Source organism: Crinia signifera, chromosome 2 (assembly GCF_055691185.1).
Source record: "Crinia signifera chromosome 2, ASM5569118v1, whole genome shotgun sequence".
Classification (NCBI taxonomy): domain Eukaryota; kingdom Metazoa; phylum Chordata; class Amphibia; order Anura; family Myobatrachidae; genus Crinia; species Crinia signifera.
The window spans coordinates 376,831,976-376,976,154 of record NC_139218.1 but is presented as its reverse complement, the minus strand read 5'-3'; the positions used below and the strand labels follow the sequence as shown (position 1 = coordinate 376,976,154).

At 46.0% G+C, this 144,179-nt stretch overlaps 2 protein-coding genes and 2 long non-coding RNA genes across 4 annotated transcripts; 2 read left to right on the top strand and 2 right to left on the bottom strand.

The window, feature by feature from the left end:
- Positions 1-6,383: 6,383 nt before the first annotated feature.
- On the bottom strand, positions 6,384-14,459 carry LOC146059231 (uncharacterized). Its single transcript, XR_014470194.1, has 3 exons — positions 14,296-14,459; positions 7,218-7,672; positions 6,384-6,467 (listed from the first exon to the last, which is right to left on the bottom strand). It is a non-coding gene; the product is annotated as an uncharacterized LOC146059231 (long non-coding RNA).
- Positions 14,460-36,832: 22,373 nt separating this feature from the next.
- Positions 36,833-74,794, top strand: GPR83 (G protein-coupled receptor 83). Its single transcript, XM_083170096.1, has 4 exons — positions 36,833-37,673; positions 61,190-61,315; positions 63,183-63,316; positions 73,667-74,794. Exons 1-4 carry the CDS (start codon positions 37,287-37,289, stop codon positions 74,289-74,291), a joined length of 1,272 nt encoding a protein of 423 aa, XP_083026222.1. The 5' UTR covers positions 36,833-37,286; the 3' UTR covers positions 74,292-74,794.
- Positions 74,795-86,908: 12,114 nt separating this feature from the next.
- Positions 86,909-104,361, bottom strand: LOC146059230 (uncharacterized). Its single transcript, XR_014470193.1, has 3 exons — positions 104,267-104,361; positions 88,423-88,479; positions 86,909-87,117 (listed from the first exon to the last, which is right to left on the bottom strand). It is a non-coding gene; the product is annotated as an uncharacterized LOC146059230 (long non-coding RNA).
- A 26,244-nt stretch (positions 104,362-130,605) lies between these two features.
- Positions 130,606-134,913, top strand: LOC146058102 (uncharacterized). Its single transcript, XM_083170095.1, has 2 exons — positions 130,606-131,696; positions 134,712-134,913. Exons 1-2 carry the CDS (start codon positions 130,694-130,696, stop codon positions 134,765-134,767), a joined length of 1,059 nt encoding a protein of 352 aa, XP_083026221.1. The 5' UTR covers positions 130,606-130,693; the 3' UTR covers positions 134,768-134,913.
- Positions 134,914-144,179: the final 9,266 nt, after the last annotated feature.

The following is a 144,179-nucleotide window of genomic DNA, read 5'->3' as shown; positions in this document are numbered from 1 at the left end:
TTATTGGCAATACACAGGTCACAAAAAAAGCCAATAACAGGCAATACACAAGTCACACACTGGACATATCCAATACTGTGTATATTTAGGTGATATAAATCCCTAGCTCATAACAGGCACCATACCCTGCAGCCCGGTCTACCTATATTTTAATAACCTATTGGGCACTTATTTTTTATCTTTCTGTCACTACATGTGTGTATATGTTGTACGTCAATTTTAACCTCTTGTATTTCGCCAACCACAGTGGGTGTATCCTGAATCCCAACAACAATAAAGATTAAAAGGATTCCCCACTTAAGATAGAAAATCACATTAATAATCCATCAAGACAATAAAATACTCCATATGAATGTGGTGTGCATCCGCCACGACTACTTTTCTTTCTCTCCTTTTATCGTAACGGCAAACAGAAAGGACAAGAAACATGACAATCTTGTTTTCTTGCTGCTACTAGGACCCTTTGCTGTGACCATACATGTATATATGGTCATAGGGGTGTCTAGGGTAGCAGAATGCTGCTAAAGGCGGAGAAACGCGTTTTGGAGTGAGCCCCATTGTGCCTGGTCCTGCAACTCTGCAATTGTATGCTGCATAGCGCTTCATGTGGATTACAAATACCCAATTGGGTGCTGTTAACAGGAGCAAGCTTTCCTTACACAAGAACCTCCGGATTAAAGATCTGGTAATTGGAGAGATTTATCTTTGTTCCATTTATCCCACGAGCGCAATACCCATGATAGGGTTGAAAATCCAAGTGCAGGACTGGATATATATATCCATAGCCTCGAATAGAACTTCAAATATAGCCTCTAATGACTGCAATCTTTTACACTTTATACATGTTATGTGATGTGTGTCCTGTCTGTTTGTTAAATCATTGTGCACAATTGTTATACTTGTATGAAATACTGTATGTATATTTTTTAATAAATATTTCCATTTTGCCAAATCCATTGGTCAGGATATTCAATTTACTGAGCAGGACTGCGCTTCTTAAAGTGACAGATACCTGTTGGTGTCTATCACAAATTTCCAGATATTAAATGAACCTAGCAAAGGTAGCGTATATGTGTTCTTGGCCTATTCCCAACTGCACACTGGCTATACTCTGCAACATAGACCAAACAAACCCTTTCTGCTCCGCACAGGATTGAATCACCCCAAACTATCTGTGTATTGTGGTATTGGCTGTGCTCTGTATATAGTGACTGTGTATATAGGGGCACGCTGCTGTGTGATGTACTGTGTGGTATTGGCTGTGCTCTGTATATAGTGACTGTGTATATAGGGGCATGCTGCTGTGTGCTGTACTGTGGTATTGGCTGTGCTCTGTATATAGCGGCACGCTGTTGTGTACTGTACTGTGGTATTGGCTGTGCTTTGTATATATTGACTTTGTATATAGGGGCACGCTGCTGTGTGCTGTGCTGTACTGTGGTATTGACTGTGCTCTGTATATAGTGACTGTGTATATAGGGGCACGCTGCTGTGTGCTGTACTGTGGTATTGGCTGTGCTCTGTATATAGCGGCACGCTGTTGTGTACTGTACTGTGGTATTGGCTGTGCTTTGTATATATTGACTTTGTATATAGGGGCATGCTGCTGTGTGCTGTGCTGTACTGTGGTATTGGCTGTGCTCTGTATATAGTGACTGTGTATATAGGGGCACGCTGTTGTGTACTGTACTGTGGTATTGGCTGTGCTTTGTATATATTGACTTTGTATATAGGGGCATGCTGCTGTGTGCTGTGCTGTACTGTGGTATTGGCTGTGCTCTGTATATAGTGACTGTGTATATAGGGGCACACTGCTATATTCTATGTGCTGTGCGCTGTGCTGTGGTATTGGCTGTGTTCTGTATATAGTGACTGTGTATATAGGGGTACGCTGCTGTGCGCTATGCTGTGGTATTAGCTGTGCTCTGTATACAGTGACTGTGTATATAGGGGCACACTGCTGTTTGCTGTGCTGTACTGTGGTATTGGCTGTGCTCTGTATATAGTGACTGTGTATATAGGGGCACACTGCTATATTCTATGTGCTGTGTGCTGTGCTGTGGTATTGGCTGTGCTCTGTATATAGTGACTGTGTATATAGGGGCACACTGCTGTGTGCTGCGCTGTGCTGTGGTATTGGCTGTGCTCTGTATATAGTGACTGTGTATATAGGGGCACGCTGCTGTGTGCTGTGTACTGAACTGTGGTATTGGCTGTGCTCTGTATATAGCGACTGTGTATATAGGGGCACTGTGTGCTGTGCTGTACTGTGGTATGGCTGTGCTCTGTATATAGTGATTGTATATATAGTAGGGTTACCACCCGTTCGGGATTACTCCGGACAGTCCGTTAATTGAGACCGGAGTCCGGACCGGTGGCTGACCCGGACTATACAATGTCCGGGAATTGCTTGCTTCCCTGCCCGGCGCCGCCTGACATGAGGACGCTGCATCTCCCTCTCTTCACTTTTACACTCGGCACGGAGGAGGGAGAGACTGTATGTCACTCATATCTTCACCCATCAGGCTTTCTGATTCCCTTACCTCCTTCAAGCGCTCCCTCAAAACCCACTTTTTTCGACTAGCCTATCCCTCCTCCTAACCTCTTTTGATCCTCCTATCCTGCCTCCGTTCCCCTCCGTTCCCACTTATCCTGTTGTTTTTCGTTCGTCCACCCACCTATTTTTAGTATGTTAACTCTTATGAGTAGGGTCCTCCTGCCTCACGTACTCACCCTACCTCTTTACCTCACCTGTCCCCCTGTCCTGTTCTTCCCTTCCTCTACTTCATCTTCAGTCTCCTCGACAATTTTGACACCTACTTCTGAACTGATGCTGATCTTATTTTTACCAGCTATACCCCTATTTATACTGTATTTTTCAACACACCCTGTACGTTACCTTGTCATTTGTTTTTTGTTTGCTATGTACGGCGCTGCGGACACTTTGCGGCGCCTTATAAATAAACGTACTACTACTACTACTATGTGCTTTCCGGCTCCTCCTCTTGCGCTATCAGTGCTGCGTGACGGCGGGCGTGCCCCAGCGTGAGCAGGTTCGGATCAAAGTTGTGCAGTAAGTTATCTTTCCGGCGGGCAGTCAGCAGTCCACCTGCCACAGTTTTATATACACTTAGAAGGGGTGTTCCTCGAGTGTGTGTGGTCCACTGGTGGGTTGCTTCTGGCAGTCGGTGCATTGCTGCGGTGTCAGCATGGAAATCTGTATACAGTAGCTCCAGAGAACGCTTACTGCCAGCCACCGCACCCCAGACTAAGGAGGGTACAGTATTCATCATCTGCGAGGGACTGACAAACCTATATATACATATAGGGGGAGCACAGCATGCATATAATTGAGATAGTGGCAGCGCCAACCTTCTAAGCATATATAAGTTATCCACAGAGGATTGGGGACATCCTTTTGGTTGAGCAGCGCCGGCTTAAATATACATGTAAGGTGAGCGCAGTACAGTCCCTTTTCTGTCAAAACACCTGCCGCAGTCATTCTGCAGTCAGTGACAGTCCCCTTCCGCGCCGCAGGCCACAGTCAGAAGATTTATTTTGCTTGCAAGTAAATAAATTATTAATGCCTGGCCTTACTGCTCCCAATGCCTGGCCTTACCGCTCCCCCTGCCTGGCCTTACCACTCACCCTGCCAGTACATGGCCTCACCTCTCACTTCCCCCATGGCAATGAGCATGTAACCCTTGGCAGAGCATATAACCCCTGGCATAGTGTATGTATCCCCTGGCACAGAGCATGCAATCCCTGACATTGAGCATGAACTATGAAATCCATAGCAATGAGCATGTAAGTAAGCATTACAGTGTGTGACATAATGTATAATGAGCATTACGGTGTTTACTATAACGTGTAATGGGTATTATGGTGTTTGCCATAATGCGTAATGGGCATTATGGTGTTTGGTATAATGTGTAATGGGCATTACGGCGTGTGGCATAACGTAATGGGCATTATGGAATGTGGTATGTAATGGGTGTGTGACATTTAATCTGCATTACAGTGAATTTTTTTGACGCGCGCCTTCAGTGTACACTGTCCATGTTGTCACTACTTTACAAAATATTTGAGTCCTGGCATAACGAGTAATGGGCATAATGTATAATGGGCATCATGGTGTGTGACATAACATGTAATGGCCATTATGGCATGTGGTATACTATGTAATGGGTGTGTGGTGTGTCGGCCTTAGGCGCGCACTGTCCATATTGTCCCTCGTTTGCAAAACATTTGTTGAGTCCTGGCATCATGGTGTAATGGACATTGCGGTATATGGTGTAACATGTAATGGGCATCACAATGTGTGGCATAACTTGTAATGTGTGTGTAATATTGTAATGTGTGTGATGTAACATGTAACTGGCGTTATGGTATGCAAAATCAAGAATCTGGTCTATAGCATGATGGTCGACACCATAAGGTCAACAAGGGAAAAAGTCAACATGGGTCTAGGTCGACATGGTTCTTCGTCGAAAAGTCAGTAGTTCGACAGTGTTTAGGTCTATAGTCAAAAGGTCGACATGGGGTTTTTTACGATGTTTTGAGCCGACATGTGCCGACAGGCGGTATTTCATGCCCTACCATCCACTAGGGCATGGTGGGAGAATAAAATAGTGTGCCGAGCGCAGCCAGACACCGTGCCTAAAGCATTGCGAGCACAGCAAGCCATGCAAGGGGATGCAGTGCACTTTAAACTGTGTCCGTTGACATTCGGATAAAAAAACAGTGAAAAACCCCATATCGACCTTTTGACTGTCGACCTAGACACTGTCGAACTAATGACCTGTCGAACTAATGACCTTTTGACCTAGACCCATGTCAACCTTTTCCCATGTCGACCTAATGGTGTTGACCTAATGACTGTCGACCATCATGCTGTAGACCCAATGATCCCAAACCATATGAGAACTAAATCTATTGCACAGGATTACAGAAGTGGTACTGTGCAATTGTCAGCGACATATACTGAGAATTACACCCATTTCACATGAATACAGAAAGGGTACTGTGCGATTGTCAGTGACAGATACTAAGGGCAGGAACTTTATTACAAATGTACGTAACCTACTCCCAGTTGTATAATTAGAGTAAGAGAGCAATATTATTTATTAAGAAATGATTAAGGGACAATGGGTCTTATTCTGGTTCGGGCGGCCAAACTTACGTACGTTCCGCATCACCATACGTTTCCCGTACGCGGACGGTGAGCGAAAGTCCACCCACAAAACAACCGCCTACGTACGGTCACAAAGACCGACAAAGGGGAGTGGGGTAAAATTGAGCGTACACCACCGTACACGAACGGATCACCTCTTAGACACCGATAGCTGGCGTACAACAGAGCGTACGCCAACCAGCAGCGTAACTATAGCACCGCAAAATTGCCGCCCCCATATAGTTCTCTGAAACTGTCTGCTGTATGGGAGCGGCCATTTTCTGGTGGTCCTCAGCAGAAGAACGGAGCCGCCGGGACCAGCGAGATAGGTAAGGCTGTGGGGGATTGAGGGGGGGTTTGCATGGGCGGCGGGGTAGGGGTGCTTGGCGGGGCGGCGACGGGGGGGGGCGCCCCCCCTAACGGCGGGGGGGGCGCCCAAAACATAGCTACGCCACTGACGCCAACGTATACGGACGGGTCTACTCCGCTGTCACACCGACATCTTACGGCTATCTGAGCGTAAAGCCACCATGCACGGACGGGTCTTGCCTGTTTTCAATGGAAAACTCAGCGTTTGTCACCGATCGTGAGCGTAGGTCCGTGCACGCTGCCATACCCTTCATATATATGGCCCTGCTAATCTAGCCTTTCAACTATGATTAAGACAATTAAATGAATTATTCTAATTGTTATTCAATTATTGTTTTATATTACCTCAATTATCTACCTTAATGAACACCCTAATAAAAATACATTTTAACCCTCCTTACATGTATATTTATTATGTTCTAATGTTGCATTTTAATCACTATCTATGTGTCCCCACATTGCTGTTAGTTTTAAATAAAGTCATGGTGTTGTTTGTGTGTATGTACTAAATTATGTCCATAATTAGTTTGATCCGATTTTTTTATATGTATACCTACCCTGATGGTATGTGTGATGTTTTAATCTAACAACATTAAACATTCATGCTTTTTCACTATGTGTTATTTAACTCAAAAACACACACATTCACACATCAATTGTTACCCCTCACCTCAAATTACAAATATAAGTTACCTTACACATCTGTATGTACCTGCCCTTACAAACCCTCTCACATATTTATGATTAAAAACACAGGCAACTTCTAACTGAATATAACCTTTTATTTTTTTTAAACATTAGAATTAGAATTAAACAAAAATTTAAAGGAGGGCCTCCAGTCGGCCAAACAGGATATTCAAATTCAAAAGGGTTAGGAAAATCTCCCGCAGTATCTGGGCCACATCTTCCTGGTGCTGTTCAGTGTCTGTAGTGAAGGGAAAAAAAACATTAGATTTAATATATAATATACACAAATGTTTGTTGTATTTTAACATAATAAGAAGTTGTGAGTGAAGTGTGAAGGTCACATACATTTTTTAACTACATTGAAGAAGGGTATGCTGTAAACACGGTACTAAATACTATTCTGTTGACACACACATATTGTACATATTACATAACATTAAATAATTTCCCCCTTCTTGGATGAATGTATGCTGCATCACAATTGGGAGGTTTGTGCTGGTGGAATCACCTCAAACCTCACAATTAACCTGTGCTATTTAAGGGTAATGACATTGTTGCGGGTTAAGCAGTCCTTACTATGTAAAAATTTCGACATTGCTGTACAAATTATAGGCCTACAGCTTTTTGTGAAAAGCATGCATCCGCATGGCCTCACACACTATTAACAAACCAATCTATAAATTAATGTTGCACATCATGCTGGGAAGTGTAGTTACACAACACCTGGTCCCACATAACTTCAACAACACTACTGTATGATATGTCATTGGATGTACTGTTATGTCAATTACTCAAGGGGTGAGGCGTGGGCATACTCTGAAAATACACCAAGGGGACCTTTGTTCCTGGAGGAGGACACGCCACAGCTATGGCTCTCACTGCATTGATATGTAGCAACTAATGATGATGTTGGATACACATATGTGGGTGTTGTGATTGTTTATGTGTAGAAATGTGTATGTAAACATTTGGCACATTGTTTACTTACGGCTACTTCTGCCATCCTGTTCTCCACTGGATGGGTGTCGAGTAGCAGAAGCCTGGCTGGGGCTGGATGGGTGTCGAGTAGCAGAAGCCTGGCTGGGGGTGAGTGGATGGGGGTGGTTGAGTGGATGGTGGTGGGAGAGTGGATGGGGATGGGAGACTGGCTGGGGGTGGGTGAGTGGCTGGGGGTGGGTGAGTGGCTGGGGGTGGGAGAGTGGCTGGGGGTGGGAGAGTGGCTGGGGGTGGGAGAGTGGCTGGGGGTGGGTGTCTGGCTGGGGGTGGAAGAGTGGCTGGGGGTGGGAGAGTGGCTGGGGGTGGGTCAGTTGCTGCTGGAAGTGGAGGGGGAGATGGTGTGGGTACCAGCAGGCCCCAAGGTGGTCTCCTCCAAATCCTCCTCCTGCAGCTGGGTCTCCTGCAGCTGGGCCTCCACTCTGGCCATCATGCCTGCCCTTGCGCGTGCTGAAATGTTCATGTTGATGGTATAGAAATTGAAGGTTGCGTTTCATGAAAAGGAGTGAAAGAAAAAATTACAATAGTCATGGTCATATAAATATAAATGATACATTTACATTTTGTTAAAAAAAAATTCATGATAATTATTAGATCTGCTACACCCCTATACACCCACATACACCCCTATTCACCCACATACACCCCTATACACCCACATTTTAAAAGTAATTCCTGAAACCATTGCAAAAAAACGCATACATATTTGTGAATAAATATATACTTACATCGGCTTATATGCCGCCGAAGTGTGCATAGAAGCACTGGCTGCCGGCGGCGCAGGTCCGACCAGCGCCGCTCCACCTGCCCCAGGCTTCTCTGAACGTGGGTCCTGGCGTAAATTAAGCGCCGGGCAGCGTTATACACCCGTCGCTTCAACCATATTGGAGACATAAGGGCCTCTGGCCCCCAGACATGTGCACACATTTAACCATGTAGCACACAATGGTCAACAACCTGTGTATGTTCATGTACAGGTGAATGCTCAGGTGCATTGAGACCTGAGCAATTTACGCGGTAATTATCGGCGGGAATTATCGGCGGGAATTATCGGCGGGAATTAGCTACTACATTGCGGTGAAAAATATACGCCCCTTGTTCAAGGCAGGAGTTTAGCATATAAATATCCAGTCAGATGCAACCCATATTTGCTGCAAATATGTCAAGCTCAGATGATTCCGCAGCTGAGGACGCCCTACAGAGAGCAAGAGCTGAATCCCTGCTTGAAAGGAGCGGAGAAGGAGGGCCCAAGAGCAAGGGGGCCCCTCACTAACAGGCACTGTTACAACTGCACCACCTCAACAAGGGCCAATCAGCCAGCCAGAACAAGAGGTTGCATCTCTGCAAACATGTGTGACCCAGCAGCTGCATGGTGAGAGAACTGGGGCCACCAGAAAACTACCTGCAACATCTAGGCCGAGTACTGCGCAGGATACCACCACCAAAAAGAGAAACCCTGCATTTCAAGAGGCAGAATTGAGAGTTTTAGTGCCCCGAGCACGAGAATGAATATAATTTGCTCCCAGGGGGCCGGTTCCCAGTGCAAGGCTAAAGATTTGGGAGAAGATCACAGAGGAAGTGAACCAGGTGTCAACAGTGGAAAGAGATGTGGTGTCAGTGAAGAAAAAGGCAAGTGTGTTTCTCCCCCTGATAATGAAATGTGTGTACATATGTTACATGTATGTTTTGTGAATAATAGAAAGGTGTGTTTGTAGATAGTGCTACACTTCAATGACACATGTGAACACAACCATGTCTAATAACCAACATTTATATATGAAGCATGTACCATTGGTCTGATTGTGAGGTTATGGGCACAGTTCTGCTCATGTGAAGTATGTGATGGGACAACAGCAAGTGTGTTTTAGAAAAAGAGTTGTAGTAACATGTTCCATATGATGCTAATGAAACAAGGATGTCCAAACTATGCACATGTAGCTGTTGAGAAACTACACATCCCAGCATGCCTTCCCATAGTTAAATTACTCCCTAATAGCAACACTGGCAAGCTATGGTGGGATGTGTAGTTTCACAACAGCTGGAGGATCACACTTTGGCCATGGCTGCTGTCATTTCAGCATAGTGAGATATGTATGTGCATTTAGCGGCCTAATGAGTGATATGAGATACTGTAATGCTTTATAATGGTTACATAAATGTGTGTGTGGCAAACGTAGGCAGAAAAGAAAACATATCACCCACAGTAGGAAATGTAACGTAGTAATGATGTTCATTAGCACAGTGGTGCACATATCTCATGATGTTTTTTTTTTTTTGTAGGTGGACAGACTTCAAAACTGGACTGAAGAGGAAGATGACTGACCGGTACAAACACAGCATGTCCACCGGGAGGGGGCCTATGCCAACCGGTTTGGAATATACCCCCCTGGAGCTGGAGACGTTGGATGTGGTTGATGTGGCCGAGGTCAGGGGGGGTATCCAATATGGATAGTGAGCTCCCGATGGAGGTCTTTGCTGCTGCTTTTGACGGTAATTTACAGTAATGCATTGTTTGTGGTAAGAGATATTGTTTGTGTATGTGATGGTGACATTGTTTTAAATTTTACTCCTAGACCCAGCAGATACTCCTGAGGAACCGGCAGCATCTTCCCCTTCAAAGCCACAAGTGGAGCAAGTGGACCAGCCTCCACCAACACGAGCCCCCCAGCCACAGGCCACATGGGATGCCAGGTGGGTCGAGATGCTGAATAGGATCGAGCAGCAAGGGGTGGAGGCTGTGGCCCATCAGCAGCAGTTTGGGGAGTTCCTGGCGGATTGGAAGGAGACAAACAGGCAGCAGTTTGAGGCCTTCAACCGCCAGAATGACATTCTGGTGGCTGGCATGCAAAGCATTGAACAACAACTCAGCCGCCACAATGACATTCTGGCGGAGCTGCTCACCACCGCCAGGTCCCAAAGGGACGACACCCCATCTGCTGCCCCACCCCAAGCTGCTCCACAACCTTCCACATCTGCTGACCCTCCTGTGTCCACTGGCCAAAGACGGCGCAAGGCTTCTGTCCCCAAGGCCCTATGCAAGAAGGGGAAAAAAGGGCCAAAATAATGACACCTGAGTCACTTCCTCTGTGTTTGGACCCCAAATGTTTTCATTTGCACTGGGGATCCACTTCCTGAGTTCTAAATCTATCCATTCTCGTACCAAGGGCGGTAATCTGTTTAATTTGACCTCTTGAAATGCAGGGTTTATTTTTGCTGGTGTGTATCGTGCTTAGTATTCTCCCTGGGTGTTGCAGGTCGTATTCTGATGACCACATTTATTTCACCATTGCAGTTGCTGGGTAACACATGTTTGTAGATATGCAACTTCTTGTTCTGTCAGATTGTTATTTTTGTAATTATATTATTTATGTTAATATTTATATCATTAAATTTAAAAAAAAGCTGTGATGCTTAACAGCAAATAAATTCTTTTTCACAATTAAAAACCACGTGTTGTATGTGTAATTTCTTGTGTCAACCAAATAATACATTTATGTGTACTTACTGATAGGTGAGAAAGCAGTTTCTGTGCAGGTGAGTTAATTCCTACATTAGTATTTAAAAGCAGGGTCAGAACAATGATTTCGTCATGGAGTGGGTGAGGTAGGCAAACAAGGGGCCAAAGTGACATTTGTGTAGGAATGCATATGTGTCCTACACAAAAAAACAGTCAGGTCTTGGTACAGGTATGTTAAAGATGTGAGTCGACCAAGCATGATAACATTTTTTGTGTGCAAACATGATAAAATATTTGTTAAAATATGAGTTATCTGTGTCATAAGCAGATGTTAGGATCCTTTGTTAGAGAGATGTGATTGCAATAATGTGATTGGTGGCATCTTACATCCAGAGTGTGCTATATCCAATTCGGGATGCAGTTAAAATCCCGGCGGTCGGGATCCCGGCGTTCAGAATCCCGACGCCGGAATCCCGACCGCCGAAATGCCGACACATTCTCCCTCCTGGGGTGTCCACGACACCCCTGGAGGGAGAATAAATTAGTGTGCCGAGCGTAGCGAGGCACCGGGCCCGCTGCGTGGCGAGCGCAGCGAGCCCGCAAGGGGGGGCGATCCACGTCCCCCCCTTGTCGGCATTTCGGCTGTCGGGATTCCGGCGTCGGGATTCTGAACGCCGGGATCCCGACCGCTGGGATTCAATACTGAATCCTCCAATTCATAGCAGATATGAAAGTGGTTAAGTTATGTATTTTGGCTACAATACAAAGATTGTGTGCAAACTAGTGGCCATGGCCTTAGGACATTGCTGAAAAATCCTTGTAGTTTTTAGATGTGGTTAATGTATTTTTAGCATAACCCAAAAACTATGTTTGTATAATACCCCTTTCACATCGCACTTTTAAAACGGTAAATTGCCGTTTTTTTCCCTTTTTAAAACGTTTATGAATGTGTACAATGCTATGCATTCACAGTGCAGGCTTAAACGTTTTAAAAAAGGGAAAAAAAAACGGCAATTTACCGTTTTAAAAGTGCGATGTGAAAGGGGTATAAACCGGTATTTAAAACGGTAATCTGCGGCAATGTTAAGGCTCTGACCCGTTTTAATTACCGTTTTAAATACCGGTTTTTAAAACGTGTCGGCGATGTGAAAGTGGTATAAGAGTGAAAAGGTTGACACATGTTGACTTGTGTAAATTGAGTGTCCTGCTGTTTAAAGTATATGAAAACACTTACTGAATGTGTGTAAATGGTTATAAACTAACTACCTTGACATATGTAAACAGGTCTTAAAATTAATCTTAGCTAAAATGAAACCAACCTTTACATGTAGAGAAGTGTAGAAAGATAAGCTTCCAATGTGTTTAAGGGCTGTCTGTGGCTTGCAGGTAGTGAAATCATGGTTTGGATTTAATAGACTGCAGCATTGTTTATTACATTCAGGTGTCTGAGTTTGAGTAGTAATCAGCGTAAATTAGCAGACCCAGGCGTCCGCTCTCATACGGTATCTTTAGGGGTGGTCTGGAGCAATCGTTGGTGTCCGCCTGTTTTCTGTCCGAAATGCACGGTGCTTTCGCCGATTGAGCGGTTGTAGCACCGTACATTTTTTGTGCACACCCCCGTGTAAGCCCATGTTTACGCCCAGTTTCCCTCATTATTTCGGCCGCTCCCCTCAACACGTCCCTATGCCGCCCACAATGACCGTACTCTTGCGGACAGGTTTTTTCGCACGGAAAGACCCGTCCGTGAGCGTTGTGCAGTCGCTGTCTCTGCGCATTGCGGAAGGTACGCATGCGCAGAACAAAAAAAAAAACAGATCCGCCGGCGTACGTTCATAACGTACAAACCAGACTAACCCCCTATGTTATCTGTTTGCTATCATGGGCAATAAAAGTCTGTACGATGGGAGCAACAATTATTTTTGTATAATGTGACCACCATTTATATTTCTGTAATAATGATTATTGGCATATCATAAAAAAATATTTGTTTGACCCACATTAGTGATCAATTAATATTGCCCCATTAATCTCTAATACTCTAATAAAGTACCGTTATCTCTGATTATACATTTACTTCCCCCCCCTCAATATATTCATTAAATAACATTGCCCCCATGGTAAAACTAATTACCATGGGGGCAATATTAATTACTAAATAGTAAAAACGAATAATTTTTGTTACCTCCTTAATCAACAGCATATAAATGTGCCAAAAAGGGGGTGGGGTCACTGCTCATGGGAGGAGTCGCAGAGTCTAATGGTGGCCATACACATGCAGATTTATCTGGCTGGTTGGAACAAAAACATGGTTATGGATGAGAGCACATGACAATTGACCATTTGCTTGGAAATGCTGGAAACTGACCAACTGTCACTCATCCATAACCATGTTTTTGTTCCAACCAGCCAGATCTGAAGATAAATCTTACTAGTGTATGGGCACCTTAAGTCTCGGGCTACGCCCCCATTTCTCTGTTGCCCTTTTAGAAACTGTATTATCCCTACTTTTTGCTGCTTTTGCCAACTGTAAAACTGCTGCACATATCCCAATGGTTTTTTCAGTATATACAGTAGAGGTGAGTGTATGATGGTGTTATGTTATGGTTAGAAGACACTGAGATATATACAGTAATACCCACTAGCACAGAAGTAAGAATTGGACATAGCCTTTTATAAACAAAATATATCAGTCAATTACCAACATGTACAATAACATTGTTATTTTGTCAATAGGACATAAAACTTTCCTCCATTATAAAAACAAATTTTTATTAATATGGTCACATATCGCTTTCATCCACCTGCCAATTACTCTCCAAACCGCTGAATTGTAAATCCATAGGTTTGCTCCACTTATCCATAAACACAATATGAGACTCTTAAATTTTATCTGCATAGCGGCCATCTTGTTCTATGACATCATTATGACATCACAAGGGCCCTGTGGCAGAAGACTTTCTGGCAGCATCAGGAAAAGAAGCTGTTTTATTCCTGTGTGCTTTATCTCCACATTTTTGTGATTATTTGCCTAATATAGTGACATAATGGGCTGTCTGTGCAGTAAAATGTGCATCCCTGCACCCAGCAGGAAGGTAAGTGCCTGGTTATACAGTATTTATGGGTTGTACATTGCACATACAGAGGATTATCACAGGCCGCAATAGGGGGAGCTCACCTGATATTGGGTGTTTCTGGGCAAGATATGGTGGTGATTTGTCCAGTTCTGTAGCCTAAATATGGGGGGATAGGTAAATTGTATTGTTATTCTCAATGTGTATAAATTTCTTTAACTTAAGTTTTTTTTTACTTGTATTGAACATCCACGTAACAAAAGGGGGATTCAATTGTTTTGCATGCTGGCGACCACCAGATGGCACATTATTTTTATGTAGCATTAGAGGTACATGGGTGGGTGACTCTCCCTGTATGTAGCATGAGGGGAACATGGGTGGTTGACACTCCCTGGATGTAGCATTAGGGGTACATGGGTGGGTGACGCTCCCTGGATGTAGTATTAGAGGTATATAATGTGGGCATGTTGTATAGTGACACTCACGTTTCACCATAAGCCTCACAGGCTCTCACATTATCAGCACTGAACCGTCTATCACCCCACCTTGCTGGGCTTTGTAGTTCGGCAGCACTTCTGCTGCTGTCGCACGGTCCTACCTGGAGACCCCTCTCCCATTTTTGGCTGTGTGCCGTGTGCTCCTTCTCCTGCCAGTAGCTGCCTCCTGCCTGACTCTAACTGCCACTAACTGCCCATGCGCCCTGGTGACCAGGGTTGTCAGATCATCCCTGTAATAAGCGCACATATAAAATACACAGGTCCCAGGAGTCAGAGTTAATACCAACTTTTATTATGTCCAATGAGCAGTCAAGTTTAGCCCCAGAAACTGTGTGAAAAAATCTTGACTGCTCATCGGATGTAATGACAGTTGGTATGACCTCTGACCCCTGGGACCTGTGTAATTCATATGTGCGCTTATTAAAGTGATGATCTGGCACCCCTGCTGGTGACCCTCATGCCAGGATGTAAGAGGGGGGTTCTCCCAACATGACCCATTCCAGGAGGGACACAATGCCCTGTTCCTGGGCTTCCCTCTGATATTATGATTGCTGTCACCTGGTTTATACTAGTTACTTGTTAAGAAAGGTGATAATAATCCTAAAATAAGAGTAGGATGGCCAACAACCATCGATGATTCATTGTGATTGATGGTTTATGGCTGATGTAGAATAACACATTTTTGCCATCGATGGGGGAGAATCAGATGGTTTGCCTTCATCGATGGTGCAACATAACACCTGTGATGCCCTGCCCCTGGAACTGATTGGTCCATGAGCCAGTCTCTCACATAAAAGGGATGACCATTGGCTGGTGAAACCACAGTTACATACTGTAGATGGCTACCATCGATGACTACATGCAATATCACCATCGATACCGCAACCACACCGATGGTCATCCAAGAATAGAGCATTTGTTTGTTTGGGTCAAGTTGAAGGTATGTATCACGTCATTGCCCCACCCACTTTGCATGGGTAAGGGGGCTCAGCAGACTAAGTGGGGAAGTGCTGTCAGGAGGGGCAAGGCATTGCGGGAGACTTACCTGCTGTCCTGGGGGCTATAAGGGATTTATGGGAGCCTCCTGGCCTATCTGGAAGAGTAGACAAGTAGGATTATTGCCTCTTTGCCTTATTATCTCATGTCTATCCCATGTGTTCTGTGAGCTCAGATATGTCAGCATTGCATGTAATGTGGATTCCCCCTATACAGGAGTTACTGCTCCCTCCCTGCAGTTCTGCAAATGTAACTATCCTTTTGGCGTGCTGCCAATTATCTGCCAATCACCTGAGAGCTCAGATTGCAGCAGCTGCTGTGACTGCAGCCCGGTCTGTGCTCTGTATACAATATGTGTACAACAGTATAGGGATGGCCATCGACCATCGATGATTCCAAATCATCCATGGTTTATGGCCGATATTGAATACTTTTGCCATCGATGGGGGGCAACCAGATGGTTTCCCTCCATCGATGGCACAGCAAAACTGATGTTTTGCTTTTGTTTTGTTATTTTGAAAGTGCCTAGCATAGCTCCACCCCTAACAGCTGCAAAGCCACACCCCCGTGTTCAAACACAATGAATGACCATCAATAGGTAAAAGTATCGATGGACATCCATTGCATAGTTTAACACTATCGATGGCCAATTGCATGATTGCCAGGCAACCTCATTTTTGCAATATATATAATGGAGAAAGTGATGTGCTGGCTCCTGTGCCTCCTTGGGTGAGGACGGTGTCCTCCCTAATGTATACCATATATATATATATATATATATATATATATATATATATATATTCACAATGTTGACGTTACAGCTGGTTACACTGCCCTGATCCGTTCTATTGCTTCCATGGTAGAAAATGTTTGCACTGCGGAGTTCTGTAGTCACAGCTCATGATGTCTCTTCCTCTGCTCCTTACAGCCAAGCAAGTCTGCGAGGCTTAATGGAGAGGCCAAGCACTGCACCAGCGTGCAGCCTCCAACCTGCGTGCACACCCTCACCAGTGTGCAGCCCCCCGTACCCAATGTGTCTGGGGAACATCCCACTGAGCCGGATACTACTCTGGTCACAGAGGACGCGGCGGCAGTCGTGGCAGAGCTTCTGGAGTACCTGATCAGTGAAGGTAAGCTTCCCCCAGGTGCAGAGGCGTAAGTTCATTACAACAACGTTAGAGATAATGCCGCCCTCCTCCTTAAAAAAAAAAGAAAACAAATATTGTGTGTGTGTGTGTGTGTGTGCGTGCTGGAGCCCACAGTGGATTGGCAGGGCTCCAGCTCCGCTATGAGAGAGTGGCTGGTGGGTCAGACTCATGCATATTCAGGTGCACCGTCACTTGCTGCAGCACAGGCTGTGTGGTACCTGGAAGGAGCCGTCCTGTCCTGTATTACAGGTGTTAGCAGGGCTCCTGGGATACAGCCAGATAACTATGCAGGAGCACCGTCACTTGTTGCAGTACAGGCTGAGTGGTACCTGGAAGGAGCCGTCCTGTCCTGTATTACAGGTGTTAGCAGGGCTCCTGGGATACAGCCAGATAACTTTGAAGGTGCACCGTCACTTGCTGCAGCACAGGCTGAGTGGTACCTGGAAGGAGCCGTCCTGTATTACAGGTGTTAGCAGGGCTCCTGGGATACAGCCAGATAACTATGCAGGTGCACCACAGAGCTCCATGAGAAGAGCAGAGGTCCCATTTGGATCTGTGAACCACACAGGTGCTTCTGTACATGCAGGGGCCCCTTCAGGGCTTGTAGCCCAGAGGCTGGTGCCTCCATAGCCCAGCGGTGTGCGGTAAGGTTAATGGCTGGTGAGGCACCCGCAACCACCCCTGTCCCCGCAACAGGCTTTTGGAGCCAGCCTGGTTCCCAAAATACTGGGGACAAGTTGCGGTGCCCCGTATTTGAAGAACCAGCACCAGGCTCCACTAGCAGGAGGTGTAATGCCATAGCCAGGAGACATGCTTGGCGGGGTCCCATGGGCCCTAACTAGTCATTCCAGGCCAGGAGTTTTTGAGGAGGTCCCTCCCCCCCAAAATTTAAATTCATACCCCCTCTCCAGGCCACCTTAATCTTGGGCTGAAGCCTGGTGCTATCCCCCCGCACCCCTGTGTGGTGGGTGTGGGGTTGATAACTGGTTTAAAAAAAGATATATTATCCTTAACAGTGGGACTACAAGTCCCAGCATGCCTGCCCCACATGCTGGTACTTGGGAGAACCACAGTTACCAACATGCGGAGCATTAAACGCCCGCTGGTATCTATAGACCCCCTGTCAAGGAAATAAAAACACAAACTGTTTTTTTTTTTAAATATATTTTATTAAACTGCATCTTCTTTCCTTTTAAGCTCTTTTGCATGGCCGCCGCCACCTGTGACTCTGGCGTCTTCAGGAGCTCTCTGCTCCTCCTCTGCCGTCGGACTGCCTGCCCCCTGTCTCCTGCTGGCAATAACAGCCAGCTCCAGGGGGAGGGGCTATGATGTGGCAAGCTATGATTGGCTGGCCGCAGCCATTTTAAAATTGGCCCAAAAAAATTGCCGATGCCCGCTACCCCCACCGCCTGCTACCCCCCGTGCTGCTGCCGCACATCTGCCTGCTCATCAAACTTGCAGTCAGACTGACACTGAGCAGCAGGACAGCGGATCAGTCTGTCAGTGTGTGTCTTAATGAAGTCTTAAATGTCAACGTACCACCACTTTTTCAAGACATATATAAATATACACACACACATATATATGTATGTATATTGTGTGTGTGTATGTATATCCGATGTACACTGGCTGTCAGGATGCAGGCAATCAGAATATCGATGCCAGCATCCAGAAGGATGCATCCCCCAACTCTGCCTTATTTGCAGCCTAACTGTCCCCATCAATGCGCCAACGCCTAAAGCTGGCCCCACATTCTAAATCTAAACTGCCCTTCTAAGTGCTTAAACCTACCCCCAGCCTAAGCCTAACCCATCCCCCTCGACAGTGCCCCCTTGTTTTCAGTACCCCACCCAGAGCCTTATTCCAGCAGCAGTTATGAGGTATAATATGTAATGGGCATTACGGTGTAGGGCACAATGTGTAATGGGCATTATGGTGTGTGGCACAATGTGTAATGGGCATTACTGTGTAGGGCACCATGTATAATGGGCATTATGGTGTGTGGCACAATGTGTAATGGGCATTACGGTGTAGGGCACAATGTGTAATAGGCATTATGGTGTGTGCCACAATGTGTAATGGGCATTACGGTGTATGGCACAATGTGTAATGGGCATTATTAACGGTGCATGGCACACTGTATAATGGGCATTATGGTGTGTGGCACAATGTGTAATGGGCATTACGGTGTATGGCACAATGTGTAATGGGCATTATGGTGTATAGCAGAATGTGTCTAAGGGGTTCTAGCTGGCTCGATGTCTCCAAGGGGCAGCCAAAAATGTTGTGCCTAGGGGCAGCCTGACCCATAAATTTACCACTGAAGAGGTGATGTGTCCCATAACAATCTACCAGATTGTTTCTATCATTTTCTAGCCTGCAAGAGTGAGGTGCAGAGGCGTGAGGAGTCCCCGGTGTCCTCCATTATTACGGATGACACAATATCGTCTGATGACATCACAGATACCACCACCAGTGGCTCCTATTACCTGACAGACCAGTCAGATTCCTCATCTGATAGCAGTAGCATCAGCTCTGAATCCTCCGATACCAGCAGTAACTCCTCCCCCAGGTGAGTTGCCGGCACAATACGTGCGTCCTCCCTGCTCTGGTCGCTGGGGTAGATTTCAGGTCTCTTGTCTTACACATATGCTGTGATGTAGAAACGGTATCTCCATATCTGCTGCAGCTGGGGCCACTACACATGTCTACCACACGGAGCGCTGATGGGCTGGTATCCTACTAGTATTACATACATGTATATACAGATGGGGCTTGGCGCTAGAAACGCCAGCCCCACAATCGCACCATTCCCGCCAGGGGTCCCGAGCGCACGAGACGCCGCTTTCCCCGGCGACGCCGCCCATCGCCGCAGGTACCCCTCGCCGCCTGAGCGCCCCCCTAACCCTGCCCGTCTCCCTGAAGCGGAGACGGGCAGGGACACGCAGCGTCCTCGCCGAGAGACTGGGACACGCGTGCGTGTGAGACGCACGCGTATCCCAGTTCAGTGTAGCCCCTGTCTACCGGCGCTCGCCAGCGGGGAGGGGCTGGTGAGCCCCGGCCAAGGATGGAAGGGTCTACATCTGTATCATTATACTAATGAGTATCAATATATGAAGAGAAATGCTACATCACGCAGCGTTTTTGTCAGCGATCTGAATGATTCTAGATCACTCAGATCGCTCAGCACACAGCGCAGCACAGCAGGGTGCTGAGCGATCTGTCACTGCCCACGTTCTCAATAGAGAGAACATACGCGATAAACAGGTATACATGCAATGTATGTTGACCTTAGGTCAACACATGAAAAAGGTTGACATGCCTAAAGATGACAGGGTCAAAAGATCGACACAATCATTAGGTTGGCATTGTGAAGGTCGACCGGCAAAAATAAGGTTTTCACAACTTTTTGTCCCGAGTGTCGACACAGTCAACATGGACGCAAAAAAAAAAAAAGAGCACCGCGTCTTCTCTCGTGCATCGGGCAGTATTCATTTCTCCCTCCAACCCTAGTGGATGGTAGGGAATGAACTACCAACCGCCTGTCGGCACATGTCGCCTCAAATATTACATGTTGAACTTTGATGGTTGACCTTCCCAATTGACCTAGAGCTTGTGTCTCCCTTTTGATCTTGTCGACCTTAGGCATGTCGACCTTTTTCATGTGTCTTCAGTGGTCGACCCAATGTATGGAAACCTTAATAGTGTCGACCTAATGACCATATACCCATACCTCCCAACTGTCCCGCTTACCGCGGGAATGTCCCGATATTCGGGGACGTTCCCGCGTCCCGCCCGGGGCCGCCATTGTCCCGCGGTGGGGGGGGACAGTTGGGAGCCCCCCAGTCTGCGAAAAATAGACGCTGTGAGCATGCGCACAGCGTCTATTCAGCGAAAATGGGGCGAAAATGGGGGCGTGGTCGGAGTTCGCGTCATCCCACGAGGCCGCGCCCCCTTTTCTCGAGGCCACGCCCCCAAAAGTTGGGAGGTATGATAGACCGGTGATGACTAGATTTATACTGCATGCAATATCTACATCTCCCCGCGATAGCAATACACGGGGCCACACATCACTATCGCTATGGGCCCTACACATATGGGCCCTACTTCATTTCTAGGCAATCTAGTCAGATCACTTAGAAAACAGGACACAATCGCTCGGTGTGTGGCCCCATTAGAGGGATCTCACATCACTGTACACTGGGCTTCCTGTATGGGGCCGTCCTTGTCAGGTCACACCCACCGTATCAGCGCTCTTGTTGGTCCAAAGAGGAATCACACGGATAAATGTAGTCAGTAAGGGCCAGTAACATGGTGCAGGCGCCAGATAGCAGCAGGCCAGGGAATAATGAGATGACTTGTACATGGCAAACGTTTGTGTCTCTACAATAACAGTCACTGATCAACGCTTGTTTTTATAGGACGGTCATCTACATCAGGCCTGTCTCTGTTGGCTTCCTCTGCCAGTACGAGGAGGACGGGATGCCCAGGGTGGACATTTAATGAAGATCCTGGTCATCGGACTCACTGAGTCCTTAATATAACATCTCTCATCCCATAACCTGGGAAATTGTTTATTGTTAATGTTTGACTTGTGTCACTGTTATTATATTGCAGCAAACTAAATCATTACAGTTTGTGCAAGATTGTTAAAGCCTGTCCCGTTGACGGCTCATCCCCCTAAGCCTGTCCCGTTGACGGCTCATCCCCCTAAGCCTGTCCTGTTGACGGTGCATCCCCCTACCCAACCTGTCCCGTTGACGGGTAATCCCCCTACCCCCAATCTCTGTCTTCACAACTCCCTCTCTCCATATCCAGCAAGTCTGAAGCATCATTTTGCTGTCACTGTCTATGGAGTCATTTGGTCGCTGAGCGGCCTCTATATGAATCTGTTGTTGTCAACAATAAAAAGCCTGACAAGCCATCAGTGTCTGGTGTGTTATTTCCCACTAATGTGAATGTTCCCGTTGTACTACTGTACTGGTCTGACCCATAGTCACGTGTTAACCCTTTGAGTGCCAAGTGAATTTGTCAAAATAGGTTTAAAAATTACCAAGCAAACATTTCTATCCATCATAATGACCGGTCATTTTTGCCTTATATAGGAAACATATTTTTTTTTACGCAACCTTTTTTATTTGAATCTATATAACAAATGTGAGCGACGCTGGTATTTTTAAAGGATATTTTGCACACCTCTCACAGAGATGTTGGCACCCAAATGGTTAAACAGCTGTGATAATGTAATGTGTAATAACAAGTATATGGTAGGTCGGTGCAGTACTGTGGGCTATAAGGATCTGTGCAGCTATACCATATTTGTCTATTTTCCAGAAAACAGGCGGTGTGGCACCATTGGGACGTAAAAGGGGCGTGATGGGGGTGGGGCTTATTGTAATGTCCTGTACCGGAGGTGTGACCTCTGCAAACACGTCATCTTAGCCACGCCCCCTGCTGTCAGTATAATATGCATTACAGTTTTGCTACAAGGACACTGTCTATTTAAGGGCAGGAGAAAAAAAATATATATATATTTTATTTTAAAAAAAGGTCACTTCAGCAGTCAAGGATTTTCAGCAACCGTGCGTATACTGATATGAATAATGTATGTATTTATAGGTATATGTCACAGGGACGCTGCACAGATGCCCCTGCAGATGGCTGGTAATAACCGGCATAATGATTTCTGGGATTGAGATTCTAGTTTATTAAATATACATGAAACATGTGAGTCTTTGGACACCTTATCAAGCCAAGAACGGATCAATTATTGTCTAAGATGAGACACAGAACATTATAATACAGTTTATATCTACATTCATGGCCCCCATCAGGGGGAGCGCTGACAGGTTAGCCCGGTCATGGTAAAATTAGGGGGCGTGGACAATTTCAGGAGGTGTGGCCAGGCCACCCACACACAGGGAGAAAGAGGGGACAGGCTGCTGCTTCCTCCCCCCCGCCAAGCACACAGCACTGACCTGCTGGGGTAGAGAGAGGCTTCCCTGTTACTTCTCTCACTCTCTGCAATGGGGGAGTGGAACCCGGCCCCCTCTTGGCGCCAATGTCAGTGTGTGTGTGTGTGTGGGGGGGGGGGGTTTGCCAGGACTGTAGTCCCTGTCCCTGACAGAAAGGGGGCCCTGGACTGGAATCTAGGCCTTGCCTATTATGTCGATCTTGGACCCCACCATTTTTCTTGATGCAGAAGTAAGGCTTTTACAGTTCCAGCATGTTAGTAGGCACAAGCTAATTACCCAAATAAGTGTGACAGAGTCAGAATGTTCCTTTTTTATGGAAGCACCTTTACCATCAAGTATACAGTATCTAATGAATATTGGGTCTAATTCAAGATGGATCGCTAATTAGAGAATTGGCAATCCGGTCAATTGTCGAAGGACTGCGCATGCATTGTGCATGCGTGGCCGCAATTTGTGAATAAATATCTGTGTGCATTGATGTCAGAGTAGCCGCAGTCTGATTGACAGGAAGCCGGCGCCTAGTAGATGAAACATGGTGGTTTCTGGGTGTCTTTGGGCCCAGGCATATTTTGGCTTACTTAGATGGAAAAAACTGTTCAATAGCGTAGTATATGCGAACAGATCTTGGGAAATTTCGATATTTGTGATGCGTTCGGGCAACTGCTTTTTCTCTCATTAGCATTCCATGCTGAATTAGGCCCATTATACGTTGTTTTGTATCATAGTTATAATAACAAACAATTATAATGGATAATTGTACAGGGCAAGTTGTAGGTATGCAGTATCATAAAGGAATAAAGATAAATAGATAAAAAGAATAGTTACAATCTCCAAATATACTGCCAATACTAGTGACTACAATACAAAGAGCGTCCTAGTGACTGCCATACAATACAAAGAGTATCCCATTAGTCAACATACAATACAGATGGCTTCCCAGTGACTGCCATACAATCCAATGACAATCTTATGTCCATAGGACAAAACTGAGAGTATCCCAGTAATCAACCCATAATACCATCGTCTCTCCATTAATCAACTGCTCCTCAATCAAAAATAATCACAACAGCAGCAGTTTGAGCTACATTACAAGCTGTAAGACACCTGGAATCTGCATGTTAATTGTTAGCTATTTGAATTAATTTAGCACCTACTGTATTTCTTATCTTCTCTGTCTGGTAACCAGCAGCAGCCCCTAATTACATTTGGCAGGGGGGCTGCCACTACCCCTTGCCTCGAGAGGAGACAGCGCAATAAACCCTTCGCAAACCCCTGAACTTTATGGACTGCATCGGCTGCAGCCCATAGAAGCCAGATTGGGCTGTGCATTAAGGCAGGGAGTGGCTTCATACAAGTACTCAGCGCTCTACTTATCACAGCGAGTGACTGGCAGGCAGGATTAGCAATTGCAAGCCACCACCAGTCACAGTCTGGCTCATAAACACAGAGCTGGGTGGCGGCTTTTACCATCGGTGTTGTATTATTAATATTAAATTAATTGGAGCTGAAAAATTATTATTTTTCCCTGGGTTAAATTGGAATGGTTAATTAACGTTAATAGTTCTAGTTATAAAATTGCCTTTTGACACTTATACACACAACACTTTCAGCACAGTTAACAGTACATCATTTACAGCCAGTGCGAACAGTTAAAAATGCCCCTCCCCCATAGACATTTTAAACATAAAGAATTTGTGTGGCCTTGTTGCAAGAGTTGTGGCCTTGCAGAAAAAGCCTACCTGATACCCCAGTTTTTCCTTCTTATAGTAATGCCCCTTACACTTTATGCCACACATGATAATGCCTCTTACACTTTATGCTACACATCGTAATGCCTGTCACACTTTATGCCACACATGATAATGCTCCCTACACTTTATGCCACACATCGTAATGCCCCTTACACATTATGCCACACACTGTAATGCCCCTTAGACAATATGCCACACACTCTAATGCCCCTTACACAATATGCTACACACCGTAATGCTTAGAACATATTATGCCACACAGAGTTATGCCGCTGACACCATTTTATGCCAGGGCTTTCATAGCAGAAGGTGCATATTTCTTAATCTTCTCAGCATTCTGGACAAATCTGAGGCACCCTACACACACAGTGGCGTAATTATAACATTTGCGCCCCCCCCCCCCCTCATGGCATTTTAGTATCGCTTACACATTATGGCCCCTGTAGTGCTGCTTTCACACATAATGCCCTTACTAGTTCGGCTTACACACATAATGGGCCAGATGTACAGTATCAAGTTTCAAAAAGTGATAAAATGGAGAGTGATAAACAGCCAGCCAATCAGCTCCTAACTGCCATGTTACAAGCTGAGTTAGAAAAATAACAGGTATGAGCTGATTGGCTGGTTGTTGATCACTCTCCACTTTATCACTTTTTGAAGCTTGCACACATGATGCCACTTAAACATAATGCCGCCACTAGTGCAGCTTCCACATAATGCCCCCAGTAGAACTAAATGCCCTGAGGTGACCGCCACTGCCAATGGCCATCACTGAGGGAAGGCGAGTGTAGAACACTTTTCTCTCACCCCTTGCTAAGTCTGGTGACTACTTCAAATATAATACCAACACGTGAGCCAATCAGAGCTTGCGGCCTGGCAGCCAATCACTAACTGTGGCTGCTGGTACACAAGTTCTGATTGGCTGGAACTCAGTGCCATATTGGAAATTGAAATATGCCAGGCCTGCATAGAAGCACCCCCAGCGACCCAAGCCACCGCGGGCTGATCTGCATGTCAGGGGGTGGGGCGGATGCTGATGTCATTAAGCCCCACCCTCATTACAGCCAAATGCCATGATTCTTTGCTTTACAGAGAGACACTCCACCGACTCCGCAAACTGCCACGAACGCTGTCTTTACATTGTGTGGAGAAGAGCAATGCAGGGCTGCCTTCAGGAGGTCTGGGGGCAGGGGCCTGAGGAATATGCAACTGTGGCACCCCACAAGCTGGGGCACTACTGGAGTTGCACAGAACTGAGCTTATATAGCTTGCAGCACAATAAGGGTTAACAGCCCAGCTCACAGCAAGGGAGATCAGTTTGCAAAAAAGAAACATTGTACAGAACTGACAAGTTTGCAGAAAAAGGTGGGAAATCCTGATGGAATCTCTCCCTGGGAGTCTGAGACAGCAGAGTGAGAAGTGTGGTGTTGACTGGTGAATGCTGAAGCTTGCAGAGCCCTGAAGGCTGGAGAAAGCAGCCTGACTTGGGTGAATATGAAGCAGTGTGCCCTGAAGTGTATGGGAGGCACAGACTGGCAGCATGCAGAGAGCGCTGATCAGTGAGGACAGCCTGTCAGCCCCATCAGCAAGTTTGCAGCTGCAAGGGTCAGAGAGAGAGAGAGTGGGCCTTCGTCCCTGGAGCTGAGGCATCGGGAGTGGCCCTGTGCAGAGAGAGAGAACCCAGTGGGAATACCGGCAGCAGCAGAAGGCCAACAGAGGTCCTGGCAAGTATCCTGCATCTGAACTATTCTGCATATGCAACGTCAGCACCTGACTCTACCACTATTCTGCATTATTAGTGACACAGGGTGCATAAGCCTTCCATATTCTAAACCAGTGGTGTCAAACTCATGGTCCTCCAGCTGTTGTACAACTACATGTCCCAGCATGCCATGCCACAGTTTTAGCAATCCATTATATAAAATCTGTGGCAGTGCATGCTGGGATGTGTAGTTCCACAACAGCTGGAGGGCCATGAGTTTGACACCACTGTTCTAAACATTGCTACAACAAGCAACCATGTGTTTCATCAGTGTATATCCAGCATAAAGTCAAGTTTCCCAATAAAGTATTTACAGTCACTGGGGGGAGATTCTCTAAGAATCTCTGCCGCCCATCGCATACTTAATTATCGCATATGCTGTAACACAGGACAGGCCAACCTGTGGCTCTCCAGATGATGTGAAACTACAAATCCCAGCATGCCTTGCCACAGTTTTAACACTCCCTTATAGCAAAACTGTGGCAAGGCATGATGGGATTTGTAGTTTGACAACATCTGGAGAGCCACAGGTTGGCCAGGCCTGCTGTAACATATGCAATAATTAAGGCAAAGGACAGCTCTTGCGTTAAGAGCTGTCCTTTGCGGTGAGAGTCGCCGGGTCCCAGCAGGTCCCGGCGGCTCTCCCCTCCCTCCCACACCCGGCGCTGCTGCGCCGGGCTCTCCTCCTCCCTGCACCTGGAAGAGGATCAGTGCAGGGAGGAGGTCACAGGTCCGGGCAGCACTGCGCTGTGCTGCCCGAACACAGGTGAGGTGGGAGGGGGCGATGCAGGGCGGCGGGGGGTCGGCGCGGGGCAGCGGAGGGATGCGGTAGAAGCCCATTGGCTTCTATGGGGCATCGCCAGATTTTTCTGGCGATGCCCCCCGCCGCGGTAACCCGGCGGGGGATGCTTACAGCATCCCAAAATGCGGTAAAAACCCTGATAACGGGGTTTTTACCGCATTTTTAGTTTAGAGAATCCCGCCCACTGTCAGCCTAGCAGTGACAGGATCCAGTGGCAGTGAGAGGACCCAGTGGCAGTGGTGAGCTCTTGCCATATCCTACTTGTGACAGGATCCAGTGGCAGTGGTGAGCTCTTGCCATATCATACTTGTGAACATTCTGGACACTCATGAGTCACCTATATAACAAGTGTGCTGCATATTAATGACATTACTGCACTACGCCCAAAGTCATTACTCTACACTTTCCCCTCCTTCATTACACAAAGAGTTTTATATACATGCATGTATATCCCAAACGTCAGGACCACGTGACTATTCAACTGGGATTTGAGCATTTAAGTTACACTAAACTGTACAGTTATAAAGGAGACTGTTGATATTTACCTACAATACGTTGCACTGCGAATTGTGGTTATGTGCATGTGATGTATGTTCTGAATTATGCTACGTTGAAACAGTTAAGCCTCAGATATATATGTCTGCTGAGGTAGATATTGAACCGTTGAAGTGAATATAGAAATGTATTGCATTTATTGTGATAACCCATTGCAATTATAGGAGACTACCCACGGGCAGTGTCCCTCTGGGTTTATTCCTTTTCACCCGAACTCTTACGCAAAATAAATGACCTCAAAGCGAGGCCTTAAATGGACAACACCCATGTGAGCCTGTATTCCTTCTACTAACTCTCCAAGGAAAAAGAAGAACTTGTGCGGTGGGGCAATTAACACCAGCGACCCCGGTGAGTGCATTACATCTCACCCACTGAGCAGGGTCTTACACGACCTTTCTGTGGGGCCGGGAGGCAGACCCAACTTTCATGAGGCTCGCGGCCATTCCGGGAGGGTAAGCAAGTATGGGGAGGGCGTGACGTTATCATGCTTGGCTTCTGCCCACACTCCGCTCCCAACGATGATGGCATGCTACGGCTGAAAGGGAGCTGCGTGCGATATAACAAGACCTGTTCTGCGCAAATCTGAATTAGGCCCTCCGTTGGGATACATGTATTACGGAACCAACCAACTAAAAGCCTCATTTAAAGAGAGAACCCAGCCGTAGGTGAAGAACTTTTTTTTTGCATGTGATGAAATTACTAACTGCGCGCACACACACACACGCACACACGCACACGCACAACAGCTTTGTTTTATCACTGCAATTTAGTTTTGAGCCAGAACTCACCCCCCCCCCCCCCTCTACACCAAATCTGTCTGCACAAATCCAATCTAACACCGCGCAATGCTGTTCCGCCAAGCTGTAATATTACATCTCAGCCTGGATGTACTGCTACAGTATCTCTGCATAATCCATCTCCCATCTTATGTTAGAGACTTCCTGCAGTTCTACACAAGGGGCCGGATTCTGGTGGACTCGGTAAGCTGCCACCCCGCCAAAAAATGCCCCATGCGCACAGCGTCTATTCAGGGTGACAGCGGGGGACTCCCAATGCCAGCCGCAGGAGGGACGCGGGAACGTCCCAAGAAACCGGGACGATCCCGCGATAAGCGGGACAGTTGGGAGGTGGGCATCTATGCTATAAACTTGCCATCGGCAATCCTTATGCCCCAACACTTTTATAACTTATCTAAACTTATCTAACTTAACACTAAATAAAGAGACAGACACAATTGCTGGCGTTTCAATATGAATGTCAAATTTATTTATTGACAATTATTTATATTGATCTTATAAAAGAGGGTGGCGGCCCTAAAGAACGGTCATAGAGAAAAGAAGGGTAAGATGACATGACACCATTCACACATCGTTGGTGTTCAACTCTCCCACGAAACCCACCCGTGCGGATGGTGTAGCCCATCCCCTGTCCAAGGGGCATGGGCTAGTAGCGTATCATTGACGGGAGAGTGCACCCCACTATCCTCATATCACTTCCATTTGAACAAGGACCGTTCTTTACCGCTGCCAAGAAAAGATAGAAAATAGGGAGGGAGGGCGGGGAAATTCGGGCCAGAGAGGCAGATCACCTGACTCTCTGGCTATTCCTAACTACAAGAACTCCTCCCCTGCTCCCTAATTGGCTACTGCTACAGCATCATAGCCCCTTACCAAAAACACAACTTAAAGTGCAGGCATCTCAGATTCCTTTGGCAGTTTAGGACACCTCTAGCTTAGTCAGCCCTCGGTTTTCTTAAACTTGCCATCGGCAATCCTTATGCCCCAACACTTTAATAACTTATCTAAACTTATCTAACTTAACACTAAATAAAGAGACAGACACAAGTGCTGACGTTTCAAGATGAATGTCAAATTAATTTATTGACAACTATTTATATTGATCTTATAAAAGAGGGTGGCGGCCCTAAAGAACGGTCATAGAGAAAAGAAGGGTAAGATGACATCACACCATTCACACATCGTTGGTGTTCAACTCTCCCACGCAACCCACCCGTGCGGATGGTGTAGCCCATCCCCTGTCCAAGGGGCATGGGCTAGTAGCGTATCATTGACGGGAGAGCACACCCCACTATCCTCATATCACTTCCATTTGAACAAGGACCGTTCTTTACCGCCACAAGCCAAGCCTTAGGCTGCAGCACCACCACCCTACAACGCTCACCACTACTCACTAACCACAACAGAACTACAACTAAAAACGGTACTCTTTACTTAGAAGGGCGCCCACGATTTTGATCGTGGGCATCGTTAGTAAAAAATCTCGGGCATCTCGGGCATTGAATGCACTAAAAAATCGGGTGCGATCAACCGACGAGATGCCCGAGATTTCCCATAGGGAACAATGTTAAATGTCTCAATTGACCCAATTTTCCTGTTCAATGCCTCAATTGACCCGATTTTTCCATAGGAAACAATGTTAAATGGGCCACAGAGGCCAAATAGGCACCCTGAAGTGTATAATGGCCACCCGAATTGTTAACGCCACCCCACGATCAACGTCAACCCGATGCGTGGCGAGCGCAGCGAGCCCGCGAGGGGCGGCGGTACGCGTCTTACGACCTTTTCATACCCCCACTATCCACGTCGGCGTGGAGTTAAGAATAGAAAGTGTGGCGAGCGCAGCGAGCCACCGAGCCCGAAGCGTGGCGAGCGCAGCGCGCCCCGCGAGGGTACGCGGACAGCTGTGAAGCCCGCGAGGGGACGCGAATACCTGTGAAGGTATCCGCGTCCCCTCGCGGGGCTCGCTGCGCTCGCCACGCTTCGGGCTCGGTGGCTCGCTGCGCTCGCCACACTTTCTGTTCTCAACTCCACGCCGACGTGGATAGTGGGGGTATGAAAAGGTCGTAGGACGCGTACCGCCGCCCCTCGCGGGCTCGCTGCGCTCGCCACACTTCGGGTTGACGTTGATCGTGGGGTGGCGTTAACAATTTGGGTGGCCATTATTCACTTCAGGGTGCCTATTTGGCCTCTGTGGCCCATTTAACATTGTTTCCTATGGAAAAATTGGGTCAATTGAGGCATTGAACAGGAAAATCGGGTCAATTGAGACATTTAACATTGTTCCCTATGGGAAATCTCGGGCATCTCGTCTGTCGCATCGCACCTGATTTTTTAGTGCATTCAATGCCCGAGATGGCCGAGATGGGCGCCCTTCTAAGTAAAGAGTACCCTAAAAACCTCTAAACAGATCGTCCAGGAATATGGCCATTCCTTCAGGACTAAGATGGACACCGTCCGGCCTATACAGGGAACCCCGCTTATAGACGATGGAGTCATGCCTGATGACACCACCGCTATTCGCCAACAGGTACCGCTGCACCGCAGCATTAACCTTTCTCCGTGCGCCAACCAAGCGGGCCCTGACCTAGCATTCCTCCAGACCTGCCTGGGAATCATTGAGGACCAGACCAGTCGGCAGCAAGGGAGCGTCTGGGCCACAATATGCAGGTCTCTGATGATAATCGACCTCAGCTCCAAGGCAGTGCATCGGCCTAGATCGTTGCCGCCCAGGTGCAAAATTAGCACCTCAGGGACTCCAAAGTCCCGCACTGACCTTAGCAATAGGCCCTGCAACGCTCCCCAAAGCATGCCTCATACTCCCAACCATCTAACCATTCGAGCTTTCGCACGCATACTCCCATTCAAACTTTCACACGCTTTTGACGCCCAGTGGACAAACGAGTGTCCCATCACCCACACCGTCTTGGCGTCTCTGCGACCTGCAAGATGTAAACAGGTTAGGACGCATGCCATCTACATCTCACCGCTCTCAACAATTCAAACACACTGGAGAGGGAGAGAAGAGAAAAAGGAAACCGTAGCCGACCAGACCTTGAGGCACACTGCACAGAAAACCCCCGGCGTAAACTATCCAGGACGCCATGTCAAATTGGAATTAGCCGAATTGTGCCCCCGGGGGAAAGTGGACCACCTCAAGACTCCCGCTAAAGTGAGACGAGTACTTATGCGTCCAGTCGGCTACAGTCAGGCAGATGGACAGATAGACCAGGCCGAATGTATCTGCGGAACGCTGCCGAACGCCATCGACCCAGAGACTGTATCTCTGCGTCGGATTGACCCCCAGCAGCGGCAGATGTGGCTGCCCCGATCCGAAAGGAGTGTGTTCCAAACTCCCTCGGATCTAGGCCAAGTGAGACCAGGGCACGTCCCAAAACGTGGCAGAACTGGTATTTTGTCAATGAAGAACCGTCCAAGTGCATTAACCATGCCCCAGGGCAGTTGGGCCGCAACAGAGCGTAGGCACTTGCCATCGTCACTGGGCAGATCCCCTCCACCAGGCATGGCTGCAATGACAGCCATTGACCTCTCCCAGCCTGATCCGTCTTAGAACGCCGAACCCGGCACCAAACCAAGTCGACCTGAATTAACACATCCTCCAACAACAGAGGTGAAGGTCGATGCCTCGACGGAGCTACCAGGTCGCCGACCCTGAAAGCTCCGTGGAAAGCCATAGCGTATGCCAGGCGAAACAGTTGGACCTCATAATCAGAATCACATATATCCTGCACTGCCCCCAATAAAGGAGGCAGCAGGGACACGTCATTGGGCCTTCTGCTATCCGGAGCTACAGGGGAAGCGCGGCGCCAGCCCCTCAAGGCCCGAGACACAAGAAAAGACCGACCGGGGTCCGATCTCCCATACAGTGATGAGAAGAACGACACACCAGCCAACAGCCGTCTCACAGCCGACACCGACTGCGCTCCGGAGTACAAACTCCACACAAAAGCCATCATGGCCTCACTCGGGTCCTTACCTACTTGGGATGCGGACAGTCTGAATTGTTCCCATTCCAGCCAGCCAGCTTGGTAACAACGCAGTGTCCTAGGAGCAATAGCCCGCATGGCTAGTTCCTCCATGCCGGCCTGATGACCTGCCAAACATAAGGAGGACAGAGCTCACCAATCAAGTCGGCCCCTGGAGCCAGGGACCGAAACCTAGCCCAGTCACATCTGGACAGAGCATCGGCAATCGAGTTATCCACTCCGGGCACATGCCTGGCAACAAAATGCAAGTTAATCTTCAGACATTTTAACACAAGGCGAGCCAGCAAACGCACTACCGGCAGTGAAGACAAGCTCTGCTTATTGATGGCCTGCACCACTCCCAGGTTAACACACCAGAAGGTGATACAGGCATCGCGCAGGCGGTCGCCCCAAAGTTCTAAGGACACCACAATTGGGAACAGTTCAAGCAGTAGCATGTTCCTGGTGAGCCCCTCCCCTGCCCATTCATCCGGCCAGGTCGCTGCGCACCAAGATCCATGCAGGAACGCGCCGAAGCCAATTCCCCTGGCAGCATCGGTGTAAAGTTGCAAGTCCCCACTGTTACTTGAAGGGCTAGGCCACAACAACACCCCATTGAAATCGCGGAGGAAAGCCTCCCATACTCTAAGATCCCTTTTGAGTTCCGCGTTCAGATAATGGCGTTCAGGCGTCCAGATAATGGGCGACCCCTGACTCGCCCGAACTCTCCATGACACACCAATGCAGGAAGCTGCTAAAGCACTCGAAATAGGCGCAGGACACAGAACAGCCCATGGGCAAGCAACGGTCTACATAAAACCCCGAAGGCAGCTTAAACCCCATGAACCTGAAGGATTCAGGGTGCAGGGGCAGCAATCTAAATGCAGACTCTACGTCCACCTTACCTAGCAGTGCCCGCTTCCCGAAGCCGCGCACTATCGCTAATGCCTCTTCGAAGGATTGGTACCGTACATGACACAACTCCGCTGGAATTGCGTCATTCACGGACAACCCCGGGGGGTTGGATAGGTGCTGGATCAGACGGAACTTGCCCAGTTCTTTCTTGGGCACCACCCCCACCGGGGACAGGACCAAATCCTGCACCGGGGGTTCAGGAAATGGGCCCACCATCCTGCCCAGGCTCACCTCCTTCGATACTTTTTCAAGTACTATCTGAAGCATGTCGATAGCGGATTTTAGGTTTCTCGGGTACCCGGACGCCACCTCCCCATAAATGGGGAGGCGGAATCCTTGCGAGAAACCTGCGGCCAAAAATTTTGCCTCCTCCCTGAGGGGATAACGCCCCAGCCAAACGGCTAAGCGGTCGCCCTTCACCGGAGAAGGAGCCTTACTGAGGAGGGGCAGGAGCCAGAGCGGCTCCGGCATTATTCCTAGCAGCCCCGCCCGCTTGCTTGCTGCGCGGACAGTCCTTAACAGAGTGCCCTCCCCAGCATTTTGAGCATTGATGGCGAAATCTGCAGCGTGCGCCTGCTGCGCATCCCGCCCCATTAAAGGCAAAACATCTACCAGCCGACTGCCCCCCTCCTGAGCCCCCGCAAAAGGACGATGGGCCCTTGCGTGGGGCTGCCGGCGCTGCCAGAGCCGCAGATGCAGAGGTGGTGGCGGTCGAAGCCGACGGCTTCTTACCCATCCACACCTCGACATCCTTGGCCCTGAGGGCCATGATCTCGCAACCCGACTGCTTTCGTCGGAATTGCTCATCGTAGGCCCGCCAGACGCTCTCGCCGTCATCCATGTACATGGCGTGCATCATATGGATGTACCTTATCACATTCATATGCTCCTGGGGGCTGGTTTCCAAATAAAATGCGGCAAACATGAACAGCCCCACCTGCCACCTCTGGTACGTGCAGTATGCAGCTTCGCCTATGCCCCCTTTGCGCTTCGCTGCGCGATAATCTTTCTCATCTTGAGCAGTCATGGTAAAAAAGCTAACGTATCTGCCATCTCTTATCCGGGCCCTGACGCTACGCCGCAGGCCTCTCAGTACTGCAGTGTTCTTGCAATGGACCACTTGTCCACTAGGAAACAGCGGGGAGCCCGAGTCGCCACTAGAGGACTGGGATCGCCTGCGGTGTCTCCCAGAGCGGCGGCGCCTGTGTCTGGACCTATGTCCCCCCTCCTCCCCGGAGGTCACCGATTCAGACCCCGAGGAAGAGGAGGTACGGGAATGTCTACGCCTGCGCTTCTTGTGTGTACTGGAGGACCCACCTGGAACAGCTCCTGCTGTGGACGCTCCTGCGGACCCGGAAGAACCGGCCACCTCCACTGGCCCTGCTGCAGCGACACCCGACAGCTGTTGCGGCGGCACCGCTAGACCGTGTCCGCGGAAGGAGTGGAACCCGACGCCGTGGGTGGAAGGCCAATGGCAGCCAGCACATGAGAAGCAGGCCCCCCGATAGCAAGAGCCCCAGAAGAAAGGACAGCGGGGGACTGGGACCCAGGCCCTGTCCCGGTGCTCTGTGGCGACGGCTGACCCGCCAGCGGTGTCAGCATCGCCACCAGCTGCCAGACCACTGACATGTCGACGCCCGGGGAAGCCGTCTGCGCAGGGGGCAGGACCGGACTCGCAACGTGAGACGCCTCATCCTGGGAGGGCCTAATGCGCTGTGGCAGCAGGCGGGCTCTGCTCAGCCACCTTCTCCTAGCTCTCTGTAGGGGAGTTATGGGGGGCCCTGCGGGGAGGTGTCTTGGGGTTGAGGGTGAAGGAGCCGTAACCCCTCTTTGCACTTGCCCTGTAGGCGCAGTGACCACCTGCACCCCACTCCCAGCCAATCTCCTGGCTAAAATAGGGATGGAGGATGGGGAGTTGCGGGTGCTCTGGACCGCTGGGGGTATAGGCTGTGGGTTAAGACCTGCTGCCTGCGCCCGGCGGCCATCTTGTATTAATGCGCCCACGCCTAGCGTGTCCCCCCTCCGTGTGGTGGTCCCTCTTGTCCTGGTACCCCTCCGGGGACCTACACCGCAGCTGGGGGTGCCTCCGCTACCCCCCGCGGGAGCACTATCTGCTCTGTGCGGTCGCGGCCTAGTGCCGCGGATGACCGCGTCATCAGCCGATGACGCGGTCCCCCTCGCGCCCCGCCGTGTACCCGGTCTCGCCGCCGCTCTGCCTCCCCGCCCGTCCGGCACGCCGCCAGCCGGGGCAGGATCAGAGGGGGAGCCCGGCTGTAAGAAACGGGCGGGTGGGTTGCGCGATCTACATGGGTGCGGCATGGTTAGGCCGTCCTGCAAAAGGGGTATTTGCTGGGCAAAAGAAAAGGATGTCAGAACCCGCAGAAAAGAGATAGGAGAGAGATAGACAAAGGTAAAGAAATATATGAGAAATATATAAGGAATAAGTGGAATTGAGCAGAAATAATGGGGGTTGTACAGGAGGGGATTCTGAACACACCTTTCTTGTCAGGAAATTCGGGCCAGAGAGGCAGATCACCTGACTCTCTGGCTATTCCTAACTACAGGAACTCCTCCCCTGCTCCCTAATTGGCTACTGCTACAGCATCATAGCCCCTTACCAAAAACACAACTTAAAGTGCAGGCATCTCTCAGATTCCTTCGGCAGTTTATGACACCTCTAGCTTAGTCAGCCCTCGGTTTTCTTTCTAATGGGACTCTAGCTGTTCTACTAATTAATGAAGTAACCTCCCCAGGGACTCTGTTCCTGCTGAACAAATGATCTGTTCTGGACTAATTACCTACTAGTTCATGCTGTAATATCTTGCTTTTGATTATGTTATTTTTTTATTGTTATATTTTATGTATGTTTTCGTTTCTGCTTAATGAGTCTGGATTGAATATTAAAACCGTTTTCTATTTTAGCGCAGTGCTTGTTATTTTTTGTATGACCTTTTGTATGCATCGACATTTGGGGGGAAACTTACTAAAGGAAATGTGTAAAAAATAGGTGTAAAAATAGGTGTATTTGTATCCAGAAATACACTTATTTTTGACATTTTCTATCCCGAAAATATGCCAATTCGTATTGATAGCACATCAATACGAATTGCTGTATTTTCGGGATAGAAAATGTCAAAAATAAGTGTATTTCTGGATACAAATACACCTATTTTTACACCTATTTTTTACACATTTCCTTTAGTAAGTTTCCCCCCAAGGGGGAAACTTACTAAAGGAAATGTGTAAAAAATAGGTGTAAAAATAGGTGTATTTGTATCCAGAAATACACTTATTTTTGACATTTTCTATCCCGAAAATATGCCAATTCGTATTGATAGCACATCAATACGAATTGCTGTATTTTCGGGATAGAAAATGTCAAAAATAAGTGTATTTCTGGGTACAAATACACCTATTTTTACACCTATTTTTTACACATTTCCTTTAGTAAATTTCCCCCTTACTATCCTGAAAATACAGCAATTCGTAGTCGTATTGATGTGCTATCAATACGAATACGAATTGCCGTACTTTGTCAAATGTCAAAAATAAGTGTATTTCTGGATACAAATACATTTTTTTTTACAAATTTCCTTTAGTAAATTTCCCCCTTTGTCTGTGTTGACCTACCGATATTTTATCTTTTGCATGTCGACTTTGCAAGTCAACTTTTTGTTGTCGACCTAGATACTGAAGACCTGTCATACACTACAGGATATAGAGGATAGAAAGGGTTTTCTGGGCTATATCCTCTAGTGTGTACACGTAATATTGTTAATGATGCGCGTTCCCCCCACATCGTTACACCCCCCCCCCCATCCTGTCAGCTAAACATGCCACGGGTCCTGGGGACGTCACTGAATGATATGGTTTATCAGCCAGTGTGTCCTGTTCTCTAGCAGCAGCCAGCAGAACAGCACAGACAGTGAGGAAATGTGCTGGCTCCAGCAGGTGCAGGGCGGCTCATTCATTTTCTTAAGCGCTTCTTGCATTTGATACTACAAACTAGCAGAGGAAAGGTCTCTACCAAGATAAAGGGGGTGTAATCTGGCACGTCGTCATCTTTGTCTATGGACTGTCGCCCAATGGGCTGAGAGCTTCTCTTCAGCTGCTGGGGAGTTGTGTGTGGCTGTGATATAAACGTGCTGTTAGGGAGGACTGGCAGGAGCACAGGAGCTGGATGTCAGGGGTTTGGTGAGCTCTGGAGCATCTGTTGCTGATGTGCGGTACATGACAATGCCGTAGCAACTTCCCCGTGCAGCCATGAAGATCAGTTCTGGAGCAAACAGCCACCGCACTACTTTATCTGGAATGCAGACCTAACATTCACCAATGGACAGAGCCGCTCCGAGATGGTCTCTTATCTCAGGTGGCTTTTCCTGCTGGGATTTTCCAGCATGTTGAAGAGATCGGAAAGTTTGCATTTCAACAGCAGCCTGAAGGAATCGTTTCAGCTCCACAACATCAGCGGCTTGTTCTCCTGGAATAACTACAGCCTGGCGGACTGGCAGAGCTTTGTGGGGAAGAAGCGGTATGGAGCGGAATCGCAGAACCCCATGGTGAAAGCCCTTCTGATCGTGGCTTATTCCATCATTATGTTCTTCTCGCTGTTTGGGAATGTCCTGGTGTGTCACGTCGTCATAAAGAGCAAACGCATGCACTCGGCCACCAGCCTGTTTATAGTCAACCTGGCTGTGGCCGATATTCTCATCACGCTGCTCAACACGCCCTTCACGCTGGTAAGGAGACGCCGCACACGTGCGCTTCGGCCAGGCGGGATACTTAGGGCCAGACGTATCAAGCTTCAAAAAGTGATAAAGTGGAGAGTGATAAACAGCCAGCCAATCAGCTCCTAACTGCCATGTTACAGAATGGGTTTGAAAAATGACAGGTAGGAGCTGATTGGCTGGTTGTTTATCACTCTCCACTTTATCACTTTTGAAGCTTGATACATCTGGCCCTCAGCAGGAAACCACCGGGCTCAATGCAATAATCTCACTTGGTGCCGGATGCTCCAAGCTTCAAAAAGCGATAAAGTGGAGAGTGATAAACCACCAGCCAATCGATCCTTGCTGTCATATTTCAAACCCAACATGACAGTTAGCAGCTGATTTACTAGTAATTTATCACTCTCCACTGTATCACTTTTTGAAGCTTGGTGTATCTGTCCCATTGTGCGGTGCTATATGCATTGTAGGTAGACAATGTGTTACACTCCAGCTGCTGTGGAACTACATGTACCAGCATGCGCCCCCTCAAATGGGATGTGTCAATGCTGTTGCATGCAAAAATTGAGACATGACAAGCTGGGATCTGTAGTTCCACAGCAGCTAGAGTGCAATGCGTTGCCTACCCCTAGTGTAGAATTTCCAAACTCTGGATAATAGTCGTTTTATAGTGTATAGGATGTAAGTTATGGGGTTTGGGTAAAAACCGGACCAGACAGAACCCCTGAACGCCGGACCGAACAGGCTCCAATCATCAATAGCTGTCATTCTGGAGCTTGTAGTGTCTGTTCTGGGGGTGTCCTGTCCGGTGGGGCTACACCTGTCACCAGGGAGAGGTCCACACGGGGAGGCTGTAATCTCCCCTTCCCCATGTCCCCGGAGAAAGCTATCACATGCATCTCCCTGGACAAGACACCCCCGCCCCCCGGACTGGACACTACAAGCTGCGGAATGCAGAGTGTGATGTATGGTTCGGTGTTCCGGGGTCTGGTCCAGTTTTTATTTAGTCCTTAAGTTACGTCTTGTAACTTGCCAGTGACTTTCGGTGAGAACCGGAACCTTTCCTCACAGAACATTTATTTCTTTATAGAGAAAAAAAGCGCTGACATAAAGACTCGCAGCTTTTCTATCCTCTTCCCAGGAGAGCGAGAGGGAGAGAGCACAGAGCCAGTGTGCCGATGTACAGTAGCTGCTTTGATTGTTTGTAAATGTAGTTGCATGCGCCGCACTCTCCCTGTGGTTGCTGACAGGAGGCAGATGTTGCTACTAGCCTGCAGCTTACAGTACTAGTGGGAGGCAGGTGTTGCTACCAGCTTGCAGCCTACAGTACTAGTGGCAGGCAGGTGTTGCTACCAGCCTGCAGCTTACAGTACTGGCGGGAGGCAGATGTTGCTACTAGCCTGCAGCTTACAGTACTGGTGGGAGGCAGATGTTGCTACTAGCCTGCAGCTTACAGTACTGGATGGGAGGCAGATATTGCTACTAGCCCGCAGCTTACAGTACTGGCTGGAGGCAGATGTTGCTACTAGCCTGCAGCTTACAGTACTGGCAGGAGGCAGATGTTGCTACTAGCCTGCAGCTTACAGTCCTGGCGGGAGGCAGATGTTGCTACTAGCCTGCAGCTTACAGTACTGGCGGGAGGCAGATATTGCTACTAGCCCGCAGCTTACAGTACTGGCTGGAGGCAGATGTTGCTACTAGCCTGCAGCTTTCAGTACAGGTGGGAGGCAGATGTTGCTACTAGCCCGCAGCTTACAGTACTGGCTGGAGGCAGATGTTGCTACTAGCCTGCAGCTTTCAGTACAGGTGGGAGGCAGGTGTTGCTACTAGCCTGCAGCTTACAGTACTGGTGGGAGGCAGATGTTGCTACTAGCCTGCAGCTTTCAGTACAGGTGGGAGGCAGATGTTGCTACTAGCCTGTAGCTTACAGTACTGGCAGGAGGCAGATGTTGCTACATTACAGTACCTATCACCTTTAGGGGGTTATTCTAGTTCACTTGCAAAGGCACAATCACTCTCTAATGGACAAAACCATATGCACTGCAGGTGGGGCTGATGCAACATGTGCAGAGAGAGTTAGATTTGGGTGGGGTTTGTACTTCAAACTGATATCTATTTTGCAGTGTAAAAATAAAAACAGCCAGTATTTACCCTGCACAGAAACAATGAAACACCCAAATGTAACTCTCTGCACATGTTACATCAGCCCCACCTGCAGTGCACATGGTTTTGTCCATAAGAGAGTGATTGTGCCTTTGCAAGTGAACTAGAATAACCCCCTTAGTACGTACTGTTCCAGGAGGGAGTGTAGTGTACAAGAAGGGGTGTCATTATTGTTCCAAGTTCTCTCCCGAATGAAATGTGACTGGTTCCTCCTCAAGCTCCATAACCATAATATGTATAGCAATTTTCTGAGATAACTACCTGTAATATTATGATCACTCAGCGCTGTTAGATTGTGTATCATTTTTTTGTATTTGTAGGGCTGGTTAAAAATTACTGGCTTACAGCACAGTAGCGTGTGGAGTTTTTATATTCTCCCCATCCCTCTGAGGGTTAACCAATGTAGTTTGCTTTGCTCTCACAATTCAAAAATATACTGGTAAGTTATTTGGTTCCCAATACAATAGAAATGAATGTGTGTGTGTGTGTGTGTGTGTACAAGTGGTAGTGAACATAGCTTTGTAAATTCACCGGGGCAGTGCCCGTTCTCTGCAATGTGCTGTGGAATATGTATTCCCTTATGCAAATAAATACTAATACATCTCTGTGATGCAGCACATCTCCATAAGGAATGACTGGTGTACTATAGTGTGACAGAATACATCATGTTGTTATTACAATATATTATGGAGTACACATATACAACTAGACATACCCCTATTTGATTAGAAGATGTTCCCACCATTGCTATATTACACACAATGCTGGCAGCGCTGGCTTACTGAGTACCGGGCGATTGCCTCTGACAATTACACTGTCCTCGTGTTCCAGACTATCTGCTTTGTGTATCTCATTGCATCCTGTCTGTCCTATCATTTCAGGCTTCAGTTCCCATCTAGCTTGATGTCTGTGGAAGACAAGTGTTCTCCTTGCTTTCTGAGATCACAGATGGTTGTACACTATACTTTACATTTATAGACATCAGCAGGACACTGCCATGGATATAAGTTACAGTATATGGCTAATATATCAGCAGAAAACAATCTGCTCTGGCCAGACAGTATCCCAAATAGTCATTTTATATATATCCCCAGCATGGAACAAGTAGGTGCGGCTGTGTGTGGGAGGGATAGCCCAAGGTTCGGGGTTCCCCTCTCAGTCCTGATGTACAATAGGAGGGAGTGTACATTCAAAATCTCTCTTCTAATCTTGGTTTCGCCACAGTCTGAATGGAGAGAGAGTAAATGTTTCAGGATCAAGACTTGGCAGATTGGAGATTGGCAGATTGGCGCACGGCAAATAAACAAATCAGTTTAATAAAATATCCTGACCAGTATGTATATTTTTGTGTGACCAATTAGGATGATCTATTGATGAGATTAATTTGCCAGCAGCAGTTTGGATGATAATTTGGGGATTGTACAGAACAATATAACTCCGCCCATACACATAGACTAAGCAGAACTGTACATCTATTTAACATTCTCAAATCGCAAAATGTCATTTCTACTCTATAGCCCAGAGCTCACGATAGAATCTGTCCTTGCTGTATGATGACAAGCTTAACACGTTCCTTGCCATCCTTCACATGTTCACACAGCAAGGCTCAAACGATGCACTGGCACTTGTCAGTGCCCAGGATTGATGTGAATCACAGGGAAAAACTGAATAGGATCATAAAAAAGACTGATGTAAAGCCCGGGGAAGGACAGATGTAAAGCGAGGGGAATGACTGATGTGAAGCGCTGGGAGAGACTGATGTAAGGTGCAGGGAGAGACTGATGTAAGGTGCAGGGAGAGACTGATGTAAAGTGTGGGGAGAGACTGATGTAAAGAGTGGGGAGAAGACTGATGTAAAGCACTGGGAGAGACTGATGTAAGGTGCAGGGAGAGACTGATGTAAGGTGCAGGGAGAGACTGATGTAAGGTGCAGGGAGAGACTGATGTAAAGTGTGGGGAGAGACTGATGTAAAGCATGGGGAATGACTGATGTGAAGCACTGGGAGAGACTGATGTAAGGTGCAGGGAGAGACTGATGTAAGGTGCAGGGAGAGACTGATGTAAATTGTGGGGAGAGACTGATGTAAAGCGTGGGGAGAAGACTGATGTAAAGCATGGGGAATGACTGATGTGAAGCACTGGGAGAGGCTGATGTAAAGCTAGGGAGAGACTGATGTAAGGTGCAGGGAGAGACTGATGTAAGGTGCAGGGAGAGACAGATGTAAAGCGAGGGGAGAGACTGATGTAAACATGGGGAAAGAATGATGAAAAGTATGGGAGAAGACTGATGTAAAGCATGGGGAAGGACTGATGTGAAGCACTGGGAGAGGCTGATGTAAAGCTAGGGAGAGACTGATGTAAAGTGTGGGGAGAGACTGATGTAAGGTGCAGGGAGAGACTGATGTAAAGTGTGGGGAAGAGACTGATGTAAAGGAATGGGAAAAGACTTGCATTAAACGAGGAGAGAGACTGATGTAAAGTGCAGGGAAAGACTGATGTAAAGTGTGGGGAGAGACTGATGTAAAGCTTGGGGAGAAGACTGATGTAAAGTGTGGGGAGAGACTGATGTAAAGCTTGGGGAGAAGACTGATGTAAAGTGTGGGGAAGAGACTGATGTAAAGGAATGGGAAAAGACTTGCATTAAACGAGGAGAGAGATTGATGTAAAGTGCAGGAAAAGACTGATGTAAAGTGTGGGGAGAGACTGATGTAAAGCTCGGGGAATGACTGATGTAAAGGAATGGGAAAAGACTTGCATTAAACAAGGAGAGAGATTGATGTAAAGTGCAGGGAGAGACTGATGTAAAGTGTGGGGAGAGACTGATGTAAAGTGTGGGGAGAGACTGATGTAAAGAGCAGGGAGAGACTGATGTAAAGCACGGGACGAGACTAATGTAAATAGCATGGAGAGACTGACGTAAAACATGGGGAAAGACTGATGTAAAGCGAGTGGGGAGACTGATGTAAATTACAGGAAATGACTGATGTAAAGTGAGAGGGAACTGATGTAAATTGCGGCAAATGACTTATGTAAAGCGCTGGGAGAGACTGTTGAATAGTATGAGGAAACTGATTTAATGCATGGGGGAACTGATGTAAAGCCCTGGGAATGACTAATGTAAATGGTAGGAAATGACTGATGTAAAGCACAAAGAGAGACTGATGTAAAATGTGGGTAGAGACTGATGTATAGCACAGGTTGGGACTGATGTAAAGTGCAGGGGTACTGATATAAAGTGCAGGAAATGAGTGATGTAAAGTGCGGGTAATGACTGATAAAGTGAGTGGAAGAGACTAATGTAAAGCGCAGGGAGAGGCTGATGTAAGCACGGGGAGAGGCTGATGTAAATCGCAGGGAGAGGCTGATGTAAGCACGGGGAGAGGATGATGTAAATCGCAGGGAGAGGCTGATGTAAGCACGGGGAGAGGATGATTTAAATCGCAGGGAGAGGCTGATGTAAGCACGGGGAGGGACTAATTAAGCACGGGGAGAGGATGATGTAAATCGCAGGGAGAGGCTGATGTAAAAGTGCAGGGAATGACTGGTGCATACCTCCCAACAGTCCCGATTTTATCGGGACAGTCCCGATTGTCAGGGCCTGCCCCGCTGTCCCACCCGCGGGCGGCAGTGTCCCGCGGTGTGGGGGGGCTGTTGGGAGTCCCCCTTGTCAGCTGCTAAGCAGCGGGGAATAAACGCTGTGCGCATGCGCACAGCGTCTATTCCCGCAGCCAGGGGACTGGGGGCATGGCTAGAGGCTCACAGAGCCTCTGGGTCATGCCCCCATAGCGGCAAAATGGGGGCGTGGCCTCGCGGGGGAGCCGCGAGTATAGGCCACGCCCCCAAATTAGGTCACGCCCCCGAAAATTTCAACACGCCTCCGGCGCGCAGCAGCAGCTTCCCGACTGCTGGACTACAGAAGTTGGGAGGTATGCTGATGTAAGCACTGGGAAGGACTGATATAAAGTGGGAGGGACTGATGTTAATTGCGGGGAATGGCTGATGTTCTGTAAAGGACAGGGAGACACTGATGAAGGGAGACACTGATGAAAACGCAGGGGAAGACTGATGTAAAGCATATTAGAAGACTGATGGAAAGTGCGGGGAGAGACACTGATGGAAATTGCAGGTGCAATATTTAACTGAACTTCAATGAATTGACCCGGCTGTATTTCTATTCATTTATACTAACAGAACAGTCGCTGTGAGCAACGCTATCATTTTTAACGGATATTTTGAGGATCTTTCTAGCAATGTTGGCACTCAAAAGGGTAACCCCAATATTTGATGTGACCATGTGATAATGGAAGAAACTGTGTATAATACCTATGTATAATGAGGTAGTCATTGTAAATGTAGTCAGAATATTTATATATTATTTTATTTTTATATATGCCGATATTTGTTTAAAGTGAGAATCTTATTGAGATTATAGTAGGAAAAAAGTTATAATTAAAGTCAACATATAAAGCACATAAACCAAGTAAGTACTGTATATGTGTGTTACAATATTTGATCTGAAATGCAATAGAAGAGAGGTGGACCTGACCAGTGAGGGGATCACAGCTGCTGCTGCTGCTGCTGCTTAAATAAGAACTTATCCAATTGCAGCCAATGTGGGAGAATAATAAGGGTCCATTCGGAGACAACATCACTCTTTCATAAAGCTCGGACCGCAAGCAAAACCCATCAGAGGAACTACTGTGGACTCTGCAGTTTGATATACCCCCTTTTGGACGTTAAAGTACGGACACAACTGGACACAACACAGCGATCTACCAGTATCCAAAAGGCACACTCTTCATCAGCAGCTTAACGAGAAGTGATCCTCGGGGCTGTACATTGCCTGACAGCTTCCTTCTTCAATTGGGAGAGGTAACATTCCAGAGTTGGCCTGAGCACTACATATTGTCCACGGATGTAACTTCCAGAGGCAATGGAGGCTCCAAGCCCTGAAGGGGCACCTGCATGTTACAGCAGCACCTGTGTGGTTCACAGCAGGATCCAAGTGGGACCACTGCTCTTGCAATGGAGCTCTGCGGTGCACCTGTAGTTAATTGACTCTATACCAGGAGCCCTGACCTAATTAAACTGGAAAGGTGGAAAATGCCGTTTAAAGTTGATGAATGTAAAGCAATTCATTATGGGAACAAAAATGAACAAGCTACTTATATGCTAAATGGAGTTATTATAGGGAATTCTACTGTAGAGAAGGACTTTGGGGTCATCATACTGTAGATGTAAAATTGGGTAATAGTGCACACTGCTCAGGTGCAGCAGCAAAAGCAAACCGGACACTGGCATGCATTAAAAAGGGTATGGATTCAAGGGATGCCAATGTGATGGTGCCTCTTTACAAGGCCTTGGTGAGACCACACTTGGAATACTGTGTTCAGTTCTGGGCACCGCACCTTAGGAAGGACATAAATGAATTGGAACGGGTACAGAGAAGAGCGACTAAGCTAGTAAAAGGTCTCAAATCACTAGAATACAAAGATAGGTTAACCAGGCTGAATATGTTATCACTGGAGAAACGGAGGATGAGAGGGGATATGATTAGTATGTTCAAATACAGGATTGGGAATCATATGGAACTGGGAGATGATTGGTCACTTACAGGCCTATACTTAGGACACGCGGGCATGTACCGAGGCTCGAGGAAAATATATTCCGTACTGAATTAAGAAGAGGATTCTTCACCAATAGAGCAGTAACATGGAACTCATTGCCGGTGGGGGTGATTACAGCAACTACTGTTAATGAATTTAAATCAAAACTGTAGATATTTTTGTTCACTAAGGGAATCCTATAGATATGACTTACTCAAGTCAGTAGTTACAAGTTAGATAGGTTGAACGCGATGGACTAAGGTATTTTTTTTGTCATTGATGGGGTCCCCCTGTATTTCTATATGACCATTTGTAGCCATTCGATCTTAGTAAATGTCCCCCCAATGCTTATAAATCCTCCCTGCATCCGCTGCTGCTACCCAACGCTGCACGTGGGCAGTGCGACTGTGACGCATGCCCAATGGCAACCTACAGTATGTTCCCTTGTTCTGTAAATCATCCGATTTCTATAAATGCTTCTCTCCCGTGCGCTAGAGCTCCTGGGTAGCTGGAGAAAAGCTCTCTGTTCATTGGTTCATAGCTCACTGGAAAAATATGAGGCGCTCGATTGCCCCCACTTTATCTTGCTAATGACTTTCCCTCTGCCACTATGCGATATTAAATGCAAGAAGCTTCTAAGAAAATGAATGAGAATCTGCACATTTCCTTAGTGTCTGTTTTTGCTGATAGAGGACAAGACTGGCTTATTGCACATTATACCAATACAGAACATTCATCCTGCTCTTATCCAAACACAGCCAGAGAACATGCGCCTGTTCCCCTGCATTTTTAAGCCCTTCATATTTCTTGCGTTCAGAATTAAGGGGGTTATTCTGATTCACTCGGAAAGGCACAATCACTCTCTAATGGACAAAACCATATGTACTGCAGGTGGGGCTGATGTAACATGTGCAGAGAGTACAGATGGAGCCCTCCCCAGCCAGCCTTCTCTGGATAGCCATGGTGAACCAAGGCCTATTGTTATCATCTGCAATAAAATACATAGAACAATACAGTAGGGGAGGGTTGGGATCATTTGGTCTACAGCATGATGGTAGACAGTCATTAGGTCAACACCATTAAGTCAACATGGAAAAAGGTCGACATGGGTCTAGGTCGACATGGGAAAAGGTCGGCAGGTCGTTAGTTCGACAGGTCATTAGATCCGACAATGTTTAAGTCGACAGTCAAAATGTCGACATGGGATTTTTCACAGGTTTTTTTACCTGAATGTCAACACAGTCAACATGGACACAGTTTAAAGTGCACCGCATCCCCTCGCATTGCTCGCGACACTATTTTATTCTCCCACCACGCCCTAGTGGATGGTAGGGCATGAAATACCGCCTGTCGGCACATGTCAGCTCAAAAAAACTGTGAAAAACCCCATGTCGACCTTTTGACCTGTCGAACTAACGACCTGTAGAACTAATGACCTTTCGACCTAGACCCATGTCGACCTTTTCCCATGTTGACCTAATGACTGTCGACCATCATGCTGTAGACCAAATGACCGCATCCCCTAGGGGATTAACAGAGTAATCCTATTACTCACTTAATCCTATTAAAGGGCTAGATGAGGATGGCTCTCTCTGTATCTGAGTTTCTCGGTTGCACCATCGCACATTAGCAAGCATATGGAACACCAATAAAACATAATACATGAACAACCCCTGACGCATATCAGTGATTCTTCTTCATCCAGTACAGTTGATTTTAGTAATGGTTCCCATACACATATGCGATCGGGTGCTGGTAGAGGACTGGCGGCAAGTGGCGGTGTAGTGGAGCGGTCAGCAGAAGGCCTGGCGTTCAGCGGTAGTCAGTGGCAAGCAGCAGAATTTGAAAAAACATTTCAAAAGACTAGCTCTCTCAGCCAATCAGCAGCCGCCTGAATGTGAGGGCCAACCAGTGTTTTGACTATTTTTTCAAACTCTGCCTTCCTCTGTTGACTATCGCCGCACACCAGCCCTCCTGCCGCCCGCTCCTGTACATCGACGCCCTCCTGCCACCCGCCGATCGCATAAGGAGTGATTGCATGTGGTTAAAAACTACATGCGATCGCTCATGCAATTCAATAAATATTAACTGTAGCACATAATATCTATCGAAGCGACATTCCACCAGTGCGCCAGCACGTCTCGTCAGGTGACACAATCGACGTGCATGCAATCATGCAATTTATCGCACCGATGCAGTCAAAATCGAATGATTGTATGCAATATCACCCTAGTGTATGGGCACTATAACTACTTTTGGGGCTCATCTACATTTGGATGTAAATCTTTTTATGGCATGCCTCTCAGATGTAGCGGTGCACGTCCGCACCTGTAGGTGCCACCTTCACAGTCTCCCTGACATGCTTATTCAAAAGTAGGCAAGTACGGTTTAGGAGGGGAGCATGTTTAGACCTGCTAAAAAATTGTGAAGCCTAATGTCCTTGTCCCCTAGAAGTAAGAACACACTGTGCTTTGGATGGTCATCGGTGTACTCACAATCCATAGTTGCCATTGATGGGGGAACTGTGAATGGCCATTGATGGTCACCAAAAATGTTATGGGAGACAATCAATGGTTCACCCACCGATGGTTATTCCTGTTTTTTCAATGAATGGACAGTGGGCCAATCACAGCCTGGGGGTGAGGCGTCATGGGTGTCAGAGGCAGAGCTATGCTCCATATCCCGGCACCTTACAAAAAAAAAAAGGTACTTGCTTCGGGCTCGTTTTCCGCATCCGCTCGCCATGCTTCGGGCTCGGTGGCTCACTGCACTCGCCACACTTTAAAAAATCAACTCCACACCGACGTGGATAGTGGGGGTATGAACAGGTCGGGAGGACACGTGCCACGTCCACTCGCCACGCTTCCGGCTGACTTGGATAATGGGGGTGGGTACTTGTTTCCTAGCACAGAGCCCCCGATTTCCATCGTAGTGCGATGCATGCGTGATGCGATTCGATTTTTAATTGTACAAGCACCCTGATGGGTGCTTACAATGTTAAATGCACCCCCATTGTCAACGCCACCCCCACTATCAACGCCAACCCAAAGCGCGGCGAGCACAGCGAGCCCGCGAGGGGCAGAGGTACGTGTCCTCCGACCTTTTCATACCCCCACTATCCACGTCGACGTGGAGTTGATTTTAGACAGTGTGGCGAGCGCACGCGAAATACATGTAAAGTAATCCGCGTCCCCTCGCGGGGCTCGCTACGCTTCGGGCTCGGTGGCTCGCTGCGCTCTCCTCACTATATATAATCAACTCCACGCCGACGTGGATAGGGGGGGTATGAAAAGGTCAGAGGACGCGTACCGCCGCCTCTCGCAGGCTCGCTGCGCTCACCACGCTTCGGGTTGGCGTTGATTGTGGGGGTGGCATTGACATTTGCGATATTTAATTGTACAATCAGGGGCATTTTCCCAAAAATCGAATCGCATCGCATATGTTATGCCATGGTATGCGATGGGCGCAGTGCTAGGAAACAAGTAATGTGCAAGGATGGAACAGCATGCAAATCGGCAGCAAATAGCAGAAAATCTGCAAAAAATCAGCCGCAAATCGGCCACTAAATGGTATGCGATATCATATGCGATTTACATTAAATTGGGCGCCGTGATAATACACAAGTATCAAAAAAACCTGTTTATTCTATGCCATCGATGGAGGCTTTCCATCTGGATTTCACCCAACAATGACAAAAGCATTCAGCATTGTGAATCATCGATGGTTTACGGTCGTCCCTACACTGAATTAGAAATAGCACAGTGTGTACAGCAATGTATACCCTGCTTAACCCCTTCAGTGGTGGGCGAGTTTTTTCTGGGGAGCGCTCCCTAAAAAAACCCACTGCTGTCTCCCCGGGTCTGGGCAGTGCGCTGAACCGTCAATCAGCCGCTGCCCGGCCCTGTCCCTACATGTGGTGACTGAGCTTGTCATAAGCCGGCGCCACAGGCTGTAATGCAACAGACGGGGGGGGCGGGGTGAGCCGGGGGCGCGGTGGAGGAGAGGGAGCCGGGCAGCGCTGAAGCTGCCTGAGTTCAGCAATGAACTCAGCAGCGCTGCCCAGCGCTAATCACTGGCCATCCCGAGAATTTTCTGGGCTTGCCAGCCTGGGCATTAAGGCATAGCCCGGAAATTTCTCAGGATTACCAGTGAAGGGGTTAACTGCTGCATGCAGAAGGCACTTTACACAGTTCATAAAGTTATGTAAATGTTATGGGCCTCATCTTATCTTGCTAATTGCTACATAGGAAACTTCTGGAGCAGGCTCGTTAGACTTGCAAAGAAGAAGCTTATGAAAGAAAGTTTAAACTTGGTCTATCAGAGCAGCACTGACGAACCTTTCCAAAAAAGGATTGAAGTGATTCCGTTTCTGCCCTCACTTGTTTCCCTGGACAACGCCGGCGCTTAAAATGTTTTGTGTTCTGCAAAATTGATGTGAAATTGTTAGAATATATTCAGCAGAGTTCTGTAATGTCAGGCACCATAAATAATAAATGAAGCAATAAACAGATGGGAATAAGAATGGGCAAACAGTAATAACAAAGGAAAGGACAGAAAGAAAAAATATTCTATGTCAAAATTAGCTCAAAGGTGGTGCTTCTAATACTCAGGCTGATGATGTCACCTGCATTAGTCACCCGCCGCTGATTGGCTATATTCTAATTCACCTCTGAAGCTAATTGGTGCGCTCTTTATTGTTATTTGGGTTAACAAACATTTGTTTCGCTACTTTCAAAAGGAAAGATGGAATATTTATATTCTTATGATTCAAGGCATATATAATAGCTAGTGTGATTTCCACTGTCTAGTTGGTTGGCTGTAATGCCCGGTACACACCAGGACGATGGTGCTCGTGAGCGGGTCGTCACAGGAACGTACGACCCGCTCATGAGCTTACGGCGCCTCCGACACGCCGCGAAAATGTGATTGTGATCCGATCATGACCCCCACCCACTGCAATGGTCGGTTCTGAGATCCTACCTGCAGCAGGTAGGATCTGAGAAGACCGACCGACCCGCGGGGCCGCGCATCGGATCGGAAACGCATCAAAAGGACAGCGAAATGGCCCAAAACATGGCCAATTTACATCCAATCGGTCGAAGTTGTGTCTAAATTGACTCGTTTTGGGCCATATCGTCCTGGTGTGTACCCCACATAAGTGTATTTAGGTGCAAGTATGCCTAGCGTAATTGTGGTGCATACAGTATATTACTATTATCTTTAAATGACCCAATAATGAGGTTTAGACATAAACACTTATTAAAGCTTATTGAGACAGATACTAATAAAATAATGCTAGTAATAATAAAAAACATTTATTTTCTAGATTATGACACATTATGGGACATATATAATAACCAGTGATATTCTTGTTGTCACTCATTACAAATATAAAATGGTTCTCCAGCCAATTAGCTCCTAACTGTCACGTGTTTGAAAAATTTGAGTTAGGAGCTAATTGGCTGGAGCACCATTTATTATTCGGAAAGAGTGACTACAGGAAAATCAATTGTTATAGTTTGTAAGCGGTCAAAAAAGTCCAACACCAGCATTACATAACATAGAAACATAGAATTTGACGGCAGATAAGAACCATTTGGCCCATCTAGTCTGCCCCTTTTTTACCCTTCAGGTAAACTCAACCCTTTTTAATCCTTATTTCTTTGTAAGGATATTCATATGCCTATCCCAAGCATGTTTAAATTGTTCTACTGTCTTAGCCTCTACCACCTCTGATGGGAGGCTATTCCACTTATCCACTACCCTTTCTGTGAAGTAATTCTTTCTAACATTTCCCCTGAACCTACCTCCCTCCAGTTTCAGTGCATGTCCTCGTGTTTTATTACTTGTTTTCCTTTGAAGAAAATTTCCCACCTGTACTATGTTAAAACCCTTGATATATTTGAAGATTTCTATCATGTCCCCCCTTTCCCTTCTCTGCTCCAAACTATACATGTTAAGATCTTTTAGTCTATCCAGGTAAGTTTTGTGATGTAGGCCATGAACCATTTTAGTTGCCCTTCTTTGTACACTCTCCAATGTATTTATATCCTTCTGAAGATATGGCCTCCAGAACTGGACACAGTATTCCAGATGAGGTCGTACCAATGACCTATAAAGTGGCATTATTACGTCTTTTTTTCTGCTACTGATTCCTCTCCCTATGCAACCAAGCATCTGACTAGCCTTCCTCATTGCTTTGTTACATTGCCTCCCTGCCTTTAAGTCACTTGAAATAGTGACTCCTAGATCTCTTTCCTCCTCAGTAGTTTCCATTATAGTACCCTTGATACTATATTGAGCCTTTGGGTTTTTGAGTCCCAAGTGCATAATTTTGCATTTTTTAGCATTAAACTGTAGTTGCCATTCTCTTGACCAATTCTCAAGTTTACTTAGATCATCAGTCATTTGATTTACCCCTCCTGGTGTGTCTACTCTGTTGCATATCTTTGTATCATCTGCAAAAAGGCATACTTTCCCTTCAATACCATTTGCAATGTCACTGACAAAGATATTAAAGAGCACTGGTCCAAGTACAGATCCCTGGGGTACTCCACTGGTAACATGTCCCTCCAAAGAATGCACTCCATTTACGACAACTGTCTGTTTCCTATCCTGCAACCAGGTTCTTATCCATTTAATTGTTTTATAATCCAATCCCACACTTTCAAGTTTATTTAGCAGCCTGCGATGTGGGACAGTGTCAAATGCCTTACTAAAGTCTAGATATGCCACATCTACAGCCCCCCCTTCATCTAGTATTTTGGTCACGGAGTCAAAAAAGTCAATGAGACTTGTTTGGCATGATCTCCCTGCAGTAAAACCATGCTGTTTTGGATCCTGTAAGTTGTTTAATTTAAGATATTCCACTATTCTTTCTTTTAATAGTGTTTCCATTATTTTCCCTACTACTGATGTAAGGCTCACTGGTCTGTAGTTACTTGCTTCTTCTTTGCTTCCGCTTTTGTGCAGTGGAACTACATTTGCTTTTCTCCAGTCCTCTGGAACTGCACCTGTATCTAGTGACTGGTTGAATAAATCTGTTAATGGCGCTACCAACACATCTTTTAGTTCTTTTAGTATCCTTGGATGCACTCCGTCTGGCCCCATTGATTTATCCACTTTCAGTCTTGAAAGTTCTGTTAGGACTTTCTCCCTAGTAAATGTACCTCCATCTACCTTATTTTTATAAATGTCCTTGCAACTTAACTTTGGTCCCTTCCCTTCTCCTTCTATAGTGAATACAGAGCAAAAGTAATTGTTTAGCTGATCTGCAATTGCCTTGTCTCCCTCCACCAAATTCTCAGTGTCTGTCCGCAGTCTTATTATTCCTCCATTTGATTTTCTCCTTTCATTTATATACTTAAAAAAAGTTTTGTTTCCTTTATCTACCGACTGAGCCATTTTCTCCTCAGCTTGTGCCTTGGCACGCCTGATCACTTTCTTAGCCTCTTTGCGTCTGGCAAGATACACTTCTTTGTCATTATTATTTTGAGTCTGCTTGTATGTCCTAAAGGCCATCTTTTTTGCTTTTACACTAGTTGATACCTCTTTTGTAAACCACACTGGCTTCCTTTTCCTGGTACTTTTCTTAACCCTTTTGATACAAAGGTCCGTTGCCTTTAGTATTGCACTTTTTAATTTTCTCCACCTCTCCTGCACTCCTTTCAAGTTCGTCCAATCCGCTAATGAGTCGCTTAAACATCTCCCCATTTTTGCAAAGTCAGCCTTCCTAAAATCCAACACCTTAGTTTTTGTGTGACTGGAGTTGGACCCTGACTTGATACTAAACCATACTGCTTGATGATCACTGGATCCCAGGTTCTCACCCACATATATGTCTGATATCCTGTCACCATTTGTGAGTATTAAATCTAATATTGAGTCTTTGCGAGTAGGCTCCCTCACCAATTGCTTGAGAGAGGCTCCCTGTAGGGAATTTAGAAATTTGCCACTTGTAGATGATCTTGCAAAAGACTCCTCCCAATTCACATCAGGTAGATTAAAGTCTCCCATGATTATGACTTCTCCCTTTAAAGCCATTTTAGTGACATCAAGCAATAGGCTCCTGTCCAAATCCTGCCCCTGGCCTGGTGGCCTATAGATGACCCCAGTACGAATAATGTCCTTCTCCCCCATTTCTATGGTCACCCAAAGGGCCTCAGTTTTTTCTTCAATATTTTGTATTAAAGTAGCATTTATGTTTTTCTTTACATACATTGCTACCCCTCCTCCGATTCTTCCCATTCTGTCCTTCCTAAATAAATTGTATCCTGGTATAGCTACGTCCCATCCATGGTTCTCATTCCACCATGTCTCTGTGATAGCCACAATGTCTAGGTCATCCCTTGTCATTATTGCTATTAGATCAGGAATTTTGTCTCCTAGGCTTCTAGCATTTGCACACATAGTTTTAAACATTTTGCCTGTGCATCTGTTATTCCTAGCCATGTTCATACAGTACAAAATTGAAATCTAAAGTTGAAATTACCTGTTTGATGATGTTGTTCAATGTCTGTTTTTATTTTTTACTGTTCAGAAAAGCTGCAGGTCACTAATTCTAAGAATATAGTGAGTCTGTTCAGGTCAGGCTACACCTGAACACTAATGGCCAAATGGTCAAAGGAGATAATTTGCACTGTGTTTGAGTAGACATCAGGCAGAATGCAACACTAAACTATGCTTCACTGAACAACTTCACCAAACAAGTAATAACAATTACAAACAATTCATTAAATCAGAACTTTTCAAATCATACAAGAGTATGCATAACACAGAAATAAAGAGAGCATATTGGAGATGAATTACATACTCTTGAGGTATCAATGCAGTCCATGTGTGTTTTTGTTGATTTGTAGTAGTTTGCCTTCAGTTTTCCTTCGGTGTAACGCAGGTATAACGCTTGTAGTTATGACTCTGTTTTCCCACTTTAAAACGGTCCACTTCAATACAGGGCCACAGCCTATCCGGCCACAGCCGTATGCAATGAGAACTAATATACTCTAACAATGCCTTCTTCCCAATTTCCAATAATTGGAAGAATCTACACCCTCAGTCCCCACCCCCTGCTATACAGAGCAATAAAAGTGGCTTACAAAAACAGTTCTGGCATTCCAGGATACTATATCTCTTTTAGAATAAAAAATACATGCCTCACTACACACAGGCAAGGTACTGTTGTTATTTACACAGATCAGATATTTGGTTGAATTTACCTATAAGACAATCCCACACACAAGGGATGCAATGTTCTGCAGTGAAGACACTTGCTTGCAAATGTACCCAATAGAGTTCAAAAGCATGTGGATGTTACAGCAGAGAGAGATAGTCTGCACGTATGCCTGTGACAAAGTTGAATTTACCTATAAGACAATCCCACACACAAGGGATGCAATGTTCTGCAGTGAAGACACTTGCTTGCAAATGTACCCAATAGAGTTCAAAAGCATGTGGATGTTACAGCAGAGAGAGATAGTCTGCACGTATGCCTGTGACAAAGTTGAATTTACCTATAAGACAATCCCACACACAAGGGATGCAATGTTCTGCAGTGAAGACACTTGCTTGCAAATGTACCCAATAGAGTTCAAAAGCATTCCATGAAGAATACTGACTGGATTCTCAATTTGTTCTCAAAATGGGCAAAACCTTGTTGCACCGTAGGTGGGGCAGATGTAATATGTGCAGAGAGAGTTAGATTTGGGTGGGGTGTGTTCAAAATTAAATCTAAATTGCAGTGTAAGAATAAAGCAGTCAGTATTTACCCTGCACAGAAAAAAAAACCTCACCCAAATAGGGACATAGGAGATTATTCTGGTCCATTCGCACACAGGGCGCCCGCAGATCAGAGACACCATAGAGGTGTCTCTGATCTGCGAGCGCTGAAGAAATCATTCGACGGTGGACGACCATCAAAAGATTTCTCCCTGCTTGCGGATCGATGATTATGTAAATCATCTATTCGCAGTCATGAGGCCATTCGCGGGGGGGTCATGCGTGTGAGGGGGGAGGGTGGCGACCACTGCTGTCGGCAACTGGTGGGCTTGCAATGCTGCGAATTTTGCAGCCTTGCGAGTCAATCAGTATAAGGTTCATACACTGGGTTGGTCCCTGTTGACAGGCTCTGTGGATGAATGAGCCAGCACAGATATGTTAATTATATACGTATTGTGATTTGGGGGCACACTGGGGCATATGATAGGGATTTCCGTCACTGGATGAAGATTTCCTAGTCTTTGGGCGGCTTGTGCGGATCCGATGTGTATTGGGGCACTGTGTGGCATACAATGTGATGTGGAGGCACGTTGTGGCAAATAATGTGATTGGTGCTCTGTGTGGCATACAATGTGATTTGGAGACATGTTGTGGCATATAATGTGATTGGTGCTCTGTGTGGTGTACAGTGTGATTTGGAGACATGTTGTGGCATATAATGTGAGTTGGGGCATGTGTGTGGCATACAATGTGATTTGGAGACATGCTGTGGCATATAATGTGAATTGGTGCTCTGTGTGGCATACAATGTGATTTGGAGACATGTTGTGGCATATAATGTGAGTTGGGGCATGTGTGTGGCATACAATGTGATTTGGAGACATGCTGTGGCATATAATGTGATTGGTGCTCTGTGTGGTGTACAGTGTGATTTGGAGATATGTTGTGGCATATAATGTGAATTGGTGCTCTGTGTGGCATACATTGTGATTTGGAGACATGTTGTGGCATATAATGTGATTGGTGCTCTGTGTGGCATACAATGTGATTTGGAGATATGTTGTGGCATATAATGTGAATTGGTGCTCTGTGTGGCGTAGTGTGATTTGGAGACATGTTGTGGCATATAATGTGAATTGGTGCTCTGTGTGGTGTACAGTGTGATTTGGAGGCATGCTCTTGCATGTAATGGGAGTTGGGGCATGTGTGTGGCATACAATGTGATTTGGAGGCATATTGTGGCATATCAGTTAATTGGGGCACTGCGTGGAGGCATATGGTTTTGTTTTTTTAATTCACTTTTCTTTACTTCAGTTTTACATATAAATAACAGTACAATACATTACTAACATTTAACACATATACATAACATATACAACACTTAGCATAACCGTTCACAGTACATCTGGCAATATCCCCCCACCCCCACCCCCACCCCCCAAACAAAACATAATCACAGCCTCTTGAGTCATCATATTATTTCAGTGTTCGTTGTGTACATTGTATATCTGTCTTTTTCATCTGGTGGTCGTGTTTTAGGTTAGTGTGGAGTCGTTAAATTAATTAATAGTAGTCGTGCATTATTGGGCTGGTAGCCGTGCATTGGTTTTAGAAATTTTGTATATCTATATCTCTTTTTTTTTTTTTTCTTTCCTTTACTTTGTTGTGCAATAACTTTTACTTATGACAATTATTAAAAGTGATATAAATAGTGCAGAGCAACTGCTCCTTGTGATACTCTTTTAGTTGTGGCAGAAAATTCTCCCCCTTCCCCCCCCCTCCATAACTGGACTTAAGGATGCTTTATTTGTCATCCTTAGGTCCAGTTATGTGGTGAGGAATACAATTTATTTCTGTTTCCCCACATATTTTATAATTAGAAGCCCCAAGCACTGATTTTGCCTGTTTCATTGGCCATAAATAATTTAAATTGGTTCTGGACCACCAACCTGAGGCACCCCTGTAAGTGCTCCGAGGCATCCCAGGGAGCCTAGACGCACAGTTTGGGAACCACTGATATAGATACTTTGCTTTATGCTAATCAAACTAGATCCTGCAAGCTTAACAGGGTTTTTTCTTTTTTTTTTTCCTTTTTTTCTAACTTAGATTATTATCTCCTCCTGCTCCTCTTCTTGCCAAATCAGACAATAATTACGCTATCTGTCCCATTTTTCGTGAATTTTTTTTGTATTTCTTGTATAAAACATGTGTTTTTCGTGTTTCATCGTTTCACTCACCAATGCTCTCCACCCTGCCAATGCTGGGCTTTTAGTTGAGAACCATATGCGGGCTATCAGCACTTTTGCCAATGTAATCAGACTTATAACATAGGAGTGGAGCATTGGTGAGTGATCCCCCCCATTTCTAGACCGAGCAGGCAAGCTCTAGGATCCAGTTGAGTTATTGAAGGAGTTATCATCCTGATATCGTTCCATACTTTTTCCCAAAAGGAGTATACTTTAGGACAGGCCCATATCATGTGAAAAAAGTCAGCCTCAGTTGCCATACATCTCGGGCATCTATAATCCTCTCTTAATCCAGCCCTATTCCTTCCCACTGGAGTACGATATGTTCTATGAAGTGAGAAATAGTGTATCTGTTGATATCTGACAGAGGAAGTTGCACACTTGATAGACCCTAATACAACTTCCCAGTCTTCCATCAATATTGTGCCCAGATCCATCTCCCATTTCGTTTTCAATTTCTCCAGTGGGGGTGGATGTTGACATAAATTTAAATTACTATATAGACAAGATACCCAACCTCTATTACCCAAGCTTTGAAGCATTTTTTTTATCGGAGATTCAAATATTTCTATCTTAAGCCCCCGAATTGGACTTGAATTGCGTGCCTTAATTGTAAATATCTGTAAAAATATTAATTTGGCAAATTAAATTCTCCTTGTAGTTGTCCGAAGGTCTTGAATAGCCCATTGGTGTATATTTGGCTGATAAACGTGATATCATTTTGGTGCCATATATTGTTGGAAGATAGTTTTTCTAGCTCTAAAAAATTTTTTTTGAACCACAAAGGTGTTTCGGTATCTATCCCTGCCCATTCCCCTGCAGAGTTAAGGGATCTCCATGTTAATACCGCCTGGCGGAGAATGGGGGGAAGTTTATATGTAGAAATTCCTGACGAGCAGAGCGAGTGGGGAAGCCCATTGGCCGACCTGTTCTTTATGATATGCTTGTAATACCGGATCCTTTAATTTTTTTGCCCAGGCCACGAGATGTGCCGCTTGAGCTGCTATATAATAGTTTCTTAAATTTGGAAGAGCCAAACCGCCCTGTTTTTCAGAATTGTATAACGTTTTGATTGCTATACGCGGCATCTTATCATTCCATATAAAGGAAACTATTAATTTTTCTATCGCGTTAAACACTGTTTTTGGAATGTATATGGGCGAGTTCTGCCAGATATATAAATATTTTGGCTGTATTACCATTTTAAAAATTTTTATCCGCCCAGTGAGTGTCATGGGTAACTTTTTCCATGTGTGCATACGATCTTTAAATCTATCTGTTACTGGATGAACATTGAGATCTACATAGCTCTTTGGACAGGTGGTAATTCATATGCCTAAGTATTTTATTTTCCCAGTCCACTTCAATGGAGATGTGACCTGCTGATCTTCGGGTATATACCCCGATATTGGCAATATGCTTGATTTATCCCAATTGATTCGTAGACCTGAAAATTCACCAAATTTGTTCACCACAGCCAGGGTTTGCTGTAGGGATTTCCCAGCATCTTGGAGAAAAAGCAGCACATTGTCTGCGTAAAAAGCTATAACTTCCTAAATTTCCCAGATTTTAATGCCCTTTATTTCTGAATCTGCGCGTATCTGGCATGCAAGGGGTTCTATAACTAATGAAAATAGAGCCGGGGACAGGGGGCAACCCTGACGTGTACCCCGTTTCAATTCAAAGGAATTTGAAATATACCCATTTACTGAGACTCTTGCCACCAGAGATGCATATAGCAGCTGAATCCACTTAATGAATTGGGGATCGAATGCCAGTTTCTGTAGCACAGCCCACATAAAATTCCAATCCACTGTGTCAAAAGCCTTGGCTGCGTCCAAAGACACAACCAAGGCTTCTGACTTTAGGCTCTGGCCTCTCTGCAGATGGCAATATAATCGGCGCAGATTTTGGGATGCAGTTCTCTCAGGCATGAATCCTGATTGATCTAGGTGTACTATAGTAGTTATTACTCTGTTGAGCCGTGTAGCCAGCATTCTAGCCAATATTTTAACATCGGTGTTTAGCAAGGAGATTGGAGGCATATGTTAATTGGGGCACTGCGTGGCATACAATATGATTTGAAGGCATATTGTGGCACATCATGTTAATTGTGGCACAGTGCGGCATACAATGTGATTTTAAGGCACATTGTGGCATATCATGTTAATTGGGGCACTGTGTGGCATACACTGTGAGTTGGAGGCATATGTTAATTGGGGCAGTGTGTGGCATACAATGTGATTTGAAGGCATATTGTGGCATATCATGTTAATTGGGGCAGTGTGTGGCATACAATGTGATTTGAAGGTATATTGTGGCATGTCATGTTAATTGGGGCACTGCGTGGCATATATTGTGATTTGAAGGTATATTGTGGCATATCATGTTAATTGGGGCACTGTGTGGCATATATTGTGATTTGAAGGTATATTGTGGCATGTCATGTTAATTGGGGCACTGCGTGGCATATATTGTGATTTGAAGGTATATTGTGGCATATCATGTTAATGGGGGCACTGTGTGGCATATCATGTTAATTGAGGCACTGTGTGGCCTGCTATTTAAATATTTCAAGTGTCAGCTGATGGCAGAAGTGTTAAAACTAAGCATCTAAAATGTATTTTGCTATATCAGAGTCTCTAAATGTGTATATGTATGCACGTGGTATTCATGCTTGTCATGCTGTTGTTCCACCACCTCTCTAGGACCACTTTAAACCATGCGTATTTATCTTCTCAGAAGGAATGGGGGCCCCAATTATAAAAGTGTACCAGGCCTTAAGATTTTTGTTGCTGGCCCTGACTACATGCACGATTGCTCCCATGGCTCCAATGAAAGGACTTAAAAAAGAGATCTCTACCCACTTACTTCAATTATAGTTCTTTCCCTAAGTGCTTTGTACCTGATCTGAGTATGCACTGTTTACTTGGGAAAGGAAGGTTCTCCTGAAGGCAGCTTTGTTTTAAAACCGTTTGAATGTTGAAGAATTTCATCTCAAGAATTCCTATTGATGAAGAGTTTGCAGCCCAGTCTTGCACCTTGCATTGACTATATGCAAAGGAAAACACACAAAACACAGCACAAATAACAACTAATTGCTTTTTGAGGAAGAAATTATGTATAAATATAACTTTATTTCTCTGTACAATATCTGTAGCGTCACAGAGAACCATACTTTTCATAGCAGGATGCTATGGAAGCCATCCACTTGGCTGGTAATATCAGCAGATGAACTTTTGGCAATGATGCGGGAGCATACACACTGGGCGGTTTTGAACTGAAATCAGCTCAAAACACCAAAAGTGAGCTGCTTTCAGCTCAAAATCGCCCAGTGTGCATGGGCCTTTAGGGAGTCTTGAGGACTGAGTTCGGGAACCACTTTCATAGGTAGTTTAATGCCACGGGCACCTTCTCTACTTGACCACTACTGAAGGTTTAATAAATCTCCTTCATATAGGGGATGATTCATGGACAGACATTAAGTGAGTGGAAGGCTGCCGCTGTTTGGGGGGTGGTGAGGGAACGGCGATGGGCTCCATTTCACAAGACGAGTGCTGATGCCAGAGTCTTCCTACGAGTACTTCCAGGCCCCCAGCAGAGGCATTACTGTGGTCATTCTGAAGGTCACCCAGATGACCAATGGTCCTGTAGAAGCAACCAGGTGGCGTCTACTTACACTAGGCACCAACTGCCGCATTATAGCTTAATTAAACTGTTTGCCCATGAGTCACGCCCATACTTTGTACTTCACTACCTGAAAACTAGCGGTAACAATTGTGTCCTGACCTCTCCGCAGGCTCGCTTTGTGAACAGCACCTGGATGTTTGGGAAAGGAATGTGCCACGTGAGCCGCTTCGCCCAGTATTGCTCATTGCACGTCTCTGCTCTCACCCTTACAGCAATTGCCGTGGACAGACACCAGGTACGATGTCACTACTCATTACATATTACCAAGCCTGGGCTATGTGTGAGATCTCTTATGGAGTAAGTGAAGGCTGCCAAGGCTTGATTGTAGGCCTATAGCCTACAATAACCACTCACCGGTTGCATTATCCCCTGCTGCTCGTGCCAAATGGCTTATGTTCCTTTCGTGTTCTTATCTCTTTCATCTCCTTTTCCTTTAATTCATTTCTAATGGATCCTATTCAGGGTCTGCAGTGTGAGTCACGGAGCTAGCACAATTGCACAGTGGCGATCGTTGTTTCCGCACAGCATCGGTGCCATTAATATGATTCTGGATAAGGTACTTGCTGTGCGGAGTGTATTTGTTCTCCTCTTGTATGTGTGGTTGACCACTGGGTCCTTCGGTTCTTTCCCTCGGTCCAAAGAAACACTGCTGATTGCCTGCTGACCAAATTATTGTGCGTGTGTTAGGGAATGTATAAAATAATAGGAACGATAACAGTTTTATATTTATAGCGCTTTTCTCTAGGAAGACTCAAGGTCCCTTTTAACAAGCATCAAAAACATTTCACAGAGGTTTAGGGGTCGATTTGTTTTGAATGCATTTAACCCTTTGAGTGCCAAATGAATTTGTCAAAATAGGTCTGAAAATTGCCAAACAAACACTTGTATTTATCACAGTGACCTGTAATGTTTGCCTTATATAGGAAACCTTTTTTTTTTTTTAAACAACTTTTTTTATTTGAATTTATATAACAAATTTGAGTGACGTTTTTGGCAAATATTTAGCACATCTCTCACAGAGATGTTAGCACTCAAAGGGTTAAGGGCTTTTGGAGCAGTTTACATGAAAAACTACTCCAAACCCTTCCATTCGCATTTTTTTTAGAATGGAGAAATGCGATCCGGCCGAATTTACTAAAACAAAACGTGAACTAAAAAAACCAGTGAGCCCTGTGATAATAACGCCAGTTTCAGCTGGCAAATCACAGGGCTTATTGAAAATCTCCTAACCAGGCACAGCTTTCTCTGCCCCTAGGCAGAGACAGCAGTGCTGTAATGGGGCCAGAGTGATCAGCTACTGTATGTGTCAACTCTGTAAAAAAAAAAAATCATCCCCAGGGTTCATTGATTGGTGCTCTTGTGTGGGCTGCTGGTCATCTGGACTCCGCACTGCTCCTGTGACCCGCGGTGCAGCTCAATTTACAGCACCGGAGGTCACAGAATAAGGAATCCCAGGTAACCGGTAGCCCTCCAGGACCTTTCATCAATGATCTCCGGGATAGTATGAGTATAATTAGCGGTGTGAGGGATGAAGGGTAAGGCATACCTCCCAACTGTCCCAATTTTCACAGGACAATCCCGGTTTTTGGGGATGGTCCCACCTGGGGCTGGCAGTGTCCCATGGTGGGGAAGGGGCAGTTGGGAGTCCCCCCTGCTATCTTCTGCCCTGCACAGCGTCTATGCCTGGAGAGTGGCTGTAGGCATGGCCAATAGCCTTCAGAGCACTGGCTATGCCCCTTCAGCGGAGGAAAACATGGCTTGGCCTCATGGGAGTGACCCAATTTGTAGGCCGCACTCTCAGGCCGCTAAGCCAAGCCCCAAAATTCTTTGGCATGTGCAGGAGTCCTGCCGGCCACGCCACAAGTGTTGGAAGCTATGGGTAGGGGGTAACGGCACATAGACCTAGTAATGCTGCGGCGAGCCATTGCAGGGTCAGAGCATATCCATAAGGTACCAAAGCAGTTACAGCAATCCTACCTCAAAGTGTCTCTATATGAACGATTGTACTAAATTGCAAAGGGTATTTGTTTCAAACATTTGTCACTTTCTTATGTAAAGTCTGACTGTCTGAAAGTGAACCTGTCCATTTTGTCTCTTTCCAGGTCATCATGCACCCTCTAAAGCCACGGATATCGACTGTCAAAGGTGTGGCTTACATTGCTGTCATCTGGATAATGGCTACGTGCTTCTCTCTGCCCCATGCAATTTATCAAAAACTCTTCACCTTTGAATACAGGTAAATGAAGTGACCATACGGCAAAGATCTGGGGTTAATGTATCAAGCAGAGAAGGTCCCAAAGTAACCAATCAGCATTCATCTTTATTTTATAGAGTGTGATGATAAATGTGTCTCCAAAGCTGATTGGGTAACTTCTCTGCTGGTCCACTTTTCCACTGCTTGATAAATAAACTCTTACATACAAAGGGGATTTCTTCCCAGCATGCAAGCTGCAAATGGATGTTTGTGCTAAACAGCCATTTGCATGCCTTCAGGGAAATCAGCACGCAAGGGAGGTGGGCGGCTCTGCGGCAGCTTATATCCACACACAACACTGCGACAACACACTAGTTATGTTTGAAAAATTACAGTTAGGATTTGATTGGCTGGTGTGTTATCACCTTCCACTTTATCTCTGCCCCATTGAAAGAAATGGGCAGCTGCTGATTGGCTGAGAGAGCCTCGCCTCCCACAGTCTAACCCTAATGTCACTTTTTGCAGCCTTACTATGCCCTTATGCAGCATTACCCACACTGTCCCCTCCCTCAGCCTACCACTAGCCCTTCCCCTAGTGTCTAACCCCAAACCTAACCCTAGCATTAGTACTTATCATTGTTATTGTGACGGTCGGTATCCTGACTGCCGGGATTCTGACCACATCTCGTATTAAGCATCTGGTGATCAAATATGAACAATGTGTGAAAGAAATATGGCGTAGTGGATATTACTAAGACGCAGCTGAATGGGCAATTACATTTAGCAGAAGTCAGACGTCCTTTGGGTTAAAAGTCGTAATAAGTTACATTTATTCAGGAAGGAAGGAAAGACGGGGATAGTGGACAGAATTTGTGCATGTTTAGCAGCCTGCATTACACCTGTGGGACAACTCAGGTCCTTATGTAACATGTACATCAATGTACAGTCTATGGAGAAAAAGAACTTGCAATGTACTGATTGGAACTTGTTACACGCCACTTAGCAGAAATTATTTCAGATATAGGGCCAGATTCTCTCAGCTTCAAAAGTGATAAAACAGCCAGCCAATCAGCTCCTGCCTGACATTTTTCAAACCCAGTCTGTGACATGGCAGGTAGGAGCTGATTGGCTGGCTGTTTATCAATCTCCATTTTATCACTGTTGAAGCTTTGAGAATCTGGCCCATAAAATGTAGCAATGCGAAAAGAGCTTCTGGCCAGGGTCTGCAGATCTATCTACCAGTGTGTACCCAGCTTTAAGCTAAGAGACCACTTAAGCGTGTACCTACAGTATCAGGAATATTACTGATAAAATAAGACACTACATAAAGCTTCACCATTCAAAGCAATTGAGCATGTGGATTATGATAAAAGAAAATACAGTATGATATTGTTGTAACTCTAAAAATGGGAACTCTATTGGCTTATTGGGAGAGATGAAATGACTTTATAGGTCTTTATCAGGGCCGGGTCCAGCGATGCGGCGAGCGGCGCTGTGACGTTCCGGGGGGGGGCGCTTGCAGTGCAATGCGGCGCTAGCCGCCGCAACGCTCCCCAGGGAGGGGGGCTTGCTGGCTCCGGTCCGGTGCTGTGACTTTCGAGGGGGGTGGAGCTTGCCGGGTGATGCAGGTCGCCACGCCACGACGCTCCCTGGGGATGGGACTGCTTGCTGGGTGATGGGGGTGGGGGCGACCAGCTCCAAACTGCCGCCCTAATGCTGCCTAGTGGTGGCGCCGGCCCTGGTCTTTATTGGTTATATATTGAGTTTTTTATTTTACTTACAATAGTATCAACCAAGTTTTTGTCCTAAATAATGTACTTTTTACAAATATTGTATCAAATATCTTTTTATTATATACTTTTTTGGTACTTGTTTCCTAGCACGGTCACACCGATTTACATCGGGGTGGTCGTGTCGGAAAAATCGGGTCGATCGCATCGCATGCGATTTGGTCGCATGCGATGCGATCGACGCGACCGACCGATTTTCGACCCGATTTTTTTATTGAATGAAATGTAAATCGGGTCCCTGGGACCCGATTTTACATTGGATTCAATGTAAAATATTCCCAACCCCCCCAAATTTAACGGCGTAAACCCCACCCCACGATAGACGCCAACCCGAAGCGTGGCGAGCGCCGCGAGCCCGCGAGGGGCGGCGGTGCGCGTCCTCCGACCTTTTCATTCCCCTACTATCCACGTCGGCGTGGAGTTGAGAATAGAATAGTGTGGCGAGCGCAGCGAGCCACCGAGCCCGAAGCGTGGCGAGCGCAGCGAGCCCCGCGAGGGGACGCGTATACCTGTGAAGTTATACGCGTCCCCTCGCGGGGCTCGCTGCGCTCGCCACGCTTCGGGCTCGGTGGCTCGCTGCGCTCGCCACACTATTCTATTCTCAACTCCACGCCGACGTGGATAGTAGGGGAATAAAAAGATCGGAGGACGCGCACCGACGCCCCTCGCGGGCTCGCTGCGCTCGCCACGCTTCGGGTTGGCGTCTATCGTGGGGTGACGACGGGGACATCTATAATGTGAAATGGGTCATATTGGCCCATTTCACATTTTTCACATTTTCTCACGATTTCAATGTTAAAATATTTTTTAACATTGAAGCCTATGGAAAAATCGGGGGCATCGCGTCGGTCGCGTCGGGACCAATGTTAATGGTCCCGACCGACGCGATGCCCCCGATATTGTGTCCTAGCCGGCAAAATGGACCTGATTTCAAAGGAAATCGGGTCCATCGTGTGGATCGTGTACCTTAACTTAAAGGTACACGATCCATAAGATTGTGGCCGTGCTAGGAAACAAGTACCACTTTTTTTTTTTCAAGTCAAATTTGTTTAATCTACGTACTATAAAAATTGTATTAATTTCACCGTTTGAATCTCTGTCCTGCACCAAAACCTGCAGGCACAGATTGGGGACATTTTCTCTAAATATTCTTAGAGCATCAATCGAAATTAACTTCAAATTTGACTATAATTTAAATGGCTTATCTCTGATATGGAGAATCCCAACAGGGGCTTCGTAAGTAACCCCCAACCCTCTTCCCCTAACTCTAATCCTCCCTGCACACCCCCCTTCGCGGCCTGACCCTAATCCCCCTTTGTAAATACCTCAACCTAATCCTCCCTCCCCAGTGCTTAACGCTAACCCCTCCCACCCAGCAGCCTAACCCCAACCCTCCCTACTAACACGCTAACCCCGCCTCCTTTTGCTGGGAGACTGAGGTAGATGGCATTGCAGTAGTCTAGGGGTGATGTTACAAATGCATGTATGACTGAAGGCAGTTCTTCGGGGGGAATTGAGTGTTTGATTCTGGCTCTGTTCCTCAGATGAAAGAATGAGGATGTGATTGTGGCTGATATCTGATGTTTAAGTGTGAAGCCACCATCCAGCACCATGCCAAAATTCTGCACATGTTCAGTGTATTGTAGTATTGAGCCTCCAAGTGTTCTGTAAATCCTGTTGGTAGAATATACTGCAGTCTTGTCCTTGGATTTATCATAAATACCTTTGTTTTATCAGGGTTTAATATAGAACCCTGTGGCACCGCACATGGCAGCGGCAGAGGGGACAATGAGCATACTCCAGATGAAACTCTCTGTGACTCAGAGATTTGACCCACCTTAGTACTGTGCCATCCAGTCCACAGACATTCTACAGCGCTCAATCAGAATCCCATGGTCCACAGTATCGAACGCTGCAGAGATCCAGAGGGATTAAGATTGAACAGCCCCCTCTGTCTCTTGCTATCAGAAGATCATTCAGCGCACATACTGTACCAGGGCTGTTTCAGTGCTGTGTCTTCTCCTGACTGGAATGGATCATAAATATAATGGTTTGAGAGGTGGGTTTCTAGAAAAGGACGGTTTGAAACTGGCCTGTAGTTCGTCATAAGTCAGGGGTCTAATATAGGTTTTTTGAAAATTGGTCTGAGAAATGCTTCTCTAAAGGCCCATACACACTGGGAGATTTTGAGCTGAAAGCCGATCAAACTAAAGGTGCCCACAGATGCATCAATTATCGAATGCGTTTTGTACTTTTTAAGCACAAATTGCATCTTATGTACAATTATTGGATGGTGTTTATGTTCCCAGGAGCCCGATATTGTATGTCTAAAAAAGTACGTGCTGCACGTACTTTTTAGACTACATCTGAAATTTAACATTACAAACATGGGTTCATCACATGCATCCAAGTGCACATCTCATAGCAAGCTGGAAGAAAAATTGTATAGAACCATTGTACAGTCAAAAACGCATAGCACAGTACAATTGTAGCGTCTGTGGGCACCTTTAGGGGGAAATTTACTAATATGAAAAACCTAGTTTTTCGTATTAGTATTTCCCCTACGGCTGCATACGACTGTTTCAGTCGTATGCAAAGTCGTGTTCCGTAGGGGTATTTACAAAGCAGTCATATACTACTGCTTTGTAACCCTCCGTTGTCGTACTAATTTGTATTAGCTGGCCATATATACGGCCGCTAATACGAATTAGTGGAGGCAGACTGCACGGATCAGTCAGATCCGTGCAGGCTGCAAGGTGTAAAAAAAATTAGAAAAAATAAATACATAAAACCGGTCCCGGCTCTTTCAGCCTGGTGCTGGTTACAGCTGTGGGGGGGACCCCACGCCGTTTTTTTTATATATTTATTTATTTTTCTATTTTTTTACACTAAAGCCTGCACGGATCTGACTGATCCGTGCAGGCTAAAGGCAAATATGACAGGGAAAGCAAGGTGTATTTTCCTGTCGTATTTTCGTGGGTGTTTTACACCACTTAGCAGCCGTATTATCAGTACGGCTGCTTAGTAAATCAGGAACCACCATTCTTTTGAAAGGTGATTCCTGTCGTATCCTATCGATGGTGTAGACATTCGTATTTGTAAATACAAATACGAATGTCCCATCTTTAGGAATACGAATTGCTGTATTTTTGGGATAGTAAATCCCGAAAATACAAATGTGTAAAAAATAGGTGTATTTCTGCCTACGAATACACCTATTTTTTACGAATTCATATTAGTAAATTTCCCCCTTAGTGTTTTGAGTGGCTTTCAGCTCGAAGCCGCCCAGTGTGTACGGCCCAGCGATGAGCGGTGAGTGGTGATGGGTGCTCCCGCATCATCGCCGGGAAAGCCGTTCATCTGCTTGTATTGGTCGCTCAGTGTGTATGGACCTTTAGTCGTTCAGATAAAAATGCCTGTCTGCAAAGAGCAACGAACTAATATACAGTGTTACCATAAAGTCACTTTTAATTTCTGGAAATGTGTTGTTGCGGAGAAGTCTCAACTTTCCTCAGCAGTCCCCCTGATTAGCTTCCCCGTACGCCATGGATGAAGCAATTCAGAGAGGAACAGATATATGTCATGTTTTTGTTTCGTTTTACTATTTCTGGAGAGCATAAAATACGTCACTGGGGGGGAAAGGGGGGGGGGAAGAATACTGAAAGTCACTGCTATTGTTCCGTCACTCCGCCCTCTTGTGTTGGCGCACACCCTGTGACGGGAGCCCACGGCACTGCCAGCGAATGTGCAGTGTGAAGGAGACATCAGATTTGATGCCTGATTCATGTCTGCATGGAATTGCACAGTCACAAGGAAGCTGTTGTGTAATTCAAAAATCCTGTTGCAGCAGGCGGTGCCTGCAGGAGACACTGTACTCTTGCCTGTGTCTGTGCCTCTGATCACCATTGGGACCATCAATGGTTACAGGTCCCAGCCAGCCTCAGTAAGCTGATGCTCAGGCTGGTCGTAGGATCTGGACACTGGTGTCTGTGTCCAATGATGCAGCCCATGGACCCATTACATCTTCAGAGCAGGAGAGCCAAATCTCTATTATGAAGGGTAGTGCCGGCCTCTGCATCGCTACACCGCCCAAAAGCCGCACCGTGTCAGTCATGCTGCTGCCGGCATTGCAACACCTGGTCCTTTGTCTTCGCACTGCTTGCTGGGATTACAGTTAGCATATATCGGAGGCCGCGGCTGGACAGTAACATTTTCCGATGACAACGACAGGTTACTGTATATTGCAGCAATGTTATGTAATATATAGATATATTTTCCATCAGCCGCAGCACTATGGTCCTTATTCTGATTGAGTCGGACAGCTCCTTGTTCGGTCGGACGTCCGATGTTTGGTATTTGCGCATGTGCAGAGGCGTATCTGCACATGTGCGAACGTGTTGCACGTCCGAACACGGAGTGAGTTCCGTGCAGAAAATTATCGGTCGGAACCGTCCGAGCAGGGGGTGGAGAGGGGCATGAAGGGCTGCTTGGGCTCATTACCATATGCGTACGCCTCACGTTTCATGGGCGTTTCCATGAAAACGCTGGGCATACGTATGGTAATGCGGCCATGACGCACGTGTGGGGGGTGGACAGCTGACATATCCGAATGTCAGCTGCCCGCCCATATCCCTTCTTTCATATGGCAACATGTCCGCTCGGTCCATCATTCGATGGTCGGCGACCATCGGAGGATGGGGGAGGTTCCCACAGATGGGGGAGTTGTTCACAGGAAACATCCACTCACGGTCCGTTCGCTCGGGGTCTTACCGCGTTCAGACGGTGTGAGCATCCGTACGGTAGGCGGGGCTAAGAACAGTCGGTGCCCATCCGAAATACGTATCTGTCCGAGTCAACTAGAATAAGGGCCTATGTACACTAATATGGCCCTAACTGTTATAGAACTTTTTGAGATTAGTTTGCATATTACAAATTCCATAGACTCACAAGTCACACAATATTTATATACATTGTTTTTGTTATTACCGAGCGTCAATTACATTACATCTAATATTTAAGACCTCATTATTCTGGTGTTCTTCTGATGCACAGTCAGTGTATTGTCTCAGTGTATGTAAAAAGCAAAAGCCTTTTGTTTTGGAACAGCTTCAAAAAGTGATTTATAGTATTTATTATCAACATATATTCACTTAGACGCAGCAGGACATAAACAATGGGCTTTCAGTTCCAACACTTCCCCGGTACACTTAAGGCAATTTAAATGTAAAATAGGAAGAACACGTTTACCGGTTCCATGCTCTGTGTGAATCTAGTTAATGGCTCAATGTTTCAAGAGATAAGTCTTTCTGCAGACCTACAGTATATATCAATTCAATAGGTATGTAAATTTACTGTAGAGAGCGATATATATTTATATATATATATATATATATATATATATATATATATATATATATCACATTTACAATACAGATTGACCATAGCAGTACGCTGGAGGTATCTATATTATTCTATCTAGTCAGAATTACCCCCTCCCATACATGCACTTGTATGTTGAAGCTGGAGAGTATTACTGCTCAAACTCTATATTAGTTTTATTCAGGGAGGCTTCATTCCCCAACCAAGATGGCTGCCATTTATAGTTCTTTGCATGCGCTCTGCTATCTCGTCACTGTTTTAGAGAGCCACAGTGCTAGATGGACATCTTCCAAAGATAGAATTATTGCTATTTTATCTGTCAGAACCACTATTAATACTGGACATCCCCAATGGTTGAGAACTGGACTGATTGTTGACTTATGGCATTGGTTGGGGTGTACATACATTCTGTTGGTGTCCCATCCCACCGCCACCTATACATACATATTCCCACACTGCAATGGGCTGATAAATTGATCAAGCAATTCATAGCTCCCAACAGCTCCACTAGATGAATCGGGACTCTTGCGCAGCCGAAAAGGTGGCTCGGCCTCTGCTGAAGGGGGCGTGGCCTTGCTGGTATGTTACTGCCACAAGCCACACCCCCATTTCCCATCAATCTGGGGACATGGCCAGCGCTTTCTGAGCTGCTGGCCATGCCCCTAGCCCGTCGGTCTCTCTAAGCAGAGAGCAACAATGGGCAGCAGTACTCCTAGCTGCCCCCCACCATGGGATGCTTCCAAAAAATCACAAAAAACAAATTGGGACAGTTGGGAGGTACAGTATGAGCAACTGCAGAACCATTCTGTGTATCACTGTGCTGAGAGGCATGTGTGGGTCAGTAGCTGGTGGGTATCCTGATCCTTTTAGTGCCTTATTGAAGAGTCCCGGGATGTCTCTAGGTGAGGTGTCTCTCAATTTAGGAACTCTCAATGCACAGTAGGTGTTACTGCATTTACATGTAGTGTAGGATTTACAGAGCAGAGACTTACCATGTGTTTGCAAATACTGTGTTATTATGCAGCTGAGGTGTCTGCATTTCTGCTACCATGTAGGATATAAAGCTCTTTTGCTGGTCCATCACAGTGCGCTGGGGGAATCTGAATTGTTTTTATTGAATTTTCTGGTGCATTAATAATGGAAAAAAAGATATTTACTCTGTTCGCGCTCTTTCTGTGTTCAATTATTCAATTGTAAAGTTCCTGTTTATAAATGCAAGAGAAAACCCCATGAAAATAACAGCAGCAGCAGTGCAATTGGTGAGTGATTCTCAGGATGCTGGCACCAAAGGATACGTTTCCGAATGTTCCTCTTATTATATTATACAGTACAGCAGGGGTGAGCTATTATTTCAGCTGGGGGGGCACTTAGTACTTCCAGCAGATATTCGAGGGCCGCACTCCAGAAATAGGGGGTGTGGTCACTCAAAAGGGGGTGTGTCTTTAAATGTATTGTAGCACACCATATGCCCTTTTTATACATCATGCAACACAATAGTAGGCCCCTTATTCTTGCCCCTTACATTAGTAATTCCACACACCAGCTCCCCCTTAGTAATTCCTCACACCTGCCCCCATTAGTATTGCCACACATGCCCCTCACATTTTCACACACCAGCTCCCCCTTAGTTATTTCACACACCTGCCCTCAACATAATGCCCCCACTGCCCCCATTAGTAATGCCCCCACCTGCCCCTTTTTAAATATTCCAAACATCTGCGCGCCAGCCTTGAAAAATGCCGCTGATTGCAGTCCCATGCAATCATGGCGACTCACCCATCCTCGGCAGCGGCGCTACAGCTGTAGTGACTTGCAGGGGGGGCGGGCGGCTCAGCGCTGCTGTATGTGTGTCCGACGGTGGCAGCGTACTCCTGTGGCCATCTGCACATGCATTGGGCTGCGCCTGGTGCCTGCTATGCACAGGCTGAGCATAGGCTACACAGGACTTTGCCCCGCGCACACACAGCCGCCATTGGACATACATACAGCAGCGCCGAGCGGGGGGGGCAGTCAGGGCCACTTGTTGCCCACCCCTGCAGTACAGTATATTACACTCATACGTAGATGCTAAAAAACTCATGTTTTTAGCATTCACGTATACAGGTAAAGTAAGTTTGGATTGGATTCATTTTACACAGAGCTACCAGAGGAAAAATAGTTTTCATCATTATTGGGTAAGCTGACGTTTTTACATTACATTTACAAACATAACAAGCTATTCATTATGAATTCCAAAACACTGTGATAAAAAGAATAAAATATCACATAAAAACTCAGGGTATGTTCTGCACGGAATTGGACAGACATGCAAAAATGTGTAAAATTGCTTCTGCACCAGCAATGTATGCATCCGTGTGGAGAGACCCGGTATACTCAGAAACAATCGGCCCCTTTGCCAACTTTGGGCCTAATTCAGCCTAGATGGCTACGTTGAGAAAATGCAGTTGCTGCGATCAAAGAGTCGCAGCCCAGAAATAAAGAAAAAAATACCCATTTCGGAAGTAGCGCTCTCATCGCCAATCATAATTCATTCACATAGCCTTTTGCAAGACAAACGATACACGGAAGATTACCTTTCATCTGGGCCAGTCAAAGGCATCCACAATTCTGCAAAAGCAATAGGCTCTAAGTGGACACCCACCAGAGAAACGCCTGTGTACGCCTGCGTGAGGACAAACACACCCACAGAAAGCCAAGTTTCCTCCCCTAAATGCAGACATCCTGTCAATAAAAATGTGATTGCATTGTAGAAGAATGTGTATGCGGAATAATTCGCAGATTGTGGGCAAACCTGAGCAATGTGCCCATGTACAGTTGTTCTGTAATAGACTGGATTGCAATTTCTCAATTTAGCGATCCCTGATGAATTAGGCCCCACAAAAAGTGCCACACATAGTAAAGACAACTACTATATTCCCGCTAGTATCATGATTAACTGAAGCAATGCGTAAAGCTAAACTAATCAGTATTTTTTGAGGAGCAAAATGGTTAAAGTTGCTTAGGGTTGACCTCTTTACACACCCATTGTAGGTCCACCTTTAGGTTTTTGGGTATGTCTCCCAGCAGCAGAGATTAGGAACTTACTGTACCATCTAGGCATATGCAAACCAATTAATTTTGTGTCTGAACATGGACTGCTCATCGTTACTGACCTACGATATATTCTGTGTTCGGTTTTCGGTCATTCGTTTTTAATGCCACTGATGTTCTCTTTTGCTTGTAGTGAGGAGAATATCCGAAGTTTGTGTCTCCCTGATTTCCCGGAACCCTCAGAACTCTACTGGAAGTACCTAGACCTGTCCACATTCATCTTGCTCTACGTTCTACCATTGTTGATCATCTCTGTTGCATACACAACTGTGGCAAAGAAGCTATGGCTTCGGAACGCCATTGGTGATGTCACCACCGAGCAGTATTTTGCTCTTCGTCGTAAAAAGAAGAAGACTATAAAAATGTTGATGCTGGTGGTGATCCTCTATGCGGTCTGCTGGTTCCCTTTGAACTGTTACGTAGTTCTCCTCTCAAGCCAAGTCATCCGCACTAACAATGCCATTTACTTTGCATTTCACTGGTTCGCCATGAGCAGCACTTGCTACAACCCGTTTATATATTGTTGGCTTAATGACAATTTCCGATCAGAGTTGAAAGCCTTACTCAACATGTGCAAGAAACACAATGGGCCACAGGAGGACATGCTGCCCTCAAACCTCCCTTCGTATAGGATTGCCTGGCCTGAAAGTAGAAGCTTCAAGCGGTCATTAGTGTCAAACACCCTACCATCGTCCTCTAACATCCAGTCTGGAAAGACTGATATCTCTGCGGTGGAGCCCATCGTATCTGTTGGCTGATCTTACTTGCTGTTGCTTTTAGGTGTGACCCACCTACTTGACCGGTCCAGTGTGTCCATCGGTTCTTAAGAAAAAAAACATAATGTTATTGTTTTTTAATGTAGTCAACAATGGGATGCCTTATTTACTAAGTATAAGCCTTTATTGGGAATATAAAAATATATTGTCACCGCTATTGGAGTTAGAGGAACCCGTTCAGAAAATGTTGCAAGACTGGATGTCAATAACATATGGTGTTACGGCCGGACATGAAGGACCTAACCTTTTCAGAGATTACTGAGGATTTCTATTAGCTTTGTGTTATCCGCAACAGCAGGAGAGACAACTGTGCTGCCTTGTTACATGTAATCACTTCGTAAAGGGCGAATTTGCTTACCGTCTCTTGTGATTTCATTATTTTGCTATTTTTTTACTTGTACAATGTCACTCGCAAATATAAAGTCATTGAGAATTCTACAGTGAAGAAAAGCAGATCATTTATAAATAAAGTTATGTAATTATAATGACTTGTTGTCCTACTTATATAAAGCCATGTCAAGTAATTGCTGTTGAGTTTACGCAGACCGTTGTTTAAGGCTCGGACTGTGTTTATCATTGTCAGCAAATCAAAGGTCTGAGAAATTTCAGTACTCTTTAAGGGTAACACACAGCATGGATGAAAAATAATAAAGCCGGGGAGTAGCAGTGACCCGGTGTTCTGACTCACGTTTCAGGAATTCAGGTGTTGCAATCATATTAATATCTAACAACATTATATCATCTTAGGAGCAGATGGAGGAAAGATGGAGGATTAAGAGATGAACAAATTTGAGGAGGCTCATAAATATGAATTAAAAGAGCTCACAAAGGATGAAAAAGGAATTTACAGTTTTGTTTACTGTATCATTTCAAAACAAGTGGGTGATAATGTTGATGATGATGACGGCAGATGTCCATCACTCAAGAATGACCGTACCAACTCAGAATAAATCTGGAACCATTCATGTTGCAAATATCAGGTTTTAGCATACACATTACAAAGCCTTTGATATTTTTTCTATTCCACATTGAGCCAACTTCTTAAGATCCACCTATTCATTAGCAAAAAGATAAGCTGTCAGTCGCAGAGTCATTATAAAGGATCTAAAGGTGCGTACACACTGAGCGATCTTTGCTCGACCAAGTGATTTCCCCGGAGATGGACAGTTTTCCTTAGCAGTACGCTACGGAAGCCACCCACCCCATCACTCATCTGCTGGTAATGCGAGCAGATGAGAGGCAGCCAGCGATGATCAGCGTTTGCTGCTCATCGCTGGGTCGTACACGATGGGCGGTAAAACTGAGCTCAAAATTTGGCCAGTGTGTATGAGTGTCACCGTTGCTGTGAGAGATCCTGAATGTATCCACTAAAAATGTCAGTGCCGCTCACCACGTTATTTTAGTATAAATAAATACAAATACAGCCAAGTCAATTAATTGTCGCTGTGAGCGGCGCTGGCATTTTTGGTGGATATTTTGAGGATCTCTCAAAGCAACGTTAGCACTCAAAGGGTTCAGGGTTCAAAACAGAATCTGAAATATATATGTAGGAGCAGGGTTGGACCTGCCCACAGGGGAAACCCCCGGTGGTACCACTCTGCCTGGGACCCACCTCCTCTTGGGACTTTGGTGTATGCACTAGCAGTATATATATATATATATATATATATATATATATATATATATATATATATACTATCAAGGGGTCCAAACCATGCACTCTCTAATGGATAGCCAAAACTCTGTGGCAACTGGCCTCACCACCGCTAAAGAATGACCACACCCTAAACAAGGGTACCTATCATGGTCCAGTCCATAACTGTGTAGGAGCAATTCTCCAGTAATTGTAAATCTAAGGTTTTTCTGTCAGCGTTTAGTTCTGTCTGTGATCTGGACACCCGGTGGGGCTGTTGTGCTACAGCACACAAGGACTATCTATACACTTTGGGCCTCATTTAAAGTTAGTTGGAATCACAATATTTAGACCAAAACGCACTTTGTACTGGTTATTTTCAATAAAAAAATAAAGAGTGGGCGGTACAGTATAACTCATTGTGAGTATTGGGTTGCCCTAGGTGGGCATTGAGAGACAAGGGGGTAATGGGGACAATGAAGGTGCTAGCTGGGGATAAACCCAGTGGTTACATTAAAGCATTTACAGTACAGCCATCTATGAGACCTTGCAAGCATTAGTAAAAAAACAGATATGAGACTATTATAAGTAGAATACCAGCAGTTTGTCCTAGCATGATGGGAAGTAATCAGGGCCAATCACTATGTCTTTGAATAGATCAGGCAAAAATGTCTACGGCGAGTTAAATCAGAAGATGCACTGGGGTGTTTAGATCTTAACTGTAGGCATCTATACTGAGCAAAGGGAGGATTTTAGGAGTTTACATTTTGGCAGCAACAACTGTGTCTGCTGGTGACCATGCTGTATGTGAATGAGTATGACTGAGGCTTTCCTCTGATGCTCCTCAGCCTTAATATGACCTGGTCATGGTGGTTTGAAGAGGCCATAAGGCCCACCATTCAATGAAGCTCGATACAGTTAGGCGTTATAATGATGTTGGGTTTCTAGGGCCTCTGACCTTACTTGGGATATGTGCTTGCTTCACCACTGCTTTTATGTGTGTTTGGTATGTACTGTACAGTACACTATTATATGTAGATAGACAATTACCTACAAGTCAAGGTGAGAGTGTTAGATCCAGACTTTCACTTAGTCACACAAAACATCTGTTGTATTGTCCAATACCAGGATGGTTTTTTGACTTTTTTTTATGGATTTTTTTTGTAATATTTTATGAATAAGTATTTTATTCCTTGAAAAATAACCATGATATGGAATCCTTTCTGTTTTTTTTTTTTTTAAATATCCACCCATCATGGGAGTGATGAACCTCGGAATGGAAATTTGATCACCTTAAAAAGAAACCTTGATGGGATTCATACAGCGATTAGTTATGTAAGTTAGGTTTGCCTAATTTTTGAAGGATCCATTGGTTGGTGAATGGTGATTGTATGGTTCACACTGCACATAAATTACCCTAAAGATACCTTTATGATCATGATACCTCGCACCTGGGTGTGAGTGCGGTACGCTTCTAAAGTGATGATCCGCTATTCTTTATAGTTTCCTATATAAACATTCCTAATACGGAATCTTTTGTGTTGTTTTGTTAACATGTACCCTCCAATGAGGACAGGTAGGAGTAGTATCCTGCACAGGACAATAAGGAAATCAAGTGTAATCAAAAAACCAACTAGAGAGAGTGTATATTTTGTGACATACAACAGTTACAACGTTGGAGGTGCCTCCAAGAATCAAGTACCAGTATACTTAGAAAGAAGAGAGACGGTAGTCCACAAGGAGTGGGCAACCGTTCTCAGACAGGGATTCTTGTTGGAGGCACACTTTTAATTTTTTGAGAATGATGTATTATGAATGAGTTAAAACTTAACTTTTAATTCCAATATATCTAAAATAATGATAACTCTTATTAGATCATGTGAGGCAAAATTAGCCATATAGAGTTAACCTGTAGATAAATATTTAGCATATTTTCATGTGAACAAAAAAGAAAAGAATGGCCACTGATATATTTTCTCATATAATCTTGTCTAAACCAGTGGCAATTGGTGGTGTTGTTTTGAGTAAACATATAGCATAAATTATGCAAATTTTTTGGAACCTATAATAGGTCAGCTGATGACAGATCCAGAGTATGTGATTTATCTATAGATATTTGAAAATTATTATATTGAGAATATATCACATATAGTATACCCCTAGATGATGGTTGGCCGTATGTTGTAAAGACTATCATAGTCTGATAACTGGCGCAGGTATCCTTTCAAGATTGGGAAAAGCGCAGTACAGTGAGTTAGAATCTAATCTTTCTGCTGCCCACCTTCTTCATGGAAATGAGCGGAAGGGGGGTGAGAGAAGAGTTAGATGCACTGATGGAAAAACTAGCAGGTGAAAAGAGGACACTCCTGTAAGTGGCGTTAGGTCAGTCCTGATACTAAAGCATTGCAGGGCTGAAATTCGCCACCAGGAAGTCTCTCTTTGCACGTTGAAGGAAAATCTAGATGAAGAAAAAAAGGGGGGGTTTGGGAGGGGGGGAAAGGAACGGAAAAGGGAAAAGCAGGAGTTAGGGAAAGAAAAGGCTGAGGTAAAATTTCAGACACAAGCAGATGGATCTGAAAGTCTGGCAGCAGATTCATAAAAAATGTACGCTCAGAGTAAAAATATCACATTCAATCTATTGCAGCCCAACAGAGAAGTAATATACAAGAAGTGCACATGCAACAAAAGCATACACATATAGTCTATATGCCAATGATGTTCAGCAGTTTAGACATTTACTAAGTGGCAGTAATAAATTGTAACAGAATGTTGGTGGATGAACAATTATAAGTATCAATACAATTACTGTCTAGCAGCAAATTTATGCCAAAATTCTGTGACAATTTGCAACAGTATCATATATATATATATATATATATATATATATAAACTATGTTTCAACAGTTTTTCAGCATATATTGTACGGCCGTAATACAGTATTGTCAAAATGCTGATAGACAGACAGAATTAGTCATTAATACCGTCACTGTCTAGTGGCAGTTTTATAGTAAAGCTCTGCAACACCCTTCCATGTACATATAGTTTTTATCAGTAATATGTTCAGCAACTTTTCTAACATTCAATATTTGGCTGCGATAAAGCTAAAGAAAAATGCTGACAGATCAGCATTTACACAGATTTGTACTTCTACTATCTGGCATCAAATCTATATAACAGCTCCGCAGCAGGTTGTAACTCAATGTGTGGTTACAGCAATAATGCCCTATGTAGCTAATACACATTTATAGAAGGACATGTACACATATAAACACAAACACAATGCCTGTTTGTATCCACAATGGGAGCGCAGTTAATAATTGGAAAAAAATCACATTGACATTGCCCACAGTGAATGTATAGTATAGGGATAATCAAGAGCACATTAAATGCCAATTAGTAGTACTGGACAATAGTCTAACAATTACTATACAGATGTCTAGCAGATTGGGCAAAATAGAAGGAAGGAGGCGTACATATATGAAAAAGATATCCGCTGCCAGAAAATAAATAAATAAAGAAAAAAGAGACTAATCAGAAGAGTCACCGTTTACTTATCAATAAAAGGCATGGAGTGACTACAATTTGATACATATATTACCTTACAGCCAGAAGACAAAAGTAATAAAGGGAGCAGATGAGACAGCAGTGATAAGTGCTGGAATCAATCACAGAGGTCCCGTCTTCTGAGAGCGGACGGGAGATACTAGTGATTTGCCGGCGCACTGCTGGAGAAAAAAAGGCGCTGGAGAAATGGTGCTGGGACAGCCGCTGTGAGCGGTGTTAGGTCTGTCCTGATGCTCGAGCAGAGCAGGGCAGAGATGCGCCGCCAGCGTGTCCCAGACACCCTGGAGAAGGAAGCGGGGAGGATACCTGCGGCAGCGAGGGGTAGCTGGATCAGAGTCACGTCTGGCAGTTCCCCATGAACTGAGGAGACTGTCAGCACCAAAGCAGCGTCAATCAGAACGCGTTTCACCACGTGGGCTTGATCACCTGAAGCCTAACGTGGTGAGCGCAATGCCAAGTATTTATTAATGGGATTGATGGATTATTAATTACAGCTGAGGCAAGTAGGCTGAATTGGCCGTTGCCAGTTAATTAAATGAACGAGGTGTATTAGCGGTTACTATTGACAACTTGCAAACAAAGAGAGCTGGTCATAGGGAACGACTGAATGTATTATAATGAGCAAAAAAATATATAATGAATATGAAGGAATTATGTTTAAAAATAAAAATAATGATAATAAATGTAAACAAAGATTAAAGATAAATATGAATATAAATTATCAAAATAATAAAAATAAATAGGAATAAAAATAAATATAAAAATAGAAATAAAATTAACATAAAAATAAAAGTGAATAAATAAAAAAATAAATTAAATATAAAAATAAATAAGTATAGGGTAAAGTAAATAATAATGGAAATAAACATAAAAACAAAAATAATAATAATAAAAATAAATATAAATATAAAAATAAATAAGAATAAATATGGAAATAAATAAAAATAGAAATTAATATATAAATATGAATAAATAATAAAAGTACAAATAAATAAATGCAAATTAAGTACTAGGTGCCAAAAAATATTTATTAAAAATAAATGAATAGAAACAGGCTGAAAAATTATGATACATGTAATGTGAAAGAATTATTTTGAATTTATTATTATCTGGTGTATTGAAAGATCAGTTTATAAGTGATGATATAATATCTGTTAAATATATTACCACAATATATATAATAAATTTAATAGATAATAATTGAAAAATATTGCATAAGTGAGCGCAAATAATTGCGCAAAGAATACGCACAGATGCCTAAATAGAAATAAATCAAAATTTATTTATATAGGAATAAAAATGATAAAAATTGATGATCTGATGATTATGGATATTCATAGAAGGAGCTGCAAATGTGTAAGATAGTAATTTAGTGATGGAGTGACGGACATGGGAAGGGAATAAAATTATTAATAATAATAAGAAAATTATTATTAAGGTGAAGATATTAGTGGTTGACGCCAAGTTGGAGTGCTAGGGTAAGGATGACACATGAAAACTGGGAAGGAGGAGGAGGAAGGGGAAACTAAACGGGGGGGGGGAAAGGAGGAAGAAAGAGGAGGTAAAAAAAGAGAGGGGGGGGAAGGGGAAGGGGTGAGGATGTGTATAATTGTTCAAATGAAATCAGTGTAACAATGTACATTATGTGATAACTAATGTGGATAGAAGTGAAACCCAAATAAAGTGAATCAAATATATAGCTGGTTATCATTGAATGATGATAGAGTGCTAGGTCGTATACCAGCTGCGCAGGTGCAGCAGCTTTATATACTTGTGCTGATAGTGACAGCATGAAAAACAAAAATGTGAAAGTGAAGAAAAATGCATAAAATAATGGTGAAAAAAGGGCAAAAACACAGTGAAAATAAGCCGAGAAAGTGTAAAGGACTATGAATTGAAAAGGGTTTATATTCTTAGATTGACACTGAAAAAAAACACACGAAAAATACAAGAAAAATGAAATTATAAGTGTGTGTTATACATAGTGAATAACATTAATCACTCAAATGTACAAAAAAGAGAAAGAAGTAAATGAAAACAGCCTGATACGAAAAAATAAATATGAAGAAGAAAAAAATTTTATATAAAAATTTTTGAATTTGGAAGGTTTGTTATGGAGAGTATGAATTAAGAATGGATAACAAAATATCAAACAAAAATGCTGTAATTGATATGCTCATTAAGACCATTGGGTGCAAGGGTACCAAGATAGAAGGTCCACTGACTTTCTTTTTTAAGCAGTTCCTTCATGGTATCTCCACCTCGTATCCCCAGATGTATTTTCTCCAAACAAAAGACACCTATTTTGTGATGTTCTCTGTCGTTCCGATATTGGTGAAAATGTCGAGCCACTGTGGTGATTTGTTTCATGTTGACCAAATCTCTTGACGCGTTCCTTATAGTACCTAAGTGCTCCAGGATCCTGTTTTTGAGCATCCTTGTTGTAATACCAATATATTTTTTCCCACAAGAACAAGTGATACAATACACCACATTAGTTGTTTTGCAATTAAAATAGTCATTAATGTGGTGCAGTTTCCCATATTTGTCCATCACTGATGTAGTCGGGGTCACAAGGTTGCAGATTTTACATGCACCACATGGGAATGTGCCTTGACATATGGGATTTTTCTTGGGTCTTGGAACAAAGTGGCTTTTAACCAACGCGTCCTTGAGGTTGGGAGATCTCCTCCAACTCATGGATACGGAATCACCTAAATCTGTGGCAAGATCAGGATCAGATTTGAGGATATGCCAATATTTTTGTATGGAGTCTCTCATCTCTCTCCAATTGTTGCAAAAGTCGCCAACAAATCTGGGAGCGCTGTCGACTGATTTTGTTTTCGTTTCAAAGACTAGTTTATCTCTGTCAAGTGCCATTATGGCTGATCTAGATCTTTTAATCAGGCGGTTGCTATAGCCTCGTGCTTTCAAGCGTTGTGTTAGTTCTAAGCTTTGTTTATCATATTCATCTTGACTTGAGCAGTTTCGTTTGAGCCTCAAGAATTCGCCCTTTGGAATGTTCCTAACGGTTGGTGGAAAATGCGAGCTGGAGTTATGAAGGACACTGTTCGTGGCTGTAGGTTTGCGAAATAGTTTAGTCGCAATCTGGTCATCTTCATTGCGGTATATCCGCAGATCCAGGAAGGAAATGGTGTCTCTACTAAATTCATAGGTAAATCTTAAATTTAGTTCATTGTTGTTTAGACGTGTCATGAACTGTGTAAGTTCTTGTTCTGTACCATCCCAGATAAACATGACATCGTCGATGTATCTCAGCCAAACAACGATTTTCTGGGTCAGAACATCTTCATCGTTTTTGAAGACATGTTCCCGCTCCCTCCAATGAGGACCCTGTAGAAAAATCTTGAACAAAGGGGGTCCATTGGAAAAGAAACCTTTATGTGGTTTATGCAGCTATACAAATTTTAAGTTAGGTATGCCTAATTTACCTATATTTTTCCATGGGTTGGTGTATAGTGAACTGTTATTTTACTTTCTGGGGATAACCTCCACACTTACGACTTATACAGTGGTATAGTACAGTAATTATTGTGGATCATTTCGATATATTTCACATTCAGCTTCTAACTAAAAGTGAAGCTTGACTCAAATTGATCCTCCCGTCCCTCATACACATGGATCAGACAGGTTTTGTTAAAGGCCGCAATTCAGCCATAAACATAAGACGGGTGTTGTCCGCGGTGACTATGTCCCAGTGCGCCATGTCGGAAGCGCCAAAAGCCATCCTTTCCCTAGATGCAGAAAAGGCGTTCGACATGGTGCACTGGGACCACCTACAGTATGTCCTGAAACGTTTCGCCTTCCCAACTAGATTTATAGACTTTGTATCAACTATATACAGTAACTCCACCTCACACATAATAACAAATGGCTTGCTATCCCCCCCTTTCCCTATCCTTAGAGGCACGAGACAGGGCTGCCCTCTGTCGCCCCTCCTCTTCGTCCTAGCCCTAGAACCCCTGGCCATCACCCTCCGCAACTCCCCGCTTTTTCAAGGGATAAAGATTCGCCACATTGACCTTAGGGTGTCGTTATTCGCCGACGACATGTTGATATTTCTCTCTCACCCGCAACATGCCATCCCAGTGGTCTTCCAGATTCTGAAGGACTTTGGGAGCTTCTCGGGTTATAAGGTCAATGTGGACAAATCAGAATTATTAATGATAAAAGGACCCCCACCTGTATTCCCAGAGAACGAGGAACTCCACTCCATTAAACAAAAAACGGACCAGATTAAGTACCTGGGAGTCCAGATACCCAAAGACCTGTTAAAGCTAGAACAATGCAACTACCCACCCATCATACATAAAATTACAAAAACTATGCAGGACTGGAAGGACCTACCACTTTCCATGATGGGAAGAGTCGAGGTAGTGAAGACAGTATTACTGCTGCGTTTATTATACCCCCTACAGATGCTCCCGATAAAACCTAAATCCACGGATATAACTGCACTGACCCAAGCTTCATCAAAATTCATATGGCAGGGGAAAAAGCCAAGAATTTCCCAACCAAAGCTAAAATTACTTAAGACCGACGGAGGTTTGGGCCTCACTGATATACAAAACTATTCATGCGCCTTACTCTCCCGATATGCTCTGGGATGGCTGTCAAAAAGCGATGCATTTTCAATATATGACCTAGATTGTGCCCTATTTTTTCCCTTCTCCCCAGGTGCTCTTCTACATTCCGCTCCAAAACTCATCCCCAAACATATACTAAACAACCCCCTATTTAACCCCTTCCTGACAGAGCCAGTTTTTGCGTTCCTGACAGAGCCATTTTTTTCAAATCTGACATGTTTCACTTAAGTGGGGATAACTTTTTTTTGCTTTTACTTATCCCAGTGATTTTGAGATTGTTTTCTCGTGACACATTGTACTTCAAGTTAGTGGTAAATTTGGGTCGATACAGTCTGTGTTTTTTTGTGAAAAATACCAAAATGTCGTGAAAAAATGGAAAATTTAGCAATTTGCAAAATGTCACATTTTCTGCTTGTGAGACAAATAAACATACCACTCAAAATAGTTAATAACTAACAAAGACCATATGTCTACTTTATGTTGCAATCATTATTTCAACCTCCTTTTCATTTTTTTGGACACTAGGAGGCTTCAAATATGAATAGCAAATTCTCAAATTTTCAAGAAAATTTCAAACACTGATTTTTTTAGGGACCAGTTCAGTTCTGATGTGACTTTGAGGGACTTGTATGTGAGACACCCCCATAAATGATGCCATTTCAAAAACTGCACCCCTCACAGTATTCAAAACAGCATTTTGGAAGTTTGTTAACCCTTTAGGTGTTTCACAGGAATTAAAACAAAGTGTAGGTGAAATTTCAAAATTTCTTTTTTTTTGCAGAGTTTCAATTTTAATACGTTTTTCTAACGAACACAGTCGATTTTACTAGAGTAATGTGACTAAAAATTGATTCCCCCAATTCTTTTGTTTTCATAAATATCCTATATGTGGCCCTAGTGTGCACATTGACCAAACCACAGGCTTCATAATAGAAGGAGCACCTACTTGATTTTGGAGCCTCCTTTTTATGAGATTTTTTTTTAGGCACCATGTAGGTTTCTAGGCACCATAAGTGCTAAAAGTTAGGAACCTCCCCCACAAGTCACCCCATTTTGCAAACTACACCCTTCAGGGAATTCATTTAGGGGTATAGTGTACATTTCAAACCCCCAGGGGTTTCACCAATTTTGATACAACTGGGCTGTGAAAATGAAAAAATTAAATTTTTCATTTTCACAGCTCAGTTGTATCAAAATTGGTGAAACCCCTGGGGGTTTGAAATGTACACTATACCCCCTGATGAATTCCCTGAAGGGTGTAGTTTGCAAAATGGGGTCACTTGTGGGGGGGTTCCACTGTATTGGTGCTTCTGGGGTCATTCAACCAGAATCTGTGCTGCAAAATCCAAAAATCACTCCTTCCCTTCTGAGTCCTGCCATGCACCCAACTGGTATTTTTTGGTCACATGTGAGGCATTGCCATACTCGGGAGAAATTGGGGCACAGATTTTGGGGTGCTTTGTCTCCTTCATTCCTTGTGAAAATGAAAAATTTTGAGCCAGATCTGCATTTTTGTGTAAAAAAATGTATATATACGTCTTCGGTCGGGAAGTACCTCCCGACCATGACGTATATATACGTCATATGTCGGGAATATCTGTCTGGAAGCGCATATATATATATATATATATATATATACATACATATACATACATATATATATATATATATATATATATATATACATATATATACACATATATATGTACACATATATATACACATATATATATGTGTATATATATATATATACATATATATGTGTGTATATATATATATATACATATATACACATACATATATGTGTATATATATATATATACACATACACACACATATATATATATATATATATATTTATATATATATATATATTTCACTGCTGCAACACATTTTATTATTTGCTGCTGCTGCTGCAGCTTGCGGGGGGGGTGGGAGGGGGGAAGCGCTGCGTGCGCTGGGGGAGCCGGGTGAGCCTGCTGTTCCGGGCGGCGGAGCTGCCGGGTGAGTGCCGGTGGGTGGGAGGGGGGTGCTGCCGCTCGGTGGTGATCGGTGCTGCACCGATCACCACCGTTTTCTGTGTTACCGAGCGGCTTAGCCGCCGGTAACACAGGAAACGCTGTGATTGGCTGTTCAGATTTGAACAGCCAATCACAGCGATCGCCGACCGGGGGGGGCACCCCTGCCACCCCTGGGCGGCGAGGGGGGATGTCTGCTGTCAGGGACAGCAGACATCTCGTAACTGTCACCGCGTCTATAGACGCGGTGACAGTTAGAAGCCATGACGTACATGTACGTCAAATGTCGGGAAGTACTTCCCGACCATGACGTACATGTACGTCAAATGTCGGGAAGGGGTTAAGGATATTTACAAAACATGGAGGCAAACATGCACTAAAGTAGGACTCAACCCCAACCAGTCCGAATGGATCCCAATCTGGGGCAACCCCATGTTCCCACCGGCCATTAATAGCCCAATCTTCAATCGCATGAAAAATAAGGGTCTCCAGACTATCTCCCAAGTATTTGACCCAGGGGGGAAACTTCTCCCCTTCCCCATGATAAGAGAAAAGTTTGGCCTGTCCCAAAACAGTTTATTCCCGATCATGCAGCTTCATCATTATGTATTATCTATCGCCCCACGATCCCTGGTCAATACCCCTCACACCATACTGCATAGGTGGCTAGAAAAAGTTAATAACGGTTCCTTCAAAGCCAAGTTAATATATGCCGAACTACAGCAACTCAACTCCTCCAATTCCCGTAATAAAACCACCACGGCCTGGCAACGAGACATTCCTTTATTAACATCTGCAGACATTTTTCAACATTTAGACACTTCTTTAAAGACATTACAATCATCCACGCTCCAAGAAATACATTTTAAATTGGTTCATAGGGCATTTATATCACAAAAGCAGCGTAGCCACTTCGACCCAGATGAATCAGGCTGTTGCCCCAAGTGTGGCTTCCATTCAGCATCCCTCGAACATAATTTTTGGTCCTGCGGATACATTAAAAAATTTTGGCACAAAATTATTAACTATGTTAACAAAGCATTTCACTTAAGAGTAAAAATAAACCCAGTGCCATTATTATTTCTAAACTTTGATAGCTGGGACTTACAAGGACCTAGCAAGGAGCTCATCCCTTTCCTCTCCATCTTATTCACTGCAGCAAAAAAGGTCATACTAACCTCATGGATAGACAAACATGTTCCCACCCTGACAGATCTGGAGGGACTAATGCTGAAATACATGGCGTACGACAGGTATAATTCCCACTATCACACCGGCTCACCTACAACAGGCTTTCTAAAGAAATGGGGTCCTTTCATCCACCTTAAATCGGGTGGGTCCCAACCCCAGATATATGAGGCCTTAGAACTGGTAACATAATATACTAGGAAATGAACTTCACTTGCGGTGGGAAAACAAGAGAGGTTGGGAATAGCTTTGTTTTAACCCATTTGTTCTTTCGGTATTAATTGAACTTGTGTGTATTAATTGAATGAGATGTCGATAAATGCGGCCTAAACTCTGCCTATCAACCTGCCCTGATACCTGACTAAATCACGAAGAAAAAACACAAAAACACAGAATGACTTTGGGCCCAGAAAAAGGCGCGCTCTGGAAAAATGGCCCTATCGCGATACATCCCAGATAAAAATGGGAAAAAGAAAAACGTTGAGATACAAACTAAAATGCCATATATTGTTATGTTTTGATATATGTTATTGCACTTACCTCACAGCTATGGGACCCCCCTTAGACTATTTTGCAAAGATGTGGTAGATAACCCTGCATAGATAGACCCCCCCCCCCGTGCATCCCCCCCCTTTTCTTTGCTTATTTTACCCTCCCCCCCCCCCCCCTTTACCCTCACCAATTGTCCCCCCCCCCCCTCCCTACCCCAGTACAACTGGAAGAAACAATCTAATCCGTGGAACCACAAGAAAGCTGGTCCCCCCCCCCCAACACTCGGTACACTCTCTTCCTCTCACCCCTTCAACCCTCTCCCCCCCCCCTCACCCCAATTGAGATCCCTCCCATTTCTCCCCACCCTATACCCCTCCCCCAGTTAAGATACAACTCTCGCAGGGATACAGAATGCGACTACACCCCCCTTATGCTATGGCAGAGGGGAGACACGAACGGAGCACAAAGCGATAGGGTCAATAGACCATAAGGCTAGACCCCGAACAACCCAAGTTAACTATTTCACAAAAACTCCCAGCCTTGAAACTGGGAACCCGGTAGTCACAGCCTATACTCAAAATCTAAAACCCCTTGGGGTTTACAATGCTTACCACGTGTGCTTGTTCGGTGACCCTGATGTTATGATTTTGCTGTTACCTTGTTTGCACCTGTATCAACAATTGAGATGTGAACCTGTTAATTTTGTCAATCTTGTATCTTGCATTTTGAAAAAAACAATAAATACGTATTTAAAAAAAAAAAAAAGTGAAGCTTGTGCAGCAGTAAAAAATCCCATTTCCCCTTTTACACCCTAAATACTAGGATAGAGAACTAGATAAGATATACTACACCTATCTCACATGAAAGATACCTTTATAAACATTTGATGCTCAAAAGATAGGGGGTTGATTTCTTCTGAGTGGCATAAATAAGAAGGACTTTGCATCTCATCGTTTATTCTCACCATATGTTAATGTGAGCGCTTTCTATACTATGTAATGTTTTTTGTGTTGTTATTATATGTAGGTTGACACTGACATCCCCTTCTTGATGATTATACTTTTACTACAGAATGCGTTCATTTCCTGTGTCATTATTAAATACCGGTACTGTAGTGCTTGTATGTTTTATGTGTGCCAAGGATCAGCACCGCGCACCCTCCACCCATCCAGAGAGTTGTGTATATAGATGGGTCTGGTTCAATGGATCTACAGTAAAAACACAGTTGACCTCAAATGGTCTATTTGTTAAACATCATATCAGCAGATGTGTGACCTTAGCATGTAAATTGATGTACTTATACTTCTACATAACCTTATCTAAAATAAAGACTCGGAGACATGGATTTGGCAGAACTTGTTAGCTGAGTTTATTTAAACTTTAAACTAATTTTGAAGTTTATTTATTTTAATGGTTAATTTATGGTGGCCAGAAAGAACGGCTAAAACTTATTAAGCTCCACCCCCCAAACTAACTTGCGTAAATCAGCCTAACTCAGAAAACGGTATCCACTCAACCTACAACATTGAATACCCACCCATCCGGGTGGGTTCGCAGTCCCCGGGCGGGTAATCCAGCGAAAAGGCCTAAGCCAACGAGAGGCGAGCGCACCGAAAAACAAGCCAATTCCGCAACTACCAAAACTTGATAACTAATCTAAAATCTATGAACTTGCCGTTCTTTCCCGCCAAAGCGGGGCTCCGGTCCCGGAGACCCCGCCCCGCCACCATACTATTGAACCGAAGCTACCACGATCAGCAGATCCTCCACAAATATTCGCAAACCCGCCTTGACAAGATGTATCCCGTCAGGCCTATAAAGCTGGTGAAACCTGAATCTAATCCTCTCATGTGGCACTACAGCACCACCAGCCTGTAGAACCCAACGAGCCACAGCTGTGTTCAGCTTTTTCCTGGCTTCGTCAATCGCACGACAGTCCCTGGCACCTCTCCAATACAGGCGGGGAACTATAAATGACCATATCAGGGTGCAAGTGGGCCATGCGGCCTTAATGGCGGCCAGATCTCCCAGGATCAGGGCCCTTAACTCCAATTGTGACATCTTTCCCATATCATTGCCGCCCAAATGAAGTACCAACACTTCTGGCAGGCCAAAGTTCTTCACCTTCATGAGAAGAAAAGCCCTTAGCTCGCGCCAGGACATTCCTCTAACTCCAAGCCAACGCACACGCTGGCAGCCAACCACCACCGGACCTTCACCTGACTCCATGAGCCTGCCTGCCCAATAGACAAATGAATGACCTACCACCCACACCCTCACGTTGTCGAAGCCCACACCTGAAGAAAAAATGGATAAGATGGATTAATATGGATTCTTTAAAGGACAGGAAAGAACATTTTAAGGGAGGATCTGCCAAAAGAAAAAATTTGTTTGGTGCACAATTTGGTGCGGTAGCACTGCTTCAATAGCAATTGAAGCCACTCCTAGACACAATAGGTAAGAAAACAAACATAGGGAGGGAAAGGTAGTGGAAGGGTATCGGAAAGAAAGGGATTACTCGGCCGGAGGAAAAAACGTCTGAACCTGCTGAGGGACTCTTAATTAAAGCCAGATTAGCCGAATTAATAAGCCGAATTCAGTCCGTCAGATCAGGCAAAAAAGCGTGAAAACTCCGGACGCTGGCCCAACAACAGAGCGTAGCTAATCCCCGAGTAGGAAACAGGCGGGCTGGGGTAACATAGGAATACAACCAAACAGCTGGAAACCAAACACACACAGACTAGCAGGGCAGGAGATGCGGACGTATGTACTTCCTATAACTCGCAGAGCGCCATCTACCCAATGCTTTGATGTCTCTAGCTTGCCAACCTGCCCTAGCCGCTGATGTTGCCGCACCTATTCTAAAGGAGTGGGTGCCAAAATCCCCTGCTGCCAAGCCCAAGCTCTCCAAACAATGCCTCATCATCCAATCAAATTGGTACCTGGTCAAAGGTAGCCCATCATAGTGCAACAGCCAAGACCCATCAGAATCCGGCCGCACTAGCTCGTATTGCCCTGCTAAAGCTACCGGGCAGATAGATACCGGCAAAACAGGAGGCATTGACACCCACTTTCCCTTTGCCAACTGATCTGTTTTTGAGCGCCGAATCCTGCACCAAAGCGCCTGCCTCTCTATCCGTATGTCCGATGCCAGCAATTGAGAATCCCTATGCTTAGAAGGAGCAACCAGTTCAAGTATTCTAAAAGCCCCATGAAATGCAACTGAAAAAGCCAAACGAAATAACAGAGTCTCGAACGCGGACTCAGCATGGCAAGCTATTTTATCTAATAAGGAAGGGAGAATTGAAGCATCGATGGGACGCCTGCTGTCGGGGGCCACCGGGGCTCTACGCAACCACCCTCTCATAGCTCTACGCACCAAGAAGCCTTTGGTAAAGTCAGGAAGCCCTTTTAGCTGCGCAAAAAAGGCTATTCCTGCCAGATAACTAACTGCTACCGCCCTGGATTTGCCTGAGTTGTAAAGTTTCCAGAGAAAAGATAGCAGAAGTTTCTGCCTCCGCCTACCTGGCTGCGCAGACCCTCCGGAGAAAGCTTCCCATTCTGACCAAGCCTGGCGGTACCTCCTAAGCGTAGCCGGCGCTACCGACAGTTCCGCTAGCCCCTCCATTCCGGCCTGATGACCTGCCAAACATAAGGAGGGCACGAAACCCCGAAAGCATCAGCCCCCGGCACTAGCTTACGAAAACGCTCCCACTGAAACCGGGAAAGCGCATCAGCAACCTCGTTCTGAACACCAGGAACATGCCTCGCCTTAAACAAGATATTGAACCGCAAACACTGTAGCGACAGCTGCCCCAGGATCCTCAGCACCAGAATAGATTTAGCCTTCTGGTTATTAATTGCGTGGACAACGCTAAAGTTGTCACACCAAAAAAGTACGCTGCGATTCGCCAAGCAAGGCCCCCAAATCTCAATTGCCACCATGATCGGGAAAAGCTCAAGAAGCAGCATATCTCTGTTAAGGCCCTCTCTCAACCAATCCTCAGGCCAAGCCTCTGCGCACCATCTCCCATCTAGGTAGCACCCAAATCCTGTGGAACCCGCAGCGTCAGTGAAGAGTTGCAACCTGGAGCTATCCACCACCGGAGCCAACCAAATGCGAATGCCATTGAAATCCTCTAAAAACGAGGACCATATGACAAGGTCACGCTTGATCTCAGTTGACAGGCGCACAAAATGGTGAGCTCTTTTAACTCCAGCAGTGGATCGCTCCAACTTGCGACAAAACAGCCGTCCCATTGGTATAACTCTGCAAGCAAAGTTAAGCTGGCCCAGAAGGGACTGCGCCTGACGCAGTGTCACCTTGCGAGACCCCTTGCACTGCGCGATGGCCTCCTTCAGCCTCTCCACCTTGTCTGGAGGTAAACAACAACAGCCTTCGACCGTGTCAATCTGTATCCCCAAGAAAGACAGGCAGGTAGTGGGGCCCTCAGTCTTTTCCTCAGCAATGGGCACACCAAATTTAGCAAAAATGTCCCGTAAGCTGAGTAAGATGCACTCACATTGATCGGAGCCTGCAGGTCCTACGCAGAGAAAGTCGTCGAGATAATGAGCGATCCCGCTCACACCCGAGGACCTCTCCACGCACCAATGCAAAAAGGTACTGAACCTCTCAAAGAAAGCACAGGAAACTGAACACCCCATCGGCCAACATTTGTCAATGAAGTATTCATCCCCCATGCGGAAGCCCATGTACCTAAAAGCATTGGGATGTAACGGCAAAAGGCGAAATGCCGATTCAATGTCAATTTTGGCCAAAAGAGCTCCTGGACCATAGGACCGGACCATCGCGAGTGCATCATCAAAGGACTGGTAATTTACTGAACAGCATTCAAATGGAATGGCATCGTTAACTGAAAATCCAACCGGATAGGATAGGTGTTGGATTAGCCTGAACTTACCCGGATCCTTTTTTGGCACCACACCGACAGGTGAAATGATCATGTCAGCAATCGGAGGTGACAAAAAGGGGCCCGCCATGCGACCCAAGTGTACCTCTTTCATGACCTTCTCCCTTAAAACTGAAGAGTGGGATCTTGCCGATTGTAGATTCCTAAACGCCCCCCCTTTAACTTCCCCCTTAACTGGCAAACTGAAACCAACAGAAAAACCTTTTAACAAAAACTCTGCAGCTTCCCTGTCAGGATAACCTTGAAGCCATGGGGACATGGCCTTAACACAAACTGGTGTCGCTGCCCTAGCGAGCAGAGCCTGAGGAGGGAGGTCTATTGGAAGTCGCGGGACCCGCCCCTCTGGAGGGGCGGCCCCCCCGAAAGCAGCTGGACGACGGGTGACTGCCAGAACAAGTGATGCATATATGCTTGTAGCGGCAACGCTGACCCATATTGCAGTAGGAATTGTTAAAAGCAAAACATTTCCCTCTAGATGACCCCGGAGCAAATGATCTACCCCCCGGTGTAAAACGCTTAGCCGCCGAGCTATCCGTGATGGCCCTCTGAGGCGCATTGCTCGGGGGTGCCGCAGGCGCCGCAGGCCGACCACTATCAGTCACTTCTGAGTGAACCCTGGCAACCTCCATCCAAACCTCCACATCTTTACAGCCAAAATCTATTATGTGTAAGCAATCTTGCTTGCGCCTAAACTGCTCATCATACTTCCTCCAGGCAATCCCACCGTACCTTCTGTACATATCATGGACCATATGAATATAGCGAATAATGTTCATATGCTTCTCTGGCCTATCCTCCAAATAGCATGCCGCAAATACACAGAAACCGGATAACCAGTTATCATAGGACCTGAAAGCTTCAGAACCTACACCCCCTTTCGCCTTTGCAGCCTTATGGGCTTTCTTGGCCTCATCTGTCAAACTGAATAAATCCACAAAGTCGCCCTTCTGGATTTTCTTCCGACAGCTTTCCCTAAGACCACGGAGGACTGCAGTATAATCGCAGTGCACCACACTAGGCAGATTCCTACGCTTCCTTTCCCTCTTGGAAATTGAAGCTAGGCGCTTGCGCTTGTCACCCTTTCTACGCTTCCCCGCCTCCTTTTTAGCATACTTAGCTGCCCTCTTACGGGCTTTAGCGGCACTACCCGCATCAGACCCCCCAGGGGAAGAAGAGGAGGAAGAGGAGGAGTAGCGCGAGGAATGGGAGCCCCCAGAGGATGAGCCTGAACTTGACCCCCCTTCACCATCTGATGAACCATCACCTGAAGTTCCAGCCTGCTCCTCCCACGTATCATCATCATCATCATCGTCGTCGACGTCCGTGTCCACTAAGTCGACTGTCACTTCCTTCTTTCTTCTACTCCGACCTGTAGTCTCACCACCTGTGGGAACACAAGAAGGGGGCATCGGGGACCGCGAGCGCCTATTGCGCTTGGGCTGTCTGCTTGACGTACCAGGTCCAGACTCCACAAACCCGCTCTCATCCTCAGCCACTACAGGAGTATGCACACGACCAAAAGCCCTCACAAACTCAGAGCAGCCTGGTATAGGCTCAAACACATTCTGGCCGCTGCTACCCGCACCCCCTTCACCATCAGGCCTACCCTCCAATAAGGGAGCAAGGGCACCGGCCATTGAGGACAATGCTGCAGAGAGCAAAGCAGGGTCAAAAGAGGCAGAGGATGCACCCCCGCCATAGGCCTCAGCAGCTGAAGCAGCCCCGTGGCGGCCGCCGCGGTTTGATGCTCTCCCCCTTGCCTGCCTCCGCCCCGCTGCCCCAGCAGCTCTATCATCCCCTGATGGCACCGGCTCCTGTCTTTCCCATAATGGCTTATAGCCATACAAGGGGGTTTCCGGGTCAGGAGCAGGCTCCACAGGCAAATCCTCCTCATGCTGCGAATGTCCCTGCCTGACGCCAGCTCTCCCTGACACTGCAGCCCTGTTGCCAGCACCACCACGCCCCCTTTCACTCGCAGGCCTAGCCGCCATTACGCCGCGCTGACGCGACTCCTCCGCGGCTAATGGCCGCCTCCCGCCTCCGACACCGCCAGCAGGCGTCCCAGCCGGAGCAGAAGCCCCAGTATCACGCCGGGCACCTCTCGGGTAACCGCGCCCGCCGCGTGACGCGGCCGCGCCGCGACCTCTCCCAGCCCTACGCGCCGCCGGCACAGCAGCCGCCATCCTCCCTCTCTGACCAGCGACCGCCGTCCGACCGCGAGCAGGGATCAAAGCGGCATCAGCGGCCGCCTCCGCATCCACCGGAGCCTCACTCCCAGCAGGGCCTTCACCCACATCAGACGCAAAACGAGCAGGCAGCCTTGCAGCGCGCCTGGGACGCTGGGGAGCTGGCCTAGACATGGCAACAGGTACAAGCAGTGTCACAATTTCACTGAAATCACCCCTCAAACACCTCACAAACCCCAGCTAATAACAACAGCACACTCCTCTCCAAACTATACCTCAAACTTCCCACAAAAACCCTATGCAATACCACAGAATTCTCACAGAAAAAACAAGCACAACCACTCACCTCAAATTTTTCTGAGAAGAGAGGGAGACTCCTCCCCCTGCATCCCATATTAACCCAGCTAAGCTGCCACAAGCCATGCCCCTATTGGCCACTCCGAGTCACATGCTTACCCTAGGCCCACACCCAGCTTCATCATGTTTAATACACTACATGGCTATGCAGCCATTTCGTTGTCCTTCCACTTATTTGCTTCAACAAAACCTCTTCACTGCCAACCTCTTTGTTGTGTCGACCATTCATATATGTTGAACCTGTCAACCATGTTCCTGTTGACCATATGAGTTCGAACTATTGACTGTTGACCTAATTTAGGTTGACCTACAGGAAATGATCGAAACCCACTCAGATGTCCGATGCGTCAAACAATGATTGTGATCTTAATGTGATAATGCATCTTCAGTTGCAGCAACGGGTCACAGAAGCTGGCAGCGGGCATCTTTTTACATAAGATGTAGCCACTCTCATTGTGGCCCCCGCTGCCAGGTTCTCCAGGCTACCCATTAATAGAAACCTACTGACCATGGGTGCGACCACGACACACGGGCACGCCGTCATGTGTGTGCGTCATGGCATATCTGTCGCACATACGCCAAAATTGAGCCACTGTATATAAAAAGGCTCCTGGTTCCATAGCCAGACCTTCCAAGAGGATTGCTTTTGGTGAAGCTAATTAGTGCTCATTAAGAAGTAATTAAACACTTGGTATTATGAATGAGTTTAATAACATTGGAAAATATTGACACTAAACAGAAGATGTCAGGAGAGGGAAGACTCTGCTAGAGAGTACAGAGAGACTTCTCGTTTAGATGTATTTATGTATAATTAAATTAAACAGCGCTTGTGACAAGTAATTAATGGCAAATTCTGTAACCTTTTCTGTCAGCATGCCCCTCGTTATTTTTACTGTGTCTTATTATTTCCGTGTGCCATCAGGCTTCTTACATTCATAATAAATTAATACAGTAATGTTTAAAATATTACATTTAAAGTGTTCCTTATATTCACTGTAGTTAATGATGAGCTGCTTTCCTGGCATGAATTTAATTGTATTACTTCTGGGTGTCTGGTGGATGACTGATGGATTTTAAAGCATACTGTAGTTACTGCAGTTTATACTGTAGCTGCCAACTTTCTGGTTGCCACAATGGCACAGCAACGGGAGATGCAGGTGGCGTGGCTTGGCATACGCCGGGAAAGGGCGTGCCACAACAGAAGAGGCCACATGACTCTTTATAGTGCCATGATTATCAGCATGGTACAGCAGGGAGGCGTGGCTACGATTATGCAATTCAGCGCATATCAGGTTATCGGCCAATCAATCAGCTACTGTCAAGAAGCTGCTTGGTTGCTTTGGGGAATTTCTTCACCATGGGGGAGATGTATCAAAACTTGTAAATATAAAGTAGAGAGAGTTCAACGACCAACCAATCAGCTTCTAAAGTTCTAACTGTGATTTTTTAATAGCCTGTAAAATTATACAGACACTGATTCGTTGGTACTTTGGGCGGAATGAACAACGCATCTCATTTTAAATGTAATTAATCTTTTCACTGTGCGCAAAGTGGCATAATGACGCTGGTATGCACCAACAATAGCGTCAGGGATCCCCGTGACTATCAGCCCTCGCGGAACACTGATCAGTGGACTCTAGAGAGTTGAGTATATGTTTTTTTTTTTTTAGAAAGAAGTGAATGCCTAGGTAGGGGTTTTGCATGTGAGACCTATGAATTCACCAGCGTTATTATCCCAGGGCTCACTGCCGGTTTTTTTCACCGTTTTTTTTTTGGCCAGATCACATTTCTCCTTATAAGTATCAGAAATACATTCTGGTTACAAAAATAAAATAAAATAGATATGAATTAAAAGGTTTGGATCAGTTTTTCAGGAAATCCGCTCCGGAAGCCCATTAATGCATTCAGGTTAATGCATTAAAACAATGGTAAAACGGTGTGAAAATATCCTTTAGTAAAAATAATAATAGCAAATTGGCTGCTCAGTCACTTATTTCCATGGATAGCAATCGTGGAAATCATCTCCTCTCTATGTTGGACTATAGGTGACCTTGGCTACGGTGCACTTCCTACATAAAACCTTTTACCATTTTTACTAATGCACTGACAGCATCAAAACATCGTTCATTTCTGTACTGCCATTGTCATTAGCTACCTAGCAGTATACAACACAGGCATTTTTGTATCAGTTAATGTGAATTCTACCACTTAATGAAGCATAATATTTATGTGGCTTGTCGTTACCACCATTACCTAGAGAGTCTTATGCTGTAAATAGACACTGGCCCTTGTTCTGATTGAGTCGGACGGCTCTGAGTGTGGTCGGACGGCCGATGTTTGGTATTTGCGCATGTGCAGAGGCGTATCTGCGCATGTGTGAATGCCTTGCACGCAGAGGCGTAGGGAGGGCGGAGCCACCGGAGCACACGCTCCGGGCGCAGTTGGGGCGCAGGGCGCCGTCCCCCCTCCGCAAATGAGGTGAAGTCCTGCTGCCCTGTAATAATTAATGTCACACACGCAGGGCAGCATGCGCCGGCGGCTGCCCTGCCTGGCGCCTGCCCCTGTCTGCCCTGCTCACCTGGTCCCGGCCTGCCACCGCGACGTGATGGGGTCACGTCACGTGACTCACTGCTCAAGTCCCTATCCAAGCTGCTGCTGCTGCTCGGGCCGGCTCCCGGGCAGCGCTGAGCAGCAAAAATAAGAATAAGGAAGACTCCACTCCTCCCAGTCCCCTGCCTCTACAGAGGAATGTCTGTGCTGTGCGCTCCTCAAGGTGGTTTTTCTCATTTTTTTTTTTTAAATAAAGATATAGAATTAAGGGAATAATCATGGGGTCTGGGGGTTTGGTGGGGTCCGGGGGGGGCGGGGGGGGGGGGATCTCTCTGGTTTATGCTGCCACCCTGCTCTTCTCAAGGTGGATTTTAGTTTTTTACTAAAGATAAATAATTATGGGAATAATCATGGGGTTTAGGGGATTTGTCGGGGAGGGGGGGGTGAATCTCTCTTATATGTGTCTTATATAGCGCAGCAGTTTCCTTTACAGTGTCTTATATAGCGCAGCAGATTCCGTTACAGTGTCTTATATAGCGCAGCAGATTCCATTACAGGGTCTTATATAGCGCAGCAGATTCTGTTACAGTGTCTTATATAGCGCAGCAGATTCCGTTACAGTGTCTTATATAGCGCAGCAGATTCCGTTACAGTGTCTTATATAGCGCAGCAGATTCCGTTACAGCGTCTTATATAGCGCAGCAGATTCCGTTACAGCGTCTTGTATAGCGCAGCAGATTAAGTTACAGTGTCTTATATAGCGCAGCAGATTACGTTTCAGCGTCTTATATAGCGCAGCAGATTACGTTACAGCGTCTTATATAGCGCAGCAGATTCCGTTACAGTGTCTTATATAGCGCAGCAGATTCCATTACAGTGTCTTATATAGCGCAGTATATTCTGTTACAGCGTCTTATATAGCGCAGCAGATTAAGTTACAGTGTCTTATATAGCGCAGCAGTTTCCTTTACAGTGTCTTATATAGCGCAGCAGATTCCGTTACAGTGTCTTATATAGCGCAGCAGATTCCATTACAGGGTCTTATATAGCGCAGCAGATTCCGTTACAGTGTCTTATATAGCGCAGCAGATTCCATTACAGTGTCTTATATAGCGCAGCAGATTCCGTTACAGCGTCTTGTATAGCGCAGCAGATTAAGTTACAGTGTCTTATATAGAACAGCAGATTCCGTTACAGTGTCTTATATAGCGCAGCAGATTCCGTTACAGTGTATTATATAGCGCAGCAGATTCCGTTACAGTGTATTATATAGCGCAGCAGATTCTGTTACAGTCTTATATAGCGCAGCAGATTCCGTTACAGAGTCTTATATAGCGCAGCAGATTCCATTACAGCGTCTTATATAGCGCAGCAGATTCCATTACAGCGTCTTATATAGCGCAGCAGATTCCATTACAGCGTCTTATATAGCGCAGCAGATTCTGCCACAGCGTCATATATTTCAAATGTAACATGCCAACATATGTTAGCCACGCCCCCAATTCATTACCGGGGGGGGGGGGGCGCGAAATATGACCTTGCTCCGGGCACCGTAGCACCTAGCTACACCGCTGCTTGCACGTCCGAACACGGAGTGAGGTCCGTGCAGAAAACGATCGTACGGAACCATCCAAGCAGGGGGTGGAGAGGGGCGTGAAGGGCTGTTTGGGCTCATTGCCATATGCGTACGCCCCGCGTTTCATGGGCGTTCCCATGAAAATGCTGGGCGTACGTATGGTAATGCGGCTGTGACGCACGTGTGGGGGGTGGACAGCTGACATAGCCGGATGCCAGCTGCCCGCCCATATCCCTGCTTTCATATGAAAACATGTCCGAGTGGTTTGGAGCACTCGGTGCTGCCGGACCGCTCGGTCCATCATTCGATGGTCGGCTACCATCGGAGGATGGGGGAGGTTCCCACAGATTGGGGAGGTGTTCACATGAAACATCCACACGCGGTCCGTACGCTCGGCATCTTACCGCATTCGGACGGTGTGAGCGATCCGTACGGTAGGCGGGGCTAAGAACACTCGGTTCCTGTCCGAAATACGCATCCGTCCACATCAACTAGAATAAGGGCCAGTGTGTGATAGCAGTCGGTGAACCAGCGGCAGATCTAGACTTTACATTTAAGGTGGGTGATTTAAGAATTATTACGGACTCCTCCCCTTTCTACTTATTACTCCTCCCACTTTAAGATTGGTCCCTTGCATTTATTGTTTATATAGCATACATACGGTTTTGCAGAGACTATTTGGCCAATCACATCACTCCCTGCCCCAGTGCAGCTTACACTCTATGGGCCTGATTCAGGTTTCTCGGAGCGCCCCCCCCCCCCCACATGCACATACAACTTCACACTAGTAGGCTTTCTCCATCATAATATTGTCCAGGCATCTTCCATCATTATATACTCCCAGCATAACCCTTGTAATAATGTGATCCAGGAAACCTCAGAAAAATATATCACAAATCCACAACCCATAATAATATGATCAACACCATGGGTAAAATGTGCTCCACCCCCTCATAATAATATGCACCATACATACCAGCTTCCCCAATAGTAATATGCTCCCAGACCCCTCCCACTCCCACAGATAACCCCACCACCTCTGTTAATATGTTCCAGACCGACCCTTGTTAAATGGGTCTGCATAAACTAGTCCTGATGCTGGTTCTCCGACCCCCTGCCTGTTTACATCCTGCTATCTAGCCACCACCCACTTGCTTGCACCTCTTGTAATCTGTCTTTCTCCCCTTCCTACTAGATTGTAAGCTCCTCTGATCAGGGCCCTCTTCCCTCCTGTTGTCAAAGCCCTCTTCTCTTCACATGTCACTCACAGCTCTCCTATACTCCAACACTCAGTTACCATCTTCGTCCGCATACTCATCTCCATCATTGGCCTCAAGCCTCTAGTTGTATGTTGATTGAGTCCTCACTACTTATATTTAAGCTGTAATGTGTATTGATCTGTGGCGCTCTTTATTTGTACTCTGTTTTTGTTATTTATTCAATGTTATGCCAAGTTTTGTCTCCCTGTACTGTTCCTCTGTACGGCGCTGCGAAACACTTGTGGCGCCTTATAAATAAATAAAATTATAAGGTACTTGTTTCCTAGAACGGCCACAATCGTGAGTGATCGTGGCTCTTAATTAAGGGACACGATCCTCACGATGTGGCCGATTTTTTACACTTTTTTCACTTTGATTGACAGAAATCGGGTCAATCGGTCGGTCGCGACCAATTAAAATCGGCCGCGATGCGACCGACCGATTGACCCGATTTTTCCATAGACTTCAATGTTAAAAAATCTTTTAACATTGAAATCGGGAGGATCTTGTCGGTCTTGTGCCATTATAATGGCACAAGATGAGATGGACTTGATTAAGTCCATCTCACATAGGGAAAAATGTTAAAAAAGGTGAAATGGGCCAATATGACCCATTTCACATTTTTTATGTGCCCGCCATGACCCCACGATAGACGTCAACCCGAAGCGTGGCGAGCGCAGCGAGCCCGCGAGGGGCGGCGGTGCGCGTCCTCCGACCTTTTCATTCCCCTACTATCCACTAGGGCGTGGAGTGAGAATAGAATAGTGTGGCGAGCGCAGCGAGCCACCGAGCCCGAAGCGTGGCGAGCGCAGCGAGCCCCGCGAGGGGACGCGTATACCTGTGAAGTTAGACGCGTCCCCTCGCGGGGCTCGCTGCGCTCGCCACGCTTCGGGCTCGGTGGCTCGCTGCGCTCGCCACACTATTCTATTCTCACTCCACGCCCTAGTGGATAGTAGGGGAATGAAAAGGTCGGAGGACGCGCACCGCCGCCCCTCGCGGGCTCGCTGCGCTCGCCACGCTTCGGGTTGACGTCTATCGTGGGGTCTAGCCCACTTAGTAACATTTGTGGGGGCAATTGAAAATAATCAGGTGAAAAAAAAAAAAAATCGGGTGAAAAATCGGTCGATCGGATCGGTCGCATCGTATGCGACCAAATCGCATGCGATGCGATCGATCCGATTTTTTATCTTACGACCACAACGATCTAAATCGTTGTGGCCGTTCTAGGAAACAAGTACCAATTATAATAATAATAATGCTCCCATACAGGGACAGTCTGTATGGCAGCATGCGGACGGGACAACGACGCAGATGCACAGTGATCAGCTGCTGCTCCTCCTCTCTGTTCGCCAAACTTTACCCATAGCTGCTGCTGTTGCCAATTCCCCATGCTTCTCCTCCACTCCCCGCCCCGCTTCTCAGTCCTACTCCCTCCGAGATTTATGTGGCTTTTTTTTCCTCTTTTGCTACAGTAGTTCTAACCATAAGTCTGGGGAGGAGTTAGGCCTTGAAGGGGGGGGGTGTCAAGATTAAACAGTAATCCACCCCCCCCCCACCCCCTCCCCAGAGGAAAAGTCTAGATCCGCCCCTGCACGCAACCGCGTGAAGCTGGCCCGGCCATTTCTGCCTGTGCGCGCCGCGTAATTTTACTCCATCCACAGCACACCCCAGTCAGTGTGTGTGTGTGTGTGTGTGTGTGGGGGGGGGGACGACACCCCAGTCAGTGTCTGCCTGACAGTCTACTGAGGCACCCTCCGCTGCCAGCCCCAGCCCCACCACTGTGAACTACAGTGCAGTGCTACCTCTAGCCCTGTGTGGGCCACCTGTGGCTGCCCACCTGCTCTAGCAGGTCCTAGGCTCTGGTCCTGCCCTCAACAGGAACCCTCTCTGCTGCTCCTTTTTCCCTGGCATCAAGCATGAAGGCCTTGGCATCGAGCAAAGAAACCCTAGCAATTAACATGTAGGTAAGCCTACTGTAAGTACCTTGTCGGGATTTTAAATGTCGGGATTTTGTTCTTGTCGAGATTTTAAATGTCGGGATTTTGACCTTGTCGGGATTTTGTCCTTGTCGGTATTTTGACCCAGTCGGGATTTTGACCCTGTTGGAGTTTTGACCGTCGCGATTTTGACTGTATCCCAAATAAGCTAGTTAAATAAGCTAGACAGCTAGCCATGCTAGACAGCGTCGGCAGAGACCTGTATAAGCAGGGACAATACAGGAGCCGCACATTGCAGCAGCAACACTGATACTAATTATTAAACCTTATAGAGTCAATCTGGCAGCCGCATATGACGGCAGGAGTATAAATCTGTCTAAACTATTATTATTTAACAGATTAAGCTAGTTCTCCGCGTGCTTGACACAATTATAATTAGTGGTGGTGAATGCCGGTATATACAGGGCCGGTGCAAGGCAGTTTGGCACCCTAGGCAAAACTTCTAATAATGCGCCCCCCCCTACCCAGTTTCGTTATTCGTTAGGAATAAAGTATATATATATATATATATATATATATATATGTTTCTGTGCGGGCACCCGATGCGCAGCAATGTACTTCAAAGTATCCCTCACACACCTGTACCCCTGTCCTGCACGCTGCTGTTTCCCTTACTCACATGTGCCCAGGCCCTGCACCCAGCCTCATCCCTAACACATGTTCCCAGCCCTGCACCTCCACCAAACCACATGTTCCATCCCCAGCCCTGCAACACACATGTCCCCCAGCCCTGCACTTTACCCAACACACATGTTCCCCAGCCCTGCACCTCACCCAAAACACATGTTCCCCAGCCCTGCACCTCCCCCAAAACACGTTCCCCAGCCCTGCAACACACGTCCCCCAGCCCTGCACCTCACCCAAAACACATGTTCCCCAGCCCTGCACCTCCCCCAAAACACGTTCCCCAGCCCTGCAACATACATGTCACCCAGACCTGCACTTTACCCAAGACACATGTTCCCCAGCCCTGCACCTCACCCAAAACACATGTTCCCAGCCCTGCACCTCCCCCAAAACACGTTCCCCAGCCCTGCAACATACATGTCACCCAGACCTGCACTTTACCCAACACACATGTTCCCCAGCCCTGCACCTCACCCAAAACACATGTTCCCCAGCCCTGCACCTCCCCCAAAACACGTTCCCCAGCACTGCAACACACATGTCACCCAGACCTGCACTTTACCCAACACACATGTTCTCCAGCCCTGGACCTCCCCCAAAACACATGTCCCCCAGCCCTGCACTTCACCCAACACACATGTCCCCCAGCCCTGCACTTCAACCAACACACATGTTCCCTAGCCCTGCACCTCCCCCAACTCACATGTCTCCCAGCCCTGCACCTCCCCCAAATCACATGTCCCCCAGAGCTGCAACACACATGTCCCCAGCCCTGCACTTCAACCAACACACATGTTCCCCAGCCCTGCACCTCCCCCAACTCACATGTCTCCCAGCCCTGCACCTCCCCCAAATCACATGTTCCCCAGAGCTGCAACACACATGTCCCCAGCCCTGCACTTTCCCCAACTCACATGTAAAACCATCCCTGCACCTCCCCTCCCTCAGATACATAAAGTATGTGCCAGTCACCTTTGCTGTATGTCTGGATGATCTGGCTGCTGGCAGGATCGGATCTTGTGCTGGAGGGGGCGGAGCTACCAGACAATCTCTGTGAAGAGCAGCAGCAGGAAGCAGAAGAGCAGGGACACAACCACAAGCCTCATAACTGCCGGCTGCTGCTGGAAGCTGAGCCCAGCAATCACCCACAGAATGCAGTACCTGCTCCCAGGCCTGGGTAACAGCATTCCAATGTGCAAAATGTGCTGGGGGAAGTGTCAGACTCCCCTACAACGCACGAAGTCCAGTAAAATACTTAATTTACATGATCGTGGTACTGGGGCGCCCTCTAGTGGCCAGCGCCCTAGGCAGCTGCCTAAAGCTGCCTAGTGGTAGCTCCGGCCCTGGGTATATATATGTACCTTGCATAACTGACATACCTGCAATACTAACCCGCTAGCCGCACCAGACAGCAGCGGTGGAGACTTGTATAAGCAGGGATAACACGGGGACTAATTATTAAACCCATAGGGTCAATCTGACAGCCGCATATGACGGCAGGAATATAAATCTGTCTGAATCACTATTACATAACAGATTAATATACATATCTCTCCGTGTGCCTGGCACAAGTAAACATATGAAAACACTCCAGAACCATTCTCTCCATTTGTCTGTTTATTTACCTCGACTGAAAACTATGATCAATAGTGCTAATAAAGGGGTGTACACACGGTGATATTTTGGCAGGAGATTTTGACTATAGAGTCAAAATCTCCTAGAAGGTTAGACAAAATCAAAATCACGTCTGTTACCCACATTTTTTAGAATTGGTATAACTATAAATACACTGGATAACTGAATTGGCCTATTACATTGGCCATAAATAATTTAAATTGGTTCTGGTCCACCAACCTGAGGCAGCGCTACAAGTACTCCGAGGCACCCCAGGGAGCCACGGGACACAGTTTGAGAACCACTGGTGTAAGAATTAGTGAGTGTGTATAACTACATAAATAAAAAACACCATATCATACCTATCATAATAAAATTAGTATAATTAATCCATCTGATTTACATAGATGTGCCTAAATGATTGAGTCCATAATATAGACTAGCCCAGTGATTCCCAAACTGTGTGCCGTGGCACCCTGGAGTGCCTTGGGGGACTTGCAGGGGTGCCCTGGGTTGGTGGTCCAGGACCAATTCAAGTTATTTATGTCCAATATAGTAGTCAATTTGTGCACATACAGAAGTGAATTCTGTCCATTACCACATAACTGATCCTAAGGATCAGATATAAATGCAATTTACTTAACTTAAAATTTGTTTTCGACTTCCTCCATGAGAAACCTTTGGCCCAGGGGTGCCGCGAAAAAATTTCTGATGCTTCGAGGTGCCGTGATTCAAAAAGTTTGGGAACCCCTGGACTAGCCCAAATGTCAACTGATACGTTACCTTTTCTAATTAGTACTAGAACTATATACAGTACGCAAGTATCCTGAATTACAAGACACACATAGCGGACTTGTTTTAAGCACATTTTATTATTGGTGTATGCACTTATCACTCACGAATATCACTTTTTATTTATGCTTTCAATATTTTGCTGGTTTTAAAATATAAATTAATAAAAGTTATGTTTGATTTTTTTTCGGGACACTTTATTAATGTGTAAACAACATTAATTAACACAAGCTGATCCATCGTGCCCCATGTAGGAATACTTTTTTCTTCTCCTGTTTCTTTTCGACTATTTATGCATCTATCTCGACGCATTCCACTTAGAACGCTCGATCATAGCATTGTCGTTCTAGAAGCCAAAGACTGGTTTACAAGCCCATGGTAATGCCAGCCCCTGTATGGATACATGGTTATTATAATCAAACTGGCTGTGAGCATCCACATCAATATCAGCACTTAAGCCCTATACACACTAGACAATACGCTCTGTGACCAATAGACCAATTATTTCCGCTGGCAACCGATATAATGCGTATACACTGAATGATATCAATCAGTGACATCATTGGGTCCCCGCTCCGTACATTCAGTCATTGACTATATAGTCGAAATTGAGCTGCGCGTGACAGACAACAGAGGGCATCGTGATGTACCTGCGAGGACATAAATTGTGAACAATATTAGGTGTACACACTGGGGGATATTACAAATAATATTGCTCAGGAAGTCCAAAATCATCTATATTGTTTGTAACATTGCTTAGTGTGTATGGGGCTTTACACCTGCCCGTGCTGAGTGCAAAAGATTAATGGAAAACAAATGTCCCTTCGTCGTATGCACGCGGGATGGTGGTGTGCACCACAGCCTCCAGGACCACTGAAGCCAGTAATGCTGCTGCCAAGGAATGCCATGGGTAGTGCTAAAATTCTTGTCGCTGGTAGCCCCGCCCCCTCAGCATGACATCATTATGTGACTTATTCAGGGGCTCCATGTTTTGTGAAGTATCTATACATTGAGTTATGACAGTAGCACATCCAATAAATAATCCTGGTGACATCATAAATAGAACAATTAAATGGATCCACAGATATATGTTTAATAATTAGCTATATGTTGACTGGGTGTGCGGGAAACACACCACTCTGAGTTGATCAGTGATAATAGCGAGAGAGAGCAGTCAATTCCTTTACATAATATGTATGTATGTGTGACTATGGCCAGTGTGTAGCTTTCAGGGACACTGGAAGGACCTACAGTGACCAAACCAAGAGACAGGGATGTAATTAGAAGCGTGTGACTGCTTCTATCCCACAGTGCAGGATTCTGGGGTGGGGGAAATGGTCACTTACTTACGGTTCTTGTTTTTTGGCTAGCAGGGTGACCAAAATGACACCTTGCTAGCCAATAAGCAAGGACCGGTGATGTTGCCACCCCCAGGACCAGCATCACTGCAGTGTCAACCGGAGTGTTGAATCTCCAAACAGATGCCCTACGGTCTGCACAGCTATTAATGCTCCAGGCAGTACTGCACTTCCCAATGCTAGTGGCCCCTCCCTCTCTGCATCATAATGATGTCATGCACTAGGGGGTTAGGTGGTGGTGGGGGGGGGGGGGATGGGGGCACAAGGAGCCACTCTGTTGTGCATCTGGATATAAATTACCAAAGTAATATCTTTAATGCTCTGCATAATATGTGTGCACTATATAAATATCTATATATAAACATGATGTCTGACGGTCGCTGTAAGCACCATCTGTTCTCTGATTTAGTGTATTATGGACATGCAATACTTGCTCACTTAATGAGAGGTTGGGTTTATATTATTAATGTCAAGGAACATCTGAGCTCATATTAACAAAGGATGCTGTGAAAAGAATTCTAATTTCCTACATTAGCTAATTCGTGATCTTATAATAAGGAGAACTGTATGATAAGCCGACAGTGACTAGTATGGTCAACATGTATATGGCCAATATGGTCAAAAGGTCAACATGGTATAATGGTTGACATTGCAATAATCGACACACAACAGGTTGACATGGTTTTTTTTTTCTTTTTTTTTTTTTTTTATACTTTTTCATCCACCTGGAGCACAAATTGGGAACGCGAAAAGTGCGAGCAAAGTGATACATTAAGTTGGGGTCTATGGTCCCAATTCCGAGATCGCTACCGATCTCCGGAAGATCTGCGCATACACGAGCACTTAGATTGTGGTCTCGTCATGAATCAAGCCCAATGCAATCCAAACTCCCTACCCCATGTTGACCTTTCCATGTGTCAACATTATCCATGTCAAACTTTTGCTTGCGTAAACCTTTTGTCAATGTTGACCTTCTGCCTGTTGACCTTTTGGGGTGGACCTAGGGGGAGATTCTCTAAACAAGAAATGCGGTAAAAACCCCGTTACCGGGGTTTTTACCGCATTTTGGGCTGCTGGAAGCATCCCCCGCCGGGTTAATGCTGCGGGGGGCATCCCCAGAAAAATCTGGCGATGCCCCATAGAAGCCAATGGGCTTCTACCGCATCCCACCGCCGCCCTGCACGGACCCCCCGCCGCCCCGCATCGCCCCCTCTCCCCTCACCTGTGTCCGGGCAGCACAGCGCAGTGCTGCCCGGACCTGTGACCTCCTCCCTGCACTGATCCTCTTCCGGGTGCAGGGAGGCGGAGAGCCCGGCGCAGCAGCAGCAGCGCCGGGTGTGTGAGGGAGGGGGGAGCCGCCGGGACCTGCTGGGACCCGGCGACTCTCACCGCAAAGGACAGCTCTTAACGCAAGAGCTGTCCTTTGCTATAATTATCGCATATGTTAGAACATATGCGATAATTATAAATGCCATGGGCGGCGAAGGGGGGCGGAGATTCTTAGAGAATCTCCCCCCTAGACACTGACCACCAATGAGCTGTCAACCCCGTGATCCACACACTCCAGTTAGATATCATTCTACTGTACTGTCGCTCTGCTTGGGAGGCTGCGTTACCATGGAGAGAGAAAATCAAGGTGTCTGTGTGTTTCAAAATATTTTTGTTCACCCAAAGCAATGGAAATCGTTAACATTCATCAAAAATAAATAATGCTTTTATCCCTTTGAGTGCCAACATCTCTGCAAGAGATAATCAACATATCCTTAAAATGGCAGCGGTGCTCGCATTTGTTATATCAATTCAAACAGGAAAATGTTGCGTAAGAAAAGATTACATTTCCTACAGATGGAGCAGCTCCCGGCAATAGAATCTGCATCCGCCAGAAGGGGCGCGCATGAAACGCTAACGTGCCCCGTTCCGACGGAGCCTCCGCCGCCCTCTGCAGCTCCCCCCGATCTCTGCCCATCTCCCTGAAGCGGAGACGAGCAGGGAAAGCGCTTCCCACCGCCATGTTGATGGTGATGCGCGTGCATTTGAGATGCTCGTGCGAGGGGACGCAGAATACATGTTAAGTAATTTGCGTCCCCTGGCGGGCGTGCTGCGCTCGCCACACTATCTAAAACAAACTCTACGCCGACGTGGATAGTGAGGGGAATGAAAAGGTCAGAGGACGCATACCGCCGCCCCTCGCAGGCTCACTGCGCTCACCACGCTGGTATCCGGACTATTTGTAGACAACAAGTAGATAGACAGCCATTAGGTCGACACCATTAGTTCGACAACTCAATAGGTCGACATGCTTTTAGGTCGACATACCATTAGGTCGACATGTCATTAGGTCGACATACCATTAGGTCGACATGTCATTAGGTCGACACTGACATTAGGTCAACAGTGTCTAGGTCAACAGTCAAAAGGTCGACATGGTTTTTTTCACTGTTTTTTGAGCCGACATGTGCCGACAGGCGGTATTTCATGCCCTACTATCCACTAGGGCGTGGTGGGAGAATAAAATAGTGTGCCAAGCGCAGCGAGGCACCGTGTCCGAAGCATTGCGAGCGAAGCGAGCGATGCGAGGGGCTGCGGTTCACTTCAAACTGTGTCCATGTCGACTGTGTCGACATTTCGGCCAAAAAACTGTGAAAAAAACCATGTCGACCCTTTGACTGTCGACCTAGACACTGTCGGCCTAATGGCAGTGTCGACCTAATGGTATGTCGACCTAATGACATGTCGACCTAATGGTATGTCGACCTAAAAGCATGTCGACCTATTGAGTTGCCGAACTAATGGTGTCGACCTAATGGCTGTCTATCTACTTGTTGTCTACAAATGGTCCCACATCCCACCACGCTTCGGGTTGACGTTGATAGTGGGGGTGGCATTGCCAATGGGGGTGCCTGGCGATTCCTAGTGCTGGCTGAGAGGCACTCCATCTGTATATAAGGCAAATATTACAGGTCATTATGATTAATAAATATGTTTGCTTGCCAATTTTCACACCATTTTTTGACAATTCACTCGGCACTCAAAGTTAAGGTTAATTAAGAAGGCATAGCTGGGGTTATATATTCCATTTCATTTCCTTTGTTTGCGATCTTGCATTGTCCTTTCACGCAAGCAAAACAAAGATGCTTTCCCCATTATTACAGAATACTTAACTCATCTCTTGTGATTGATCTAATCAACGGCGACTAAACAAACACAAGCCATGCTTAGCAAATTAATAAGAAGGAAAAAAAACTGGCTTTGTTTAAAAATAAAAATAAATCATTGTCATTACACAGTAATTGTCGGAGATGGGGAATAAAGGCATAATTCGGTAGCTGTATTCCACGCAGCTCATAGCTCATAGGTTAAAGGTCAATGAATTCTTCCATATAGAATGCAGGCAGATATAATGTTATACAATGGATGTATTATAATTTCATGGCTGCACAAAGACGTCAAATGAATGGAGACAGATGAACGAGAGAAAGAAGGACGAGCATGCGTTCCTCAGGGTCTAGGTAAGTGCATCTGAATTGGCTTTTTATATATTACTATTATTCTACATGTTTTACAGAGAAAGCACCTTTACACGTGTGAAATACGCTATATTTAGAGTATTTAAATTAGATTGTATATATATATTTTTTTTTACGTATTAAATAAAGTGGTACTTGTTTCCTAGCACGGTGCCCATCACATACCATTGCATGCCTTAATTAGTGGTATGCGATGGGACCCGATTTTCGGGTCCTAAGAGCCGCACTGTACAATTTTAATATCGCATCGCATGCCATTACAATGGCATGCGAAGCGATGCGATTTCTAATTGTACAGGCACCCTGATGGGTGATTACTATGTTAAATGCACCCCCATTGTTAACGCCACCCCACTATCAATGCCAACCCGAAGTGTGGCGGCGGTACATGTCCTCCGACCTTTTCATACCCCCACTATCCACGTCGGTGCGGAGTTGATTTTATATAGTGTGGCGAGCGCAGCGAGCCACCGAGCCCGAAGCGTGGCGAGCGCAGCGAGCCTCACGAGGGGACGCTGAATACATGTGAAGTTATCCGCGTCCCCTCGCGGGGCTCTCTGCGCTCTTTTTTAAGTATTAAATAAAGTTGATGTTTTTTGTATTGTTTTACATGTGGATTCCACTGTGGCATACAGTGATTGTGCTGCTTCCTCTACACCCGCAGCTGTCATACTGCCATACTGATGTTATTTACTGACCCAATCCCAGCAGAGGCTCATTTGAAGAAAGAGACCCTTACCTAGATCAAAGTGAATATAGGGGGTTATTCGGGTTCACTCCTTCTGGCAAATTCCTTCTCAAATGGACAAAACCATGTGCACTGCAGGGGGGCAGATGTAAAATGTGCAGAGAGATTTAGGGGGGGGGGGGGGCATAGCCCATAGTTCTCATGCATAGTTGGGTGCGGGGGGCGGGCAGCTGACATTAGGGGTTGTCAGCTGCGCGCCTGCTTCCCGCACAGGACGCTCATAGATCAGAGACACCATAGAGGTGTCTGATCTGCGAGCGCTGGAGAAATCGGGGGAAATTTACTAATATGGAAAACCTAAAAATTCGTATTCGTATTTTACCTACGACCGATTACGAATGTGTACGAATGGTATTGTTGTAGAAAAAGTCGTGTTCCGGGCTTTAACCCCTTCCTGACACAGCATGTTTTTGCCTTCCTGACAGAGCCCTTTTTTTCAATGCGACCGACGCGATTACCGCGATTTTACATAGGAAACAATGTTAAATGGCCCAATTTACCCGATTTTACATAGGGAACAATGTTAACCCCTTCCTGACAGAGCCAGTTTTTGCGTTCCTGACAGAGCCCTTTTTTTCAAATCTGACATGTCTCACTTAAGTGGGGATAACTTTTTTTTGCTTTTACTTATCCCAGTGATTTTGAGATTGTTTTTTCGTGACACATTGTACTTCAAGTTAGTGGTAAATTTGGGTCGATACAGTCTGTGTTTTTTTGTGAAAAATACCAAAATGTCGTAAAAAAATGGAAAATTTAGCAATTTGCAAAATGTTAAATTTTCTGCTTGTGAGACAAATAATCATACCACTCAAAATAGTTAATAACTAACATAGACCATATGTCTACTTTATGTTTCCATCATTATTTCAACTTCCTTTTAATTTTTTTGGACACTAGGAGGCTTACAATATGAATAGCAAATTTTCAAATTTTCAAGAAAATTTCAAACACTGATTTTTTTAGGGACCAGTTCAGTTCTGATGTGACTTTGAGGGACTTGTATGTGAGACACCCCCATAAATGATGCCATTTCAAAAACTGCACCCCTCACAGTATTCAAAACAGCATTTTGGAAGTTTGTTAACCCTTTAGGTGTTTCACAGGAATTAAAACAAAGTGTAGGTGAAATTTCAAAATTTCATTTTTTTTGCAGATTTGCAATTTTAATACATTTTTCTAAGGAACACAATAGATTTTACTAGAGAAATGTGACTAAAAATTGATTCCCCCAATTCTTTTGTTTTCATAAATATCCTATATGTGGCCCTAGTGTGCACGTTGACCAAACCACAGGCTTCATAATAGAAGGAGCACCTTCTTGATTTTGGAGCCTCCTTTTTATGAGATTATTTTTTAGGCACCATGTAGGTTTCTAGGCACCATAAGATGCTAAAAGTTAGGAACCCCCCCACAAGTGACCCCATTTTGCAAACTACACCCCTCAGGGAATTCATCTAGGGGTATAGTGTACATTTCAAACCCCCAGGGGTTTCACCAATTGTGGTACAACTGGGCAGTGAAAATGAAAAATTAATTTTTTTACACAAAAATGCAGTTCTGGCTCCAAATTTTTCATTTTCACAAGGAATGAAGGAGACAAAGCACCCCAAAATCTGTGCCCCAATTTCTGCCGAGTACGGCAATGCCTCACATGTGACCAAAAAATACCATTTGGGTGCATGGCAGGACTCAGAAGGGAAGGAGTGATTTTTGGATTTTGCAGCTCAGATTCTGGTGGAATGTTGGTGGGTGCTATGTCGCATTAGCAAGACCCCCGAAGCACCAATACAGTGGAACCCCCCCACAAGTGACCCCATTTTGCAAACTACACCCCTCAGGGAATTCAACTAGGGGTATAGTGTACATTTCAAACCCCCAGGGGTTTCACCAATTTTGATACAACTGGGCTGTGCAAATGAAAAATTACATTTTTTACACAAAAATGCAGTTCTGGCTCAAAATTTTTCATTTTCACAAGGTATGAAGGAGAAAAAGCACACCAAAATCTGTGCCCCAATTTCTCCCGAGTACGGCAATGCCTCATGTGTGACCAAAAAATGGCAGGACTCAGAAGGGAAGGAGTGATATTTGGGGTTTGCAGCACAGATTCTGGTGGAATGTTGGTGGGTGCTATGTCGCATTAGCAAGACCCCCGAAGCACCAATACAGTGGAACCCCCCCACAAGTGACCCCATTTTGCAAACTACACCCCTCAGGGAATTCAACTAGGGGTATAGTGTACATTTCAAACCCCCAGGGGTTTCACCAATTTTGATACAACTGGGCTGTGCAAATGAAAAATTACATTTTTTACACAAAAATGCAGTTCTGGCTCAAATTTTTTCATTTTCACAAGGTATGAAGGAGAAAAAGCACACCAAAATCTGTGCCCCAATTTCTCCCGAGTATGGCAATGCCTCATATGTGACCAAAAAATACCAGTTGGGTGCATGGCAGGACTCAGAAGGGAAGGAGTGATTTTTGGATTTTGCAGCTCAGATTCTGGAATGAATGGTGGGTGCACCCCCAAAAAGTTGCTGATCAGTTAATTTATACTGATCAGCACAAAAGGGGGGGCAGCAGGGGGGGCAGCAGTCAGTTGCACAGGCAGCACAACCTTTGGTGCAACTGACAGGTATATATATAAAAAAAAAACCTGCACCCCCAAAAAGTTGCTGATCAGCACATATATACTGATCAGCACAAAAGGGGGGGGGGGCAGCAGACACAAAATATAGCACTCTCTGTCACTATCTCTCACTATCTCTCACTATCTCTCACTATCTCTCACTATCTCTCACTATCTCTCACTCTATGACACTGCAGCAGCAGCACACAGGAAGTGACAAGATCCAGGAAGCATCCAGCTGCTGGCAGCACGCTACCAGCGGTGATCAGGTAAGTATCAGGCAAGGATCAGGTATGTATATCATGACAGATTGGTCGGTGACCGCTCTGCACGCAATTCCAGACCGGAATTGCGTCTGCAGCGCAGTCACCGTTAGTTTAAATCACGCGCCATGGCTGTGATTGGTCCGACGGACCAATCACAGCCTTGGGGGCAGGTGGGGTGAGGTGTGGTCATCACCGATGACCCCCTCACGCCCCCTCACACCCGGCGGTGATTGATCCCTGTGTTACCGAGCGTCAGATTCGCGTCTGATTCGCGTCTGATTCGCCGGTAACACAGGAAAACGCTGCGATTGGTTGTTCACATTGAACAGCCAATCGCAGCGATCGCCGACGGGGGGGAGGCATCGCCGCCCCCCCTGGGCATGCTGGGACATGTCTGCTGTCAGGGACAGCAGACATCGTCCCTCTGTCACCGCGTCCCTAGACGCGGTGACAATTTAAAGTCATGACGTATATATACGTCATGTGTCGGGAAGTACATCCCGGCCATGACGTATATATACGTCAAATGTCGGGAAGGGGTTAATTTACTATGTAGTCGTAATTGAAAAATTCGTATTTTTCGATGTCGTAGCCATTCGTATTTTGTTTTACAAATGTTTCGTATTTTTGTAGAATCGTAAATTGAAATACAAATGTCCTAGGGAAGTTTGTTTAAAAACCAGGATATTTTACGAATTTTCGTGAAATGAAATACAAAAAATTGTATTTAATTCCACATGCATCACTATGAAAATGAAACCAGAATCGTGATTGGTGTATTTGTTTTACACTTGGGAGGTCTCTCACAGCCTTATATAAGTCGTGGAGGCGCCAAAACTTCAGTTTAATGTATAGCACACACTGTTTGCATTACAACACAATAGCACAGGTTAGGTCTGCAGAAACACTGCAAACCACAATACTCATCACTCTTTACAAGCGTTTGCCACCATTTCTGCCCTTGTAATTCCCAACCTTACTTTTCCAGATTTTTGTTCCCAACACTTACATCAGACATAACATCTGTAAGTGTGTACAGAACTATATATATATATATATATATATATATATATATATATATATATATATATATATATGCAGACAATAACATAATATCTGCTCATAACCTTCAATACGAATTAATGATTCTCCTCACCTAATTTGACACACCCTTGTTTGCACAGCTCATCAGTGCAGCAGCTGACATCATTTCTTCATTACTCTGAAAGTCCAGAAGGTTACTGCTTTTCATCCTGGTTTTAGCCATTTGCAATATTACAGTGTTGTAAACATTATACCCACTAACTGCAGTTTTTATTGATCATGTGACCTGCTAATTGAATGTGTATTAATGCTGTGCGTCACTGATCTTGTTTAGGAAATCACAGGTTCAATCACATACATGTATGTTTTACTGTGTGAGTGCTTCAGGTGGGCTTTAGCTGCTCAAGGGTTATTAGTGGACATACATTTTTGTTCGTCGGGAGGCTTGCCACCTAGCAACAGCTGGTGGGTTAGGGTGGCAAGCCTCCCGAATGCGCAGAAAGGTAAAGTGAAAATAATTTTTCATTTACCTTTCCCCTGCTCTAGGGAGCGGGTCCGGGTGCCGGGCGCGTGCACGCACGCTGGTCACGTGCACGCTCGCGCTCTCCTGAGCCCGGGATCCCGCCCCCTAGCTTTAGTTTTTTCTTCAGCGTGACAGAGATGGAGGACTCTGTGTCTGTCTCAGCAACAGACACACTGTACAAGTCCCCATCTGTCAGCAAGTGGGCAAAAATGCCTAGAAAGAGGAGGCAACAACTGTCTGAGGACAGTTCCTCCTCAGAAGATAATATTATTATTAAGAGAAAAAAGTGCACAGTCCCTGTCAGCTCTGAGGGGAGCAGGGACAGCTCCCAGTCTGAGAGGGAGACACCTGGTGGTCAGCAACAGTCTCCCTCAGTGTTTCCTCAGAAAAAGGTGAGGAAACACACCACAAAAAAGAAACATACAGACAATGTTTCTCACAGAGACGCCCGTACGGGAGAATACGTCTCTTTCCCGGGTATTGCCCGTAGCCGGAATACCCAAATGGTGCGTGACATACCACCATCTTCTGCCCACGGCCGGCAAAAACACACTGCCTCTGAACGGCAGCAATTGCTAACCCAGTCCCATAAGGGTTCTAGCAAGCAGCATGCGCTGCCTAAACCTCACGACTATAGTGAGACAGTAACCCCTCAGGTAGACTGGGAGTCAGAGGAGGTTACTAGAACGTCCGCATCCACTAAAAGGGGCGAGTACAGCGACCTGCAGATGGCCAGGGTACAATTGGCAGGCAGAACGCCACCCAATAAATTATACGCCTCTCATTGGGCACTTAATGAACGCTCAGAGGTTTATAATTTTGCCCAGTTAGCATTCAGAACTGCTCTGGTAAAAGAGGACGAAATGGTTCTAAGAAGCCATACGGGCATACCAGATATACCAGCCCTATTTGCTCCCGAAATCGACCCGGCACTCAGCTCACTAATAGGGGAAAAAACCCAAAGTGACGCTAATGATAAGCTATTAAGGAAAATACAGCTGAAAGTGGCAGATGCAGCTGGTCCCCTCCTCTTTGTCCTCGATAAGGCAGAAAAAGAGGGAGAATGTGGGGGTTCTCTAGATTCCCTAATAGCATCTAAGAACGCCCTCCTTAAGGCCATTAGCAGAGCCACTTTAATGATTGGCCAAACTTTTGATTATATATCATATATCAAATAAAAATCTGTGCCCCAATTTCTCCCGAGTACGGCAATGCCTCATGTGTGACCAAAAAATGGCAGGACTCAGAAGGGAAGGAGTGATATTTGGGGTTTGCAGCACAGATTCTGGTGGAATGTTGGTGGGTGCTATGTCGCATTAGCAAGACCCCCGAAGCACCAATACAGTGGAACCCCCCCACAAGTGACCCCATTTTGCAAACAACACCCCTCAGGGAATTCAACTAGGGGTATAGTGTACATTTCAAACCCCCAGGGGTTTCACCAATTTTGATACAACTGGGCTGTGCAAATGAAAAATTACATTTTTTACACAAAAATGCAGTTCTGGCTCAAATTTTTTCATTTTCACAAGGTATGAAGGAGAAAAAGCACGCCAAAATCTGTGCCCCAATTTCTCCCGAGTATGGCAATGCCTCATATGTGACCAAAAAATACCAGTTGGGTGCATGGCAGGACTCAGAAGGGAAGGAGTGATTTTTGGATTTTGCAGCTCAGATTCTGGTGGAATGAATGGTGGGTGCACCCCCAAAAAGTTGCTGATCAGTTAATTTATACTGATCAGCACAAAAGGGGGGGCAGCAGGGGGGGCAGCAGTCAGTTGCACAGGCAGCACAACCTTTGGTGCAACTGACAGGTATACATATAAAAAAAAAAACCTGCACCCCCAAAAAGTTGCTGATCAGCACATATATACTGATCAGCACAAAAGGGGGGGCAGCAGACACAAAATATAGCACTCTCTGTCACTATCTCTCACTATCTCTCACTATCTCTCACTATCTCTCACTATCTGTCACTCTATGACACTGCAGCAGCAGCACACAGGAAGTGACAAGATCCAGGAAGCATCCAGCTGCTGGCAGCACGCTACCAGCGGTGATCAGGTAAGTATCAGGCAAGGATCAGGTATGTATATCATGACAGATTGGTCGGTGACCGCTCTGCACGCAATTCCAGACCGGAATTGCGTCTGCAGCGCAGTCACCGTTAGTTTAAATCACGCGCCATGGCTGTGATTGGTCCGACGGACCAATCACAGCCTTGGGGGCAGGTGGGGTGAGGTGTGGTCATCACCGATGACCCCCTCACGCCCCCTCACACCCGGCGGTGATTGATCCCTGTGTTACCGAGCGTCAGATTCGCGTCTGATTCGAGTCTGATTCGCCGGTAACACTGGAAAACGCTGCGATTGGTTGTTCACATTGAACAGCCAATCACAGCGATCGCCGACGGGGGGGAGGCATCGCCGCCCCCCCTGGGCATGCTGGGACATGTCTGCTGTCAGGGACAGCAGACATCGTCCCTCTGTCACCGCGTCCCTAGACGCAGTGACAGTTTAAAGTCATGACGTATATATACGTCATGTGTCAGGAAGTACATCCCGGCCATGACGTATATATACGTCAAATGTCGGGAAGGGGTTAATTTACTATGTAGTCGTAATTGAAAAATTCGTATTTTTCGATGTCGTAGCCATTCGTATTTTGTTTTACAAATGTTTCGTATTTTTGTAGAATCGTAAATTGAAATACAAATGTCCTAGGGAAGTTTGTTTAAAAACCAGGATATTTTACGAATTTTCGTGAAATGAAATACAAAAAATTGTATTTAATTCCACATGCATCACTATGAAAATGAAACCAGAATCGTGATTGGTGTATTTGTTTTACACTTGGGAGGTCTCTCACAGCCTTATATAAGTCGTGGAGGCGCCAAAACTTCAGTTTAATGTATAGCACACACTGTTTGCATTACAACACAATAGCACAGGTTAGGTCTGCAGAAACACTGCAAACCACAATACTCATCACTCTTTACAAGCGTTTGCCACCATTTCTGCCCTTGTAATTCCCAACCTTACTTTTCCAGATTTTTGTTCCCAACACTTACATCAGACATAGGGGGAAATTTACCAATATGAAAAACCTAGTTTTTCGTATTGGTATTTTCCCTACGACTGCATACGACTGTTTAAGTCGTATGCAAAGTCGTGTTCCGGAGGATCAGTTACAAAGCAGTCATATACGACTGCTTTGTAACCCTCCGATGGTGTAATGATTCGTATTAGCGGCCGTATATACGGCTGCTAATACGAATTATTTCTAGCAGTCTGCACGGATCAGTCAGATCCGTGCAGGCTGCATGGTGTAAAAAAAATAGAAAAAAAAATAAATTAAAAAAAAAAACGGCGTGGGGTCCCCCCCACAGCCATAACCAGCACCAGGCTGAAGGAGCCGGGGCCGGTAATTAAAAATCAGGGAGCCCGACAAATAGGGGTTCCCCGATTTTTAACAACCAGCCCCAGGCTCCAGGTCCGGGGCTGGTTCCCAAAATACGGGGGACAAAATGAGTAGGGGTCCCCCGTATTTAAAGAACCAGCCCCAGGCACAACCAGCCAGCGGGTAATGCCACAGCCGGGGGGAGACTTTTTATGCAAGTCCCCCCGGCCAAAGCATTAACCCTACCGACCAGTCAGCCTGGCCAGGGGCCCTGGGGGAGTGGGGACCCCCCCAATAAAGGGGTCCCCCCCCTCCAGGACTTACCTGACCAGGCTGAAGCCTGGTGCTGTCCTCGATGCCCCTGGGCGGTGGGCATCGAGCTGATGGTTTTGTGTAAAAAATAGAATAAAAACCATTGTTTTTTACTGTGGCACTACAAGTGCCAGCAAGCCTCCCCAGCAAGCTGGGACTTGGATAACCACAAGTCCCAGCCTGCTGGGCATTAAAGGGCCCGCTGGGTCTTGTAGTGCCACCGTAAAAAAAATAGTTAAATAAAACACACTGACACCCGTTTTAAATAAAAGTTTAATACACACATTACATACATACTGATAATTACCTTTCTTGATCCCGTAGGTAGCCCTGGTCCTGATGTCCTGTGTCGTCCTCCAGGTCCATGTCGGCTGTCTGCGTCGTCCTCCAGGTCCATGTCGACGGTCCGTGTCGTCCTCCAGGTCCATGGCGGTGTCCGGGTCCGAAGAAATCCATGTTGGAGCTGTGGAAGGAAATCCTACTCACCTGTTCCTGCGCTGAAGAAGTCTTGTCTTGATCCGCCGTAGTCCAGGTAATCTTCCTGCTGTCGCCGGTCCCCGCTGTCTGCGCTGTCCGTGCATCGCGCTGAGGAGAGATGCTGAAGTTTCATATTCGGCGCCTCTCCTCAGACTGAATTCTATTGGCCGCCTAGCAGGCCAATCAGGAGCCGACTTTCTCGGCTCCTGATTGGCCTGCTAGGCGGCCAATAGAATTCAGTCTGAGGAGAGGCGGCGAATATGAAACTTCAGCATCTCTCCTCAGCGCGATGCACGGACAGCGCAGACAGCGGGGACCGGCGACAGCAGGAAGATTACCTGGATTACGTCGGATCAAGACAAGACTTCTTCAGCGCAGGAACAGGTGAGTAGGATTTCCTTCCACAGCTCCAACATGGATTTCTTCGGACCCGGACACCGCCATGGACCTGGAGGACGACACGGACCGTCGACATGGACCTGGAGGACGACGCAGACAGCCGACATGGACCTGGAGGACGACACAGGACATCAGGACCAGGGCTACCTACGGGATCAAGAAAGGTAAGTATCAGTATGTATGTAATGTGTGTATTAAACTTTTATTTAAAACGGGTGTCAGTGTGTTTTATTTAACTATTTTTTTTACGGTGGCACTACAAGACCCAGCGGGCCCTTTAATGCCCAGCAGGCTGGGACTTGTGGTTATCCAAGTCCCAGCTTGCTGGGGAGGCTTGCTGGCACTTGTAGTGCCACAGTAAAAAACAATGGTTTTTATTCTATTTTTTACACAAAACCATCAGCTCGATGCCCACCGCCCAGGGGCATCGAGGACAGCACCAGGCTTCAGCCTGGTCAGGTAAGTCCTGGAGGGGGGGGACCCCTTTATTGGGGGGGTCCCCACTCCCCCAGGGCCCCTGGCCAGGCTGACTGGTCGGTAGGGTTAATGCTTTGGCCGGGGGGACTTGCATAAAAAGTCTCCCCCCGGCTGTGGCATTACCCGCTGGCTGGTTGTGCCTGGGGCTGGTTCTTTAAATACGGGGGACCCCTACTCATTTTGTCCCCCGTATTTTGGGAACCAGCCCCGGACCTGGAGCCTGGGGCTGGTTGTTAAAAATCGGGGAACCCCTATTTGTCGGGCTCCCTGATTTTTAATTACCGGCCCCGGCTCCTTCAGCCTGGTGCTGGTTATGGCTGTGGGGGGGACCCCACGCCGTTTTTTTTTTTATTTATTTATTTTTCTATTTTTTTACACTGTAGCCTGCACGGATCTGACTGATCCGTGCAGGCAAAAACGCAAATAGAACAGGAAAATGGTGTTCTATTTTCCTGTCGTATTTGCGTGGGTGTTTCACACCACTAAGCAGCTGTATTGTCAGTACGGCTGCTTAGTAAATCAGAAACCACCATTCTTTTGAATGGTGATTTCTGTCGTATCCTATCGATGGTGTAGGGCATTCGTATTTGTAACTACAAATACGAATGTTCCATCTTTAGGACTACGAATTGTTGTATTTTGGGGATTGTAAATCCCGAAAATACAAATTCGTAAAAAAAAGGTGTATTTCTCCCTACGAATACACCTTTTTTCTACGAATCCATTTTGGTAAATGTCCCCCATAACATCTGTAAGTGTGTACAGAACTATATATATATATATATATATATATATATATATATATATATATATATATATATATATATATGCAGACAATAACATAATATCTGCTCATAACCTTCAATACGAATTAATGATTCTCCTCACCTAATTTGACACACCCTTGTTTGCACAGCTCATCAGTGCAGCAGCTGACATCATTTCTTCATTAAACTCCACACAGACATAGGCATTCATCCACACTCACACCACTTATCTAAGAAATAAAGACGCGTACAACTGAATGGGCTTAAAGGGGACGGCTTATTTATTTTGAGCAGGGGCGGCCTATTTGAATCTAACTAAAATTTATGTCCCTGCTCTAACTAAGGTGGCGGGCAAAGAACGGCATGCAAGATAAATAACATTGCTGGAAAATAACAAAGTAATAAAAATAACAAACTCCGGATCTAAGGGCCACCTGCCCTTAATTGCCAAGGACCGGCCACCTGCCAGCGTCCAAGACAACGGCTCAATTATGAAGCGGACTTTTCAAAAGGGGCCAATTGCCCTTAAGGTCAGGGGGTTGACCTTCTGCTTCTGCCCCTGACTTCGCAAATATCACTAAGGCAGAGCTCACCACTCTGCCCGAGTCATCAAAAAATTGGGCCACCTGCCCTCAACTACAAATGTCCGCAAGAATTTTCGCTATCCGAAGTAGATGATCGTTAAGGTCCAGATGCGGGCCCACCTGGATCAGTGATGCCCACATCTCGACATCAACCACCAGCTAAGTGTAAATACAGCTCTAATTTAACTACCGTTCTTTCCGCCAAGACAAAAATAAGCCGTCAACAACTAAACGACTAAATGCAAACGACTTCTCAAAAACTAATTCTAACTAATAAATGGGGCGGGCGGGAGGGCAACGATTCCTGAAGCAAGAGACAGAATCTTCTGGAAGCAAGAACATCACCCCATCAATCTCCACCTCTGACCTCAACCAGCCTATCCTGAACCGTCATTCAAATCAGCCAACCCGTCAATCAAGATAAGCCGAACCCCCGGGCCCAGATCAAGTGTGTGAGCTAAGGATTCCTGCCAATAGCCAGGTGAGTTTATGCTGTTTTCAGCCAGACAAGCTGGCTTCTACAGTCTTAAACTCCACACAGACATAGGCATTCATCCACACTCACACCACTTATCTAAGAAATAAAGACGCGTACAACTGAATGGGCTTAAAGGGGACGGCTTATTTATTTTGAGCAGGGGCGGCCTATTTGAATCTAACTAAAATTTATGTCCCTGCTCTAACTAAGGTGGCGGGCAAAGAACGGCATGCAAGATAAATAACATTGCTGGAAAATAACAAAGTAATAAAAATAACAAACTCCGGATCTAAGGGCCACCTGCCCTTAATTGCCAAGGACCGGCCACCTGCCAGCGTCCAAGACAACGGCTCAATTATGAAGCGGACTTTTCAAAAGGGGCCAATTGCCCCTAAGGTCAGGGGGTTGACCTTCTGCTTCTGCCCCTGACCTCGCAAATATCACTAAGGCAGAGCTCACCACTCTGCCCGAGTCATCAAAAAATTGGGCCAACTGCCCTCAACTACAAATGTCCGCAAGAATTTTCGCTATCCGAAGTAGATGATCGTTAAGGTCCAGATGCGGGCCCACCTGGATCGGTGATGCCCACATCTCGACATCAACCACCAGCTAAGTGTAAATACAGCTCTAATTTAACTACCGTTCTTTCCGCCATATCAGTTCAACTTGAACTGACCCGCCACCAACCTAATTACAAATACTCCCTCAGCTAAACCTCTAAACTTCTCAATGCGTCTATTAGATTCTGAAAAAACAAATCCATCCCGACTAAAGAGAGATGCACCCCATCCGGCCTGTACAGGGTCTCGTTTCTAAAGGATATGGCCTCGTGCCTGACGACCACTCCGCCCTCCGTTACTATAGCCCTGCCGACTACGGAATTGATCCGCCTACGTACCAAATCAATGGCACCCGGATTGAGTGCATCTCTCCAAACCCTCCTAGGTATAATCTCTGACCAGAAGAAACGGCAAAATCTCCATTCTCTGATCAGGTCCAGCAATAAATTCCTAATCTCAAAACGAATATTGAGACCGGAATTATGCGTGAGGTCGTTGCCCCCCAAGTGGATGATGACAAAGATTGGGTAACCAAACGCCCTAACTGACTCATCCAAGAGACCCCTCAACGCGGACCACCTCATACCTCTACGCCCCAGCCAACGGATAAATCGCGTCTCAGGGAAACGTTCCGTATCCGTGGTTACCTGGGACAAGGACAACCAATAAATAAATGAATGCCCCACCATCCAAATCATATTGGTGTCCAAGCGTTGACCTGTAAGTTGAAGTGATATATACCGTTAGAAAATTTGAAATAATGGCAAACATCTGGCAAAATTTTAAAGAGGGGCCCGGGAGATTCCCTTAAAGGTGATTTTGCAGTTCTATATTAAATTGTTGATAAATAATAGGAATGTGATTTGGGTGATCTATTTAAGACTAATTGATTATTTGACCCGCTTGAATTATGTATAATCTCTTCCTGTTGTTTCTTATTCTATGGTGGGGGGGGGGGGGGGTCACCCGATTTGACTTGAGGCAAAAAACACAAATCTTCCACCAGTTGGCTAGAGCCTAATTTAAGACTGGTGATAACACAAAAAATTCCTCAAGGCCCCTCAAACACTAAAGCGTGTTTGGGCGAGCGGCTACTCCTCAAATGGGCTCACTGGACTATGTCGGCCTGATGTATCGCTTAAATGCACCAGACCGCCATCTTCCGAGTGCTCGTATGTCGACCTGAGACCAACCCGCCGCAGCGGCTGCCGAAGCGGCGCCGATACGGAAAGAGTGTGTCCCAAAGTCGGCTGGAGAAAGACCCTGATGCAATATACAGCGCCTGAAAACCGACCTGAACTGGAAGTTAGTAAGGGGGGACCCGTCGATGTGCATCAGCCAGGCCCCGGGCAATTGGGGCCGCAACTCCACGTAAGCCAGAGCCGCCGCCACCGGACAGATCCGGCGGTCGCCACTCTGACCCAAATGGACCCACTGCCCCCTGCCCACTACATCAGTCTTTGAGCGCTGTATCTTACACCATAAACCGTCGTGGTGTACGTCGACATGGGCGAACAGCATAGGCGAGGGAGATGCCCTGGTCGCGGACACCAGTTCGCCTACTCTGAACGCCCCATGGAAAGCCATGGCAAAGGCCAGCCTGAAAAGTCGAACCTCGTAATCGTTTGAGCAAATTACTCTTAGGGACCTCGAGATTCGACGCAACAGGCCGGCATCAATCGTCCGTCGCCTGTCGGGCAAAACCGGCCTGGCTCTGGCCCATCCCTTTAGCATCCTGGAAAGCATGAAAGACTTGGTGATGTCTCTCTTCCCCCCAAGACGCAAAAAGAATGATATGCCTGCCAGAGAGCGTCCAACAAAACTTCTGGACTTACCCTCTGTGTACAGGTTCCATACATAGGCATTAATAAGACGCTTAGAGCTCTTACCTGTGCCACCCTGTTCGAGCATGAACTCGCTCCAGCGCTCCCATGAGGCCAGATAAGCTCTAAATGTAGCTGGCGCTAGCGACCGCAGGGCCAGCTCCTCTACCCCTCCAGAGGCACCTGCCATAAAAAAGATGGACATTGTTCACCATACTTCTGGGCTAAAGGCACAAGTTGCCTGAATCTTACCCATTCGAAACGGGACAATGCATCCGCTACTTCATTAAGAACGCCTGGGACGTGCTTGGCTCGCAACGTAATGTTGTTCGCCAAGCACATCATCACCATCCGTGCTAAAATACGCAAAACTGGGAGAGAGGTTGACCTTAGTTGTGTAATGGATTGGACCACCCCTAGATTATCACACCAAAAGACAACCTCCCTGTTTCCCAATTCTGCGCCCCAAAGCTCTAAGGCGACCATTATTGGAAATATTTCCAATAACAGCATATTCTTGGTCATGCCGTCTCGTGCCCAAGATTCGGGCCAGGCCTCTGCGCACCAACGTCCCGCATAAAATGCGCCGAATCCGGAAGATCCTGCAGCATCTGTATATAATTCCAACTCCGCATTTACAATGGCTGGAGCTTGCCATATGCATATGCCGTTGAAATTATCCAGAAACATCTCCCACACTTTCAGGTCCCTCTTCATTTCTGAAGATAGACGTAGAAAATGGTGGGGTTTGCGAATCCCGACGGTCGCTCGCTGAAGTTTTCTACAAAATATTTTGCCCATGGGTATAACTCTACATGCGAAATTAAACAGGCCCAATAAAGATTGAGCCTGTTTAAGCGTTAACTTAGCAGCCGCGATGGCATAACGTATTTCGTCATGCAACCGGCGTACTTTATCTAGAGGAAGCTTACACAGACCTAGCTCGGAATCAATTTCAATTCCGAGGTACACCAAATCAGTAGTAGGTCCCTCGGTTTTTTCCCCTGCCACGGGAACCCCGAAATCTCTAAATAAATCAAGTGCTGCTTCTAGTAACTTAAGGCACAGGTCAGAACTTGGAGGACCGACTAAAAGAAAGTCATCCAAATAATGAGTAATGCTGTCAGCTCCCGACACTTCCTGCAGGCACCACTGCAAAAATGTGCTAAAGCGCTCAAAATAAGCACATGAAATGGAGCAACCCATGGGCAAACATTTATCTATGTAAAAACCCCCATTCAATTTAAATCCCATGTACTGAAATGCGTTCTTATGTAAAGGTAATAGTCTAAAAGCTGATTCAACATCCAATTTGCACATGAGGGCACCAGGACCAATTTTTCGAATGATGTCTATAGCATCCTCAAATAAACAATAATTCACTGTGCACAAATCGTCATTGATGGCGTCGTTGACAGACGACCCTCTAGGACAAGAAAGATGCTGAATCAGCCTGAACTTCCCTTTAACTTTTTTGGGAACCACCCCGATAGGGGACAAAATTAGTCCCTCAACTGGTGGTGTTGAAAACGGGCCTGCCATGCGACCTAGTTTTACCTCGGCTTCAACTTTTTGAGATATTATGTCAGGGTGTTCCATGGCGGAGCGCAAGTTTCCCTTAGTTCCCGTACTAATTGGAGCGGAAACAGGTAATTGAAAACCTTCTGAAAATCCGGACTGCAAAAATCTTGCTCCATCTCTGTCCGGATACCGTTCCAGCCATGGTAACATCCTGACCAATACTATTGGAGTTGGGGCTCTATCCAACGACAGGTGCCGCTGGACCGCGGCTTTGTTTTGTCGTGGACTGAGCCCCACCTCCCCCACCATTTGGAGGTTTTGTGCAATCCTTGATTGCGTGTGAACCTCCGCATCTGATACAAAGGTGGCGAAAACGACACCGATTTCCCAGGCTGCATTGACCATTATTAAATGAATAGCACCTACCATGGCCATGCTTCGTATTACTTCCCTTATTAATATTATTGTAAGGCCTACTCCCATACTGCCTTACCCACCCCTTATTCTCAGGAGCCCTAATAGGTGTAGCTGATTCGGCAACTTCGCCGTATAACTCTACGTCTTTCTTACCAAAATCGTACACCTCCCGGCCATGCTGTTTCCTCCTAAACTCTTCGTCATAGACCCGCCAACCGGGACCGACGTAAGAGGTGTAGAGTTTATGAATAAGGAACTGGTATCTCACCAGGTTCACATATTCATCTGGATGTGTCTCTAAATAACAGGCCGCAAAAATAAGTATGCCTCTTACCCAGTTATTATAAGTGCGAAAGGCATCCTCGCTAGCGGGTCCTTTCTTCCTTGCGGCTAGAAGGGCCCGCCTATCTTTGCTTGTTAAAGCAAAGATATCTACATAGCGCCCTTTTCTGATCCTATCCCTAGCCCTAGGGCGCAAACCCCGCTTAACAGCGGTGTTCGCGCACTGCACTGCATCAGACTCCACCGATACATTGGAGGACCCGGAGCTATGGGACCTATATTCCCTACGCCTCTTCCGCCTTCGTTTCCTCACGACGCCGTCTGAAGATGACTTATCTTCAGAAGACGTCGATGCCAATGAGGAATCCGAGGTTTCATTTCTGCGCCGTCTCTTCCGAGACTTTGCAGATCTTTTCCGCTTAGCTTTCTTCTCTACAGATGAATCCTCTGACCCCCCACTGCTAGACCCTGCATTATCATCATTAGTCCAGTCAGGATCATTCGTGGACTCACCAGTATCAGATGATGCTGCCCTTCTTCTTCTACGTTCACCTCCTCCTCGACTTGACGATGGACCTTCCATGGCTTGTTCCGCGGAATCTTGACCTGTCAATAGAGGTTCGTTAACAACCCCCATCACAGGTGGGACATTCGGCGATACCCTTTCAGCAGAGGAAATGGCATTTCCCCCTCGCGCCGCCGTAATAGTCGGAGCTATCGCTTTGGCTATGAGGTCAGATACTGACTCCAAAGTTGCCGAAGGGGCAGTTTCCCCCTGTCCACCTGTCCCGGTGGTTAACAGAGGAGCCACTGCCGACACCACCGCTGCGCATATAGATGTAAGCGCCGATGTGTCTAATGACACGGTGTTACCCTCCGTGTTCCTTCCTGCAACCGCGTCCGCATATGAGCGACCGGGTTGCGTCCTGGCCCCTTGTGCCGCCATATTGGTCTCCCTAGCCTTCTCCGCGACCAACCTTCTCCTTGCTGCCCGTCTAGATCTGGCGTTAGAATTTCTAACCCCCTCTACAGGGTTCCCTTCAGAATCACTTTGTTGGTCCCCGTCGCTACCCTCGCCTTCTCCGCTTGAAACAGCAAAGGGAGTTTGCCCTTGTGAACCTGATTCGCTGCTTTGCGAATCCACCTCACCTGAATTAGTGCTTAAGGCTACGGATTCTGCCGAATCCTCGCTATTATCCTGCCACGCTGCTACCGCCGCTTTAAACATTTCAAATTCGGCATCAGTTAACTTATGCCTCATATCCTCAATAAATTTCCCTTTGGGGTTGCCATTATAATTAATACCACTAGATGGCGCTGCTGCCACATTAGTATTGTTTCCTTTGTTATGGGACCTCCTGCTATTCCCCCTTCCTCCAGCAGAGGGCGCTCCAGGCATAGAAATGCCTGCAACACCCTCAGCAGCATCTCTGGCTGCACCCCTGCGGCCATTTCTAGCTCTGTCGGCCATTACATGCCCAGTGCTCATAGGCACTGCACCCCCCTTTTTTCCTTTATTTGGCGCTCCGGTCCCCCGACCGTTGCGCCTTGACTTTCCTGCTTGACCTGCGGGTCCGGAGTGACTCCTGGCACCCGCCTCCATCACTGCACCCCCGTTTCTGCCTTTATTTGGCGCTCCGGTCCCCCGACCGTCGCGCCTTGACTTTGTTACCCCGCCTGCCTGATGTGCGGATGCGGGGCCGGAGTGACTCCTGTTGCCCGCATCCCTCCTAGCTGATGCGGCGGATGCCTCAGGCCTAGCGCCTGAGCTCCGCCGCGCGACGCTGTGTGACACGGCGGGGACGGGTGCCGGCAGATCACCTCTAGCCGCCCGCCCCCCCGCGCGTGACTGGCGTGAGCGGGTTGCCGGAGGGATTCCTGAGCCTCCGGCAGCACCGCCACGCCGCCCTGTCCTGCCCTGCACGATGCTGTTAACCGCCGGAGCGGGCGGTCGCGCCTGCGCTCCGGCAGCCCTCCGTCTGGGAGAAGGGGATAGTCCCCTCTCACCGCCCCTGGACGGAGGCCTGGCTCTGGGCCTATTCGCTTGTACAGGGTCACCAAGCGCAGCGTATCTAGCGGGAGCCCCCGCAGTGCGCTTAGGCCTTGGTGACATGTTAGGTTAGATATAGAGAAAGGGGAAGGATTTTAAAGTGGTGAATATAGTTTAACAGTGATAGTATAGCTAACTGGGGTGAAAGAGAAAAGAGATGGGTAGAGAGAATATAGAAAGATTAGGAGAGAAATAAAAAGGAAATATAGAATATCAGTAACAGTTATTAATAAGAATGTCTTTGTACTCAACAGTCCTCCTCAACGATTCCTGAAGCAAGAGACAGAATCTTCTGGAAGCAAGAACATCACCCCATCAATCTCCACCTCTGACCTCAACCAGCCTATCCTGAACCGTCATTCAAATCAGCCAACCCGTCAATCAAGATAAGCCGAACCCCCGGGCCCAGATCAAGTGTGTGAGCTAAGGATTCCTGCCAATAGCCAGGTGAGTTTATGCTGTTTTCAGCCAGACAAGCTGGCTTCTACAGTCTTACTCTGAAAGTCCAGAAGGTTACTGCTTTTCATCCTGGTTTTAGCCATTTGCAATATTACAGTGTTGTAAACATTATACCCACTAACTGCAGTTTTTATTGATCATGTGACCTGCTAATTGAATGTGTATTAATGCTGTGCGTCACTGATCTTGTTTAGGAAATCACAGGTTCAATCACATACATGTATGTTTTACTGTGTGAGTGCTTCAGGTGGGCTTTAGCTGCTCAAGGGTTATTAGTGGACATACATTTTTGTTCGTCGGGAGGCTTGCCACCTAGCAACAGCTGGTGGGTTAGGGTGGCAAGCCTCCCGAATGCGCAGAAAGGTAAAGTGAAAATAATTTTTCATTTACCTTTCCCCTGCTCTAGGGAGCAGGTCCGGGTGCCGGGCGCGTGCACGCGCCGGGCGCGCGCGCGCACGCTGGTCACGTGCACGCTCGCGCTCTCCTGAGCCCGGGATCCCGCCCCCTAGCTTTAGTTTTTTCTTCAGCGTGACAGAGATGGAGGACTCTGTGTCTGTCTCAGCAACAGACACACTGTACAAATCCCCATCTGTCAGCAAGTGGGCAAAAATGCCTAGAAAGAGGAGGCAACAACTGTCTGAGGACAGTTCCTCCTCAGAAGATAATATTATTATTAAGAGAAAAAAGTGCACAGTCCCTGTCAGCTCTAAGGGGAGCAGGGACAGCTCCCAGTCTGAGAGGGAGACACCTGGTGGTCAGCAACAGTCTCCCTCAGTGTTTCAGTGAGGAAACACACCACAAAAAAGAAACATACAGACAATGTTTCTCACAGAGACGCCCGTACGGGAGAATACGTCTCTTTCCCGGGTATTGCCCGTAGCCGGAATACCCAAATGGTGCGTGACATACCACCATCTTCTGCCCACGGCCGGCAAAAACACACTGCCTCTGAACGGCAGCAATTGCTAACCCAGTCCCATAAGGGTTCTAGCAAGCAGCATGCGCTGCCTAAACCTCACGACTATAGTGAGACAGTAACCCCTCAGGTAGACTGGGAGTCAGAGGAGGTTACTAGAACGTCCGCATCCACTAAAAGGGGCGAGTACAGCGACCTGCAGATGGCCAGGGTACAATTGGCAGGCAGAACGCCACCCAATAAATTATACGCCTCTCATTGGGCACTTAATGAACGCTCAGAGGTTTATAATTTTGCCCAGTTAGCATTCAGAACTGCTCTGGTAAAAGAGGATGAAATGGTTCTAAGAAGCCATACGGGCATACCAGATATACCAGCCCTATTTGCTCCCGAAATCGACCCGGCACTCAGCTCACTAATAGGGGAAAAAACCCAAAGTGACGCTAATGATAAGCTATTAAGGAAAATACAGCTGAAAGTGGCAGATGCAGCTGGTCCCCTCCTCTTTGTCCTCGATAAGGCAGAAAAAGAGGGAGAATGTGGGGGTTCTCTAGATTCCCTAATAGCATCTAAGAACGCCCTCCTTAAGGCCATTAGCAGAGCCACTTTAATGATTGGCCAAACTTTTGATTATATATCAAATACCCGCAGAGTACGCTGGCTCACAAAGGCGGGTTTAACTAACCTCGCACCTAAGCCCGTGGAGGTACCCAACCTGGCAGATGGAGACCTGTTCGGTCCAGACTTCGTTAATGAGGTTAAGATAAGATACAAAGCCCGTAGATCCTTCTCAGATCTCAAAGGCCCCCAATCCTCCAGAAGACCCTTTTCCCAAGAGGGTCGAGCTGCGTCAGCCAGTGGTTCGGCCCGAGACTACAGTGGCGCCACCAGAGGATCGAGAGGAGGCTCCTACAGGACAAGACCCACGAGAGGTGGAACGTCCTACAACAGGAACCCCTCAAGGAGAGATACAGGTTATGGTAAGTCCCGTACACATAACCCCCTACCTTGGCCTCTCACAAGCTGTAACAGTTTGGAAAACAATCTCCACAGACAAGTGGATTATGAAAATTATAGAGAAAGGGCTATCCCTACCTCTTATCCATTTTCCGCGCCAAGCATTTCCCTGTACAAGGAATTGCAGCCCACTGCTAGACGAAGTGTTGTCCATAGCACTATCCCAGGGCAAGATAGAATTAGCGGACAAAACCAAAAAAGGTTGGATCAGCCACCTTTTCCCTATAAGAAAAACAGATGGCACTTACAGACCCGTCCTGAATGTAAAAAACCTAAATCGCTTCATAAGAAGACGCACATTCAGGATGGAGGGCTTACCAGAAGTCCCATTCCTACTTTCCCAAAACGACTACTGTATCAAGGTAGACCTCAAAGAGGCCTTCCATTCGATATGGGTCTGCAAAAACCACAGAAGATTCCTAAGATTCTTCTGGAAGGACACACTATATCAATGGACGGTGATGGTCTTCGGGCTGTCGAACGCACCGTACACTTTTACTCGTCTGATGAAGGCGGTAGTGTCTCACCTCCGTCAGAAGGGCATCCGTTGCCTAATATATCTGGACGATCTACTTGTAGTTCACCCAGACAGAGAGACTCTCCTCTCACAACGGGATCTAACCACGACCCTTCTCCTAGATTTGGGCTTCACCATAAACTACCCCAAATCAATCCTGGTCCCATGTCAGTCAATAATATTCCTGGGATTCCTAATAGACTCCACTTCCTTCTCGATATCAGTCCCACCAGAGAAATGGACGGAAGTACAGACAGTAATTTCTCGTACCCTCCATCGCCAGCTGTCGATGAGGGACTTAGCCAAACTCATAGGGAAAATGAGAGCTCTGGGTCCCGGATTTCTGCAAGTCCCTCTCCTATGCAGATTTTCCCAATTCCTCCTAGGGAACCTACTCAGGAAGGGTTTTTCCTGGAGAGAGAAAATCCAATTAACCCCCCCAGTTCGAACAGAAATAGAGAACTGGACAATTCTTCCCTTACCAACACCCAGACCTCTATTGGACCCAATACCAAACATAATAATTTCCTCAGACGCTTCCCTGACGGGTTGGGGGGCATGCACACAGAACAAAGCAATAAGGGGAGTTTGGTCCACCCAGGAAACCAGGTTCCACATAAATCTATTAGAGCTGAGGGCGGCCAAACTAGCACTACACTCCCTCATTCCTCCCCAATCTCAAGGGATTTCGGTACAGATCTGCTTAGACAACAGGACGGCAGTTTCGTACCTGAACAGGATGGGAGGCACCAAATCTCTCCATCTCTGTCTAGAAGCAGTAGAGATTTGGAATTGGGCAGTCCAGAGGAACATTCTCCTCACAGCCGTTTATATACCGGGGGAATTAAACGAATTGGCAGACTCTTTATCCAGGGACCATCTTTCTTTAGACAGAGTAACCCTCAGACCACAGGTTTTCCAGAACATTATCAAAACGTTCGGAATCCCGGGGATAGACCTGTTTGCGACCCCATCCAATGCACAAGTTCCTACCTTTGTCTCCAGGGTATGGACGAAGGGAGCATCACACATGGATGCTATGTCCTTCCCATGGACAGACCTTTCCCTTCCATATGCATTTCCCCCTCCAGCCTTACTGCTAAAAGTCCTACACAAGATCAGGATAGACAGAGTACCCCACATAATCCTGGTCTACCCAGTCTGGCCCTCCAGGATCTGGTTCCCTTTAGTCAATCAGTTGCGCAAGGGACCCAAGATCCCCCTAGGTCTCCCCAGAGAATGTTTTCAGGGGACCCCAGACCTCCTCCAGAAACTGCCACAATCCATGTGGATAGCGACATTACTCGGCTATTAGCAAACGCCAACTTATCTTCGGCATCAGTAACACTAATCAATGCCTCTCTGAGACCCAGAACTAGGGCCAGATACCGAGCTATCATTAACGAATACAGTACATGGGTAGCTACTCGGTCTCAAGCCCTCTCTTCCAATACCCTCAACTTAGCCTTAGACTTCTTAGCAGCTAAGTTCGAAGCTGGCCTGGCATCTACTACCATACGCTCTTACGGCTCGGCCTTAGCATTATTGGTCCCCGGTCTTACAGAGAACAAGCTCTACCTACGTCTTCTGAAGGGAGCTTTCCTCTCCAGACCATGTGGTCCCCGCTACTCTAGCACATGGGACACCGAACCATTTTTACAATTCCTAGCCTCCATAGGCTCTACATCGGATATGGGTATGTTATCCAGAAAGCTAGCATCCCTACTAGCCTTAGCCTTTGCTGCGAGAGGCGCTGAACTCAGCCTCATACACATGTCAGACCCATGGCTGACACAAACCCCATTAGGCTTTCACATAATCCTAAAGGGTCACACAAAAACCAGCTCTCTAAGCAACCCGCTGGTAGAGTTTGACATACTGAAAGACCATTCAGATGAGGACCTGTGTCTAGTTACATGCTTGACACATTACCTCCAAATGACATCCCCGATTCGAGGCGTCCATTCCCAGTTATTCATTACATGCCGGAAACCCTTCCGTCCTGCTAGACCATCTACTATCCGTGGATGGATAGTAGCCGCAATGAACCTGGCCGGAATAGACACATCAACCTTCAAATGTCATTCAATTAGGGGCGCAGCTGTAACTTCCGCTGCAGCCAAGGGCTTACCTCTGCAATCGATAATGCAAGCTGCCCGTTGGTCATCCAGCCATACGTTTGTAAAACACTACTGGAGACCCACTGATCCTCAAAGGATCGAGTTCATTAGAGCAACCACCAGGTATGTGGTAGTCTACCCACCAGCTGTTGCTAGGTGGCAAGCCTCCCGACGAACAAACAGTAGTTTGCAGGAATCTATGACCTGCAAACTTCCTTTGTTCTAGGGAATAGGATTGCCACCTAGCAACAGCTCCCACCCAACCCACCCTAGACCTTGCTAGGTCCGTTGGTTACTCTAACTCAATTCTATAATCCTGTAATTCTCTTCTGCCCTTCCAGGCGCACCAAAAGGCCAGAAGAAGCCGCAGGCACAACCAGCTAAGGAGAACAAGTAGATCCGTCTGGCTCATCCGCCCACAGTTTCAAGTCGACCACTTGGTCCTTCTTATTGGACTCTACCTTCTATAGACCGTATTGCTGGTCCTAGTTAGTCCTTACTAGTTCTTGTTTCACTTACGTGATTATGTTCAGTAAAATCCTTCGTTGCACCTAATTCTCTTTGTCATTATTCCCTAATAGTTTGACTAAGGTGTTCCATCCAGATGTTCTAATTGGGATTGCCATCGGCGACCTTCCGAAAAAACTAAAGCTAGGGGGCGGGATCCCGGGCTCGGGAGAGCGCGAGCGTGCACGTGACCAGCGTGCGCGCGCGCGCCCGGCGCGTGCACGCGCCCGGCACCCGGACCCGCTCCCTAGAGCAGGGGAAAGGTAAATGAAAAATTATTTTCACTTTACCTTTCTGCGCATTCGGGAGGCTTGCCACCCTAACCCACCAGCTGTTGCTAGGTGGCAATCCTATTCCCTAGAACAAAGGAAGTTTGCAGGTCATAGATTCCTGCAAACTACTGTATTCTGCTCTCAGCACACCAAAATTTCACAATCCACATTTTCAAACTCTTGTGCAGTGCAGGTGGGGCAGATGTAACATGGATATAAACAGTTTTATATATTTCTATGATTTTTAATTCCTGTGCAGCCCCCCCCCCCAGGAGCAGCATGGCGGCCGTATTCCCACCCCACCCCCCACGCCTTGCACCGGCACTGCCCAAGCCAATTGTATCTGACTCTGCACATGTTACATCTGGCCCACCTGCACTGCACATGCTCTGACCCACGTTGTTGAAAACATTGAACTACCATCATAACAGAATAATAGGCATAGTGCAACGCTAACACAAAGTCAATTTGTACACTACAAATGTTACATGAACTCAGGCCACAGCACAGCATGTTTTCCTGCATGAGTGTGTGTTCTTCTCACACATGTGTATGGGGCTTGTTCTCCTGGGCTGGCTGGTACCAGGATGTCAGTTGCTGGCCATGTCTTTGATCAACTTAGCTGATGTATGAGTCACCATAACTGCTGGTTACAGCTGACTTTACAACAGTAACAGGTGTATTTGATCAGCTGTGTGTAGTGGTGCCTCGCTGACATCTGTCTTAGGGCCAGATGTACTAAGCTTGAAAAGTGATAAAATGGAGAGTGATAAACAACCAGCCAATCAGCTCTTGTCTGACAATTTTCAAACACAGCCTGTGACATGGAAGGTAGGAGCTGATTGGCAGGTTGTTTATCACTCTCCATTCTATCACTTTTGAAGCTTAGTGCATCTGGTCCTTAGAGAGATAGAGAGAGAGATATAGAGGGAGACAGAGACAGATTATAATGTATTCATAATCACACAAAAATCCAGAGAGATAAACACACATGTGTAATCAATTCCCTATGTATCGCATACAGCAGTTTATACAGTATTAAAGACTTACCTAGTAGCCAGCCCTCTGCCATTGATCCGGCTTCAAACTCATCAAAGAGGACTGACTGGCCGAGGATATAGGAGTCATGACATGAGCCAGGGTAGCCTGCAAACACACTCATGATCTTAAGATTGGCATCACAGACCACCTGCACGTTGGTACTTGTGCTTCCATGTCGCATACCTCCCAACATGACCCTCTCCAGGAGGGACAGAATGCTCTGCTTCTGGACTTTCTTCTTAATTTAGGATTGCCATCACCTGTGGTGAAGCACCTTTCTTATTAGTTAACCTGTTCAAAAACAGGTGATGGCAATCATACATTAAGAGGAAAGTCCAGAAGCAGAGCATTGTGTCCCTCCTGGCATGGGTCATGTTGGGAGGTATGATGTCGGTTATAATAGGAACGGGCAGTATCCCGAGGTGGTCTCAGCGGAATGTGTGTGCAGTCAATAGCACCAAGCACATTTGGCATGCATGCAATGCGATGGAATGCTACCCTAACATCATGCCACTCTGTCTCCTGGCTTGGGAAGCAGATTGAGGCATCTATATGTGGCTGAAGGGCTTCAAGAACCTGGGTCAGGTACCTGGACAGTGTGGGCTGAGATATGCCAATGCCTTGGCCAGTGACATGTTGAAAACTGCCAGATGCCAGAAAGTACAACACAGCCAGCAGTTTGTGCAGGCCTGAGACAGCGCATGAGTCGTCTTCTTCCTTGGCACTGCCAAGACATCAGGTCTCTCAAAGCCCACACTGAAGCACCCTGATATAGCATTTAGTCTGCCATGCTAGAAGTCAGGAAGTGTTTGTAGGTAGTTATTTGGCTTTTATAAGGCACACATTTGGGATTACAATGGTCTGTGATGTATTGTTAAAATGATAACACATGTGTCCCATTGAAGCAGGCGAAAGACACTTCAAAATACACCTTGCAAAGGAAGGTGTATTTTTTTTCACGAGTTTGTTTACGAATCGTAGGTGTTTACGAATCCGATTTTACGAATTCACGAATACGAATTTTTAGTAAATGGTGAAAATACGCCTAGCCAATGCAAAAATCAGGCGTATTCTATCGATGGTGTAGACTTTTCGTAAACATGCGTAATCGTATTTAAAAATACGAATACGATCTCAATATGACATGTTTACGACAATACAAATTTCACGAATCTACGAATTTTGCACTTGATAAATGAACATTTCACGAATACGACAGAAATTCACGATTATTTCCCTACGAATACGACTTTTTTCTACTTTAAAATACGAATCCATATTAGTAAATTTCCCCCATAGTGTCTAGGGCTGGAATCAAATAGTCGACAATTAAGGGTCAACAGGGTCAAAAGGTCAACTTTGAAAAGGACGACAGGGTCAAAAGGTTGAAAAAAGGTTAACATGAGTTTTTCATGCTTTTTTGGTCGACATGAGTTGTTGATTTTTTTTTTATTGGTGTCTATGTTTACTGTACTAGGTCGCAAGGACACCGAAAAAGTGTTTTGCCCGCATGGCTGGCTGTGTTTGCCATGCTTTGGGCACTGCATTCAGCACACTATATTAATCTAACTCTCTGACCACGTAAATGGTAAAATATAGACAAGTCCTGGACTCACCAGACTCTGTCTGCACTCACTAGGTCTAAAGGTGCCCATACATGGTACAATTATTGTATGCAATCTTGACTAGATCATCGCATTGCATTGCATAGGTCTTGCAATGCAATCTAGTAGAAAAAGTATGTGCAGCACATAATGGAGCCCACACACGCACCGATCCCGGCGTGCGTTGTGGGCTTAACTAGCACACATAGCATCGCATCGTATGCCTTGTGCATACGATGTGCATGCGATGCGATGCTATGCTAGAAAAAGCTAGTACAAAAAGTATGTGCAGCACATACTTTTTGTACTGTACGATGAGGTGCCGCGGGAGCGCGCACCCCATCGTACAGCATCGCACCGCCGGCAACGGTGCGTGTGTGGGCTCCTATACTGTTTGAGTTGTGCGATGGGATGTGTGTGGGTGCAAGGAGGAGGAGGCGGAGCCCGGCAATCCCTGCAGTTGTATGAGCAGAAGACTACTGTGCAGGAGGAGGGGGAGAGCTGCCCGGGGACCGCTCACACATCACCAGGCGCATTGCAAAGGGCAGCTCTTAATGCACCCCCTCCCTAACATTGTCTATCTCTCTCCCTGACACTGGGCCAGATTCAAAAGTGATAAAATGGAGAGTGATAAACAGCCAGCCAATCAGCTCCTACCTGCCATGTCACAGGCTGTGTTTGAAAAATGTCAGGCAGGAGCTGATTGGCTGGCTGTTTATCACTCTCCATTTTATCACTTTTGAAGCTTAGAGAATCTGTCTTTCTCTCTCCTTTATATGGTCTCACACTTTCTCTCCCTTATACTGCCTTTCTCTCTCCTTGATGCTCTCTCTCTCTCTCTTTCTCCCTAACACTGTCTCTCCTTCTCTTCCTGACACTGTCTCTCCCTGACTTGCTCTCTGACAAATAGAAACAAGAGGTATGGTATACAGCCATATCACGCTACAAAATGAGTAGCGATATCTGTTGTATTTTTGTGTAAGGTGACACAAACTTGGTATCCATCCCAATCGCAGTGTACTCGATCTATTTTTCTTTGTCTTTCTCTCTGACACCTTCTTTCTCCCTGATGCCCTTTTGCTCTCCAATCATCTCTTTCTCTCTTTATCCGACTCTCTTTCTTTTTCCATGAAACCCCTCCACTCTCCCTCAGCCACCCCATCTTGTTCCTCTCTATCTCTCTCCCCCTCTGACACTCTTTTTTTCTCTTACTCCCAAGGATGTTACTACCATAGGTGCAGCTGATATGGGGCCCAGAGCTGAAGGGGGCCCATCTTTGCTGCCAAACTAATATGTTTTACATACAGTTAGCACCATCAGTTGCAAAACAAAAAGGGGGGCCCTTGCAAACTTGTGCTATGGGGCCTACTAATATCTAGGTACGCCTCTGCTTACTCCACTCATCCTCTCTCTCCTGCCCTACTAAGGGGCATTGTAGTGACAACGGCTGCCCCAGGGTGGGGGGGAGGGGTGGTTGTGAATGACAGTTGACTAATGTAATAGTATCTAGAAGCCTTACACATTTTACCTCAGCAACTGTCAGATTCCATCAGACATTAAATTGGTGCAGTATGTTGCTTAGTAAATTATGATGAATTATTAAAGTTCCTTTTATTAAAATTATAATTTCAGTGATTTTCATAGACTATGCGCCACTATCAGAGGATACAGCTATCACCGTGTTATCAATAAATTGGTTGCAATATAAGCAGAACTTCCAAAAGTCAGAGAGTTCAATTTACAAAGGCTGGACTCCGTGTGCCCCTGTCACAGAATGGCTGTGATTTCTGGCAAAAGTCTATTTATAATGAATGTTACAAAAACCAGTCCTTCAGAAAACATCCTTAAAATGTGGTAGAACCGAATGGAAATGAAATACATGAAAGTAGATGAAGAGCTTCTCAAACACAGACCTTCAAAACATGCTCATGAATCACAACGACAACTGAATGGAGACACAAAACAAGTGTCTGACCATCAAATTTCTGTTATACAATGATCAGATACTAGATTCACCTGCAAAGTTAGTTATATCAAACAGATTTCAATGTTACTGTCAGTAAAAGTAATCGTTGACTAGCCTCCCAGAATGGCCGGGAGGCTGCCGAAAATAAGGTCTCCCTCCCGTCCTCTGTAAAGATGAGCAAAGATGACACAAAGGTATACAACAAGGTAGACACACCAGGAGGGGTAAAACAAATGATTGAGGATCTAGGCAGATTAGAGAAATGGTCAAGAGCATGGCAACTACAGTTTAATGCCAAAAAATGCAAAATCATGCACTTGGGTCTCAGAAATCCAAAGACTCAATATAGTATAAATGGCACTATAATGGAAACTACTGAGGAAGAGAGGGATCTAGGTGTCACTATTTCAGGGGACTTAAAAGCAGGTAGGCAATGTAACAAAGCAATGAAGAAGGCAAGTCAGGTTGCATAGGTTGCATAGGGAGAGATATCAGCAGTAGAAAGAAAGAAGTAATAATGCCACTGTATAGGTCATTGGTACGACCTCACCTAGAGTATTGTGTTCAGTTCTGGAGGCCATATCTCCAGAAGGATATAAATACATTAGAGACTGTACAAAGAAGGGCAACGGAAATGGTGCATGGCCTACATCACAAAACGTACCAGGAAAGACTAAAAGATCTTAATATGTATACTTTAGAGCAGAGAAGGGAAAGGGGGGACATGATAGAAACTTTCAAATATATCAAGGGCTTTAACAAGGTGCAGGTGGGAGACATTCTTCACAGGAAGAGGAGCAGCAGAACACGAGGACATGCACTGAAACTAGAGGGAGGAAGATTCAGGGGAAATGTGAGGAAGAATTACTTCACAGAAAGAGTAGTAGATAAGTGGAATAGCCTCCCAACAGAGGTGGTAGACGCAAATACAGTAGTAAAATTTAAACATGCTTGGAATAAGCATATTGATATCCTTACATAAAAATAAGGATCAAATATGGTTTGAGGTAACATGTTTAAAAAAAGGGGCAGACTAGATGGGCCAAGTGGTTCTTATCTGCCGTCAAATTCTATGTTTCTATGTTTCCCCCCTCCCTGCATTTATGTGGACGGACATGGTTGTTGATCAGCAGGGGTCAAAACATATCCAGGTGGGTATTACATTGCTGCGACAACGATAGATGCATAAATGGGGTGACTGCATTTAAGTGACAAAAACAATTGTGGGAGGGACAGCATACTTTCACATGAGATAAATGTGGAAGATCCAGTCCAGGATTTAGAACAGCAGCAGCAGCAGGGCTAGTGAGATCCATTCCATTTTATTGTCAATCACGATCTGCAAAATGAACAACACCTGTTACTTCCTGTTATATGTTTGTCTAGAACAGAGGGTCAGTGTTTCCAATGCCTTTTAGCAGCTGGGCCATAGGCTGGAGGGAATGTGGGGATTATGTCAGGGATACTCTGAAACCTGTCATTGCTGTAACCTGAGAACTGCATTGCTGCCACCTAAGAATTGCCAAGCTGTTATCCTGGTATGCTGTCTACCTGCTACAAATAAAGAACCAGACTTTATTTCAATCTAGTCTGTGATTCCCGGTCACATTTTTGCACCCAACGTGGGGCTCACATTACAAAACCGCAGGAACCCAAACAGGGGACCTGGGAAGACAGTTGGCAAAAATGTTCTTGTTACCTTTTGTGCAGTGGCTTTGGGAACTAGAAAAGGTTCTAATTGTGGTGTAAGATATGGAAGTATCTTGGGCGCTAATTGTGGTAGTGAAATAACAGGGCAACTTGGAGTTGATGGAGGCTGAGTGAACTGTAGCCAGTCTTAAATTGCTGCCATGTCATAAAAGATCGTTTGCTGTTTTGCGCCAGTGAAGCAGGCAGGTATGAGCTAAGTCTGTTTTGTGAGTCTGTCACTTATTATAATTTGCCCTTAAAGGGGATACCCAGAGTACTATGGAGCCATTAATTTAAATGTTTGCTGAACTGTCTGCAGGGCAACAGGGTATGGCTGCTAAACAGCAAGCCTAGATTCAGGTGTTGGATACTCAGGCTGAAAGACAGCAAACTCAGATTGAGATGTTGCATGAGGGGCAACAAACTCAGATTCAGCTGCTGCATGAGAAGTCAAAGGAGCTGAGAGAAGGTGGGTTAGGAGTGCTAGAGATTACATTGAGGCATTCCTCTGCAGGTTTGAGTGCACAACCACGCGTTTAAAATGGTAGAGAGCCTATGTGGAATGACTGCGGGTGATGTAAAGCCCAAGAATTTCATGACTGGCGGCTGGATGCCTCTGGGTCTCTGAGGATGCACTAGCCTGGTTGGCTAGGGCCTGGTTGCAGCCGGATAAAAACTCTGTAGTGCACATTGTGGAGATGCGCACTGGACCAGGCTATGCGAGTTTTAGACCGCACAGTGCAACAATTGGCCCTCCAGGCTGACCCTTGGGAAATTGAATAACGCCAGGTCAGAGTTTGTGCCAATACCAAAGCCCAGAACCCAGATTCCGGTAGTCAAGACAAAGTCACTTTGCACTTTAAATGCGTTGAGCCTGGTAATGTATGGCGGCACTGCCCAAAACAGGGATAGCCGATGGATTGCAGGACTGAGAAAACAGCTCAGGCGATGGTCAAGGTGGCTGCTGGAAACCTATCCCATGCAGAGTCAACCATATTCCGTATCATGGTACAGAGGCTTAGATCGACAAGGTCGGAAGGTCCACACAAGCATTAGGTCAACAATGGGAAGGTCGACAGTCAAAAGGTCAACATGAGTTTTTCACGTTTTTCCAAAACTGGCGGTATTTCATACCCTACTATCCACTAGGGCGTGTAGGGGGAGAATATAATAGGGTGCCGAGTGCAGCGAGTCACCTTGTCTGAAGCATGGCAAGCCATGTGAGGGGACGCAGTACACTGATGCGCTACCTACATCCATCCCTCCGTCAGATTAGCTTTCACTTTGGGCTCAATGGAAAGCAGAGTACAAGTGGAGAGGATGGCACCTATAGGCAGCCCCCAGTACTGCAGTTAGTACTGACAGCAGATCTCAAATGTACACCCAGCAGGCAGATCCGTTCTCTGGCCAGGGGGAGGGGGTGTTCTGGGTACTCAGAAACCCCCCCTAGGTACACTACTGAAATCTGTATGTATGAGTGGATTTGTGTATGCACAAGTGTGTGTGTGTGAACCTCCCTGCTTAGAATATCCCAATATCCCCCCCCTCCCACCCCAAAACCAAGAGCTAGGAGAACGATTTATCCCAGCAGCCCTTGTGCCTCTCAGCACCCATGAAACCTCTCAGTCCTTTATTTCAAATACTGAAAACCCTGCACCCAAACTGCAGCCTATTTCTAACCGCAGCGTAACCGCCACATCACCGAACCCGCTGTTGCCGTTGCTGTTGTTGACTTTCTAAATGTCGACATTTGGAACCATTCGACAGAATCAAAACTGTGAATGTTGACTACACGGCTGCAGACCCCTATATTATATAGCGTCACAGCCATCTAATTACGTTACTTAATTAACTTTTCTATTTGAACTACTACAGAATAGAATATTGCTATTGGAAATGGAAAAACAGATCTTTATCTGTAATTTAATTTGACTTGTATTTATATTTAATTATACTTTGGCTCTGTGTTTACACATGTGCAATACTTGATATATACTGTATGCCTGTGCAAATGTGCTTAAATGTGCTGTTTCCTAAGTGCATCTATTCCTGCTGCGTGTACGTACACTAAAAACACAAATACATCCTTTAAATAAGACTCTTGATTTGATTAGCGCAGATGAAAGTCAATGAGGATGGGAATCTAATTTTCATTCGGTATTGCAGGACTGGGAAAACAGCTCAGGCGATGGTCAAGATGGCTGCTGGAAACCTATCCCATGTTCCGTATCATGGTACAGCTGGAAGGGCAGTGAGCGCACCATCATCTCTGCCAATGAATTTCCTCTGGGAGTTGACTAGGTCTTGCCTCCTTTCAGGGTGTTGTATATCCATGGTGATGTTGAGGAGTGTCCCCAGGTGTACTTACCATAACAGTCCAAGACCTGCTCTTAAAAATATGCTTATGGGGAGTAATACACACTTGTGGAAGAGGATAATGCCACCCAATACCTGTGGCTCTGCCACTGCATACATAAAGTCTGGCAGTATTGCTAAAGAGTTGCTAAGAGGTGCAGCATGGCCTCGGGGTTTTCTGTTATTTACCCATCTGAGAATACCGAAGGAGATACTCATGGAACAAAGTACTCAGATTTTTTCCAAACTCATGAAAGATCTGCTGGTTATTGAAGGTAGATAGAACTACTACTACCTCACTTTACCACCCGCAAACAAATGGCTTGGTAGAAAGGTTTAATCAGACCATGAAACAGATTATAAAGAGGTTGGTGT

Coding starts and splice junctions, on each gene's coding strand:
- GPR83 (XM_083170096.1), top strand. CDS start 37,287: ATGGTCTCTTATCTCAGGTGGCTTTTCCTGCTGGGATTTTCCAGCATG. Junction 37,674..61,189: donor TCAACACGCCCTTCACGCTG/GTAAGGAGACGC, acceptor ACCTCTCCGCAG/GCTCGCTTTGTGAACAGCAC. Junction 63,317..73,666: donor CTCTTCACCTTTGAATACAG/GTAAATGAAGTG, acceptor TTTTGCTTGTAG/TGAGGAGAATATCCGAAGTT.
- LOC146058102 (XM_083170095.1), top strand. CDS start 130,694: ATGGTGCGTGACATACCACCATCTTCTGCCCACGGCCGGCAAAAACAC. Junction 131,697..134,711: donor AAGGAGAGATACAGGTTATG/GTAAGTCCCGTA, acceptor CTGCCCTTCCAG/GCGCACCAAAAGGCCAGAAG.